Here is a 140,244-nt window from a genome sequence, read left to right as displayed (position 1 = left end):
CAGACCAAGAAATTAGTAATTTCATTCCCATGGCCCATCAAAGAGCTAACAGGACAAGCAACCATTGAAATGGTGCGATGTATTAAAAAATTGTGAAAGCCTGCACTAACTGCTGCTGGCAAAATTACCCCATACCACATGCATGCGGTGTCTGACTTAATGCAAATCGTGTGTCAGATTAAGGCTTCCCTGGGGTCGCCCTGGGGCTGAGACCCACGCTTGTGTCTAATGGCAACCACAGCCAAAGGAAAAACAGTCCGACTGTTTGCCAGCCTGTTTGCAAGACTCCAGCTGACGCTTTTGTGCTGAGTGAATTAATAAGTTTTACTCTGGTTCCTCCACAGAAGGCAGATAAGAAGCCAAAAAACAAATAAGAAGCCCAGCCAGAACAGTAAACATGTTTGCTTTAAGGAGTGGAAACCATGGTTAAGTTTCTAGACCATGAAGCTACAGGCTTCCTGAAATTAAATTAATTTAATGGTTTATACATTTCCTCCATAGAGATGTGGGTACCGAAATGTGCCTCTCCAGATGAGTGCAGGAAGATCTGGCAGATACTCCCGCCGCCCCGCAGCGAGGTAGAGATGCCACGTCTGCGTGGGGGACAGCTGGGAGAGGGACGGCCGTTCCAGCAGCGCCCAGCACCAGCAGCCTCGGCGCCGGCCCGTGCCAGCGGCACCCCGTGCCAGCGGCACCCCGTCCCAGCAGACCTGGCCAAGCCGCCGCTGGGAGCAGGTGGCGAGCCGGAGGCTGCACGAGCCTTCCCGAGCAGGGGGCTCCGCGGCGAGCTGGAGGCTGCACCCACCCGGTACGGCAGCAGCGGTGCTGAGGGCAGCCCTGCCCAGCCCAGCTCCCAGCTTCGGCTCCTGCCAAGGGCCCTCTGTCACTTCTTCGCCAAAAAGGTTCCGTATTCACGTTCTCCAAATTACGTTTTGCTCATTTGGCCAAGCCCTAATTCATCTTCTGTCAAATATTTTTTCCTTGTGTCAAAAGCACAGTCCCTATTACTCTGTTCCTCACATCCACTTTAGCCTAATGGTGTCTGCAAATAATGAATTTGCATAATGAACAGTATTTATGAAAACCAATTGCACTCTGTGTAGGTGACCTTGTGACTTCAAGCAAGCCGATAACCTTTGAAGTGCTGACAAGATAATATAGTGATACATCACCGCTCCTTCGGATGAGGAGGGACAGCCTGGGGATGCAGCCGATGCAGTTTAAAGAGCTGCTAGCTGGATGTGTGAGCTACACGCACGAGCTTGCCTTGCCTCATTTATTGGCTGAATACATCAGCCCAACACATCGGAAACAGAAATTTGCCGGACTCCCTACAAAAGTGAAGGCAACGGTGGCTGAGCATCGCCAGTCACGGCCCTAACGGCGGTACCGCCTGCCCGCGCCGGGGAAGCTCCCGGCACAGCCCCGCGCAGCGCTGGCCCCAGGGATCGCCAGGCTGTTGGTCCTTCCCCCGGTGCCCTGCGCGGGGGGATGCTGCGGAGCCGGGGGGCGCAGGCTGTGCCGGGGGACGTGCGCGGCCGTGGGCTCTGCCGGTGCCGGGGCAGGGCTCGCTGCTGCTGGTGCTGCTCTGGATGCTGCGGCTCAGTGGTTCCTGCGCGTTCGTAACCCACGGGCCTCGCTACGTCTGCTCCCATGTTGAGCCAAGCACAGTGCTGCTGAAAATGATGAAACAGAGTCAAATGACCCATTTCTTATGTTACAGGAAGTTTCCTGCACTGTTACAGGATTTAAAAGCTGTATTACTAGATCATGCACTGGTTTAGATTTTTGTAACATTTAAGCATTAGTAATGTTGCACAAATAAAATAGATCCAATTTTGCCTCTGTTTTTCAGGAAAACTGAATTTGGTTGCAAAATAACTCATTCCAGGCCTAGGACTTTATTCATACAGTCTCAATTTAAATTTAATCTCTCACTGTTTGTTAAATCACAAGCCCTTTCTATTCACATTTTCCTATTTCCATCTGTAAGCTACGTTTCCTTTCCTTTTCTTTCTTTGTTACAAAAGTCTCCAGTCGTCTTCATGAACTCTCTGGAACGGAAAAATACTGAAAGGGAGACTTCAGCAGCTACAGACTCTCCAGGGAAGCGACACTAAGCTGGAGACTGGGCGACCCGTAAGAAAGTTAAGAGACTCGCTGGGGCGCAGTGGGAGACACGGGCTGGGGCCACAGAGCGGCATCAGTGGCTTTAACGTCCCACTGGCCAGGAGGCAACTGGGGGGCAAAGCCCCGACTTCCAGGGCCCCGTGTTTGCAGCAGCACGGCGAGAAAGGTGCGGGACGCAAAACCAGACACAAACGTAATGAAGGCAGGTGCCAGTTCCATGAGCCGCTTGAACGTTCATCTGCTGGAGCAAGGAGCGTCTCCTTCGCTGGAGCCTCCCCCCGGACCGGGAGCGGCAGCCGGACGGGACGGCAGCGGGGCGAGGGACTCCGGCCGGACCCTGCTGCCCCGTGGCAGAGCCGCGAGGCGCCGGCGGCAGGGGAAGGTTGTGCTGCGGCGAGCAGAGGGTGCCGGGCTGTTCCAGTGAGCTGGGGCTGGGGAGGGCCCTGGGGAAATCCGCAGGGAGCAGGCGAGGCGGCGCGACGGGCAGCGCGGTGGTAACTGCCAGCCTGCCTCGTGGAGACTGCGACGGGGAGAGCCCGCTCCTGCTGCCCCCCTCCTGCCTCTGAGTACCAAACTTAGAAAACCAGCGTGACGCCTTTCTTCTTCTCTCCTTAAAGATCACCGTGCAATTGCATTCCAGGAAAAGATTGGATTTTGGGGATGCGTACAACGTAGGGTGATAATTAATATCAATATTATACGGATCAATAGTCTGTCCTTACCTGCAGAGCCCTGTGCAGCGCTGCCACCTCTCCCTCCACGCAGGCATATGCGACACCTGCATGGACACAGCAGCTGCAGAGAGGGGAAGTATGGGGAGCATTAACATTGCAAGCAACAAGAATAAGAACGCGTGCAACACAAATATGTGAAATAGTGAGAGAGGAGACAGCTAGTTCTGTTCTCTCTGTTTCATAACATGAGAGTTTGAGAGTGATCCCGTAAGTTAGATGCTAGAAATAATTGAATATAGCAATAAAAAGGAAACTTCCCTTTCACCCTGCAGAGCTCACCCTCAAGAAGTTCAGGTTAGAAAGGAGCTGGGTGCTCCAGCCCAGTGTCCCCAGCCCAGACGGTGCTGGGTTTCTGTCCCGGCAAGGCTGCACCGCGATCCCCCTGCACCCCGCAGGGCAGGTCGGCTGCCATCCATCTCCATCCGACCTTCCTGCAGCGCGGCCGGTCCAGGACGCTGCTGGAGATACACACCCGTGAGGTCAGACCCAGCCTGGCAATCTCTAAGCTGTGTATCCCCTTCAAAACAGATTAATAACTAGAGCTAATTGGAAATTGTGCTTTCTCCCATGAAAATTTCTTATAAAAAAAAAAAAAACCCATGAAAGCAATTTCCATTAAAACCTGCTGTAAAAACTAAAAGCTTTTTTTTTCAGAGGGGAAAAGGAGTTGCTAATTTCCCAGCTTTCCACCTATTCTCAAATAAGCCGCCTCTAGGGGAGTGTTTTCAAACTAGAGGTTTCAATTCTACGCAGAGCTGCAATACTTTTAAGTGGAGCCACAAGACTGACAGAATTCAGTCTAATCCAATATTCACGCGAAAATCCGATGTTGCACTAAATTATCAGCATACATGTGGGGCTGTGACTGGGCAACGTCTTGGGGCTTCTGCAGCAGGGAAAGCCCCGGGCCGTGCTGCTCCTCGGAGGCTGCCGCAGCCCACGGGTTTTGCCGACTGCCCCGTTCTGACCTGTGCCCAGAGCGCCCGGCTCAGCTGTGCTCAGCTCCGTCCCGTCTGACAGAGCCGGCCGTGCCTTGTAAGAATGTCCTTCGATCAGTTTTATGATATGATTGGAAGGGCATTTTGCAGCTCTTTAAGGGAAGGGCACGGAAGGCATTTGGAGAGCTGAGCAGGGCGACAGCAATGCAGATCACTGCATTAACCGCGCGGGACGAGGCAGCCCGAGCAGCTCCTGTCTGCAGCGAGCACTGTCCGGCAGGCGCAGGGAACTGCAGGGGACCAGCTCCTGCTGCTGCTTGCTGTCCTCCACAAAGCCTGGTTTGCTTTTTGTGGGCTTAAATGTGTGCTTGCAACCAGCGTCAATGGCCACGGGCTCATCTCTCTAACGCGTGCAGTCGGCACCCATCGGCCGTCTCTTTGCAGGAATGGAGCGTACGCTCCCGTCCGAGACCCACAGAGAGCACTGCCACGTTCTTTATTTCTTGCGATAAGCGCCAGAGAGGAGAACTTCAGCTGGAGGTTTCCAGACCTAGCACGGGGCCCGGCGCTGAAGAGCTGTTCAGCTGTGCCAGTGCCGAGTCGTGTCCCCGTGCCTCCCGTCCTCCGGGCTCACCGGCGGCTCCGGAAAACACCCTCGGCTCCGGGGCGAAGATGCGCTGCCATCAGGGCGTCTGGGGCAAACTGGCACGGCAAAGCCTTCGGACATCCCGTGCCGTGGGGCAGGTGGTCTGTACCTTCCTCCTTCCGGGGGACCTGCCCTCGCCACGGAAAACTTTCTGAGGTTCAGTGACCGTTTGGGTGCCCCACACCCGGGTTACTGGGATATAAACGGGCTTTGGGAGGCTGTGGGCTGCTGTCGTGCGATAACAATGGGAAGTGCTTGAGCAAAAAGACTTCAACGTGCCCCTTCTTAACAGTCTTTCCATTTTAAATGCAATCAACAAATTGCTCTTTCCAGTGAAGCAAGATGGAAGTACGGAGGAAACAGTAAATGTGCATTACTCATGACACAGAATTCACTGAACAATCCTGCAATTATTATTATTTCTGACAAGTCATAAATAATGTAGCAGAAGAACCAGTCCAGAGGAGAGGAAAGGGATCCATGTCACTTTTGTTTATCAGCGCTGCCTGAGACAGGAGAAATCCCGGAGCCCCTCCGGGCTGTTTCTCCAGCGCTTCCCGCAGAGGTGCTGCGGCGATGCACTGCCTGAGCATCGGGCTTCACCGGCTCGGGGACCCGTACCGACACCCAACACCCAGACACGACTGGCTGATTGATACATTGATTGATTGATTGATGGTTGATTGGTTCCCTGTGAGCACCAACACCCGAAGGAGAGCACCTGGCCAGGCAAGTCCCCCTCCACTTTAGGACCTGCAGCTCTTCTCTGGAGGGAAATTATTTCATATGCCTCATGATTCCTGGGGTTTTACAGGAACAGTTTCCAAGAAGCCGCCTCAGCCCTGAGCCAGTCCGAAAAAGGCTTTTCTGGGGGCAGGAGGACATCTGTGAGGCACCACGGGGAAGAGCAGGGCCCGGGGGTCTCACAGCGCTGCAGTGCCCAGGAATGACTAAAATTCCCTAGTTCTGCCAAGGAACCCGAACCACCGAGCAGTACGAGCAGTAAAGCAAGGCGTGCGTCACAGCGGCTGACGGCAGCCCTCGGCAGGACGGAGCTGTCGCCACCAGCACGCCGTCACGGGCAGGGCGCAGCCCGAACCACGCGTACCGCTCGCTGGCCTGCGCGCTCCAAGTGCGACACAGGTCGCGCTGGTTCCGTGGGAGGAAAACGCCCCGAATTCCCTGAACGATGGAGCAAGCCAACATGCTCAGGGTTTTTTTTTTTTATTTTTTGAAGAATTAGGATAAAAATTTGAATGATTGAGGGGAAAGGTAAAGAAAATTATCTGGCAGAAGAAGTTCAGGATTTGAAACTAGCAGCTCGTTTTGGCTTGGAATAGGGGGGGGAAAAATTGCCTTTCTCATTCTCTTCCAGCAGATCTAGTTTAATGAATTTCCCTAATGAGCCTGCCTGATCTTCATTTTTAAATAGTTCCACAAGTGTAACACTGATGCGGAGAACTGCAAACCCCATCACGTACAAAATGTCCTTCCCGACATCTATGGCATTTCACTGAGACAGTAAAACTTCGGCTGAAAACTTTAGCTGCCGGGCAAATAGAAAGTTTCTCTGAGCTTTGCTGGAAACGTAGAGCTCGCAGTAAATCACGGGCTTGCCCTCACAGGTTACCTGGAACACCTTAGTCACTTCGCCAATGAGAATCTCAAATATTTTGCAAAAAATCAGGCTTTTCCAAAAATCAATGTAAACTTCTTGCTTAATTTTATAACATCAAACTGTGTCCTCATTTTTACCTCCTCAATTTTCTGTTTGCTCATGAGGGCACGGAGTCCCCTGCTGATAGCAAGCTGTGGTAAATTAAGTTTATCACTTAAAGAAATATATGTTTAGGATATAACTCCAGCTGAAATAATTCTATAGATTCCTCCTGCATGCTAAGATATTCAGTCAGGAGATTATATCTCTCTAATTATGTGATTTATATGTATAAATATTAAAGTCATCAGCTAATCAGAAGGCTTTAAAAATGTCAGAAGCTCCGAGCGTGGCCGTGTGCCAGCACCCAGCACACCCCGTCTGAGCGTGCAAACGTGGCAAGATGGGGCGTCCGCATAGGAATAAAATAACCCGTGCGCCCGCTTTGGGGGTGCGATGCCCGGCACCCTGCCGCCGGGGGTTTCTCTGGGCAGGGAGGGTCCCGGGAGCACTGCTTTCGGCCAGAGCAGCAGCCTGCGGGCGCAGTCCTCGCTTTGCGGGACTGATGCTGCGCTGCTGAAGAATTGTCTCAAGAACACGTGTGCAATTTTTCCTGGGCTTGTCAGCCTTTTACTGCCTGCAGAAACGTGCTTTGGGTAGTCCATCAACGCAGCTGAGCACCGCACCTGGCAGAGATGGGACAGGAAGGGGTTCAAACCCAAAGCATGCAATATTATTCCATAAGGGGGAAAAAGCAGGAAGGTGTCTGCGTCCCTGCTGCGCCCGTTCCTCTAACAGCTCAGCCACGGCAAGAGACTGCTTCGAGGGGTGACGCTTTTCTGTCCATTCTTTAAATTTCCTGTACGAGCATTTTTGGTGTGCTCTCTGGTTTATGTATTGTCAGAAACAGTAGATAGTAATTCCTCATGCATCTTCATCCCTTTATTGGATACCTTCATACCTTCCATGTGGACAGCTCTTCCCCCTGCTGCTGAGGTTCGGGATATGTGGTTGCATCTTCCATGAAAGCCCGTGGCCACCTCTGGTGTCCTGCCCTGCTCGTTTCCTAACCCTCAGACATCCCCTCTGGGAGGGGGGACCACAGCTGCAGGAAGCCCGCCGTGGGTTTTGTGGAGAGCAGCAAGCAGCACTGTCTGGTTGGGTTTCCATCCCGGCTCCAGCAGACCCCGAGGATCCTCTTGGCCTTTCGCTGTCCCCAAGAGCTGAACGGATGCCAGGTATTCACAGTGACTACGTTTTCCTTTACTCCTAAGCAGGTATAGGTAATTCCTAGCTGTGCACGGTGAACATTTCCTTTCACCACTCTTGCTTGCCTTCCAGCAGTATCGAACTTGACCAGTTCGTTTATTGCCTGCTTGTTTAAATCTGAAGCTGACTACAAAGACCTGAAGAAAGAGCTCAAAAAATTGAGTAACTAAAGAATAAAGTGGTGAGTGAAATCCTGTAGCAGTGTCATTACTGACGTGGTACCTTAGAGCTGCGTAGCCCAGCAGCAGGGCATCGCCACGGCCCGGCACTGGCCATCAGCTCTGCACTGAGTTTGCCAGGCCTCAGCACTGAAGCTTGGTGCTCTGCTCTGCCTGAGCTCTGCCTGCTCTGCCTGCACTCGCCCTCACCTGCCTGCAGCTCCCCTTTACTCAGCTGAGCCGCCGGTGGTTGCTCCAGGCAGGACGGGTCGTTTAGGTCTGACGCACGACGTCGTGCGGGGGAGCACAGGCTGGTGCGAGAGCAGGGGCTTGGGATGTGGAGACACGGGACATGGCGCAGAGGAGAGCCGGGGCGCAGGGGTGGTGAGCGGTGGGCACAGGAGACCCCACGGCTGTGCACAACCCCCCCATGGGCCGTTAAGGAGAGGCGGAGCTGGAGCTGGACACAGCTGGCTTCAGGGTAGCAAGGAGAAGAAGACACGGCATCCGCCACGTGCGAAGGCACCACAGGTAGTGCAGCTGGGGGTAACCCGGAGCTGCGGAGCACTGAAGAAGGAGAAAATGTGTAAAGCACACGAGCAAACACACAGAAAAGACCCCAAGCGGGCTCTGGGGTGAGGAAGAAAAACCATCCGCAGGGACATCACATTCCTCCTGGGAAGGAGCCCCGATGCCGACACACGCCATGAGAGCCCCAGGGCCAGCGCCCGACCACAGCGCGCAGGGGCTGCGCAGCCGGAGGCTGGGGACAGGGGCAGGAGCCGCGTGTGTGTGCGTCACCCTCGGCCGCAGCGCGCCGTGGTGTGGGGGCTCCACCTGCACGAACGCTGCTGAGACCCTGAGGGTCTCCGGCACAGTGACACAGCCGGGGATCTGCCCGCTGCCACAGCACGACCGCAGCCTGGGCAGCTGCTGGGACGGTCAGGGTCTGCGGGAGCCCCCGGGGCGGCGCGGGGACAGCCCCCCATCTGCCTGCATCCTCCCGCCAGGGTCCCACCCGGAGCAAGCACTGACTCGTGGGGCACCGTAGGGTGCCTTCGTAGGGACCTGCTGAAACTCTGAGAAGAGGGAAGAGAAGTCCTTGGGCCGGTGAACCCTGGAGGTGCCGAGCTGCGTGCGGCTGCCAGGAGGCTGCGGGTGGTGCATCCTCTGGGGAGCCTGTTGTCTGTCTTCATGAGCTCAAGAACTAGGCATTGCTCTTGTCGATGATAAAGGTTCACTTGAACTCAGAAGTGACTGAGTAAATTTATAACAGAAAAAACAATGCTGGATTTTTTTTTTTTAAACAAAACCATTTGAGCCACATATCACTGGAAACTGGGAGAATATCCTAGAACTGCATGCTTTAATCTCTTTTCCAGTTGTGCTGTAAGTCAGCATGCAAGTCTCCTTTCATGTCTTTCTCATTCCTATATTCTTCATATTTTGCATTAATTTTGGTGCATTTTCTGCATTTATAAACCAGATTGCCAGACTTTCTGGCTTCAGGGTTTCATCTACAAAGTCAGCACGTGTTTTCATAGAATCACAGAGCCCCAGCCTGGTTTGGGTGGGCAGGGACCTCCCAGCCCACCCAGTTCCAACCCCCTGCCATGGGCAGGGACACCCTCCACTAGCCCAGCTTGCCCAAAGCCCCATCCAGCCTGGCCTTGAACCCTGCCAGGGAGCCAGGGGCAGCCACAGCTTCTCTGGGCACCCTGTGCCAGGGCCTCAGCACCCTCACAGGGAAGGATTTGTGCCTCACATCCCATCTCCATCTCCCCTCCTGCAGCTTCAGGCCATTCCCCTTGGCCTGTCACTCCCTGCCCTTGTCACCAGCCCCTCTCCAGCTTTCCTGGAGCCCCTGCAGGGACTGGAAGGGGCTCGAAGGTCTCCCCGGAGCCTTCTCTTCTCCAGGCTGAACATCCCAACTCTCTCAGCCTGAGGTCTCCACAGCAGAGGTGCTCCAGCCCTCGCATCATCTCCGTGGCCTCCTCTGCACTCCCTCCAACAGGTTTTCCAGACCTATGTTCTGTTATTCCCAGCATTAGGCTTTAGTTCTTTTCATGATATGGTACACTGATTTGCACAGATTTTTAGGATCCAGGATTTGGGAGTGCATTGCTTTCTGACACAGCTCATGCTGGAAAAATGGTTATATGGACTTTTGGTTGGACCCAGTGCCTGTTTGTGTTTTCTGCTGTATCTCTCACAGTGGAAAATGTGATTATCTTTCCATGTTGCAGAAATAATAGCCTTACAGCCCATATAATCTAAACATATAAGTAAGGTAAAATCTGTAGAGCAAGGTTATATTTTGTAATAGAACCACTGATATGGTAGGTGAAATTTCAGATCTGAAGAGCTTTTGTTTCTGAAATATTGCCTGTTTTCTTCCAGCTGTATCAGGTGGTAAAATAAAAGATCCTGTCTCTGCTATAAATCTCCCTTGCTCATATCCTTAGAGCATCGTGGCTACAGCAGCCCTACTGCTGTACCCTGTGAGACAAGCGATGCCATTTCTGTCCGCTGAGGGAAAACATGGCAGGTTTGGAATCCCAATCAATGGTTTTAAAAATAGTCTCAAGAAGCTGCTTATGTAAATGTTAATTTGATAAAAAATCCCCTGTAAGACAGAAATGTTCGTATTCCCTTCCTTTAGATTTACATAAGAATGCGTTCAGGAAGAAGCCCCTTTTACTTTTGGTACTGCACTGAGCTGTTGATAATATATGTAAGCCTTACACATATCAAGGATTACTCTGGCTAACTCTATGCTCCAAGCTCTTTTTAATTGCAAACAACAATAAAAAGTTGAAATACCATAAATATGAAATGTTTCAGGGGCTTTCTTCGCATTTGCTGTAACGACATTTTGTTTTGCCCTAACACAAGACGTGCTGAATACGAACGTAGTTCGTTATATTCCCGCAGAACTGCCACGGAGGAAACCCAGGCAGGTCTCGCAGGTGGCGGAGCAGTGCCGTGCCCCTCAGCACCGGGCTGCCCTCCAGCCGCCCCCTGGGAGAAGGCTCCGCTCTGGCTCGGAGGTGTCGGGCACTGCAGCAGTCACGGAGCGGGGAGGGATGGGTGCAGCCGTGCCTGGAAATCCGCAGGGAGGTGCGGGTTGGTGCTCCCACCTACCGACTTCATCAGTTCTGACCCGCAGAGCAGCACTTCCACAGCTGGCTGTGAAAAACCTGAAAGCAGCAGCTCGAGCCTGCTGGGCTGCAGGCGGGAGGGGAAAGCCCGTGGGAGTCACCGGGTGGGTGCCTGCCCCGGGGCCAGGCCACACCGTCGGGGCCACGAGGTGTCACAGGGAGAGAAAGGTGGCCGTGGGCAGCAGCTGCAGCAGCGCCTGTGGCACATCCCGTGGTGCATCCCATGGCTCATCCCATGGTGCATCCTGTGGTGCATCCCATGGCACATCCCCATGGCACATCCCGTGGTGGATCCCGTGGTGCATCCCATGGCACATCCCCATGGCACATCCCGTGGTGCATCCCATGGCACATCCCCATGGTGCATCCCGTGGCTCATCCCATGGTGGATCCTGTGGTGCATCCCGTGGCACATCCCGTGGCTCATCCCCGTGGCACATCCCCATGGCACATCCCCCTGGTGCATGCTGTGGCTCATCCCGTGGCTCATCCCCGTGGCACATCCCCCTGGTGCATGCTGTGGCTCATCCCGTGGCGCATCCTGTGGTGCATCCTGTGGCACATCCCCATGGCACATCCCGTGGTGCATCCCGTGGCTCATCCCATGGTGGATCCTGTGGTGCATCCTGTGGCACATCCCTGTGGTGCATCCCGTGGCACATCCTGTGGCACACCCCCCTGGTGCATCCTGTGGCACATCCCGTGGCTCATCCCCGTGGCATATCCCCGTGGCATATCCCCGTGGCACATCCCCGTGGTGCATCCTGTGGCTCATCCCGTGGCTCATCCCGTGGCGCATCACCCCAGCCCGGCACAAGCAGACGTCCTCCCGCGGCGTGGGGCAGGGCTGCCGTGGCTCTGCAGGAGCACTTGGTGAGGAATTAAATTCTGGGAACGCTGAGAATGAATGAGCGCCTGTGACCTTAGCAGTACCGGCGACATCATTTTCCTGCCCTGGGATGGCAGGTTGTCCTGCTGGGGCTGCCCGGGCACCGGGCGCCGGAGGAGCCTCGCCTTCCCGAAACTAGCCGTTCTCATGATACAAATGTTATTTTAGCTTTCAGTTGCTGGCATAATTAATGGAATACAAATGATACATCAAACAAGATCTATTACACACATCAGAGAAACTATTACTTATTGCAGGCGTGTCCTCTACATTTTTTTTAAACTTCACAGTCCAGTTTATGTGCCGCAATATTGTGCAGTTTTGCCTGTTCAGGTGTCCCCTTCATGATTTATTTATTTTTCCTGATTTTTATGCATTTATTCAGTCTATTCTGAACAGTGGTGATTATTTATCACTGGACCACATGGCAGTGAACCCTGCTTGGCTGGTATTCAGCTGTCTGGAGGTACCTCATTTATCTTGTGTTTGCCTTGAACATAAGTCATAAGCCACCATGGCTCCTCAGAAATACACCGTATTTTTCTGCAAGATAAATACATAATTCTGCAAAACAAACACACAAATAAAGTGTAAATATATAGGTCAATATTTTTTTCCTGCGCTTTTTATTGAATAAGATTCAAGCATTTGGGAAGACTTTTCTCTTTTCCGGAAACTGTTTTGAGTGCCGAGCCCCTTCCACCCGCAGTTTCAGGTCTCTCTTCCCCCACGCCTACCAGTTCGTTTCCAGCTGTGTCTGCTGGAAAAGCGGTATTAAAGCAAGAACAGAGAGAATGGAAAATGAAACAAAAATATTGAAGATTTGAGCTGTCAGAAGAAGTGGAAAGTCATTGAGGAGCCACTCTCCCCCACTTTTCACAAGGTTTCCCCCCCTGCCTGGCCAGAGCTTTCACGAGCTGGTTCTGCCGCGTCCGCGCCCAGATAAACCCCCTGGTGCTGGGTCGCCACTTCCATCGCCTCTTCCTTCCCACGAGATCTCATCCCTGGCTCCGGGTAGGAACGACATTTTCTCTCTCGCTAATCTTAACGATGGTACTTTTGTCGCTCTTCCATTTTCACCGTTTCTACCCGCTGTGGGGTGGGAGTTAGGACTGACCCGAAGGCTGGACTGGAGCCGGGTTTAGCACATAACCGCCCCGGCTGCCATCGAGACGAGGTGTCTCCTCGCCCTGCGTGGAACGTACCGCGTGCCTGGCCCCAAACTGTCGTGCGGGAACGGCCGGCTGTCGGCTCTCGTTGTCAGAGCGCTTTCCTAGAGCTGTCGTCAAGCCAGTACAGGTAGACAAATCTTCCCCCAGAAATTACTGGCAGCCCGTCCTCTGTTAGTGCCACACGGACGGTAATAGCTCCGTGTCCTGTCAGAGTGAAGGCACAGGCCGGACTGAGACATTCTCTGTGATTACCAAAAGGGACAGGCTCTCCCCTGGAACGGGAACAGGATTATTCCAGGTAGCTCATTGCATTAGGAACGCAGCTGTTAGTTCCACTGATTAATATTAATGAACCACCAGGACTAAGTGATTTGCACCCAAGAGTCGTGCGGGATTCAGGTACGATATTGCCAAATTGCAGCCTGCAGCCTACTGCTTACGCCAGACTCCTCCTTTCCGGGGCTCCGGGGGCGACACCAGGCACCGACGGCCAGTCGGGCGTTACACTCAGCCTTTCTCCTGGGCACGCCTTCCGCATGAGTAAAGCCAGCACAGTACCGGGAGCGCGGCTGAAATCTAATCGGTACTAGTGCAGACCCAATTGCTGCAGAAAAAGCAGTAGTTAAAAGTGTTACGTGCACGCTTAGTGCCGTGCACGCTTAGTGCCACAGCTCGTCCGGGAAAGGGGAGCTGCAGGCGGGTGACGGCGTGTTCAGGCAGAGCACCGAGGCTCGGTGCTGAGGCCTGGCACACTCAGTGCAGAGCTCATGGCCATGACTTGCCGTGGCAGAGCCGTGTCGCAGGGCTACACACGTACTCACGACTGCAGCTATCGCCTCCGTGTCCGGGCAGTCTGTCTGGCATGGGCAAACAAACCAGTTTGCTTTGCTTGTGCAACTCACCGTCCATCCAGCTTCTGGGGTCGATCCTCTTGCTACCCTCATTTTGGTGCTCACGAATTTAACGATAGCTCCTGTTTTCCCGACCTTAGTACTGAGCGGTGGCAACAAGCATTTTTTAGGGAATCAGTTAACATCTGGTGTTCATTAATGATGAAGGGAGAGAGCAAAAAGGAGAGAAGAGAGGAGAAGTACAAATTCATGACTGGATTTTTTTATTTGTTAGTACTGGGTTTTGGGAAAGTGCAATGGGGAAAAAGCCTTAATTTAAGCTTTATTCAATGTCAGTCTTTTCACCATCAAAGAACTGTAACAATACTGGTGGGTTATTTAAATAAATCACAAAATGCCCACAAAATCTGCTCTGCAGAGCTAATAGGAAATCAGGTTGTTCCGAGCCGCTGCTGAAGACAGCGTTTGGAGTACCATTTGCTTCGGGGCTGCTGCCGCACTTGTTTCCACAGGATTCTCTCAGCCAGGTTTTGCAGAACTTGCCTGGGAAAACCACAGAATGACTGTGGGTGTCCCCAGCACCTCGGTCTTACGGGGCCGTGCGGTGCCAGGCTGGCGCTGCTCTCGGTGGGTGCCCGTGGGCCTGTCTGCGAGCGGGTGCTGGAGGGACGAGGAAAGCAGCACACCCTTCTCTCTGGGGCTAGCGGGAAGGGAGGAAGGGAGAAAACCACAGAGCCTGGTTGCCAGGAGAGTCTTCCCAAAGAGGCATCCCTCCGGCGGTACGGGCTCCTCCCTGGCCTGCTGGGTGTCGCTCTGGGTACTATTGCCTCATCACACCTTTCAATCACAGTGACAGCTCTGAACTGCAATTTCCCTGCTAACGAAAGGATGCTGGCCATTGAGCTTGACTTTACTATGTCAGCCCTTTTCAGAGCTAGACAAAGTTAGCAACTGGCTGGCCAGGGTAGAGACTGGTTTTTGTAATGAAACGTGATGCTTCCAGGAGAGTTGTTACACAAGTCTTAAATTCATTATTAGCGGTGTAGAACTGCTAATTGTAGCATTGTAATGTAGAATTTGGTAATTGCTTGCTACATAAACACATAACAATGTAAAGAATGCAGCTAATTACTGGCTTCTGACAGAAAGCAGGCTTGAAATAAGTCTGGGGCTGGTAAAGTGAGTGGCTCAGCATCCTCACAGGGCGTTTGCAGATGAAGTTACAAGCCCAGGCTAAATGGATCCACCAGCCAGTTGCCACTGAAAGGGGAAATCTTTCTCACCCACCTCTTCCTCGTCCCGCTTCCACTTCTGGGTGTGCTGTATTTCTTCTGCAGCACCGGGTGAAGGAGATGCCAGGAGACATTTGTTGGTACCATTTCCTGGCCTTAGTGGGAGTTTAACTTCAAAATTAATCCAAGGAGAGCCTATGTGTTTTACTAATCTGACGGAAGCAGTGTTGAAGATTATGGAGCAGCTGTATGTGAATTAGCCGTTGTACTGGTTTGGGCTGGGGTAGAGCTGGTTTTCGTGACAGCAGCTCGCGTGGTGCTCGGGGTCTGTGCTGAAACCAGTGCTGCTAACACAGGGGTGGGTTGGTCACTGCCGAGCAGTGCTTGCACAGCACCAAGGGCTGTTCTGCTCCTCACCCTGCCCCACCAGCGAGCGGGCTGGGGGTGCACGAGGAGCTGGGAGGGGGCACAGCCGGGACAGCTGACCCCCCTGACCCAAGGGATATCCCAGCCCACAGGACGTCGTGCTCAGCAATAAAAGCTGGGGAAGGAGGAGGACGGGGGGACGTTGGGAGTGAGGGCGTTTGTCTTCCCAAGTGACCTTCCCGCGTGATGGAGCCCTGCTGTCCTGGGATGGCTGACCCTGCCTGCCCTTGGGAAGCGGTGGGTGAATTCCTGCGTTTGCTTTGCTTGCGTGCGCGGCTTTTGCTTTACCTGTTGAACCGTCCTTATCTCCACCCAGGAGTTTTCTCACTCCCACCCTCGCGATTCCCTCCCCATCCCTCAGCCCCATCCCAGCGAGCGGTGGCGTGGGCTGAGCTGCCTCCGGGTGGAACCAGGACAGCCAGACACGCCACGGCTGCCCTCGCACGCGTGCCCTGGGCTGGCAGCGGGACGTGCACCGCGCCACGGCACAAGCTTATTAATTAGGGCTATTTACAGCGCCCTGATCTTGTCGCTGCCCTGAGAGTCCTGCGCCTGGCTCGCAGCAGCGGGGACACAGCCTGCGGGCACAGCCTGCGGCCCCGCTGCCCGGGGGCCCTGCGGCGGGTGCTGGGGTCCCTCTGGCCCCAAAAGCAGCCCCTGGCGCAGACGGCTCCTCCGTGCGAGCGGCAGCAGCCCGTCCCCGCCGGCGGGGGTTAGCAGGAGGGGGCTCGGGGCCCCGGCCGGCGTCTGGGAGCTGTCGCTGCCTTGCCACCAGCATCTGGTCTCCAGAGCCGCCTGCCTCCCCGCGCGAAGGAAGCGGCAAAGCGGTATTTGGCCGGCAGGGTAGTTTTACACATTTTTCATTAAACCTATGTTAAATATGGAAATACTGCAGAAATAAGACTTGGTATTTCATGTGTGAGCTCTTTTGCACATTTTGGTGTTTCTCATGTTTGGAGATAAAAACAGGTTTGACAAAACTCTCTTCTGGCTTTCTACTGGAAATGTACTTAGGTTTATTGAATTGCCATGATAAATTTGCTTTAAAAACTAATCTAAAATCAGATAGAGTTAATAAAATTTCCAGAAATGCTTTTCCAGTCAGATGAGCAAAGTAAAAGATTATTTCTTCTTTTCTTCTGTTTTTTCTTTTTTTTTTTTTTTTGAGAAAGAAAATTAATTCATTGTTGTTGTTTCAGAGTCGGAGCTCTCCTTGAAATGCAGCTCTCTCGGATGTGACCAGCAAGACAATCCTGCCCTGGACAGAGCCAGTGGTTCAACAAGCTTGTCTCAGAAATGAAGAGATTTTCAGTGATCATATATGGAGCAGATTTTTGGTTGTACTGATCGAGGACATCTTATCCACGAGTATCTGCAGGTTTCCAGAAGGTAAAAAGCTTTTCTGGCAGCAGTTCCTTTTGCTATGTAGTTTGAAATCGGAGAGGGGAGTGATGAGAGAGAAAGCTAAATGGAGACAATAGTATCTATTTCTTTATTGTATATGAGCTCTTTCCATTGGAATGAAAAAAGATAAAAATCCCACTTGAATATCACAAAATGCCTTTCTGAAATCTAGCTGTGCACTGCTTTATTTAGGTTCCTCCACAAAAGGGAGAATTTGGGTGAAGTTGCCCCAAATGGGTGAACAGTTTTAAAGAGAACATAAGGAGTGAGAAAACTTGCAAAGAGTGGGGGAAAAAAAAAAAAAGATTATCCACCAAAAGGAACTACATCTTGGAGGCAGTGAAAGCCTTGGAGAAAGCAAGGATTTCCAGAAGAGGAGCAAAAAGAGGTCTTTGCAAAGCACGTAGAATACCACGCGAAAGGTGGATCAGCAACACCGAGGAGAGGGAGGCAGCTGCTCTGTGTTACGGCTGGGGCGAAGACCAAAGGAAATCTGCGCAAGGCACGCAAAGCAAGCAGCTGATCGACTTCATGGTTACGCTTTTGGTAAGGCCGTGGCGTTCAGCACCGAGGCAGACAGGTGACGGGGAAGGAAACGAGTTTATGGAGACAGAGGCTATGGAAATGGATGAGGATGAGGAGCAGCTCAGACCACTAAGTCTCCTACACGCAGAAACCAGGTCTTCATCCCAGGGTGCTCTTGTGACAGACCAGAAGTGAGGACTTTAATAATTGGGAATGGTATCATTGGGTGGGGAACAAAGCTGCACTTGTTCCTGTATTTTAAGAAAAGGAGGGCTGAAGTGAGACAGGGAAACAGGACTCTTTAGGTTGGTCCTCAGCAGCGTGCAAACGTGCAGGAGAAACTGAGAAGTAGGAGCTGAAGACAAAGGGATGTGGGTAATTTAGGATTCGAACACGCTGGGTTTCAGAGAGGCAAATGGCAGCAGAGCTCCCCAGCCAGTACCGTTTTCGTAACAAGTGACTCCTCGGGCAGGATTATCACGGGCCCAGTAACGTACAGACCTAGTGCGCGTGGGCTCGGGAGGGAAAATGTTGATACAAGCTCGGCAGGATGGAGCCACATCTGACGTTGCGGGGCAGGCGAGGAGCTGGCTGCGCTGGGGGGCGGCCGGCCTGGGGAAAGGCTAGTGGGGGGCTCCTCGGGGGACCGCGGGGCACCACGAGAGGAGCTGTCGCAAAGAACTGAAGCACGGGAGCAATGCTTGGAGAGGACGGTGGCAGGGAGTAACTCTCAACAGGGAGAAATGTCCCAACACGGAAAAATGGTCTCTGCTTCTGCTCGGGAACAGTGGCACGAGCAGCTGTGACCCTTCCTGTAGACACAGCTCCCAGTCTTGGGGCTCCTCTGCTCCCTGCCAGCCTCGTCTGACCGACTGGCAGTTAAACTGGGTGACTCTCGCTTCGCCCCCGTGCCCGCCCAGCACCGAGCCGTGGGCACGCGGGTGCTTGGTGGCACCTCCAGGTCCTGCTGCAGCACCGACGGGAACCCGTAACACTGATGTGCAGAAAGGCATCGGCAATTTTACTGCTGCGTACTCCGACGGGGGAGCACCAGAGGAGTCTCTTGGTGGGGATATACGGAAAAGCGCTACAACAGGCAAAAGAGCCCCTGCCCTCAGGTGCTCCTGCGCGGTACCTGGAAACCTGAGCACAGCGAGCGCCTTTGGGGCTTTATTTAGAAGAGAAATCTCGGGGAAATCCGAGGATGCATCTCCTCAAAGCAGAAGAAACCAGAATGCCCCTGAGGATGCGCCCACAGCTCCACTGCCGCCCCCCGCCAGCGGTCTGAAAGGTGGGCAGACCTCCGCCCGCTCCCAGCACCCCCACAGCCGATCCGCCCGGGGCTGTGTGAGGGTAGCAAGGTGATAAGCTGAGCAGAGGTTTTTGTGCTGAGTGTTGGTGTCTCAGCCGCCAGCAGCCCCCGAGCTCCCTCCCACCCAGAAATCAGGTGAGCAGATTTTCAGGTCAGCGCCAAGCGGCAGCTCCTGCGCAGGCTAATCGGGAGAACTGCTGAGAGCAGGCGGGAGCCGCGGCTGACGGGAAGATGCTTTTCATTAAGATGTCTGCCATTGGCAATGCAGAATTCACACTGAGCTGCAGAAACTCATACAGATCTTTGCGAGTGGAGAGGCCGAGATGGGGAGACTCTGCTATGGCAGGACAGTCTCTCGGTAATGGGAAAGGCATTTCTGAGAGGAAATGTCTCTAACACAGAGGGGAGCGTTTCCAGAACTGCCTTTTACTCGGTGCGTAGGGACAACTGCTGTTCCACGCAGCTATCTGAAGTGCTTGGTCATTGCTGTGTAAAGGACATTTGCTGGAGATACGGTTCCCATTTGCTGTATAATGCCGTGTTCCCATCCACGCTGAATGCATATTCACATTGCTCACCGACTTCGTAGGGGCACTGCATCTTTGCAATCTTGCCTTCTGAGTCTGTGAAATAACAGTGGTGGAGGTTTCAGTTTTTTCAGAAGACAGAGCATCTGATTAACTGCTTGATATTCACACACCTCCTCCTGGAGAGCAGAGCTGGGTGAGACGGCCGGCTTTGCTGGGCAGGCAGGAAAACAGGCGTGTGAGCGGAGGAGGGCGATGCTCAGGAGCGGGGAGCGTGGCGGCAGCTCCACACCTCACCGGGAGCCGGGCTCAGGCCAGTGCGGGCAGCCGGCTGCGGGGACCAGACCCCGAGCAGGGGGTGGGGGCTGACCCCCACCCAGGGGAGCAGGGGGTGCCTGGCTCCGTGGCCGGGTGCTGGCGGGAGGGGGTGCCCGTGGGGTGCCCGGCTCTTGGGCTCTGTGCCGGCGCATCGGGCGCCCCAGGAGCCCCCCCTTCCCCAGCAGCAGCCAGGGCAGGGGCCGTGGGCCAGGCCGGCGTGGGGAGGCAGCTGGCTGTGGGGCTGGGTGCTCGCCGTGCCCCGTGGGGCCGTTCATCGCGGCGAGGCAAAGCCTGGAACCCCCTGGCTTCTCCCTGCGCTTGGGCAGCTCTTCCCAAGAAGCCTCTTCCAAGAGGCCGCCGGGACTGAGCCCTTGTCACCCCCCGGGAGGGCCGGGGTGACGGCGGGGCAGCGGGTGCTGTGCCGTTCGGAGGGGCCAACGTGCCCCAGAGCGGGGTCTCGCCGTGCAATGAGACCCATCTCCCAGCGGGGGGGACGGTGCGACCCCAGCGCAGTCGGGCAGTACTGACACAAGGGGAAAGCCATCTCATAAAGAATTTCCTCTGATCCGCAGAGTTCCTCGACCTTTTGAGATGATCAACCCCTTTTTCGCAGCCACATTTTCCCGAGCCTGTGTGGCAGTGTCAGCAACGCCTCCACGCTCCAGCTGCCCGTGGGTGAGTTTCCAGAGCTGCAGATGCGTGACAGCAGGGCAGCACGGCGCGGAGTGGGAGCACAGGGGTTCTGGCTGGAGACGGCAGCGCGGGTCTTCGTGCGTCCTGACCCCTTCCCGTTATCCCGTGGCCCTTCACAGCGCACTAACAAACATTACCCGGTGCCGGAGAAACGTTTCTCTTTAGGGGCTAGATATTAAAAAAAGAGAAATAAAACCCCATGTCTGGAAGCTACAGTAGGAAACTTAAAAGCAGAAGTAAGATGCACATTTTTAACAATAAGAATGGTAAGTCATCGGAGCAACTTACCCAAGGGGCCATTTGAGTTTTACCTATGGAAGTTGTTTTTCTCTCAGCCTGGGTTCGTCCCCACAGGACCTTCAAACAGCAGGGAACCCAGGAGCGCGTGGCTCCCGGCCTGCACTGCGTGGCAGGTCAGACTGGGGGTTACACACCCGCCTCTTTTCCTTAAGAAATACAAATCCGTGTCTGCCGCCTTCGAAGGGCACCTGGGATGCAGCACTGGGACGTGCTCCCGCGCGGTGCTGCGGTGCTGGGGGCTCGCAGGACCGAGCCTCCGCTCCTGGGAAGGCCAACGCCAGCAGAAGCTGCGGAGAAGCTTGAGTTGGCAGCAGGAGGAGTAAAAGGGTAATTAACAGTGACGGTTCTTGACCCAGGCGTCCCTGATCTCCCTGACTCTTGTAAAGGGAGTTATTAGTCAAATACAGTGCCTGTGTGTGAAACAATTATCACTAATTACCACCAAGTCATGGTATTCTGAGATGTTTAAACACAGCATGGAAGTCTTGTGTGTGATTAGAGAGACCGTCAGGGCTAGGAGCTTTCTAAGGCAACCGTCTGTTTTCCATGCAGCGTATTCCTGAGAACACGCGATGATTCAGTGCCAATCAGGCGACTTTTGGTACCTTTTAATCTGTACATAACATTAAAAATAAAGCAGGCTGGCATACCGAGACCAAGAACGGGCACGGCTATGCCCTCAAAAAAAAAGAACCGATGGGAACACCTGGCACCTTGCGACTGCTCCCATCGCTCCGCCTCGGCTTTTGGCTAACGCAGCTCACGCCAAGCACGGCCTGGTGTGAGCGGGGAGCAGCGCCATTGGGTCAGAGCGAGAGCACCAGGAAGGCAGACGGGAGACCAGAAGGAGCTGAAGGGCCATGACGTGCAGCGCTGTCCCCTGCAGCTGGCTGCCCCCTGCGGCCAGCACCTTTGCATATCAATTTTTGGGCGCTTTCGTCAGAATCTGCTAATTCTTGGAAATGGTACGGAGCGAACCTCCAAGCTGGAAGGTACAAAGCATCAGCTTACCCAAAAAGCTTTTGAAATGGGCCCAACAGCAGCAGGACGGCTGAGGTTTCACGATGCAGGGGACGCCCACACCGTGACGGAGGAGGAAGGATGAGCACTCTCACCCTCGGCTGGGGAACTATTTTGCTCATCGGTGCGCGAGTTACGAGGTAGGGGTTATAAGTTATGGAACCTCATGACTTGAGCGGTGAATCAGTGAATTCATATGAAAGACTAGCCCGGGCAAAGGGGATTGAGCCCTTGTTTGTTGTGTTTGTTTGCTGTATTTCTTAATGAGCTCATAAAATAGAGTTTAATTTACAGAGTACCTTGTCCGGTAAATTTGAGAGATCCAAACGGACCGCAACGCACCTCTGTTAGGTCTCTGTGCCAGCCGCCAGCTGTGGCAACGCCTGTCTCTGCCGTGCGGTGCGGACGCTGGGAAGGCCAAAGCAGGGATGTGCTGCGCAGGCAGCGGTGGCTGCGCCGGGGCACGGACTCCTGCTGCTGCCGGCTGCCTTCTGCCCCACGCCGCGGAGCCGTGCAGGACAGCGAGGAGGGATGGCTCCGACCTGCCCGGAGAGGTGCTGCCACAACGCAGTGTCTGCGAAAAGGAAAGGAGGGCGGCCGGGGAGCAGGGAAGTGATTTTTAGCACCTCGAAATCTCCAGAAAGGGCTAAATCCAAGTCTGCCTCAGCACCTTGAACCCCGTTTGCAGAACACGAAGCAGACCCAGCTAGCGAATGTAAACTATTGCGACCCACCCGCACCAAACCAGCGGCCCCGAGAGCTGTGGGGAGACCCAGGTGGAGAGCAGCGTGAGTGCCGCTGCGTGCGCGGCCCCTCGGCATCGCTGCCTGGGTGGGCAGCAGCGACACGGCCGCACGCTGCCTGATGGAGCCGTGCTCCGTCCGCCCAAAGGCAGCGAGCAGGGAAGGAGGGGCGGGGATGGGGGACGTGGGGGGCAGTGACTGATCCCGAACGCTCAGCGCGGCCCCAGCACGCGGAGCCCGAGACCCTGCCGTCCCCAAACCACGTCTCGGAGCCCCGACGGGCCAGCTGGGGCTCCCCGACTCGGTGGCACTGTGGTGGCAGGAGAAACCGCGCGGGAAGGACGCAGGTGCTCCCCACAGACTGTCCCACGCACCGTGCGCAGAAAGATGGGTCTGAAACGCCGCTACAGCGTGCTCGCTGCCCTGACCAGACAGGAGAGTAAATCCTAGGCTGGAAACACTGTGTCGTGGTTAAACCGAGTAATTCAATAGCGCCTGGAAATTGCTTAGTCTCTTCCTTATTAGATTTATCGTGCAGCTCTTCCTTCCTCCTCTGTAGGGTTCTTTATTCGGAATTTGCTCAAATACTTTCCTTCAGAAGATTTAATATCTCAAAGTGCAAATATCCAAACCCTGTATCATTTTGTAATTTCATACTCCATAGTTCTTTCATATGCATATCACTCATTTGCTATCCCTTTGAAGAATGCAGCTTGAGTAATGGAAGTGAAAGAAAACCCATTCAGTGTTGATTTTAATTGAACAAGCTCAGAAGCTGCAGGGATCCATGCCAGACTCCAGCTCACTCTCTTTTGAAGAGTTATTACTAGGCTTCTTTTGCCTGTGTGTCTCTGTATTTCTTTTCCAATTAGCAACTTCCCAAAAATATTAGTTACCTTATTATTTTTTCAGTTCTGCTTGTTTGGGATGCTTATGCGTAATAATCATTAAATCTGCTTTCTCCCCCTGTTCCAATGGAATATCGCATTCCTTGTCTGGGGAGCAGAACATCAGACAAAATTAGACCTTGCCTGCATTCAGGACTAAAATTTTGCAGTGACAATTGACTCATTTTTGGCGTAGCTTTTTCACTTCAGTGTGGTTATGGCAGTGGTGAGCTTCTGGAGGCTTTAAACTGTGACTGTAAAGACTGTAAATTAAAGACTGTAAAGACTGTAAATGAAAGATTTTTTTTTCTTCTTTTTTTCTTGTATGCATGAATGAGGTCTCTGGTAGTTCTTGGTTCTCCCATCCCAGTCAGCTGAACATGAGCTCTCAGCTTGCTGCTTGGATATAAGAGAGGAGATGGGACACACAGAAGAAGGAAGACGGTGCAAACGGCTCGTATTATTGGATACTCTTTCCCAGGCAAGATTTGGCTTAAGGAAAACATTTAAATCAGCAACTGGTAGAAGAGCAAACAATTTTTCAGTCTATTATGGAAACGAGCTCTCCACATGGCTCTTACAGAGCAGCAAGTATGCTAAGGGAATTCGAGCAGGCTGGTGATGTTGATTTTGCTATTTTCTACTGAGAAGTCACCTCAACGAAGAAGGAATAAATTGCATAAGAAAGAAATGTGAATAAGAAAGAATTTTTAAAGACCAAAACCCAACACAAAGAGAGTGCAAGCGTCACGGGAGCGTTGCTAAAGTATCAAGGGCGCGGGCAGATACTACCAGAAGAAGGGAGGAGGAGACAGGCACTGCAGCGCATCCTTGGCTCAGCTGCTCCGTTCGTTAAAGGGGCAAGGCGGGGGTGCTGAGCCCTGGTGAAGCAGGACGAGGCGCCTGTGCTCTCTGCCAGGTGAAGCCCATCCCATCTGCACGGCCCCAACACCTCTGTCTGCTTAAACGCAGCACAGGTCAGCTCAACCGATGGTACGTGGGCCTGAGCGATCGGAGTCCTCATTCGGCGATGGGAAATCGCTGCCCTCGGATCCAGGGGGATTAATGTCCCTCTGGGGAAGAAATTTAGAGCTGTTTTTCCCCAGACCAGCTCATCAGACAGCAGCATTGCACCGCAGCACCGAGCCCTTTCCTGGGGCCACTGGTCTGCTTTGGCTCCCACCTCCCGCGGCAAGGGAAGGGCTTTGTGCGCTGAAGGCAAGGCCTGGCCCCTCACAAACACCCGCACCTCTCTGTCCGTTCACAGCTGGAAAAAGAGGGCTGCTGGCGGTGGCGGTGTCCTGTTCATTTAGTGGACCTGTGGCCCTTCCTACTGCTTCGCTCCCGCCTGCCCTGGCCTGGACGTGACAATGAAACGCAGCAGAAGGAAACTGTCTTTTGCAGGGTACGGGAATTTTGGGGTTAGGCTGTTTTTTTTAAATTTTGACTAGGCTTATTCTCTGTTTTTGATTTACAGCCCTGCAATAAATCTCTTTCCTCCCATTTCACGTGCAGAGTCTCCATCTGCCGCATTTCCTCCCACTCCTGTATCCGTGCACACCGAATTAAACAAGCCACTCTTGGGACGAGCTTGGGTCCCGGCCACGGAGCAGAATGTTGGCCGTGGGGGTGAGCAAAGCAATCGCGTGGAGCGTGACGCTCTCAGGACAGATGCAGCGCTCCGGCCGGACGCTGCCGCCGTGCCCTGAGCCCTGGCCCAGAGGGTGGGCAGAGCGCTGCCTGCGAGCTCTGGGGCTGGGGGAGGCTCTGAGCGGGCACAGCAAACTTCTCTCAGTTGTGCCTCAGGGTCCTTCCCGGAAAAAAACGTGCTTATGCAATGCAATAGTGATGCATGTGCTAGATCACTACTGGACATCCAGCATCAACTGGCGTTAGTCCTCCAGCTTACATCTACAGATTAAAAAGTCCTGAAAGATTTAAACCACTTTTTTTAAAGCCAAAATTGGTAGAAATCTTCATATAATCATGCAAGAGATTTCAAAAAAAATCCAAAGTATATCAGTGCTTTATTTTATTTCTCAAAAAGCAAATCCGTTAAAAGGTCGAGCAGACAGACAGTGCAATTACTGTAATCATGAATTTAAATCTAGGTCAAACTGTTGTTTGGGTTTTTTTAATAGATTAAAAAAAAAACGTGCAAAAGGATACATTTCCGCTATTAAGTATCTCTTCACTTGGTTTGGTTTCAGTGGGTGAACAGAGTCCACCTGAGGACGAACCCGTCGCCAGTCCCTCCTCCTCCCCGCGGTGTTTGGGGTACGGGGACCAACTCCCGGGCAGAGCGGGGCTGCCGGCGGGCACCCCAAGAGCAGCGAATCAATCTGTGCCGGCGCTTTGCCGCTCGCTGACGTACCCTGGGGAGAAACGCAACGCCAGTTCACCTTAATTAATATGAGAATTAATGAAGAGGAAGGGGCCTCTCCAAAACCTGTTTGCCTGGGCCAGGTTTACACACCGCTCGCCCCGTGCCTCCCTGGCTGGCGAGGGTGACAGGCGGGGGTGACAGCCGGGTGCTCCGCGGAAAGGCCGGGGGCTGCTGCAGCCTCGCCTGGCAGCCGGGGAGGCTTCCAGCTTCTGCCTGCTGCAGCCTGGTTAAAAGGAGAGGTAACGCCTGGGGACGAGTAGGAACGGTCCCTGCCATTTTTTGTACAATGCAACAGCTCCCCCATCTTACAGACTAAAGAACTTAAAATGGAAAAAAAAAAAATCCCCGGGAAATGAGTAGCAGGGTAACGCAACACGCTTCACTGCTTCTTCTGGAGGGAGAGGCTGGCGCTACGCTCATGCCCGCAGCGTTCCCCCTTTCCCAGGTGCTCTGGAGGAGAGGAATCCACTCCACGCAGCACGGCACTTGACATTTCAGTGATTAAGGCTTTGAATTTTCTTCTTGTAAGGATGAGTAAACACTGCAGTTTCCAAATAATTTTTGATGAGGTACAACAGCCTATCTTAAAGAGTAACATTTACCGCCTCCTGCCTTAGAGTTTTAGCACGGCTGCTACAACTCGCAGCCACCCGTCTATTGCTCTCACTGCTACGCTGCACTGCTGTCGGTCTCCTTTAGGGTGTACACGCAGCACGCTGTATTAACGCTGGGAGGTGCCTACTCAGAAAGGGCTGCTTGGGCCAATGTAAAGCACTTTGCTGGGTGCAGAGTGATGTATGCCTACACACCTCCGCACGCGCATCGCCACCTCAGAGAAGAGGCATTTCTCCTTTCTTTTGTCATTTTCCCCAATGGCAGTGCTCAGTTTTGCTTGCCCAGCACTTCGGCAGTGACTCCTGAGGATGCTACCTGCTTCGGCCGCAGCTCGAAGGACGGCTCTGGTTTATGATGTGGGGCTGGGGAGGAGGTCTGAAGCGATGAGGGACAAGCAGCCCGCTGTGACCACTGTGGAGGGCTCACACGTGGGTTTGGAAGGCGTGGGGAGCCAGCTCGGTGGGCACAGCACCCCATCACCAGCCAGCTGCAGTGAGGTGGCACTGTGCCCATGCCTGAGGTCCCTCCTTCGTGAGGTGATTAAGGGTGAGAAAGAGTGCATAAAAGCAGCTCTATGTATTATTTGTACAAAGCATTTCCCTCAAGAAGCTTTCCTTATTTCAGCCAAAAAAGAAATTACGAAATAATTTTAACATGATAGCTATGAGCGGGGAAAGATTTTAGGTTAAGGAGTTACTGGCTCTACCAGGAAAAAGGCATTAATACTATGGAGGCCAGAGCAAGACAAAACTCACAGTAAGCACGTACTAGGAAGCGTACCGGGTGCAGTATGTGGTGGTTGAGCCCCGGTGGGAGCGAGGCGTTCCCAAGGCAGGGTGAGTCCTGACTGGAGCTACGTGAAAGCTCAGCTGAGTGCTCCTGAGCATCCTCAGCTCTGGGGGCCACGCAGGCCAACACCATCTATGGGGACACACCACCAGGCACGTGGGGGTCCGCTGCCAGGCAGGCGGCAGCTCCCCTGGACACAGACCTGCCCCTTCCTAGGCCACTGAGGTCTTTCCCAAAACAGCCCACCCCCAGGCATCAAAGGGAGTGTAAAGGCAGAGACACCCCCCGCGGCGTCACCCTGGATAGCTGGGAGCACCCTGGGGAGAGGCCACAGCGGAGGGGCGAACAAGAGGGAGGGGAATGGTTTCAGGGTAAGAAACAGCACAACAGTCACACATCGACACTCAGGTCTGGGTCCAGGATTTGTTTGATTTGCTCTGACATGGAACAAAATGCACTGATGAAAGCTGCTGGGGTTTCGCTCCACTTCTAACTAGCCATGGAGCTGTGCTTGGTGGTGGGTAAGCGCCCAGTTACGCCAGCACAAAGAGCCTCCAGGACAGGGGCAGAGCCCAGCAGCATCACCCACCAAGCAGCTGAGCTGAAGGCAGGTCACCACACAACCACTGGTCCTCCAGATCCAGAGTCCATGCTTGCCGCTGTGCTCGCAGGAGGGGACACGCGATCTCCTGCAGCTGGAGTGGCTTGCTTTCTGCAAGCAGATCACAGCCAAGAGCATCCCAATGCCTTCGGGGCTGCCCTGCTTTCACACAAAGACCCCAGCATCTGCCCTGTTGCTGCCGTGGGATGGCACCCACAAGGCAGCCCGGCGACAAGGCGAGGGAGTGGAGGTGGCTGGAAGAGACACGTGAGTACATGAAGTCAGAGCCATCGCTGTAGGCATATCCAGTGACCTGACAGACTGCCTGTCCCTCTCCCCAGCACATCCACAGCTCCCCACGCTCCCAGACACTCCAGGGAGGAGCAGCTTTTCCACTGGGTACGCTAACAAGGCAGCGAGGCCATTTCAGTCCCACATCCAACACGGATTTCAGGTTGGCAAAGAAGCCGTAGCAGCCCTTGCTCAGACCGCTGAGGCCAGAGAGTGCAGGATGTTATCATAGCTGTCTGCAAGGACGCAGAGTTTCTGGGCTGTGCTGTAACGGTTCCAGTTCAGAGAGGTCCTGAATGGTGTTTGTGCCATGTGAGGACCATGAGCGGTCCTCATGGTTTTTGTGCTGGACGGTAGGAAACTAATGTACCCTCCAGTATACGCAAGGCTCTCAGTGCAAGCTTCCACTGAGTTCCCACTGGGCTTTTTCATTTCCCTTTCGCCAGCAAAGCTGTACCCAGACACCTGCTTCCATTCCCGATGCCAGCCGCACAGCTGGTATCACCGTCACGCCAGCTATCCTGCTCCTGGGGCAGCAGAGAACTGACAGAGCAGCAAATGCTCCAACACGACGCCCAAGAAAACTGTCTAATCTGGTAAGACATCAGCCAAGATAACAGACGTTTTACCACGGAGCATCTTCTTGTCTCTCTGCTCTCTCCAGAGGAGAGCACACTGTGAAAGCTGAACCAGGGCCGAGCATGAGACTGTCTCCAGCTCCAAAGGACAACCGTGCTAGACCCGAGTAACCACAGAGCCAACCCTAGCAAAACCAGCTTACTGACATGAGCTTTCCCTCAAGGGAGTAGAAGATTCAGTCATTCCCTCCTGCCAGCATTTTAGCCTCTCTGCCCCTGAAACAACTTGAACCAGCTCCATGAAACAGCAGCTGGGGCGTGGAGATAAAAACTAACTTACGAGACCCAGCCTGGCTGCCAGGCCCTGGGCAGCTTCAGAGGCTGTTTGAAGGGCAGCGGATGGCTGCTGCTCCGGGAGGTGTGCTCCTCCCTACACCAGGGTCACGCGCTGCTGTGGAGACCATGAAAACAAACTCCCTTTCCACCTCAGAGTTTGCAAGGAGAGCAGTTTTCTCAGGTCGCACGGACGGACCTGAGCCTGGGAGCACCGCTGCGTTCTCTTTTCTCACCCGCACTGACACCAGACGTTGCATCCCAGGGCACGAACATCTTTTGCACAGTGTCAGCAGAGAGGCATGAGGACTGTCACTGCAGCTTTCCTTTTCTGGGACAGGGCTTCCCCCACGTGCATCTCCAGCAAAATGCCAGCGTGTCCCAGCAGCGCTGTTTCTGTTGCCTCTGAGTGGACAGAGCAGCCGAGGAGCTCTCCCCTGCACCCTGCGGCAGCTCGTCCGGCCGCAGACGGCATCCTGAGCACTTAGGCTGGAGAAGCCAAGCAGACCTGGGCAGCCCCAGCAGAGCAGGCAGCTGCCTGCCATCCCAACAGGAGGGTGTCTGAGGAGACAGGGATAGCCCGGCGGGTGCAGGGCGCGTGCCCGTGCCTCCCTCCCGGAGCAGGGTCACTGGCAGCTGACGAGGTTCTTTAGCTCCTCTTCAAGGCTCTACAGGCAGCGCTCCTCTTGCTGCTCTGCTTCGGGTCCTGCAACACCACCGACATTTTCTCACAAAAGAGCATTAGAGAAAGGTGTCAGTATTTCGTAGCGTGAAATGCACTCTCCTCCCTGTTAGAGATCCCCGGAAACAGATAACGGTCACTAAATCCCTAAAAGCTCCCAAATTTATTGACCCCGAAGATAACCCAGCCTTTCCTTTTCCTGCCAGGCTCATCCCCTCCTACAAGTCAGGTGTTACGGCCCGTGTCCTCAGACCAGGCGCTTCGAGGACGGGGCCGCCGGGCAGGGCGCGGGCAGGGCGCGGGCAGGGCACAGGCAGGGCGCGGGCAGGGCACAGGCAGGCTGCCGGCTGGCTGCCTCCCGGAGGGTGCGCAGAAGCCAAGGCACCATGCAGGTCAGAGCCGAGCCTCCGCCGCCGCCTCTTACCCTCGCGTGTCTGCTCCCGGCGCCGCGGGCTGGTTCTGCGAGTGCATTTGCCGGATAAACGATCAGGTCAAAACCCGAACGCACCACGCAGGACCACGGCGGTCCCCGCGCCCCCCCCCCCCCCCCCAGCAGCGGCGGCCCCCGCCCGCCCCGGCGCTGCTGCCCCGCGGGGCTCCCGGTGCAGGGCTGGGTGGGGGGCGCCCCGAGGGCCGCGCTCGGTCCCCGCCACCGCAGCCCGGCCCCAGAGCGGCGGGGCCGGCGCAGGCGTGTCCGCGTCCGCGCCGGTGCCCGTGGTGTCGGTGCCCGCTCCCCGCTCCCCGCCCGGCGGAGCGGAGCCCCGTGTCCGGCGCGGCGGGGGGCGGCCCGGCGGCACGTCTGCGCGGCGACCGGGCGGCTGCGGCTCAGCCGTGCGTGCGGCGGGGCGGGGAGGCGCCCGGCTCCTCCAGCCCGCCCCGGCGCGGCGCGGCGCGGGGGAGGCGGCGGCTGCCTCCATGCTGCAGCGAGCGGCGCGGCTGCCCGGGGCCGGGGCCGGGCGGCAGCCGGCGGCGCGGAGGATGGGCGCAGCAGCAGCAGCAGCCGCCGCGGAGGGGCGAGCCGCGGGCGCCGAGCACCCCGCCCTGCCCCGCCGCAGCGCCCGGCGCCGCGGCTGCTCCGCCTGAGCGCGCCCGGTGCGGAGCCGCATGGCCCTGCCGCCGGCCGCCCCTGCGCGCTGCGCGGCCGCTCCGCTGTAGCTGCCCCCCCTCTCCCCTCCCCGCCCCCCCAACCCCCCCCCCGGGAAGCGCCGGCCCGGCGGCGGGGCTGACCGCGGCCGCGCTCCTCGCCCCGTCCGTCTGTCCGCCCGCCCGTCCCTCCGTCCGTCCAGCGGCAGCGCCCCGGCGCGCAGGATTACGCAGCGGGGCGCGGAGCGGGAGCGCTTTGCGAGGATTAACCTGGCGCAGGTACACGGCAAGGTCACCGGCCGGCGGGCGCGGAGCGGGCTGCCCGCGGCGGGGCGATGCGAGCGGGCTCGGCGGGCTGCGCCGCTGCGTGCCCCGCGCCGTCCCCCCGCCTCCCGCCCGCCGCCGCCGCCGCCTGTGCGTGTGTGCATGTGCGCTGCCTGCCGCTGCCCGCCGCCGGAGCCGCGCCGCCGCGCCGCATGGGGCCGTCCGCGCGGGCTGCCCTGCCCGCCCCGGCCGCGGGCAGCCGCCGCCGCGAAGCCGCTCTAGGATGCGGCTGGTGAGCGCCGGCACAGGGCGGAGAGGCGGCCAGCCTGCCTGCCGCCAGACCCCGGAGCGCGCCGGAGCCCGGCCGCGGCCGCACCTGCAGGGGAAGCGCTCCGGACGCCGTCCTTCCCCGGGAGGCGCCAGGTAATCGCGGAGGGCTGCCGTGCCCGGCTCCATCTGCATTGCAGCCCGCGGTACTTATTCACGGGGGACGGGGGCGCGGAGGGCCGGGGGGCCGGGGCGGGGGTGGGGGGGAAGGGGGGGGGGCGCCGCGGCCGCGGCAGGGTCCCGAGCCGGCCCGGGGAGGGCGAGCCCCCGCAGGGCGGCGGGCGGCGCCGGGCCGGCGGCGGCGGCGGCGGCAGCAGGACGCCCCTCCCGGGAGGGCGGCGGCGGGGGGGCGCGGGGCGCGGAGCGGCGCGGAGGCTGCGCGGCGGGGCGGGTGCTCCGCGGACGGGCCGGGCCGGGCCGGGCCGGGCCGCGCTGCCGCCGCTGCCCGCGGGACGGCGCCGGCGCCCGCCCGCGGCTGGGGGTGCTGCAGGGCCGCGTGTGCCGCGCCGGCCGCCGCCCCCTCCGCGCCGCGGCACGCTGCTGCCGCCGCCCGGGGAGCGCCGGCACCGCCGGGCCGGGCCGGGCCGGGCCCTCGGCGGGAACGCGGCCGGGCCGTCTGCAGCCGCGGGCGCGCAGTCTCCGCCCGCGCGGTGCCGCGGGAGCGCGGCGGGGCGAGACGCTGCCCGTGTCCGGGCGGAGGCGCGGCGGGGCCGCCGCCGTGCGCGGAGCCACCCCGGGGCGCTCCCGCGAGGGCCGGGGCCGCGGCCGGCTCGGCCGCTCCGGCGGTGGGGGGTGCGGAGCTCCCCCGGGGAGCGAGGGAAAGCCGCGGCTCCTGTCCGCAGCCCCTGCCCGCCTGACGGTCGCCCCGTCCCGCAGCCCTCGCCCAGGCACACCCCTCTCTCGCTGCTCCTCTGGCCGAGGGCTCCCGCTTGTCCCCAGCGTCCCAGGATGCGTATGCGCGGCTCTCCCTTCCCCTGCCCTCCGTCCTCGGTGTAGCGAACACTTCTCATCTGCAGGAAAGCAAATGTAGGGCAAGATAAACCTTTCTTTCCTGCTGGAAGGTTCCTGTTAGGGGAGATGGCAGAGCGGTTGCAGAGGAGCCAGCGGAAACCTCGCAGCCATGTTGATGTCAGGAGCGCACAAACGTCCTGGTTCCTGGGAGCAGCCGTGGAGGGGGAGCGTGCAGAGGCGCAGGCCCGGTTCGGGGCCGTCACACCTAGGGGGGCACGGGCACGCTGGGCTAGAAGCACTTATGAAAGCCCCTTCCAGTGCTGCTGCTTGCCAGCACAGGCTGGGAGGCAGAGGGTCCGCAGCCCGCCGAGGTCTGCCATGAGAGTTAGCGTGAGCGCTGCCCTCTCCTCTTGCCATCTGTGGCACTGGACAGCAGTGTTTCCTCTCCTGCACCTTTGTCTCCTCCCTCTCGCCCGGTCCTTCGCGTCTCTGGGCAGGGACTGTTTCTCACTGTGTGGAGTGTCTGGAGCAGAAGGATGTGTTAGTCTCAGCTGTGGGTATGAACATGACCCCCGCAGTGCCCCAGGCTGGGGGTGGCAAAGCTGGGTGCCTCCAGCTAAGCGCAGCCCTCCATAGCCTCCGGCTGACTGCACGGAGCTGGACAGGCCGGGAGTCCCCGCGCCTCGGTCATCGTGCCGTGTAGATCGTGATCTTTCCTACCCACGCTTACGTCTCACATCTTCCCAAAGAACGTGGTGTCGGTTCATTCCTTCTGAGCATCCTCGGGTGAGCGCTGGCGTGCCTGCCTGTTCAAGCCAGCGCGGCCAGACAGCAAGCCCGTGAGATGAGGTGGATCCAGCCCCGGTCTGTAGAGCCATTTTGGTCACTGCCACGTGTCTACGAGTGGCTGCCTGGCCGTGGAGGCTCCCTGGCTGGCTCTGGCAACACCGATTTTGGCTGCGGATGTGTCCAGGGGTGCAGTGCGGGGATGCCCAAACTGACGATGCGTGCCGGGACCGGTTCTGCCATGGTGTGGTGGGGCTGTGCGCGCCTTGTGCTGCCTCGGGGACTCTGGCTGGGCTCCCCGAATGCCGTGGGCCGTGTACGGCTTCACCTTGGTGTCACCCCCGCGCTCCGTGGTGCTGCCGCGGTCTGTGCTGGCAGGTGGAGGTGTGCCGGTGGGCTCCGGAGCAAGGCCAGGCGACTTCTCTGCTGAACTGGGGGGCGGGTTCAATTCTGCACAAAGAGCCGTGCCAGAGCCCGAGTGTTCTCAGTGCCCAAACACCTTTCTGATCTAGGTTTCTAAATATATACTGTACTCAAGGGATTATGCGTTTGTTTAAATGCATAATAAATGCATTTAAATGCGTAAGACTGTATCAAAATGCACACCAGAGCTTGCCAGTTAGGCCTCGAGTCACAAGCCTCGCTAGGAAGCTTCTCCTCACCTTTCTGCTTTCAGAAAGAGCAATTACTGGTTTTATCATGGCAGTGCAGTCAGTGAAGCGAACCCCGGATATCTCACGCGCCTAGTACAAGTTCGAAGCTGAACTAGTTTACCTGTTTACCAGAACACGTGCAGCTGCAGGAGTGGACTCCAAATTGTCCTGTTCCCACGAGAGCTGGTGGGCTGAGCGCCTCTGTCTTGTTTGTGACCCCGAGAAGGGCTGGATCTGTGACACAGCACTGCTCGGATGGCGTCCTAGGGGCTTGGGTTGAACGTTTCGTGCACCTCTTGTCGTCTGGAGAGGCTCCCGTTTGCCACCACAGGTGTGAACGGCGACAGGCTGCCGTCATAAGCCAGGGGAAGAAGCGTGAGGGGTGGCTGTCCAACCCAGGGGCCGGTGCTGCCTGGGTGCATGGGACAGAACTGGTGGAACCCGGGAAGAAACGTGGCAGAGCGGCATGGCAAGGAGGAACCAGATCTTCCCAAACACGCCTCCTGTGTGCTGCTGCCGCTGCGGGTGGCCGAGCGTGGTTTCTGCCCCGGAGCTGAGGAGACGCAAAGGCAGGTGTGCCAGGAGGGACAGGCTTGGCCGGCAAGGGTGCCTGCAAGCTGAAAGCGCCTTGGAAAGACGGAGCACCCTGAGGTGCTGGAGGGCTCGTCCGTCCGCTGGGGCACACGGAGATATTTCAGACGCTAGAGAGCTAATGGCTTTCCATAGCTGATCAATATTGCCTATGCCTTCAGATGTGGTAACAGGTTCAGTTTTATAGAGCAATCTTTTAAATATTCTCTGAGCAAGCAACCGGTCCAGAAAATCATTCTAATAGCTTTGCTATTAACGGGCCTGCAGAACTTGAGCCAAATAGGAAAGGCTTGTCTAAGTGCTATTGAAGCATTTTGGGCCAGGCATATTCCATGCATTAGGGAAGATTTGTACTCCTTTGACCAGACATCACTGAGTGTTGTCTATTTATACACATCTAAATATATCCTCTGCAGTCTTCAGACTTTTCTAGCTAGTAGTAAAATCACTTTTCACTATTGTGCTATTAAAATGTGCTTGACACTATTTGATGAGTTTTGTGCTGAGAGAGAGGTGTGTGTGTGTGTGTGTGTTTCTTGAGGCAGTTAGCTAAAATGCTTTGGAAATAAACACTTGTTGTCCATGTAGATGGATAACAGAAAGAAATGTGGTTAAACAGAAGCAATACTGGAGACATGCTCAAGCCTGGAAAGCCAAATCCAAACCAGTTTAAGGTTTTGTTGCTTAAGAGTGAGCCATTCTTTCTAGAAATATATATGAAATAGTCATGTACTTTGCAATGAAACAGAAACATTTGCTTCTAATTAGCCAGATATACCTTCTGGTACCCCAAAGTTCGAGACATCGTTTTGAAAACAAAACGACAAATCTTGAAGAAGAAGAAACTTCTCATTTGCTCGTGGTTAGCAGGTCAGGGAGCCGGCGGGTGCCTTTGGCGTCAGTGCTTCTGAGGGGGCACTCGGCGGTGGGACCCACCCTGCGATGGAAACAGCGAGGAGTTCAGAGAGAAGGGAGCGGGATTCTCCTTCATGGATCAACTCAACACTCCGTTCCCATAGAGCTGCGGGTCTTGGTGCACGCTGCCGTGGCTGGAGCCATCTGGTCCAACCCCCCTGCAGTGAGCAGGGACATCTTCAAACAGACCAGGTTGCTCAGAGCCCCATCTACCTGACCTTGAATGCTTCCAGGGATGGGGCATCTCCCACCTTGGTGGGCAACCTGTTCCCTCTTCACTCGCGGAGGAGCTGCTCTGAGCAGGATCTCCTTGCACGTGGAGGTGGAGAGGGATGGTGGTGGCTGACCAGGTCGTGTTTTGGAGTGGTGTTACAGACCCAGGGGTGACAGACGGTGCCCTAATTCCAGGCTATCGTAACTATTCCCACGTGTCCCTGCTGCAGAGGGGTGAGTCTGTGTCCATGTATGCATTTCTCTGGAGCTAGCGAGGGACTTGTGGGGCTCCTGAGGAGGGATGAAGACCTCCGATATATTCCCAAAACCAAACAGGATCTCTCGTTGGGTTGTGGTGATGGTAGCAATGGCTGGCTGACTGGCCGGCAGCCCATCATGAAATAGTAATGACAATCATTTTACTTTCTGTGGCAGCTCTCGCTGGCAGTTCTTGGAGAACTAAGAGAGGCTACAGAGGAAGGGAGAGGATTGGAATTCACGGGGGAGGAGATGGGGCGAGGAGAGGGTGAAGGCAGGGCGCTCAGAGGAGGTCCTGGCCCGCAGCCCCGTGAGCCTGGTCGCCGCACACCCAGGGCAGCCCGAGGACCGGTGCTGTGCCGTGCCCCCCGGGATGGCTCTGGCCCCTCGGCCCGGGCTCCACTAGCCGGAGGCACGTGGTGCGGTGAAGCGGTGTGGTGCCAGGAGCCGTGCCCTGCCAAGGACCGGCGGGCACGGATTTACACGGCGGTGCTTTAACTGCCGAGTTGTCCCATTATCCCGACGGGTGTAAGGGAGCCTGCGGTGTCCCAAGGGCTCCCTGCCCGCGTGCCCCCATCCTGGCTGGCCCGCTGGCCCCTGCCTCGGGCGGCTGGCTGGGGAGCACCGTGCCTCTGGCCTGCGCCGGGCGGCAGCTCTCGTCTTCCCGTGGAATAAATCACTCTACAAATAATATTTGCCCCGAGCAGGCTGAATAATGCAAAAGGTGATTTGTCAAATGGCTAATTCAAGCGATAATGGGAACCTCGGTGAATGCCTCTCTAATTGCGTAGCGTGTGGCCAGCGGTGACTCTCTGTGTTTGAAGCTGCAAAACCCATGTCCAACGCCTTCCTTTGAGGTTGCTCATCTAGATGAAGTTTCTCACCGGGAACTGTCTCTTAGCAAAATATTTCCATGAAAACACATGATTAGCTAGCTTTACTTTAAAGTGGAATATCTTTTTTTTTTCTTTTTTTTTTTTTTCCTTGAGGTTTTTGTTCAGGCTTCTCTGTCAAGATTCTTATGGATTGGAGACAGATAAAACTCTTTCATTTTCATTGCTTCAGCATTGTTACGTTGCCAGATATCTGACATTCCCTGGCTATTTATTTCTAATTCTTTGTACTACCTAGTCCCTGTGCTTGGCCAAGGGGGATGGAGAAGACTCAGAAGCCCACAGCAGTGAGCAGTGGGAGCTGTGTGCCTCCCGGAGCAGAAACACTGACCACCGGCTGTAATGCAGCAGTTGTACAAGGAAAACGCATACAAGAAAGAAAAAGCGTGGTAGAAAAAGTCACACCGAGAAGAAGCCCCAGAATCTGTTTTCAGTACCCTGTGACAGTGCTGCTGGTCCCAGGATTTGGGATGGGATTTCTTGAACAGCACGGAGAAGGAATGCAGAGATGTTCTGCTGCACGTGGGTGAGCTGTGGGTTAAACCTCTCTGGGGCTTAGCCAGAGCTTACCCGTTGTGTGAAGTCTCTGCCCCAGCAAAGAAAGGCACGTACATCGGCAGCACTGCCGGTGCTCTGGTAGCTGCATTGTTTTTGTTTTCACCAATATGTGCTTTTAAAATACTTGATGTAAAGACCCCCTGATACGGCTCCGTGGGAGCAGGTCTGAGTAAGGCGAGCAGGATTTGTCGCCTTGTCAGCTGTGACTCAGTGGTTCTGCCGGGTACGTGGTGTTTCACAAGAGAGCCTTCTATTCGGGACCGTGATTCAGCTCTGCCACGCTGTACAAAGCTGTTTTTGCTGCGCTGTGGGCAGATTTGCTGTGCTCGGGGCTCCTCCTGACGCGTCAGCGTTGCGTCTCACCTCCGCCAGAGCCTGGCTGCAGCGATGCTGCTCTCGTGGGTCGGGGCAGGCTCCAAACTGCAACTCCTGAGCAGCCACCGCCGCTCTCCTCCTGCCAGCCGAGCCTCGGCCGTGGGAGAGGGGTCTGCAAACCGGCGGCACCTGGTCGGGAGAGCGGCGGGGTCCTGAGTGCCACAACACAGAAAACTGAGCGTCTTCCAGCACTGTGGCGTAAGGAAACAGGACGAGAACAGCACCCCAATTCAGGCTTCGTGGCGCTCGCCGATGGACAGCAGCAGGGTGTCCTGACCGGTGCTGTGCAGGGGTCCTCTGGCACGGCCTGCGGTGGGGCTGGGGACGTGCTGTGCCTAGATCCAGATGATGACCTTTCCTCGTAGAGTTGCTGTGGGTCTGGCAGCACTCAGGCCCTGTAGGTTATGGCTTTGGCTCCTAGTGAGGTTTTCTTCATCCCAGCTCCGTGCTGCACCTCTGTGACTTCTCTGCGCGTGAGCTGCGTGTGCGTGCCTTGCTGCTGGGGGAAATAGCGGGAAGGGAGCTGGTGCACGTGCTGGGAAGAGCTGTGCCGTGCCGTGCTGGGGACTGGGACTGCAGGGTGTACGTGGAGAGGACCGGCCGTCTGGGTGACGTGCTGCTGCACAGGCTCTGCCCAGCATTTGTGAGCGGAGCGCCCGCGCAGGGGACCCCTCCTCGAGCTGCTTGTCGCTTGGTGCCCTGAATTTAGCAGCGATGGATCAGGCTGCTCCAAACAGATGTGTCCTTGTCCCCAAGCACGTGGCAAGGATTGCACTTACTGACCAGTTTTGAGGGTGCAGACTCTTTTCCAGTTGCTCCTTGTTCCCTTGCACGGCCCCCCTCCTCACTGCAGGTGGGCACCGCAGCTGCCCCATTTACGCCTCCCCTCTCTGTTGGCAAGCAGCGAGGAGCCCTCCCGTCGGGTTCTAGTGCATCTCGGAAATACCCACGAGCTGGTTAGTGCCCTGCAGCATCTCTTTGGTTGTCTGAGATGAGGAGGTTTGCTCCTGTTCCAGACAGCAGATACTTCAGCTTTCGGCACGGTAAATGGAGGTACGTGCATCGCCGTGGATGCGTGTGGCGATGGGTGAATACTGTGCTCCCACAGTGAGCACCTTGGGGTAAACGACTGCTCAGCCCAGCCGTTCCCTCACAACTGGTTTTGCAATTGAAAGTCGCAGAGCAATGCTTTTGTCTTATCCTGGTGGTATAAAGCAGTCTTTTGGGTTTTTAATAGTTTCTTCAGAAAACTTCAGCACCCCAGGGTGTAATTCTTGTCCCTCCAGTGCCACGAGAGCGAGCACTTCCACTGGAGCCATTTCAAAGCTGCGCTGGTGCAGGAGCCGAGCGTGCTTCTTGTCTCGCTGCATCCTTGGTGAGGGCCCGGTGCACGGGCGGTGCAGTCCTCCTTCCAGACCGGCGCTTAACACACTTACGCAGGCTTAACTCTATGCGTGAGTAATCCTCTGCAGTCAGTGGCACCGTCCACGCGCCGCGGGGTGTTCCTGGCTCTGGGCGCTCTCGGCTGTGCCGTTACCCTTGTTACTGCAGGTGTGGAGGATCACACGTAACATCGGTCATGGGGCAGCGCCACGTGTGCAAGACGTGCGTTTGCCTGTGTAGCTGTGTCCCTGCTGAGGTGTGGTGCTGCCCAGGGCGGGGGACACACACGGTGTTCACTGAAACCCCTTGGCGTGGAGAAGCTCCTGGAAATAGTGGAGGAGTTGTGTGTGCTGTAAAACACTAGCTTTTAAAAATTTAATAGAAAGCCATAAAAAATCACAGTGCCTAGCAGTTCTCTGCGCGGGGTGGGAGGTTTGCAGTGAAATACGTCTCTGCAGAGGCTACCAGCTTAGGGGGAGGTTTGTATTTCTCTGCGTGACATACAGTAGTCTTCAGTGAGTGCTGGCCATTAGTGTTGAGTCTAGAGCAGTCGTGTCACGGTCCCCAGCCTGACAGGGTGTCACTGGACCGAGCAGGGTGGTGCGATGCGCTGGCACGGACCCTGAGCGGTGACTTGCTGGTGGCCTGCCGGGCTGGCTGCTCATCACGGGTGCTGCTTGTGGTGGGCGCCCGCCGGGCTCTGCCCAGCGCAGGGGCTGTGCTCAGTCCTGGGGTGCAAAGAGGGGCCCTGGGGTGCCAGAGGGGGAATGGCCAGGAGCCCCGAGAGCAGAGCTGCCCGCTGCCCGCTGCCCGCTGCCCGCTGCCCACCTCCTACTTCCCCCCTTCCCGGAGCGCTTCCAGACCTGGCTGCGGGATGTCGGGCTGCCTGGGGCTGAGGTCGCCTCCAGGATTCACCCCCTGCCTTGCTGCGGACACAGGGTCTTGGGGTGCCCTCTCTGACCCACAGCGAAGCGCTGGGCACCGGGGAACCTCCCGGGGACGGGGGATGCCCTGGCTGACGCCCTGCCTGCCGTGCAGGCGCGGGGACAGCAGTGCGTGTCGTGGCGCGGCGTTTGGCTCTCCCTGCCGTCCCGCGCAGAGGCTCGGTTTGCTCGGCTGGAAGCAGGCAAGCGGAGCACGCCCCGGCTTGCTGCTTGTGTTTCGGCAGCCTGACCTAGAGACATTTTGATGCGGTGGTTGAATTGGGAGGTTACTTCCCCCAAGGCTCACATTTCTGTTGTATTCATTATTGCCCATTACTGCCCTGGGTCAGGCACTCTTTTTCTGACTTGTTTTATTTAAGAAGCATTTTGCAAACAAACACCTTCTGTGGACTGAAGTAATCCCCATGTCCTTCCTTGTTCATAGAAGGAAAACATGAGAAATACCGTGGAAAAGGACGCAGTAGGTCAGGATGGATAGTTACAGCTGCCTGCTAGTTCCAGATGAGGATTGTATTAATTTCGAAGAGAACAAATTAGGAAAATAGTTTTTAAATAAGCTTTACTAGCGTAGCATTGTGCAGTATATAAAAATGAGTAAAAGATAAAGTGCTTAGGTAAATGCCCTTTGATTGCTTGCATTGCTCAGCCACGTGATCTGCAGTAGCTCTGTTCGAGCATCGCAGCCCCTTGCTGCTCACAGACGGGCTGTATTATTGTCTTGCACGGTTTCACTGAAGGTACAAAGAGCTGAACTGAATAAGCTTAATTTCTTCTAAGAAGCATTAAAGAAGCCTATGTACAGACCATGTGACTGTATTTAAATGGCCTCTGGAAAATAAAAATAGTTATAATAAATAAATAGCAATAATGAGGAGTGAAATTGTGAGCAGCAGGATGCTGTGGAGAGGCTAGACTTGCTCATTGCCAGCTGAAATTCAGGCCGTACACGAAATCAGATACCCACATGGTTCCCCGATGGTCAGTAATGCTTCCTTGATTTATACTGCGAGTGTGAAGAGAGGTGAAGGATAAAAGAGGAGAGTGAAGGGCAACAGCATTACAATTGCCATATGAATCAGAAGAATCACTCATACTCCGAGGGCACAGCGTGTTTCTCCTGTAATGCTGGACACAGAAAATCTAAACCAAACATCTCTGTGGAGCAGCGCACACATCCTCCTGTGAGTGGATGGCACCCGTGCGGCACGGCACGGCATGGCAGGGCATGGTGCAGGGCAGCACGGCACGGCACAGGGCAGGGCAGCACGGCACGGCGTGGGGTAGCACGGCACGGCACAGGGCAGGGCAGCATGGCACAGGGCAGGGCAGCACGGCACGGCGTGGGGTAGCACGGTACGGCACAGGGCAGCAGGGCACAGGGGAGGGCAGCATGGCACGGCACAGGGCAGCACGGCGCAGGGCAGCACGGCGCAGGGCAGCACGGCGCAGGGCAGCGGGGAGGGCAGTGGAGTGCGGGAGCGCAGGGTTCCAGCTGCAGTTGCATTGCCCTGTGCCTTGTCCTCTCCTCAACCTCTGGTTTGGCCAGCAGTGCGAACTTTGGAAGTTATGCTGAGTATTAAGATGGGAAAGTTGGGTTTTGCATTAGAGGCTTGATCCTGAACTGACATCTTCACGCAGGAGACGTCTTGCAGCAGGAGATCTGAGTTCTGCCAAGCGTGGTCTCCCTCTGCCAAGGCTCCGCTGCCTTTTCAAAGCGTGCTAGGTTTCATGGACATCTACGTTAGCAAGTTGTGTGGTACAACAGAAGAGGATTTCTAGGCTGAGATGATGGGTGATGAGGACGTGATGTCCCTCCCTGTTGTGTGTGATTGTGTTGGTAAGGTCTGATGGACCGAGTGCGGGTTAGGGCTGGAGTGCACCCAGGAGGTTTCGGCGCTCACCTGCCCCTTGCGTTGTGCCTGGAAGGGGCCCCACGTGCCTGCTCTGGGACAGCTCTGTGGTGCGCTGCAGCGTGCTGGGGTGGGCAGCCAGCCTGCCATGGAGGGTGCCTCCACGGGCAGGGTGCTGGGCTGAGGGGACGGGCTCTGACTCGCCTGCTCCTGCCGGCGGTGGTGGCCTTGCAGCCTGCGGGAGCGGTGCTGGTGCTGGTGCCGGTGCTGAGCAGTGCGGTGCGGGGCAGAGCGCTGGTTTGGCTCCCTTGCCGGCTCAGCCCAGAGCTGAACACCAGTGTATGACACTCCTTATCTCTCCAGCTCAGAAATGCAGTGCTCAGGGCATCCTGATGGATTTGTGACACTCCCCGTGGGACTCTGTGCTCATAAACCAATTAAAGGATTACATCGTTATAATGTGGGAGTATTCTTTGTTTATTAAGTAATGCAGGTATAATTCAATTAGTGACAGGCTGACCTGCTGATGTCAAGATGTGGATGCCGGCCAGGTCAGAGTCTCGAGCTGAGCTTTGCAGTGCGGCGGCTCGCTGGTGGCTGCCCTGCGAACCAGGACGGCAGCAGCTGAAGGGAGCAGCCGCCCCTCTGCTGGGAAGCCAGGGGAGGGGGGACTCTGCGAGAGGCGGCAGCGGTACCCACCGTGACCACATCTCACCGCACCACATCAACCTGCTGCAGCCTCTGCTCCTGCCCGGTGGGGAGCTGAAACCCAGGTGCTGCCCAGCTGCACCGGCCCCGGTGCCTTCGCTGGGCTGAGGGGCCGTGGACGGGGCTGCTCCAGGCACGGGCCGGGGATGTATGGAATGGCAGGGGGAGAGCAGGGCCGGGCTCGCCCGGGCTGCCGGAGCACCAGTGTGCAGCCCCGCACGGCTGCGCTGGAGTAGCTGCCCCGGGTTACTGCTGAGCGCTACCTAAACCAGGGGATTGTGGTAAGGCTTTACTACTGTGCTCCTTTACGGAATGGTTTCCAGCTAGGGTGCGTATTTAATGTTCAGCATGGCTCAGAAAGCACCGTTTCATCAAATGGCATCCAAAACATGGTCTATGAGGGCATGGCGTGTGCCCTCTGCACCCCCCACGTGGGTGACCGTGGGTGACGCGATCCCCTCCCCGTCCCCGTCCCCGGCTCAGGCTCTGCCGTTGGTGCTGCAGCGCGTTTCCAGCAGCCCGTGGCACCACGGTGTGGGCTTGGGAACCGCTGCTCGAGTGTCACAATCCGGATGGAGATGTAAATGGGGGCTAAAACATCGGTTCCCTTTGGTGGGGTCCTAAATGCTGTGAGTCCTGTACACAGGAAGGTCCTTCAGGTCTGGGCCGTGTGGTTCCATCCCAGAAGTCCAGGGAGGGCAGAGGACTGAGGATGTTTTCCACTGCGATGGCGCGGCCCTGCTCTGAAAGGGCAGCTCAGAGGTATTTGTGACTTGGCATCAAAGCAGTGCACGGGCTGGGCACACCTCTGCCAGCAACGAGAGGTGAAGAAATAGAAATGCAAAAGATCTTTTACATCAGTAAGATTGTACAGGAGTAACTCAAGAGTTGAACATAGCTAAATCGGTGGATTTGAAGATTAAAGTCCACATCTCAGTGAGAGGTGATCTGCTCCCCGGTGAGAGATGTACCATGAAACTTGGCCAACGCCAGTGCAGCGTGTAGCTGGGACCGGGTGGGTGGTCAGTTCCAGACTACCAGAACTTTCCAGAAAGACCAGTAGGTTTCACTGTCCCAAATAATGAACACTGGTCGGAAGTATGCTCTGGTTTTCCATGCAACCCTATAACAAAATTATGCTTGGTTTGCAGCACAGATCAGGGAAGCCTCTCTCCTTACATGTTGAATACAAATATAATGTGCAAAAAGGGGGCATCTACACACGTGTGTGTAAATATAGACATGAAAGCAGCTGATGTAGCCTGGCAGTGCTGGAGTAATATAAGCACCTGACAGCAGAAGAGAATTATCTCTGAAGACCAAAGACTGACTTGTAAACCCTGGAATACATTGCTCTTATTTTGTAGCACTTACTTTCTCGGTAGCACTTTGCGGGGAGTTTGCTTGTCTGCCAGTTACTGTTCGTCAGAAGGAAAACCCCAAACTGCCAGTAGTCTGGCAGCTGTCTTTACAGTAAACTAGGCACAGAAGGTAAAATAAATAAGGCCCCTGCAGTCAACTGTTCCTCTGCCAAAAAAAAGTAACAGGCAGAGGAGGGCGGGAGGGCAGCCGGGGGCTGCAGGAGTGGAGCAGAGCGGCTGGGGATGCTGCAGATGAGGAGCTGCCCTGGCCCCGCTGCTGCTGCCCTGGTCCTGATGCTGCCCTGGTCCTGATGCTGCCCTGGCCCTGATGCTGCTGCCCTGGTCCCGCTGCTGCTGCCCTGGTCCTGATGCTGCCCTGGTCCTGCTGCTGCCCTGGTCCTGATGCTGCCCTGGCCCTGCTGCTGCCCTGGCCCCGCTGCTGCCCTGGTCCCGCTGCTGCTGCCTTGGTCCCGCTGCTGCCCTGGTCCTGCTGCTGCCCTGGTCCTGATGCTGCCCTGGCCCCTGGCCCCGCTGCTGCCCTGGTCCTGCTGCTGCCCTGGTCCTGATGCTGCTGCCCTGGTCCTGATGCTGCCCTGGTCCTGATGCTGCTGCCCTGGTCCTGATGCTGCCCTGGTCCTGATGCTGCTGCCCTGGTCCTGATGCTGCCCTGGTCCTGATGCTGCCCTGGCCCCGCTGCTGCCCTGGCCCCGCTGCTGCCCTGACCCCGCTGCTGCCGGCCTCCTCCACTGCTGCCCTGGCCCCCGCAGGGCAGGGGAAAGCCCCAGCCGTCAGCAGGCCGGTTCCTGCCTTCCCGGGGGGGTAAAGCCTTGATTTCCATCCTGACAGCTGGCGAGATATTAGATCGTAAAATCCTAACTCTCCTTGTAGAAAACCCATCACAGGAGAAGAGCGTGTACTTTTTTGGGCGCAGGGGGAAATTAATGCTGATTTCCCAGCTGCTGCGAGGCTGGTCTGTGGTAACCATGGCAACCAGGCTTCAAAGACGAGGGGTTAAAATCCAGGTTTCCCAACTTTGGTATCAGCAGAGGAGACGTCCTTTCAGTGCCTTTTCCCGGGAAGATGTGGGCTCAGGGAGCAGAGGGACTCGCCCCCGTCCCGGCCCCTCTCCCTGCGGAGGGCACGGCTGGCGGGACGGGTGGGCACCGGCAGCATGTCTGCCCAAAACGCTCACCCGGCCGGCTCCCTTCACCGCAGCCTTGTTACCCTGGGACTGACGCCTTCCGCTACAGTATTTGTAATGCTTTAAACCTCCCAGGTGCTGCTTCTCTCCGTGAAGCTCAAGCAGCTTCTTCAAATCCTTCCCAAAATTACAAGAATTGAGCCCATTTCCTTGCAGGGCAGAAGCGAAAGCTTGGGATCTCCGTGGTCGGTCACAGCTAGCAGCTCTCCCGTGGTGCTTGGTGTGAGTTTCCATGTGCTGGCAGCCATCAGCTCTCCCAACATTTTTCCTTTTCCCATCCTCGCGTGACGCAATGTCTTATTTTCTATTTACCTGTATCCTGCTGCTGCTTCTAAAACGTGCAGTTGGTTAAGGCTGTTAACTTCCGTAGAATCGTAATATCCTTTAGGTTGGAAAAGACATTTAAGATCATCAAGCCCAAGCGTTAACCCAGCACTACCAAGTCCACCAAAACTTTGACCTGGCATTCGTTCCCACAGAGCAGTTTGTACACTAGTGTGGTGCAGTCGTGTTGCAGTAGGATGGGATCTAAATACTTCTAAACGTCAGTTCGTGTTGATGCATGAGTGCTGTTTCATCATGAAATTAATTGCAAATACAACACCTCTGGGCATCCAGGAACGACAGTCTCCGCAGCGCTCCCAATTACCAGCCAACACTCGCGCAGCCAAGACAATGGCGTATGAGCGAGTTAGCGGTAGTTGGAGGGGCTGGGGGGGGAGGATACCTGTTACCAGTTAATGAAGGGGAAAATGACAACGGAGGGAAGTCAGTTCCCCAGCAAATGAGGACAGGAATGGAATCGGCAACCTGCCTACGTCCCTGCCTTGATTTAAAGTTATGTTCTCATCCTTGCGAACGTTAGCTTTGTCTCTGGGTTGTCAGAGCAGCGGTCCTGGCTGTGCCGGTCGGCGGCAGCTCCCTGTGTGCAGCCGTCCGGGTGTGCTCCGTCCCTGTGCCCCAGCCCCTGTGCCCACCCTGCTGAGCCCCACCTTTGGGGCTGGGGGGGCTTCTGCGTTTCGGGTTGGTGAGCTGACCCTGCCACCAGCAAGCTCCTGTGCCCAGGGGCTGTCAGGAGCATCTGCCCTCCGCAGCAAGAGCCGTGTGCCTCCCATGCTGCACCCGTCACCCTTGGGGACCCCAAAACTGGGGCCGATTCCTGGGGCAGGGCGGTCCCACTGGGTGCCTGGACGGCAGCCGTGTGTCTGCTGTGGCAGGGGGGCACAGCACCACGCTCGGGGTTCGGCCGGCAGCAGCCGGTGCATCCCTCCTGAAGGGTTAACGTGGCCGAGGCTTTGGGCGAGGAGAGGCCGGCTGGGGTGGCAGCGGGTGGCCGAGGCTCGGGCTGCCGCCTGCACAGGAGCCACACTGGCAGGGTCTTCCGTGGTCGCCCCTGAGCACAGTGGGGCTTTCCCACTCCTGGGCCGCGGAGGAGGGCTCACACAAGCTCTTCCTTCCCGGCAGTCTCCTACTGGTGTCGTTCCTGTTGGCGATGCGGAGCACGGCAGCTGGGCAGCACTGTGCTGGAGCCGGTGCTGAGCAGGGAACTGCTGTGGGTCCGGCAGCCCGGGAGGCTGATGCGACTTCCCGAGCAGCGGCTACACGTGCTTGGAGCAGCAGCCCAGGGCAGAGCCCGGGATTCCCAAACCCCTGCTCTGTGCGGTGTTCCGCTCGGTGCAGCGGGCTGAGACCGCCTGTGCCTTGCCAGTGCTGTCCCATGGCGTGACGACGGACGTTTGCATTGACCCGGGAACCGGGGGTTAGTTGTGCCAGCCAGGCCGCGGGTGGGCAGGAGGGCAGGATCCCGGTGCTCCCGGAGCCGTTCTGGAGCAGGGCTGGAGCAGCGGGCAGGGCTGAGCAGCGTGGCTCAGGGGCAGCCGAAACTCGTGCCGACGGGTGGTGCCGGCTCCCAGGGCGAGAGGGAAGGGGGGGGCGTTGCGCACACCTCCTCGTGTGCAGCGTTCCTGGGCTTCCTTCTGAACTCCGTGGGGCTGATGCTGGGGGAGGAGGAGGAGGAGAGCCGTGGGAGCACCCAGGTGCGCGGCACGGCTGTCGGGGCGACGCGCTCCCGTGGCCCCGTGCTGCCAGCACAGGCAGCCGGGCGGTGGGGTGCGTCCTTCTGCGGGAAACCTCCCGTTTGTCGGGCTGCGACCTCTCATCACTTCTGCGGAGGTGATGATGCTTGTGGCCCACGCAGTGCCCGCTTTTCACATTGCATCAATGTATTCCCGCGTGTTATCGCAGAGGACAGAGCTGATGGCTGAATCCTTCCACTGCGAGTGTGGGCTGCTCTGCTGTTTCATTAGACTTGGTTACTGAGGGGCACCAGGCTTCAGAATGGAATCACTTTGCTTTGTGAAAAGTCTTTTCCAATATATTTCCAGCTGTGCCGTGGTGGGTGCATGTGCTGAGTGTCGATATGTCGGAAGGAAATTGCACGTAAAGACAGCTCTTTACACCAAGAAGATGCAGTAAGGACAGTCAGATCTCATTCAGAGATGGTGTGAAAGGAAGGCTGCAGTGGTATCGCTAGGAGATACTGCTCAGTGCTTTGGGGATTTGTTTGTTTGTTTTTCTGTGTGCATATGTAAATGAGAGTTTAACTGATTGCAAATAGCAAAGTAGCACATTCCCCTGATTTAAATGGGTAAAGCGGAGTGAAGCATTGCAATGCTCCTTTCCAGTGATGTGAGCTGTCTTACGCCATGGCTCTGCTGCACTGCTGGGTGAGAAACCCATTTCCCCCATGGCGTCTCTAAATGCCAGAGCCTGGCAGATGAGACACGCTCGTGCCGCTTGGCACCACTCCACGTCTTCTGCAGCGCATCCCCCGTTCTGCCGCGGCTGGGGTTCTGCCCCGTTCTTCCTCAGGGGCTGGGGGAGCCTCAGCGGGAGCCGGGGCAGCCTCCCTGGGCAGGGGTGACTGTGGGGTGCCCAGGGGTGGGTCGAGCACCCGAGGCAGATTGCTGGAGCGAGGATCACAGGCATTTGCTTCCTTCCTCTCCTTCAGTTCAGAGAGTAAGTTCATGCCCTAAGGGCATCGCTCCTGAGAACACAGGCGTTCCAGAAGGGTTGCTGTTTTCCTGGGCAATGTTCCTGGCAGCTCTCCTGCCTGCTGTTTCTGACACAGCCTGTTCATGGCTGCTTTTCTCCCAGCAGCTCCTGGGTGCTACCCGTGGTGTTTGGGCAGCGATGGACCTGTTGCTGATGCCTCCTGGTCCTTCCCCTGGTCACCGTAGATCTGAGAGCGGCAGGGTGATGCTGGGCTGCTGCTGCTGCTGCGCCGGTGTCGGTTCTTGGCCTGTCACTGCCAAAGCTGACAGGTCCCGGTGCTGGTGCAGGCACGCGCCTGCCACGGTGGTGTCCAGGCATCACCGCAGGAGCTGGCCGGGCTGTCACTGCTGCCTCCGGCGGGGTCCTGGGAGCACTGTAGCTGCTCTTGGCGATGCTTGAGAGATGCTGGTCTGCCGCTACTGGTATTTATGTGTCCCATAAAGTTTCATGGTGTTTTTCACTGACTAGATAAAAGAAACCCAAGGGTCAGCTCCTGCCCTGTTGTGTTTCCGAGTCAGTGTTGCTCAGCCTGGGCAATTCTGTCTTTACGGCAGATCTCAGCTGGGGGGGAGCTCAGCACCTGTCCCTGCGCAGGACAAGGAGTCATCTCTGCAGGGGTGGTGGTCGTCAGCCGTGAGAGACTGGCTGGGGCTCTGCCTGCGGGCTCTGGCTGGCCTACAGCTCTTCTTGTCTGTGGAGACCATTGATTTATTGCTTCCTTCTCCCCATACACAACTATCCCTTCTTTTTTTTTGTCTTTGTCTCTCCATGCTGCTTGGCCCTGGTTGTGAAAAATAGGGAGCAAGAGGATGGAGATTACTGCCTCTATCTGCCAGAGCAACAGCACTGTGGCCTTTTCAAAATAATAATAGTCATTGTTACTAGTGTTATTGTTTGTGGAGTTTTTTTTTCTCAAACACTTTGAGAAAGTTTATTCTGGAAAGCTTATAATGAGCAGGTGCTGCCAGAGGTTGGGGGAGAGGTGCTGGGTGGTTCCTCGTAGCAGTGGAGCGCCGGTGCTGGAGGAGGAGAGGTGCTGGTTCAGCATCCCATGTCGGGAAGGGCTTGGGCACCCAGAGGAGAAGGGGCAGGCAGCTGGGCTCCGGAAGGAGGGGAGGCGTTGCAGGGCTCTGCTGCTGGCGAGCTGGGGGCATGGCGGGGGCACTGCACCAAAGAGATGCCGTGGCACGGAGGTGTCCGAACTGGGCAGAGAGCTGCCGCTGGTGGGGGCAGCCACCCTGCAGGTGCCAGGCACCCCCTGGGTGCTCAGGCAAGCACGGTGTGGTCCTGGCGCCCAGGTGAGCACTGCGGTGGGCTTCGCCCTGCTTGCCCGTGACGGGTGCACAGGCTGCACCTCTGCCCAAAGCGGGTGCAGGTTGCAGGTGATCAGTGAGTAACGTCTGCACAGCCGGCAGAGCGAGGGGCTGGAGCTGGTGTACCAGCGAGCTTTCCTAGGTCACCGGCTCGTTCATTTGCAGCGGGTGTCTGTGCGGGAACGGTGTGGGCACGGCAAGAGTCATTTTCTGGTGGAGTCACCTACAGCAGGCGTGTGTGTTGCTCCGGCTCCTCTGTGCTGCCCTGGGTGCGTGTGCCCTGGCACGTGGCTGGTGTGGCTCTCCCTTCCCGGGAGGTTCCCGGGTGGGCGCCCACCCCAAGGCTCAGCCTCTGCACCCCAGGGCTCAGCCTCTGCGCCCCGGGGATCCCCCTGCACCCCAGGGCTCAGCCCCAGCTCAGCCCAGCCGGGCCGAGCGCTCCCATGCGCAGGTTGGTTTTGGAGCGCGGTCGCAGTGCTCGCTCCTAAAGCAACGGGCGAGATGCAGGCAGCGGCGGGAGGAGGCAGGTTACCCTCTGCCCCGGCCCCAGCAGCGTCAGCTGTGGCTGTTTCGGGAGCATCCTGGGTCGTTTCAGACCTGCACAGTTTGTCCACACCTGGCTGTGGCCAGTGCCCGGCTGCACCCCGGTGCCGCAGGGCCGGCAGAGGCTGCGTGACGGTGGCCAGGTGCCCGAGCCCGGGTGGCCGAGAGGCAATGAGGGACCTGGGCCTCGGCCACCGGCCTCTGGTCTCTCCCCTCTGAAAGGGCGGTTTCCCATGGATCCTGATGCGCCAGTCCGTCCCATCTGTAGCGCCGGGCCGGCGTCAGTCGCTGTCTCCAGCCAGTTCCAGCATTGACTTCCAGCTCATTAACACCTTCGGCGCGGCAGCGGGGCTGGCGGCAGAGCGTGCGTGGCGCCGCGGGGCAGAGCGCGGTGCTGCTGGAGACGCAGGAGGAGGGATGGCCTGCCCTCCGCCATCCAGCCGGCGCTTGGCAGCTCCTTGGTCGGCCAAGTGTGAGGGAGCGCGCCCGCGTTGTGCGAGGGGAGGAAGCCGTGCAGGGTGGGGTGTGTGCAAGGGAAGCTCTCCCCACACCGAGTGCCATGGAGGGGGAGGCGGAGTGGAGAGCAGCAGCCTGGGACGGACGCAGCGGCCCCGAAGACAGACCGACCTCTCCCGGTGATGCTTTTTCTGGCTTGGGGCACGGAGCTTCGGCAGGGCCGTGGCGGTGATTTGGGATGTGCATTCGCCCCGTCTTTACCAGGAGCAGCGAATGGGCGCTCAGGCCCCCGCACGCTCCGCACCCAAGTGCCGCTCTGAAGAGCTTGCAGCCGGCTGGGTGGAACGGGCAGGAGAGGGAATTTTTAGTAGGAACTGAGCTCTGAAGCAGTTCAGCAACTTGCAAAGCGTTTGGGAGGCGTCTGTGGCAGCCAGGGCTGAAGCACCCGCGGAAAGGGCTCGTCCCAGGGAAGGAGCTAACCTTCCTCCCCTACTGCAACGCCTGGCTAGCACGTGTGAAACAAATGTAGTGGCACTGTTACCACAAAAAAGTCTCTTTGATGAGTAAAACGTGCAACCCTGACCATAAAGCATAAGTGCAATACGTAGAAGGCATATATCTTTCAAAAGATTTACCAGTCCTGTTTCTGGGAGAGATGTAACATTACTGAGCTCACCAAATCAGTGGTACTTGAGCTGCTGAGTGGCAAACTGGCTTGAAAATGATTTTCAGTCCTGTGAGCACTGAAAGTGCAGCCCACAGCATTGCTCTGCTCTTATCTGTCCCCATGCTGGAAAACTGAAGTACTTTATTTTTCTCTATCATCTCCCCCACCCCATTTTTAATTACGAAATTAAACAAGAGGACCAGAAAGGAAAAGAGATAGAAAAGGCAGAACTTTGATGTCAAAGTTGAAAATGTAAAAGAAAAATAAGTTTTAGAATCCTTAAAATAAAATTTTATTTTCAGTAAAACTCCTTCTTATTAAAAGAAATTCAATTAGCATCACTCCTTTGCAGCAGAAATTAAGCTCATGAGAAAGTATTTGCATATCTCAGAGCCTTCAGTGCAACGGGAAGAGTAAGTTGCTTTTGCTTTTCTGTTGCTTTCTTTAGTATAATAAAACTTAAAGAAAAAACAACAACCAGCAACAGAAGTTGAGCCGTTGGCAAACAGTTGTGGTACGTTTGTGGTCGCTGCAGAAAGCGCTGTCGGCAGTGTTTCCAAAAGCAGAGGTTTGTGTCCGTGCCGCGGAGGAGCCGGTCACCCGCGTGCGGAGGGGCTGCAGAAACCTCTCCTCTCCTGCGTGGTTTATTCGCGGTGGTTTGCAATCCTTGGCTTTCCAGGGTCTCTTCCCCAACTAATCCTCTCCTGGCCTTGCGTGGCGTTGGGGCTGCGGCAGCTGCGGGAGGCGCAGGCAGCTGCCCGCGCGTTGCCTGCATGGGTGGTGGCAGGCAGGGAGCTCGCTGCTGGAGCACCTCACTGCAGGTGCCCCCCAAAACTTGCTTCGCCTTTCACACGGCCGGGTGGGAGCTGGCCTCGGCTTCTGCTGAGCACCCTGCCCCGGCTGTCCTTCGGCGGGCACAACCGGCACCCACCGCACCAGCACCCGCCCCGCCGGCCCGCTGCCGCACCGGGACGTGCCCTGCCGTCCCCATCCCCGGGGGGCACAGGACCCGCATTGCAGCTGGGCGTGAGCCTCTGGGTGTTCCCTGTCACCTAACCGAGGGCAGCCTCTGCGTCAGGAAACACCTCGGCATTTGTCTGATTAAACTTTTCTGCTAAAAAATGCCATTTGTTGGAATAAAGAATGCTCCGCTCAAAATGTTTCAAGTTTGATGACTTTTCCTTCCATTTCAGACGAGTTTTGGAGTGACCCGCCCCAGGACTCCGGGTTTGCAGGGACCTGGAGCGGGGGGTGGTGTGCCAGACATCCCGAGCCCCCTGTGCGAAGCGGGGGGGTCCTGGCCGCCCTCTGCGGATGCTGAGGATGGCTGCATGTTCCATTGCTGCCGCTGGCGCTGTGCAGACTGGCCCCTGGCGGTCTGTGGTGTTCAGACTCCCCAGGAATAATTTTGAAGAAAAAAGATGGATTCTTGTTCGGTTCAGAGTGAAACACGAGTTGAAGGACTCCTAGCCAAGTCCCCTGTTGTCAGCTCTGTCTCAGCTGTGCTGGTTTGCCGGTGGGGGCACGCTATTCCCCTTTTTTGCTGTAGCAAACACAAACATGAAAAAGTATGAAAAATCTGGCAAATCTCCAAGCACGGATTGTCCCCTCACCCCTCTCGGTCCCCTGCAACAGCAAAGGATCAGAAAGGCTCATGCCCCGTCCCAAAACTCTGAGAGGGTCCCTCTGGGCGGGGGTAGCTCCCCCCGCTGCGCTCCCTTCGCAGGTGCTGTTTGGCGGAGGAGCAGGGTGCTGCGGGTGTTGCACGGGGAGGAGCAGCCCCGTTTGCGTTTGTCTCTCCCTTTCGCCTCCCCGTGTAAATCTAAGGGGCGTCTGAGCAGCAGGAGCAAGGTGCGGGACACCTGGAGTAAATGGGGATCCTGGCCGTGTGCTGCTCCCTGCGTCGGTGGCGCCCGGGGCCGCAGCAGCCTGCTCGGGCGATGGGCTCTCCCGTGCGTCCTCCCCTTCCTCCCTCCTGTTCAGCTCCTTTCTGACAAACCTGCTGGGGTGGCTGAGTAGGATACGACATGAACCACAGCACGGAGAAATGCATTCCTGTGCCTAGAAGCCTAGAAATGAGGAAAAGTAATGCATTTTTAAAGAGGACATTCTGGGGAGAGCAAAGTACATCCTTTGATTTCTGGGCATAATTTAAGGATAACTCAATTAGCTTCAGTAAAGTCATGCTAATTTACCTGCGGTAAAAGTTTGAGGTTTCTTGTTTCTACAAGCATTTGCCTGCATAATGCTGCTCTTTCTGCTTTTGTGAAAGGGAGCCGCGTAATTTCCCTGATATTAAGATAAGAGACAATCATACCTAAATGTATTCAATGGAAAATAAGTTTAGAACATGCCCAAACTCCAGATTAACATCCCTGGCCTGGTCAGTGATTGAGCCGGTTGCATTCTGAACAGCGGGGCTTTCTGTGGTTAGCTGATACGGTGACATAGTGTCACATAGCGTTAGCTGGTACGGTGCCGGTGCCGGCTGCGGAGCTGCTTGGGATCTGCATGGACTTCATTTCCATTTTTCTTTGGAAATTGTGGGGAGTTGGGGAAGGCTCACGCGGGGAAGAGACGCAACAGAGAGCGACCGTGCTGTGGCCACCGGGAGTTGAATGATGTCTGTGCTGAAGCCACCGGCTCCCCGCTGGGCTGGTCCCCTGCGCTGCAGCGCCCGGGGGCTGGCTGCTGAGCTCCCTGCATTGCCCCTCGCTGCGCCTTCCCCGCGGAGCATCCCTGCGTGGGCGACCAGCCGGCCTGATGCGGGTGCACGTGGCCACGGCCGGCAGAGCTGCAGGCCTGCACGGGGCTGCGTGTCCCCTCCGAGCATCGTGCCGCACGGGCAGACCCACGGGCTCCCACCACTGCCCCCGCAGCACCCCGGGGACCGTGTCCTCCCGGCTGCCAGCTCTGGCACGCGAGGAGGTGCCGGCGTGCCGGCGGCGTGTGTGTGGCATGGGTGCCAGGGTGGCTTCCACCCGCTGCCCGCCGGGAGCTGCCATGAAATGCTTGGGAGCGGGGGCTCACGCTTGCCGCTTTGCCGTGGCGGTGCCGTGGTGGCGGGTGCGGGGAGCCTGCCCGGCGAGGGGCGAAGGCACTGGCCCCGCGGGGACGGAGCAGCCGGCTCTGCTCCCCAGGAGCTGGGAGGTGAGCGGGCAGCGCCCAGGGATGTGCTCCACGTGTTGAATTCCCTTTTGCAAATTAGCGAAGGATTTTGTTCTGAGCTGGCAAGCTGCAGATTGCAGTGCAGTTCCAGCTAGTTTTGTTCACACCAAATGTAACACAAGAGTTGCCTTTTGCCATCGGTCTGGAGTGCACCGCGCTTCTCCTGCGAGCGATGGAAATACAGTTTGGGTGGGAAGATGGGGGAAAAGGTTGTCGAGATCTCCCAAGATCTCTGTCTTCTCCAAGTCACCACTGGAAGCGGCAATGGGAAGCAAGCTGGAGAAACCCACCGCCTGGCCGCGGGGCGTGCGGCACGACAGTCGGAGCCTGGCGTGGTCCTTGGCAGCTGCCGCGCAGGCTCCTGCACAGCTGGCCCACAGCTGGCTGCGACCGAGTGACGGTGTAAAAGCAGTGCTTCCAGGTGCGCAGCCCTCGTGAGACGTCGCTGCTGACTCAGGCCAGGATTAGCCTGAACTTGCTGTACGGATGGGTTTGGGGGGGTTCAGCGTTTGTTTCATGAGTTCAACAGAAATCTTGCAACAGCAGCACGGTTGATCAATTTTTGAAGCAGCAATTAAAATCTAAACTTCTTTGCCAAAGCCTTAAGTATGTCTCTTATCTGAAATGCTCAGACACATTGCTGAGTTAAGAACATCAGGACCAAGAGACCCATTAAATTATCTGGCACAGAAGAGATAGCTATAAAACCTGCAAACTGACTGGATCTCACGCTGCAGATTTGATGGTATCTTCTTTATACACTAAGATGTAGAAAAGGAGGGAAAAGACCTTTCAGAATAATTCCTCTGGGCTAGAAGTTTTGAAAGCGGCTAAGGATTTCTTTTTCCAAAAATCTGTATAAAATATTTTTGATCTTGTCCAGCTGAAGGGAGACCCACTTTGTTTGCGTATTTTTCCTTTTTTCGTCCTACAAGATGTTTGATCTGTCTTTTGGAAAAAGACAAAAAGATACAGCACTGTTCTGTCAGCCCTTCCCTGATTAATTAAAATGATCTGTGATAATTAGATTCAGAATCTGTTCAAAACTGTAACTCAGAGATGAGGTAAGGTCATAGAAATAATCACCAGACAGCTTCTCCACGTTTCAGCGATGCTGTTCATCAGTAATCCGGTGTCTTTGCAAGTTCTGAGTTGCGGTTTATTGACAGAAGTAGCCTCGTGTTAAGCTGTAGGCTGTATTTATTAGCAAAGCTTAATGACCAGTAAACACTTGTGTCAACACTACCCCAGTAGCCCAAACAACGTGGTTTATTAATGCAAAGCAGCAGAGGGTGGAGAAATGGCCAATTAACACGGGAAATGATGATGCACTTGCTCGGGCAATGACTTGTTTAAAGCTGCGGGCCCAGAGCAGCTGTTGGGGTGCTGGAGGGGCTGGGGTGCTTTCGGGGTGCCGGAGGACCGGGGTGCTTTCGGGGTGCTGAGGAGCCGGGGTGCTGGCGGGACCCCGCCGCCCCGTCCCTCGGTTCTGTCCCTTGGGGTGAAGGGCAGCCGTCGCTGCTGGGGCCGCGCTTCTCGCCGCCTTTTTGTGAGCCATATTTCTGCCAGAGCGCGGTTTTAATTCTCGGCCCTGCTCCCCAGAAAATTTTCTGCATGCCGAGGGCCCTTTTTTTTGTGCCTGAATATCTGTCTTCTCAGGTCAGTGGAAGTTTTCTAATTAAAATGTTAAATATCCTTGGGTGAGGTACCAGGTGCAGAAGGAGAATTACATTTTAGATACAAATAAAAGCCTGTCATAGGACTGGACCTAACTGTAGGCAAAGAGAGAAATACCGTCAGGGTGATGCAGGAGAAAAAGAAGTTTTCAGTGATTATTTCTGTTTGCCATTTGCAAAGAAGCAGAGAAATGCAAACTCACGGAGACAGTGAGGTATTTTCTACTTCTAGAGGAACTAAGAAAAAGGTTAAAAAGTGACAGTTTAAGTAAGGCATTTTAAAAGTGGCAGAACTGGCTAACTGGTACCCAGGAGTATTAAAATAATTGGCCAAGGAGCTCCCCGAGACAGTAATGGTATATTTTTAACAAATCCTGGGACACTGTGGACAAACCGGAGGAATGGGAAAATGCTAATGACAATTGATAGTGAATTAAATATGATTGGGTCCGGGGGGAACGGTGCTGTCAGCCGGATCCCCCTCCTCTCCCTGCCAGCTCCCCGCTGGCTTTGCTCCCCCCTCGCGCGCCCCCAGGGGTTCCCCGCAGGCTCTTCCCGCAGACCGGGCCCTGCGAAGCACCCGGCATCTCCTGCCCTTCCTGCCCCTGGGAAGCCGGCCCTTGGCACGCGCTCGGCCCCTTCTCCCTCGCCCCGTCCCGGCCGCTGCTCCTGCCGGGCGCTCGGCCCGCTGGCCGCTCTGCCACCCCCAGCCCCTCTGCCTCGGGGTCCCTGCCCTCGCCCGCGGGCGGCTGGGTGCTGGGAGCGGCATTTCTGGGCCTTTCCAGCGCTTGCTTTCCCCAGGGCGCCCTCGGGGCAGCTGGAGCCCCTGGAGCCGTCCGGGATGTGAGCCCAGGGCCGGACAGCAGTTCCCCGGGGGCAGCGAGATGCCACAGATCTGCAGCCCCCCACGGCAGAGCGTGGGCAGGAGGCACCCCCGCCCCGGCCGTTGCTCTGTGGCTCGCAGTGCTGATTGCGGCTGCTGCTGGCTGGGGCGCGGGGTGCCCACAAACAGGGGTGCGTTAGAGGGCCCATGCTCTGGACGTGGAGTCGCAGGCGCCAGCCGGCCCCTCGGCCCGGGACCGCTCTCCAGCCCCGACCGCTCGAACTGGCGCGTTCTGCTGCAGCTCGGCTCTTCCAGCACGGGCGCCTGCTCCTGGCGTGGCCGCCCTTGGCGGCTGGAGATGCTCTGGGGGTGCTCCGTGTTCTGCCGTGCCGTTGCGGGAGCGTTCCCGGTGTTACAGGGGCTCGGGGTCTCTCGTCAAGCCCAGCTCCCGATTCCTCTGGCATTATCCCTGCGGCTCCGGTCTCACGGCCCCCCTTTCACATCCCAAACAGGAGCTGGCTCGTCACCTCTCCCGTCTCTTTCCCCAGCCTGTCTCTCAGCAGTCTGTGTTTCCCGGGGGGGGGTGGCCCCTCTGTGCCCCCAGTGTCCCAAGCCCTGCTCTCTGGGCTCGGAGGCTTTAACCACCGCACGTCTCCTCGTCTCCTCTCGTCACTGATAGATACAGTGAGGTTTTACTGTACCTGGACAAAGGTAGGAAGGATGATTTCCAGCTGTCGGTTACACAAAATCCCACCCGGCGGCAGGGACCCCCACTCTGGGTTGGAGGTGGAGGGAGCTGCTCCAGACCCGGTAACCCTCACAGCGAGCTCCTCGCTGCCGTAGCTGTTCGGAGAGTTTCGCATTTGATTGATTGGCAGCTGTTTAACTGGTGACATCAGAGGCTGTATGACCATGCCAAGTCTGTAATCCCTGAGCGCGGGTCCCGTCGCAGCCCCGCAGAGCGCTGCCGCACCGACCCTCTGCTGTCCCGAGGTGGTGAGTGCCGACTGGGTGTCTGTTTGGCGCGACCGCCTGACGGTGCCGTCGCAGGTACTAACCCGGCCAAACAGCCAGCCCCGTCCCTAAGCGTAGGTACCTGCGAGGCGGGCGCCATGGCTCTCGCCTGTCCTGAGCTCTGCTCACGGGCCTTCGTTCATGAGCAAGGCTTTACGTTTCGCAGGATTCTGCGGGTTCTCCTGTCTCCATCCTGCCCAAGGCAGCTTTCCTAACACATGCCACCCATGTCCTGGGCTGCGTGTCCAGCAGCGTGACCAGCAGGTCGAGGGAGGGGATTCTGCCCCTCTGCTCCGCTCTGGGGAGACCCCCCTGCAGTGCTGCGTCCAGCTCGGGGGTCCCCAGCACAAGAAGGACATGGAGCTGTTGGAGCGAGTCCAGAGGGGGCCATGGAGATATCTGAGGGCTGGAGCACCTCTGCTATGGAGACCTCAGGCTGAGAGAGTTGGGCTGGTTCAGCCTGGAGAAGAGAAGGCTGCGGGGAGACCTTCGAGCCCCTTCCAGTCCCTGCAGGGGCTCCAGGAAAGCTGGAGAGGGGCTGGTGCCAAGGGCAGGGAGTGACAGGCCAAGGGGAATGGCCTGAAGCTGCAGGAGGGGAGATGGAGATGAGATGTGAGGCAGAAATCCTTCCCTGTGAGGGTGCTGAGGCCCTGGCACAGGGTGCCCAGAGAAGCTGTGGCTGCCCCTGGCTCCCTGGCAGGGTTCAAGGCCAGGTTGGATGGGGCTTTGGGCAAGCTGGGCTAGTGGAGGGTGTCCCTGCCCATGGCAGGGGTGGCACTGGGTGGGCTGGGAGGTCCCTGCCCACCCAAACCAGGCTGGGGTTCTGTGGTTTCCCGATACCCAGGGAGCTCCTATAGTCTATAAAGCACATCAGGTTTTTAAGCCCTTTGGCATCGTTATTCTGTTGCCTCTAAATCGTAAGCTGGCAATTATGGAAAGAACCTGTATGAACTGATAGTACAGGCTTGGCTTATAATTTCCTGATTGCACTACAGGGATAGGCTTAATGACTTTCTGCAGTGTGTTATCTTCTGCTGCGTCCTCTGCAAATTCACTTTGCATTCTTTCTGGGAGGGTCAACTCTCTGATTTTTGAATCCAGCAGAGGTGCAATGAATTATGTTGTGTGTCGCCTGAGGGAGCAACTCACCGGGTGCCGCCAGGATGGGGCTGCTGACAGCGGTCATTGGTCATCGCAGCCTGCGCAAGCCAGAGCTGGTGCGCACTGCTGGGCCCGAGGTCTCCCTGCTAGACCCAGCCGAGCACCCCTGTTTCTGAGCACTGAGCACCCCTGTTTCTGACCATCCCTGTTTCTGACCATCCCTGTTTCTGAGCACCCCTGTGGCCAAGCACCCCTGTGGCCAAGCACCCCTGCGGCTGAGCACCCCTGTGGCCGAGCACCCCTGTGGCCGAGCACCCCTGTGGCCGAGCACCCCTGTGGCTGAGCACCCCTGCACTCACTTGGCCTGCCCCTGGCAGACAGCACCGGGGCAGTGGCTGGGGTTCAGCGCCTCTGCCCAAGTAACCCTTTCGTTTCCGTCTTCCCTCTGGCTCTGCCGCTGATCCCCAATTTGCTGGCTGTCCTCTTTCCAGAGCTCTGCTAACATTTTGTGCAGCTTATCATTACTTTCTTCTGTTGTTTTTCCCTATATCAGGAAACCATAAATATGTATTTTAGAGCCGTCAGTTTCTTCAAGCGTGTGGAGCACTACCTCCTGAAAAAATCCCAGCAGCAGATTTTGAGCCAAAGGGAAGATTGCAAAAATAGTTTCTCCCTTATGGCACATTGAAAGTTTCTCTTTTAGGCGAAATTGCCCAACTCTGACAGATGTATCTGAAGTTTTAAAAAATATGGGTCCCAGTATTTCACTGAAACTGTCATCCTTGGTAGGTAAAGGAAAGTGCTCCTTTTAGTAAGCTCATTGATTTCCTTTGGATCTAAATACAGACCCAGCCCAAGGCCCATCGGCTTCCTGCTGCAGCTGCGGGCGCCCGGTCAGTACGCTCTTGCCTTCCCGTTTCCAGTAGTGGTGTTTCGGGCTTGCTCCGTGGTCGAGCTCCGCTCCGAATTTCCGTGTGCAGCCAGAGGAATTGCTGAGAGCTCCGTGCCCTCGCCGGCTGCCTGAGACTGTAGAGATCTGGGCACCAGCCACCTGCGTTGCGGTCCTGAGCCTCCTGGGTGCACGCGCTCCGAATCAACGGGGAAAGGCACGGCTTTCTGCTCCGTGCTGGCTTTCGCTGGGGACTAAATCACCTCCATTTCTTCCCTGACCTTCAGCCGAGTGGAGACAGCCACCGCTCCCAGCCTCACCCCGTGTCCCCAGGGTCCTCGTCAAGCAGGGGTGCTGGGACACGACGTGCGCTGCCTCTCCTGCCCCGGCCGCATCTCCAGTGCGTGGGAACCTGGCCTGGGGGCTGGGGCTGGCGCGGCACTTCCCCGTCCCAGCACTGCCCCGTTGCTGCTGCGCAGTGATGGTGCCGTTCGCAGTTGTCACGGGGTTGTCAGATGCTGGGTGTTTGCCGAGTCGAGTCGTGGGGTGCTCCTGCATCCCAGGGATGTCCCGTCTCCTGGAATTGCTCGGGATTTGCTGCAGGGTCAGTCAGAGCCTCTGCCAAGGGACTCGCCTCCTGGGCAGCGTCACCTCTACCCGTCCCTTTGGGGAGTTTCCTCCCCTGGGACGTGCCATGCTCAGACTGCAGCCTCACGGCTTGGGGCGATCAGTGGCTGAAGAAGCGGCAGTTTTGGGGACGGCAGTGCCCAGGGCAGCAGGTCCCTGCTGGGGCTCTCCTTCCTGCCGGAGCCCGGCCCTTGTGCAGAGGTGCCCAGCTGCAGTGACGTGGCTCCTGTCCCTGCCGTCCCTTTTCTCGGGCTTCGTTTCTCTGATCACGCAGTTCCTCCTGACCCTTGGTACCCTCTGGCCCGTCGCTGCCCCAGGAGGGGCCCTGGGCTGGGACCCTCACAACATGGGGCTCCTCGGGGCTCCTCGGGGGAGGCGGGGGACGGCTGCGGAGGCTGTCCTGGGCCCCGCACGCTGCCTGCGCGGGGGCAGCCCACCAGCCCCGGCGCTGCTGCCCCGCTCTGTAGTGCTCTTTCTGAACCACGGCTTAAGGCAGGCTGGGGAAAACCGGTGTCGTCACCTGAAAACTCCGGGGGTGTTTGCCAGGGGGCTGGCAGTGCTGCTGGGCTGCAGCTCGCCCTGGGCAGCCGCGGTGGTCTCGGTCTCAGTCGTGGCCTCGTTAGTGCTGCAAAGCGCTTTCTGCATCGACCTGCGCCCCGCGGCAGCCTCAGCTTTGAACTGCGTTTGGATTGATGTGGCGTCCCGGACAGTGAGCAGTGGAGCTGTCTCAGAGCGGGGCAGGGATGGAGGTGGGAGCAGTGCCGGGGGCTCTGCTCTGGGCAGGGGCAGGCAGGTGCAGGCAGAGCGCAGCCCTGCCAGGGGCTCTGCCGGGTGCTGCCGGGGCAGGCAGTGCTGCCTGCCGGGAGAGCCCCGCGGGGATCCTCCACCCTGACCCGGGACCTCCCCGCACCGAGGGCCGTGCCGGGAGCCGAGCCGGGTCAGTCCCCTTCCCACGAAGGGGGATTGCTTGGGCTTCCAGGCAGGGTAACGTGGTGGATTAATTAGATAGTTAAGTGCTAATAGCAATTGAGAAGAGATGTACTTGCTGTATGCCCCTAAGTTTGAATTTATTAAAACTCCTTTCTGTATGGCCTATTAATTTTTGATGACTTTAGATAAATTGCACTCAGCCTGAAAATAAATTAAAATAAGTGCATATAAATCATTTACTATTCTTGGCTTCTGCAAAACAAATTTCTATTTCAGCTCTTGTTGTCCTTCTTTTATTACACGTATTTTGCCTGAGCACATCATTGGTTATTGTGATAAAAGTGTTTTATCTCCTTGATATTCCCTGGTTTTGTCTTTGAAGTGTCGAGGTTGCAGTAGACATGGCACATCTTATATCATTTCAGTAGCTAATTTGGCCGCATCCGTTTCGATTTACCAGTTAACAGGCCAGACCTAAGTACTAAATAGGTATTCCTTCATGCGAAAGATCTATGGTTTGTACCTGGTATTACTTGATGTTAAATTAAACTTTAGAACTTAAAATCCAGCTTATGTTTTATGACTCACATCCACAAGTGATGTTCAGGCAAGTGTAGAGGCAACCCTAATAAATGCCCGTCTGGTTTTAGATCGTTTAATTTACTATATGTTTATGTAAGAGAACTGTGACTAAGAAAAGAATTGGCTCCAGTTAATCCTGCAACGATTGCAAGATATTATTGCTAGGATAATAAATGTCCATCTGGAGTAAATCATTGTTAGTTTACTTTTCATTTAATTCTGTACACTGTGCAGAAGTGGGGCAGTGGAAGAAATGAGTTATTTTTACAGCGCTTCATAAAACCTGCAAACTGTTTAGGCTTGGGAATCTACTTACGATTAACCCCCCCAGTTTTACTTTGATATGTGGTACTGATGACCTCCCTCTTCGATAGTGCTGTTTCCTCTGCTGCCTGTGTGTTTGGTGGGCACGCTGGTTTGGTGGGCACGCTGGGTTTGGTGGGCACGCTGGTTTGGTGGGCACGCTGGGTTTGGTGGGCACACTGGTTTGGTGAGCACGCTGGGTTTGGTGGGCACGCTGGTTTGGTGGGCACGCTGGGTTTGGTGGGCACACTGGTTTGGTGAGCACGCTGGGTTTGGTGGGCACGCTGGTTTGGTGGGCACGCTGGGTTTGGTGGGCACGCTGGGTTTGGTGGACACATTGGGTTTGGGCGGGCACGTTGGGTTTAGTGGGCACATTGGGTTTGGCGGGCACGCTGGGTTTGGTGAACACACTGGGTTTGGCGGGCATGCTGGGTTTGGTGACCACATCGGGTTTGGTGGGCACGTTGGGTTTGGCCACAGCGCCCTGTACCTGGGTTCCCTTTTGCGCCCGTCCCCTTTTGTTCTCCAGGCTGGTGCTGTTGGGGAACGTGGGTGTCGGTGCATTACACACTTTGGTGTTTGTTTGGTAAAGGAAACCTTAGGAATAATTTTATTACATTTTTATCACAGCAGTAAGTTCGAAATTGTTGACGTTGGGCATCGTGTACTGGTGTACGAGGGCTGTCAGGGATGGATAGTTTCAGGGGCTTCTGGGGGTGTGGGGCAGGCTCTGTCAGCAGGTTATACATCCACCGTTCTTCCTGGGGTCGTTCGCTCACCCTTACTGGAGTAACGCAGCACCTCACTTTCTTGTGGGTGCCCTCGTCGCTCCCCTCTGCAGCACGGCAGAGTTGCTGCCCCAGGGAGCCGAGGAGCAGCAAGGCCCCACTGGTGAGGGGTTTAACCCACAGATGGGTTCAGAGGCAATTAGCTGTTTTGAAAATCTCGTGTTTCTTCCTCTCTCCTGCAATAAGCAATCACACTTGCAAAGCTGATCCTGAAGGCAGATCAGAGTTTGCGCCAGACCTGGGGTTTGAAGCCGCGACGCGATGCCTTCGTGCACGCGCCCGCCTTTGCCGCAGGGGTTGCAGAGTCCGGTGTTTGGCCGGTGCTGGGATGGGGCTGTTGGCATCCGCCTGCCTCCCTCCTGGGTGCTCCTGCGGTGCATGCCAGCGTACAGATAGGACAGCTCACACGATTGGGATGGATGGAGTATTTTGATTTCTTTTCACTGTTTGCTGTGAGGGTCCGGGCCCCGCTGCGCTCTGTTCAGACCCCCTTCTTGAGGCAGAAGTACTCACTTTGTCATGGGCCCTTCTGGGAGACCTAGCAGTGTGGTGTCTGAACACTTCACAAACTGGTTTTTGGCCCTCGTATTGTAGGATGAATAGAATTGAAGTGAGTGGGGTTTGTCTCACTCAGCAAGCACTTTTGTCCTTGCAGAATGCATTTTGATTAATCAAAACCGGTTATTAATGCTGGGCAAATTTTTTTTAAAAGTAGCGGGAGAGGAGCAGACAGAGGAGCCCTTGGGGTCACCTGTCTGTGTACGACCAAGCACTCTTCTGGGCCTGCCTGAACTCATCCCCCGGCTGGCTGCTGCCCGCTGTCCTCTGCCCACTGTCCCCTGCCCGCTGTCCCCTGCCCGCTGTCCCTTGCCCGCTGTCCCCTGCCCGCTGCTCGTGTGGCTGCTGAACAGAGGGAGGGCACGGGGCTGTGGCGGAGCCTGCCCTGCTGTGGGGCGAGCTGTTTGCCAGCCACAGCCCGGCAGAGCACGTTGCCCCTGCGCGTTCAGCTGCACACCAGCCGGACCGGGGGTGTCCCTGGGTTGATTCAGGGTGAGGGTCAGTGGGTAAAGCTCCCCGACCTGCGCGATGAGGGAAGGCGACCTCGCCGAGCAGCGTTGTGCCCTCGAGCATTAAGGCCCGTGAAAGCAGAGCGTGCTTAAGGCAGAGACTGCCCAGAGATGCCGGGGGGCTGTGCTGGTGCAGAGCTGCTCTGGCTGCAGGTCCAGAGTGCCCAGAGATGCCGGGGGGCTGTGCTGGTGCAGAGCTGCTCTGGCTGCAGGTCCACGCTGGGTCTGCACCTCCCGCTGCAGGGCAGGGCTGCACGGGGGCAGCGAGCGCTCCTTCCCCTCCCCAAATCACTCCCCTGTTCCCGCTTGCCAGACAAGCTCGTGGAGTGCTCAGGTGGGGGAGCGGAGCCCACCGCAGCACCTTTGGCGTGCCTTGGCTTTGATTTGAGCAGCAGTGCCTGGGCTGGTGGGGCAGGAGGTGTGGGTGGCTGCACCCGGGCGTGCGGGCACTTCTACGCTGTGTCCTGCTTCCTGCACGGGACCGTATTGCCAGGAGCCTCCAGGAGACGTTCTGGCTTTGCCACGGCCACTGTCTCTTCCGTGTACCTGCTCGCAGGGCCGTGTGCCAGGGATTGGCACGCTGCGTTTCAGGTTGTGCTGTGCAGTGGTGCCAGCCTTCTGTCAGGATCTGATCACGGATGAAATAATCCTTCGGAATGATTTTCATGCCGAGCTTCCTGCCCGTCCCTTTGTGGAGGGAAGAAAGGGCATTCCGGTGTCCCTGGTTGTGGGTTGTGTAGTTTCTCGCTCCTTTTTGCTACTGCAGGCCTGTGTGGGTACCTGAATAAAAACTGATCTGCTGACTCCTTGGAAGATAAACGATCAGATCCCCGTGCATGCTCGCGTGCTCTCTGGGGTTTCCTCACCTCGCTCGCTGGCTGTGGCACCACAACGTGCGCCCAGCACGGGAGCAAGAGCCTCCGAGTCAGACATCGGGACTGGGCTTCAGCCTCCGAACCATGGGTGGGGGAGGAAGATACATCTGAGCCTGAGGCACCATCCGCCAGCACGCCGGGGCACAGAGCCTCGCACAAGGGCGCGCTGAGTTGGCTGAACTTCGGAGACGTCGAAGCATTTTCTTAGTCTCCGTTCAATTTAATGTAATGTATAATTTCAAAATTATCCAAGTTAAAATACAAGACACGTTGTTTTGAACTTTTTAAATCTTTGTGCCTGTGAGCCTGTCCTGTGGAGTGGTTTGTGCTGCTGCGTTTGTTCCCACCCTGAGGTGACAAGGGGATGGAGACGTTGACGCTGGCGGTGGGGTGGAGGCGGACGCTCTGCTTGTGCCTCACCCCGTGAGGCACCACCGGCTGCAGGCAGCACCAGCCGCTGCTGCCCGTTCGGTGCCGGGAGCAGCCCGGTCGGGTGGGGAGGCTGCCTGGGTGGGAGGGCTGGGAGCGGGAACGGGCGTAAGGCCACAACCAGGATGCGGCTGGACGTTGGTTTGGCCTTGCCGGGCTGCTGGAGCAGCGGCCGCCCTTCCTGCCCCCGCTGCTCACCGCCTCTCCCCGCAGCCACGCTCCCCCGAAGGGGCTGCTGGTGCCAGCGCGGGCAGCTCCGGCAGCTGACGCTCGCTGGGCACCACTGGGTGCTTGACAAGAATAATAAAGTCGTGGATTTCCTCACGATGCGACGTGCCAGCGTGCGCAGTGCTGCTGTCAGAGCGCTCGGTCGCAGCCGGCGGGCAGAACCGCAGGGAGCGTTACAGGCGAGAGCAAGCTGGTGCCAGGATGGGAGAGGGCGAGCGCCCAGCCCTGGTGCTGCTGGTGCTGTGGGTGCTGTGGGTGCTGCTGGTGCTGCTGGTGCTGCTGGTGCTGTGGGTGCTGCTGGTGCTGTGGGTGCTGCTGGTGCTGCTGGTGCTGCTGGTGCTGTGGGTGCTGTGGGTGCTGCTGGTGCTGCTGGTGCTGCTGGTGCTGTGGGTGCTGCTGGTGCTGCTGGTGCTGCTGGTGCTGCTGGTGCTGTGGGTGCTGCTGGTGCTGTGGGTGCTGCTGGTGCTGCTGGTGCTGTGGGTGCTGCTGGTGCTGTGGGTGCTGCTGGCGCTGCTGGCGCTGCTGGTGCTGCTGGTGCTGTGGGTGCTGCTGGTGCTGTGGGTGCTGCTGGCGCTGCTGGTGCTGCGGGTGCTGCTGGCGCTGCTGGTGCTGCTGGCGCTGCTGGCGCTGCTGGCGCTGCTGGTGCTGCTGGCGCTGCTGGTGCTGCAGGTGCTGCTGGTGCTGCTGGTGCTGTGGGTGCTGCTGGTGCTGCTGGTGCTGCAGGTGCTGCTGGTGCTGCTGGTGCTGTGGGTGCTGCTGGTGCTGCTGGTGCTGTGGGTGCTGCTGGTGCTGCTGGTGCTGCAGGTGCTGCTGGTGCTGCTGGCGCTGCTGGTGCTGCTGGTGCTGCTGGTGCATTGTCCCCGCAGGCGAGGGGGCGAGGGGAAGCGGGGCAGCAGTGGTTCTCGAGCCCCCGGTGCTGCGGAGCGGGGGTCCATGCAGGGCGGGCAGGTGCCGTCCCCTCGGTGGCTGCCCTGGCCCGGGGAGACGTGTGCCCCAGTGCTGCGCTGCCGGGGGCTCCCTGAGGAGCAGCAGGACCGGGACCCTGCCTGGCGTTTTCTCAGACAAGTGAAAACGCTGGGGTCGTTTGGCAGTGCGAAATACCTGATCAGTGTCCAAACAAGCTGGGGCGAGTGTCTCGTTTTGGTTCTCTGACTGGCAAATCAGGTTTTTTGATAGAAATAATGAGATCTTCCTCATGGGAAAATGGAATTTGGGAAACACCGTTTGCTGTCAAAAGCTGTTGAGGTGGAGACCGCCCGGCCAGCCGCGGTGCTCGGGAAAGCCGCTGTGCCGCCCGCAGCCCCGTGCAGCCGTGGTGGTGGCCGAGGGTGGGAGAGGCGGTGGCACCCCCGGGGCTCCCCATGGGGCTCCCTCCAGGGCTTTGTAAAGACTGTTTGTGACAAAATAAAAAAACAGTAATCTATTCTGAAGTTTTTTTAGTTAAATTTTCTATGGAATTTTGTAACCTGAGATTAAAACTCTAGCAAAGCAGATCTGCAGCTTTGGCAAAAATCTGCTCTCTTAAGAATAGTTCTAACATTTTGATTTCATAAACTCCTCGTGTTCAGACAAAACCTTGTGACTGTGCTTATTAGTAGGGCTGTCGGACTTTTCCACATCTTACCCGTATCTTCACTGTTCATGTCAATGCTATACACTGAGTGTGCAGGCTGCGTTTGGGCTGAGGTGTTGCATATCGATTGCCTACCTCCAGCTGAGCTCTGTCTTACTGGATATCACAGAATCACAGAACCCCAGACTGGTGGGAGTTGGAAGGGACCTCTGAGACCATCTAGTCCAACCCCCTGCTAGATCAGGATCACCCAGAGCAGGTTGCACAGGATCACGTCCAGGTGGGTTTGGAATCTCCCCAGAGAAGGAGACTCCACAACCTCTCTGGGCAGCCTGTCCCAGGGCTCGGTCACCCGCAGAGGGAAGAAGTTTTTCCTCATGTTCAGGTGGAACTGCCCGTGTTCCAGTTTGTGCCCATTGCCCCTTGTCCTGTCACTGGGCACCGCTGAGAAGAGTCTGGCCCCCACCCTTTAGATATTGATAAATGTTGATCAGATCCCCTCTCAGTCTTCTCTTCTCCAGGCTGAACAGCCCCAGCTCTCTCAGCCTTTCCTCATACCAGAGATGCTCCAGGCCCCTCCTCATCCTCACAGCCCTCCGCTGGACTCTCCCCAGTAGTTCCCTGTCTGTCTGGAACTGGGGAGCCCAGAGCTGGACACAGAACTCCAGATGTGGCCTCACCAGGGCAGAGCAGAGGGGGAGGAGAACCTCCCTTGACCTGCTGGCCATGCTCTTCTCCATGCACCCCAGGACACCGTTGGTCTTCTTGGCAGTATGTACAGTCACAGAATGGGTTGGGTTGGAAGGAGCCTTTAAAGATCGCCTGATAACCTGATAAAGAGCATTTCAGCAATTTCTGAGATGCCTTTCATTTATTTTTAAGTAGAAAACAAACTGGTGACTTATTCCTTGATGGGACAGGATCCTTTGGCAAGTCCTGAGCATGCACGTGGCAGTGCGTCATCCGGGCAGGAGCCGAGCGGCACCGGCTCCAGCTTGGCATTCCTGGGATCGGTGCGTCCGAGCCCTGCACCCTTGCTCCAACCTGTGCTTGCTGGGCTTCGGCACGTGGGCAGACATTTCTGAAACAACCACGTTGTGCTGACTTTTCAAACCTACATTTCCTTTCAAACAAAAGTGAAAAGAGAAAGGGGAAGCTGGCAGCGCTGGGATCGTCCTAGGAGTCGTGCCGTGAGGCGGCGGCAGGGGAGCCCGTGCCCTAACCCAGCCCTGGCAGTGCCAAGGCAGCCTGCGGAGGACACCGGTGGGTGCCAGAGGCGCCTTTTACTGGGAGAGCGGCAGCTGCTTGGCCAGAGATCCTCGGCTGTGGCGGTGTCCCTTCCCTTCGGCTTCCCGCCACTCGGAAATGCCGTGTGTCAGGTGAGTGCCTTGGCTCTCCGCATCCTTCCGCAGCAGGTAGCCAGTGATTGGGGTGCGCGCCCCGAGAACGGGTACGCAGGATGCTCGTGCGAGGAGGTGACTGTGCCCGCAGCCGGTGCCCGGCCACCCCAGCCGCATCGGGTGCCTCTGCCCAGGCAGGCTCCACGCTGGGGAGGGGTCCGGGGGGGGTGGCCCCAAGGAGCCTTTTCCCCACCTCAGGGCTTGCCACTTCCCCTCCACGCGCAGACCCGTCTGCTGCGAATGGCCACGGGGAGCACGCCCTGCGAGGGGACGGATTTTGCAGGGGCGAGCGTGGCAGCCTCCCCTCCCCGCGCCGCCTGGGAACGGCTGCTTTGGCAAACTCCGTGACAGAGAAGTGTCAAAGCAAATCCCTTCACGTTTGTGTTGTGTTTTGATGTTGCAAAAACACTTAGTTTTGAAAATGCCACGATATTCCAATTCAATACAAATGTTTTGATAAGTTAAAAGCTGTTTTGTTTAAACACTTATTCACTTTATTCACTTAGGCTTGCTCGCATTTTTAAGCTGCGCAATTAATGCCGATATTACAGTCGTCATTTAGGATATTTGTATAGTATTTCAGATGGTAATACCTCAGTAGTTGGAAAATGCAATAGCTTGGTCTTTCTGGCTTTAAAACCCAACACTGGTTTGCTGACGTACTTGAGATGGTTTTTGGGAGAGCCCCTCTGCGGAGCTCTGGCCCCGGCGGGGGCTGCTGCCCGGGGGGGCTGTGTGCCCCTGCTGCTGGAGGTCCCCCAGCCCCGGCCCAGCGGCAGCTCCCCCGCTGCACAGGGGGTGCAGGGGCGATGGGTGCTGGGGTCAGGACCGACTCGGGGTGCTGCCAGCCCGGGCCGGGTGCGGGGAGGGGGCTGCAGCCGGGCTTCCCGCCCGCCCGCGGGTCCTGTCCCGTCTGCGCTGCGGAGCTGTGAGCTCCGGGAGCTGATGGAGTGGGCAGCGGGAGGTGGCACAGGCGGTTGTGCTGCCTTTCCTGCATTGCATGCAGCCGCGTGAGTAATTACTGGGGGCTCGAGGAGCAGGAAGGGAAGGAATTCCTAATGTGCATTTTATGGAGAGGGGGCCTGGAAGGACGAGCACTGTCTGTCAGCCCAGCTGTGTTTGCAGGACACCAAGCAGGCAGCCCTGGCTGCTCGCGTTTTGTTAGCGCACACTTCTTTCACGCTGTGCGAAAGGAAAATCACGCGTAGTGGTGATGGACACTGCAGGTGGTAAGTCTGTTGCTTGCTGGTAGTTACTAATGCACGCTGGTTTGGAGCTGCCGGGGGAACTTGGTGTGGAGGGAACGCTGCTGCTGGACCCAGAGGATGTATTGCTGAGACTCGCTGTTTCAAGGACGAGGAGGAAATGCAATGAAAAAAGCCAAAAGAGGCTCTCAGCTGCGCCTGCCTGAGCCCAGGGTGGTTATACAGCGACAAACACGGCGCGTGGGGTTCACACTGGACGGATGGAAGTGCGAGTATCTCCCTTGCTTTTTATAAGTACAAATGAAGCCAGGAGGTGATTTCCTCTACAGGTTAAATGCCTAAAACCAGAGGCTGAACGTTCCGAGGAACGGTGATGCAGGAGGGGCGGGGGTGTGCGTGGCCAGGCGCTGGGTGTGTTTCGGTAGCAGAGTATCGCCATCAGCCCGGCCAACACCGGGGGGGCCGGGTAGCAAAGCGTGAGTTGCTGTGAAGCCCTCCACGGGATGGAGCGGCAGCCGCTGCTGGTGCTGGGGGGCAGCTTGCGTGGGAGCACCCGTGGGGCTGGGGGAGAGCCCCGAGCCCACCGCCCGCCCCAGGCCAGGAGGCCCCCCCGGCCATCCCACAGCCCGCCCGCGACCACAGTACGTTTCTTACCATTCTCCCCAGCGTGTGTTTCTATCACAGCCTTTTCACCAGCGTCTTTTTCAGAAGCCGCTCTGGTTTGTGCTTGTTTACGTGTCCATCTCCCCAGGCTGCGGCAGACCCGGGGAGAGGTGCCCCCCCAGAGCCCCACGTATCAGGGGGCCGCGGGGGATCGCCCAGCTCATTTTTCTCACGGCACAGCTATTAATAAATTGCAGAGCTGCAGTCGTGTTCCTGCGCTGCCGTGTTGAGTCATCCCGTGTATCACTCTCAGCTCCTCGTCTGTGATACAAATGCCCAACGAGCCGCCTTCGCCGCCGCCCCACGTGTCGGGGTTCTCCTTCCTCTAGGACTTTGCATTGCAAACACATTCATTTCAGCCGGCTGTGGCGGTAGCCGAGCAGCGCTGTGCAGGGCTCTCGCACGTGGCTGGGGGCTCGGGGCCACACCAGCTGCAGGCGTGCAGGAGGTGTGCTGGGAGCGTGCAGGAGGTGTGCTGGGAGCGTGCAGGAGGTGTGCTGGGAGCGCGCAGGAGGTGTGCTGGGAGCGCGCAGGAGGTGTGCTGGGAGCGTGCAGGAGGTGTGCTGGGGGCGTGCAGGAGGTGTGCTGGGGGCGTGCAGGAGGTGTGCTGGGAGCACGCAGGAGGTGTGCTGGGAGCATGCAGGAAGCGTGCTGGGAGCGTGCAGGTGCTGGAAGCGTGCTGGGAGCGTGCGGGAAGCGTGCTGCCGCCTTGTCCGCCCGGTGCAGGGGACTCACCGTGACAGCCCTGCCATGCTGCGGCCGGTGCGGGCAGCCGGTGGCGAGAGCGCAGGTCCCCATGTGTTCAGAGCGGCTTGCTGGGACACGCATGTGTGTGAGAGAGACAGCGGGGGGAGTAGCAGGGAGCAGAACAAAAAGGGAAAACAAACCAAATTCCTGGGAATGCCTGCGTCCCTGCTGCGTTTCCTGCGCTCACCTGGGTGTCACCAGGGCTTGTGCCGCCGGTGTGGCACGTGCCCCAGGTGAGCCTGCTCGAGCCAGCAGCCAGCCAGTGCTGGAGGCTGGGGGGCTCGCTGGCCAGGGCGCTGAGCATCGGGCAGCACCCCTGAGCACGGGGCCAGCTTCAGGCTGGGGATGCTGAACGTCCCCTCGCCTCCCAGGAAGGCTCTGGTGCTCGGTGGACATGCAGGACTCAAAGAGCTGTGTCAGCAGAAGGGGGGGAACTCAGTGCCTGGAAAGTGTCCGTGTTCCCCGGCTCCTGCTGGAAACTCTTCAGCCGTGACTCAGGAGCCATGCTCCATTTGCACTGCTGCGGGGAACCCAGTATTGTTTCGACCTTTTTGAGGACTTGGCATTTTTGAGTGTTGTCTGCTCCAGACAATATGAAACAATTCTAAAATAAAGTGCTTTAGAAGTAAATAAAGGATAATTATTTTTCTCCTCAATTTCTGAGCTTTATGGGCATGTTTATAAGCTGCGTTCTGCAAGGGCAAGAGCTGAAGCATTTTGTTTTGTAGAAGACAGGTGAGAAACAGCACAAATCCAGAAACAGAGCTTTTGAGGAAGAGCCATACGTTGTGCCAGGATGTGCAGCATCCCCATGTGAACTGGCAGCGCGGCCCCTGGGCCCTCGCCCTGCACCTGGGTCTCACCTTGCTCCCGCTTTAGCAAGGCACGTGCGCTGGAGATACCTGACATCTGAGGGACGTGGCCCTGGCAGCTTTGCCCACCCTGCCTGAACAGGGGTGGGATGGAGGTGGGCTCCACAGGTCCTGCCAACCTCAGCGGTTCTGTCTTCTGCGGAGGGGTCCACCTTCACGTGATCGAGTTTCCTTTACATCGTTTCCCGTTATTTCCTGAATGAGCCGGACAGCTGTGATGATGCAAGGGAGGTTTTTTACCCAGGATGCAGAACTGCGATAGAGCGTATGTGAGGGTCCTTTGAGATCAGTGACCAAACAGGGCGTGGGAATCAGGGAGGGATGAGTAATTTTAAAATCATTAGTGTCACAGCAAGCTGAGATAACCACTCCCAGGTCGCAGGGCATGCACGGGAAAGTTAAAAGCACACAGGAGGTCTGGGTCTGTCCTGGGGACGGTCGTGTTGTTTGCTCGGGGCTGCCTTCTGGAAGTGGGTGAGGATCAGCCGCTTCCAGCAGCAAAGTGCAGGATGAGACGTCCCAGTGATCTGGTTTTGTGTAGCAAATCCCACGTTCCCCGTTAGCGATACCGGTGCTCACCAGGTGACTTTGCAGCAATTGAACTGTGATACTGCAAACCACCAGTGTCCCTGTCCGTCCCCGGCCCGGCCCTTGGTGCTCCTCCAAGGCCAGGTCAGAGGCAGCGGGAGGAGCAGGGCAGTCGGGCCATGCACACGGTGGAACATCCCGGCGGTGGTGCTTCAGGTGGGGGTCTCTGCCTCTGCCTCTGCTCATGGGGCAGCGGTGGGGTGAGAGGACGGGACATGGGCAGCCAGCACATGGGAGCGGGTGCGGGAGCTCTCATCCCACTGCCGAGGGTGCCCTGGCCCAGCGGGACGGACGGGCTGTGTGCCCACGGGGGCTGTGCCTGGGGGTCCTGCTGCACGGCTGCGCCCCGGTGCCGAGACCAGAGTCGGGAACTTGCCTCCTGGATTAAAGCTGGGACAGGCGTCCGCTTGCCTTCCTCGCTGCTGTAAAGGGCCGCCCGTGTGCTGGGACCGTCCTGGGAAGGCACGGAGCCGCCGCTTCCCGGGCAGCCGCAGGCACGGTGGATTGCAGCCCAGGGCGCCTGCCCCAGGGGATTTGTGAGGGACTTGGTGCCCTTGATACATCGCGGTCTGTTTTACACTGATGAGATTTTGAAACACAGTATTCTATCAAAACACTCTAATCTTATGGGTTATAATAAAATCAGCAGACAAAGTAAGTGCAAGTAACAACTTGCAAATTACGTTGAAGATTACAAACAATTGTAGGCAGCAGAGTTGCTCACAAACCAGATGAACGGTGGGGAACAAAAAGGCAAACTGCTGCAGCATCTCCGTTCTCTTCTGGCACGTGGCAGCTCCTTACTGCCTGGCCGTCTCCAGGGCAGGCGGGCAACTGAGGAATGTGTGAAAACGGCAGTAATAATGAGTTTAGTATCCTTTCAATACAGTCCAAGCACAGCCTCTCTTCTACCGCAGTGAACCCCCGAGGCTGCTTCGGGCTGTCGGGTGTTTGGCCGGGTGGGTGAGAAGCTGCCCGCCCGAAACGGCCAGCACTTCCCCCGTGCCCGTGCCAGCCCCCTCGTCCGCACGGCTGCTCGTGGCTCGCTTCCCGCTGGTGGTCCTTCGGCAGAGACTTCAGACCTCTCAGTGAAAGGTCGCTTACTGCCGGCTCTTCCTGGCTTTCAGCTCAGTCTGGTTGTGGTTCCCCCTGTGCCCCACAAACCGTCTCGGTGTCCCCGTGCCTTGTCACCGGGGGCTCAGCGCCTTGCCGTGCCGCGGCTGGGGGTGCAGCTGGCCTGCCTGTCTGTAGTCAGACACAGGCAAATGTTCGGGGGTACGGGGGCGTCTTACAAAGTGTCTTCAGGACGTTGTACGCGCTTGAGTGAAGGGCTCCCTGATAGCTTGCATGATCACGCCTTCCTTCAGGGAGAGGCATACTGTGCGCATGAGAATACAGAAACAAGTGCTGTGTTTGTGAATCAAAGCATTAATCACTTGGAGATAGTTGGTGGTTCCTGGGTTTGTTTCCACGTGCGCTGCATGGAGTAGTTTCATGCTACTCTCTATACTCATGGGTGCTGTAACGCTTTTTTACTGTCGTGCCTAACACTTCCTAGTGCACAGCCTTTGTCTGGGTAGGTGCCAGCGGGGGCACCCCGGGGGAGGGGGAGATGGGGAGTGCTGCCTCCCCCACACTGGGGCTGTGGGGTTTTGGGACCTGGGTGCTGGCGCGGGAGCTCTCAGCTCCCCACAACAGCTCACGGCCCTTCGGTCCTAGTGCTCCCAGGAGATGCTTGGAGCGTGTCCAGAGGTCCAGCTGTTGGGTGAGGGAAAGGCTAGTGAGGCTTTTCTGGCAAGTGATGTTAGTGGTTAACTGACCGTCTTCTGCCACAGTAACTGCGGATCGTGTTCTGGAGGAATGAGCTGGGCTGGGCTGGGCAGCCTCCTTGCCAGCCCTGCCTCCTGGCATCTCTGGGGCTGCCCTGTATCGCTGGGGACTCGCCACGCAGGGCCTGGGGAAGCAGACATGCCAGCCCACACTACTGTTATGCAGCAGCCAGTGGGTTTTGTAGCAGGTTAATATTTGCACTCTTCCTCAGAAATTTAGCTGTGTCCATTTAGTAAATGGTTAATTGATTAAGAAAGCAATTAAGAAGTTAATATACCGTCGGGGTGAGCATTTTGTCCTGCTATAAAGTAATGACTGTTCCATTATTGCAGCTGCTTGGCTGATGCTGTCCCAGACTGAAGCTGGGGGTAGCAACCGCCGTTGGGGTACCCGAGCTGGGCTCTGGCTGCCAGCGCTGCTCTCTGGCGTGCTGGGCCCCCGGCTTGCGACTGCCCGCTGCCATGTTGTGGTGCTGGTGGCGGTGCTGGCGGTGGTGCTGGTGGTGCTGGTGGCGCTGCTGGTGGTGCTGGTGCTGGTGGTGCTGGTGGTGGTGGTGCTGGTGCTGGTGGTGCTGGTGCTGGTGGTGCTGGTGCTGGTGCTGGTGGTGTTGCTGGTGGTGCTGGTGGTGGTGGTGGTGCTGCTGCTGCTGGTGCTGGTGCTGGTGCTGGTGGTGCTGGTGCTGGTGGTGCTGGTGCTGGTGCTGGTGGTGCTGGTGCTGGTGGTGCTGGTGCTGGTGCTGCTGGTGCTGGTGCTGCTGGTGCTGGTGGCGCTGCTGGTGGTGCTGGTGCTGGTGCTGCTGGTGCTGGTGGTGCTGGTGCTGGTGGTGCTGGTGCTGGTGGTGCTGGTGCTGGTGGCACTGCTGGTGGTGCTGGTGCTGGTGCTGGTGCTGCTGGTGCTGGTGCTGCTGGTGCTGGTGGCGCTGCTGGTGGTGCTGGTGCTGGTGGTGCTGGTGGTGGTGGTGCTGGTGCTGGTGCTGCTGGTGCTGGTGGTGCTCTCGTGGCCTCGCTGAGAGGTGCTCAGGCAGGAGGACACAGCCCGAAGCAGGCCCAGGCCTGGGAGACCTGATGCTGGCTCTGGTGCAAGCACGGCTGTGGCTCCTCGTGCCGCTCCCGTGCAGGGCTCCTGTGCGGTGCTGCGATGCTCTGTGGGCTGTGGCGGGCCTGGACCCTGCCACGGCGGGCTGGTGGCACATCCACCCGTCCTCCCCTCCGCAGCCCCAGGCAGGGCGAAAGGGCCTGGCACCGAAGGGCAGAAGTGTCCCCTGCCCCGGCTCTCGGCTGGGCCAGAGGGTGGGGGAGACTCGCCTTCACCCCCCTCGCACCCCGCCTTCTGTCCTGCCGTGCCCTCTTTGCTGCCATTACTTGCTGATTTAAGCATCCTCTGCCTCCTGGAAGCTCCAGTTTGCAGTTCTGTGGTAGCCTTATTTCTTTCTGGAAAAAAACAGTTGATTTTCTGCCTCAGAGTGAGCCGGAGAGGGACCTTGTTGCTCAGATGAAAGGTGGGTCTAACCCGTGCTCCAGCTCCGTGGCCACTCACAGGAAGCCCCGGCGGGCGGGATGTGCTGGTGTGGCCCGTCCTCAGGAGCACCCCCCAGCCCCGCGCAGGCAGCGGGCGAGGGACGCCCAGCACTGCCTGATGCTTCCAGCCCGCCTCGCTGGGGCTGACCCCCCCCCCCCCCCCCGGCCCTGCGAGGGGCTGCACTTTCTCCCCAGCACTGTTGCTTCCTCGGCCACCTCCTGGTGAAGAGTCGCTGCCAACCCCACTGCTGCAAGGGCTGCGGCTGGCTCCTGCTGCTGGGTGGCCCCCAGCCGCTGTCCCCATTTCTGCACGCTCTGGGGAAGGGGTGCGGACCCCCACAAGCTCACGAGCAGGGCTGCCTCACCCTTTATTTTCGTCACCGTGCCTGGCCACCGGCTAGGAGAACAGTGGAAGCTTTGCTCTCAGACGTCAGCCAGGCATGCGGCACGGTCTAGGTCTTACTGATACCGGTTCTGCTTTCTCTAGAAATCTCTTTAATTAAAATAATTGTTATTGTTCACTTTAATTAGACCTCATTACAGGGAGAAAAATTGCCTCCCAGAATGCATTGCTTTGCATGCGTATCGTTTGCAGCTTAAGGCTGGAGGAAAATGAGAGCAGCTACGTGAAACAGCTCATTAGCCAGCCTGCCTCTGGCGCTGAGCTGTACTTCGTTATTTACAGGGGCACGTAACCTCTGGAGTGCACCTGACCACCTCTGCGGTGGCATCAGGCGCACCGAAGGAGGCCCTGGAGCAAGCACAGTTTGATGTCCTGTAGCTTTTCAAAGTCCCAGAGGTTAGAGGGGGTGCAGCTGTATTTGTTGCAGTGTTTGAAGCCCTTTACCAAAGACTGGGCGACAGGATCTCCTCTGTAGCCTGTCCCCCTGTGGTGATTAACCTGTTCAGTCCTGCAGCAACTGTTAGAAGTGGCAGAGAACCAAAACGACACGTCCGTGGTCCTGGTCTGTGGTCCTGGTCGTGGTCCTGGTCTGTGGTCCTGGCCATGGTCCTGGTCTGTGGTCCTGGTCCGTGGTCCTGGTCTGTGGTCCTGAGCTGTGGTCCTGATCTGTGGTCCTGATCTGTGTTCCTGCCGTGGTCCTGGCCCGCGGTCAGAGCCCCCAGGGAAACCTCTGGGTGAGGTTCTGAGTGTTTCTGTTTTCTTAGGTGCCTTGTTTCTGATTCAGCAAAACACTCGGGTGTGTTTACAAACCATTGACCTTTGTGAAATTGAAGCTTCTTGTGCTCCACTTAAGTGGTTTTAGCAGCTGGTACGCCATACATCACAGCATCTTCATTTATATGCACCCATTTTAGCATGGCTGCAGGATGCCTTTGGTGACGGGTGCCAGATATTTCCCCATCCTTCATCCCCAGCAGGTGAATATCATCAGCTCCTAGACTTTTTTTTTCCCACCACAAAATTGCATTTGCAAAGACCTTGAAAATCACAACTTTTGCTGAGGCCTGGAGGGGTAGGAAAGGCAGTCAATAGCTTCTGTCATGACCTTAGTGATGACAGATTATGTCTGAGCCAGGCACTGTATTAGCAGCTGGCTCTGAACAGCTACCAGTGTGCTGTGTCGGGTGTCCCCGGCACGCTGACTTTGTGTAGCACCTACCATCCGAACAGAATCAGATGCAGTGGAAATCGTTTGCTAATTAATTACTGTCTCCTGGATCCTGCTGCTTCCGTGTGTTATGTAATTCACAATATGTAAATGACCCTCTGTAGCACTGGACACATCGGCAGATGCTGCACTAAGTTTCATAAAACCTATTGCTCCCAAAGAAGATGGGGTGAAAAAAACACCCCAGCAAGCAGCGTATTGGGAAAAAGAAGCAATCTTAGCTGGCATACACGACATTTCATTCCCATGTCCTTTGGATCAATTCCAGGCAGAAATTTCAAATTCGTTAGCTCTTTACATGGCCTCAATTTGTTGCTAGGACCGGTGGGTGGTCATTTATTTCCATAGCCCGCTGCCGATGGGGGGCCTTCGAGGCGTGCGCAGGCACAGGCAGGTCTGCCCCAGTCCCGAAGGCAGCGTGCACTGGGGGCTGTCGGGGTGGTTTGCTCTCCGGAGACACAATTTTTGCATCTGTGTGGCAGTGAGCCATGCAGCCCGCTGTAATTTGTAGTTAGTTTTTACAGACAGATTGAATAATTCAAATTATCAAATGTAGCAACAAAATTGATTTAAAAATTACTATATGGGAGCCTTTTTTGCGTGAATCACAAATGTCACACGAGGAGCTTGACTATCCCTATCTTTTTGCAGACACCAAGTAGTAAATGAAAGGAGCGCACACCTTTCTAGGAAGCTATCATTCCTCTATCTGTTTTATGGTAATAATGTGCTTTGTTTTTCTTCTTTTTTATTTTTTAAGCAAGTAATGAGAATCAGATAATGCTTTGCTTAGTTGAAAAGGTGTTTTCTGCAAGGAGCTGTAAGCTGCGTCAATGCTGCTGTCGCTGCGAGTTATCTGTGTGCGGGACGAGGCGTGCTGGGAAAGGAGAGGACGCACGCCCTGGCTGACTTTCAAAAGTCTTCTTAGGGCGGCTGTTCTTCTAAGGCACCAGATCCTGCAGCTCCTGCTGTCTTCTGGAGTATCGCAGCCGTGGGCCGTGGCCATGAGACAGCCGAGCATCCCCGTGAGGAAATACTCTGCGTTCTGTCAGCGAGGCGGTGAAACGTCTTTGCCGTCCCTGCGGCGGGGGGTGACGTCCAGCCTGGGGAGCACGGGCCATCCCTGCTCTGCGCGGCGGAGGCGCACCGGCTGGGGCACCGGCACGGCCATTTAGACCTGAGTGTGGTTTTGCTGTTTCTGTAAGTTGGAGCGTTGGTGCTGCTCTTCAGCTGCAAACGGCAGCACATCTTTGCACGACACGCAGATCTTAGAGCCCTCGTGAGCTTTCGTGCCAACACACAACTTTTTTTAAGCTTTGCTCACATTTCTATTACAACTTAGGTGCCACTTTAAAAAAACCTGCTAAGGGCGGGTGAGGAGCCATTTACAGGAACAGCTGGACACTGGGCAGCCGTGGGAGCCCACGGGCACCTCTGGCTTTCGTTAAGACAGCTCAGTGTGGAGACAGGCTCCCGTGCGGGGCTTGGTCCAAGAGGAACAGCGTGCCTGCTTTTCTCTGCCCTCCTTGTTTCTCCCCAGCACCTGCCCCCAGCAGTTTCCCGAGCTGCAGTGCGACAGAGCTGATGGACTTGGTGGGGTGATAGAACAGCCGTGCTGGTGCTGGCCCAGCGCCGTCTCTGTGGCACGGGGTGGTCCCATCAGCACCCCCCGCCCCAGCTCAGGGCGCTGCTCTTGGCAGCGAGGGCTCCGGAGCCCGATTGTCCCAGAGCAATGGCTGACGTCCTGGGACCCGCCACCCATCCCTGCACGCTCTCCCACACCTCGCCGGGAACACCGTAACCTTGTCCTTCAGCTATGGTCTAAGTCTGCGTCTCCTTATGTCGCCGTTTCATCTTGTAATAGTATTTCCAAACTTGTAAATGCCCCTTGCTGATTTGGTTTTAATCTTGTATAGCTCTTCAAATGAACTTGGCTGAATCCAAGCGCATTACTTTAATCACAGCTACCAATCTAAATTAGCAGTATTAAGTTAGCAAACGTAAATGAGCGTGGTGTCCCCAGCCAAGGCTGTCTGGGGACCCTGGCAGTCGTGCTGCGGATGCCCTGAGCTGCTGAGTCCATTTGGATCCGGTACGTGTCAGATCTGGATTTAAAAAGCCCTGCCTGGAAAGGGCGGGTGACAGCCCACGGCCGTGACTGCAGCCGCCGTGTCCGGAGGCGGCCAGCCGGGTGTCACCAGTGGGTTTCGGGTTGGGGTAGGTGGTTTGCTGTGCCATGCTTCCTCCTCCTCTGCTTGGCATCACCATTCTCCTCCAAATCCGTTTCGGCTGCAGGACCACCCCAACCTGCAGTGCTGGCACGGGCTGGATGGAACCGAATCCACAAAACGTCTTTGGACACTGCCTGGGAAGTTTGCTTTCTGCTACAATTAACGGTAGCAGTGACGGCAACGGTCGTGGAAACGGTTCCCAGCACTGCGGCACTGACGGGCCGTGCCTGCAATAGCATAATCAGTTGAAGACCGCGGTAGCGTACCCAGGTTTTTTTCTAATGGGGACTTGGGGGTTGGAGCCAGTAGTTACAAAAACCTACAGTCCCCAGAAGTATCAGAAAAAAAATAAATTGATAGTGCTGAAGAGCAGGGTTTAGAGGCTGGTATTTTCACTCATCCTTTTTGCAACTTGTTGGCTCCTCTGAGTTTGCATGGCCCTGTGGATGGATTGTGGATGGACTGGACAATAGGAGCAGTAATTGTTGTTGTGATGTCAAATGTCTTTAAATATCCCTGACGATTCAAGACTCCTGCTTATGGCTGGCCGTGAAACTTTATTTTATTTTAGATGAGCTTCATTAGTACATTTCTGGGATGATAATGCCTCTGAGTAATCCGATCTGTACACGTATAATTTTGTCAGTCCCGAAGGGAGCCGAGCGTTTCATTTCCGATGCGGAGTCCCTCTGAGCTCCGTTGCTTGCGACCGCACAAGTTTCCTCTCAGACACGTAGGTGCTTCTCCGCAGGACCGTGCTCCGCAGAGGAGCGTCCGCCTGCCCGCGCCGTGGGGGACGCTGACGCAGGGCTGCGCAGAAACCGGCGCCGCAGCTCTTGGCGTAGTCACTGACGGATGATTTCATTTAGCTGGTGTGGGCACTGTTGTTATCTTCCTTGTTTCCATACTCTGAGGATCCTGGATCTGGCAATGGAAGAGATAAGGCTAATTGAACTGTCAGGCGTTGTGGGAGAGGAGCGCAGCGCTGCTGGCTGTGGCAGCCGGGAAAACAGCAATGGTCTAAAATTAGCCCATGTTCCATTTTTATTTGGATGCCTGTTGTTGTGGGGGCTTTTCTTGGGTTTTTTGGTTGGTTGGTTGGTTGGTTTATTTGCATTTTTGGGTTTTGAATGACATAAAATTAGCTCCTTCCGAGTTTGTTCTGAAAATAGCATTACGAGCTTAGATGTTCGGTGGAGATGGCTGTAAACCCGTTGAATTGCCGTGATTTAGAGGCCGCTGAGAGTTTTAGCTTAGCAAGTAAAGCACACATGAAACATCCCGTTTTCAATACATAACTGGCATTATGGCAACGTAACTCCAGACCGTGAGGTCAGGAGCATCTGTCGCAGAGCTGAGTGCCTGGAGCGGAGGTGCGTCGCCCGGGGGATGAGCTCTGGCGGGGGGGCCCGAAGGCACCGCTGACGCCAGCTGCTTCCACGTTGCTGGGCCGTTTGCACGTGGGTGGCTGGGTGTACGGGTGTGCATAGGCAAACAACCCCCTCTCTCGGTTGTTCTTCTGGAAGGTAGCATAGAAGCTCTTGTGTCAGGATACAACGAGTGATAAAGACATCAGGTAACAAGATGAGGATGGCACACCGTTACATGAACCCCGGTTTCACGATTTAACCACAGGCAGCTTGCCTTTGCTTTTTTATGATGTCATTTGCTTATCTTGCAGAGACTAACAGACCTTTGCTCTCCCTTACAGGCTCTTGAACCTGATCTACAATGGAAAAACTGCTTTTGTTTCTGCTGTTCATTGGCGTAGTGGTGAGAGCTCAGATCTGCCCAAAGCGCTGTGTCTGTCAGATTTTGTCTCCGAACCTTGCCACCCTTTGTGCCAAGAAAGGGCTCTTGTTTGTTCCTCCCAACATTGACAGGAGGACCGTGGAGTTACGGCTGGCAGACAACTTTGTTACAAACATTAAAAGGAAAGACTTTGCCAATATGACCAGCCTGGTGGACCTGACGCTGTCCAGGAATACAATCAGTTTTATTACGCCTCACGCGTTTGCTGACTTGCGCAATTTGCGGGCTTTGCATTTGAACAGCAACCGATTGACTAAGATCACGAATGACATGTTCAGCGGACTCTCCAACCTTCACCACTTGATACTTAACAACAACCAGCTGACTTTGATTTCTTCCACAGCTTTCGATGATGTTTTAGCTCTCGAGGAATTGGATTTGTCTTACAACAATCTGGAAACCATCCCCTGGGATGCAGTGGAGAAGATGGTTAGTTTGCACACTCTCAGTCTAGACCACAACATGATTGACCATATTCCCAAGGGGACCTTCTCCCACCTCCACAAGATGACCAGGTTGGATGTCACGTCTAACAAACTGCAGAAGCTACCGCCTGATCCTCTCTTCCAGCGAGCTCAGGTACTAGCAACCTCAGGAATTATCAGCCCCTCGACGTTTGCGTTGAGCTTTGGTGGGAACCCTTTGCATTGCAACTGCGAGCTGTTGTGGCTGAGGCGTCTTTCGAGGGAGGACGACCTGGAGACCTGCGCTTCTCCCACGCTCTTGTCCGGCCGGTACTTCTGGTCGATCCCCGAGGAGGAGTTCCTGTGCGAGCCTCCCCTCATCACCCGGCACACCCACGAGCTGCGGGTGCTGGAGGGCCAGCGGGCAGCGCTGCGGTGTAAGGCCCGGGGCGACCCCGAACCAGCAATTCATTGGATTTCACCTGAGGGCAAACTGATCTCAAACGCAACGAGGTCCGTGGTGTACGACAACGGGACGCTCGACATCCTTATCACGACAGTGAAGGACACGGGCTCCTTCACCTGCATCGCTTCCAACCCGGCCGGGGAGGCCACGCAGACGGTGGACCTGCACATAATCAAACTCCCCCACTTGCTGAACAGCACGAACCACATCCACGAGCCCGACCCCGGCTCCTCGGATATCTCCACGTCCACCAAGTCGGGCTCCAACACGAGCAGTAGCAACGGGGATACTAAAGTCAGCCAAGATAAGAAGGTGGTCGTGGCAGAAGCGACATCCTCTACCGCTCTGCTGAAATTCAATTTTCAGAGGAACATACCTGGGATACGTATGTTCCAAATCCAGTACAACGGTACTTACGATGACTCCCTTGTTTACAGGTAAGGCAGCCCCAGCCCGCCTGCGCGGGGCCCTGCCGGGCTGCTCAGCGCAGACGTGGAGCCCCCGCCACGCCGAGCAGAGCCCTGCCCCGGCAGCCGATGGTGGGAGCCTCGGGAAAGGCTCGTGCAATTTGCTGCTCTCAAATAGGGAAATTACCTTGAACGGTAGATATTTTTAGATAATCCAAACGGACCTCTAATCCTCTGAACTAATCTGATTGGCAGAAAGGTTGCAAAGTTAGATGAGTTAAATGGATCTTAGCGCCCTCAGCTTTATGAAAACGCAGGGAGAAAGGTGTCCGTAAATGCGTTCCTCGCAGCGCTTTCTGGCGGTGTCCGCGCCGGTGTGCCGGCGGGGTGCAGAGAGGCTGCGTGCTGCCGGGTGTAACACCCACACCGTTCCGAGCTGTCTTTGCTGGGTAATTGGTGTTTTTGAGGTGGCCACTCTCACAGGGGGCTGTGCCGCGCCGAGCTGAGCCGAGCGGGGGGGGCTTGGCGGGACTGCTGCCGCACGGAACGCAGGGCAGCAGCTGCTGCGGGGACGGTGAGCAGCCCTGCAGCGCGGTGCAGGAGCGGCAGAGCCGAGCCCTGGTGGTGCTCAGCGCGGCCGGGGGCTGCAGCACAGGGCGGGGAGGTGCCTGCGGGTCTGCCGGGTGCATTCACGCTCGTTTCCTTCTCCCCCAGAATGATACCTCCCACAAGCAAAACCTTCCTGGTCAACAACCTGGCCGCTGGGACTGTGTACGACCTGTGCGTCCTGGCCATCTACGACGACGGGATCACCTCGCTCACCGCCACCAGGGTGGTGGGCTGCACGCAGTTCACCACCGAGCAGGATTACGTGCGCTGCCACTTCATGCAGTCCCAGTTCCTGGGTGGGACCATGATTATCATCATTGGTGGGATCATCGTGGCCTCCGTGCTCGTGTTCATCATCATCCTCATGATCCGCTACAAGGTGTGTAACAACAACGGACAGCAGAAGGCCACCAAGGTCAGCAACGTGTACTCGCAGACGAACGGGGCTCAAATCCAGGGCTGCAGCGGGGTGCTGTCGCAGTCGATGTCCAAGCAGGCTGTCGGGCACGAAGAGGGCATCCAGTGCTGCAAGGCTGCCAGCGACGGCGTGACGCAGTCGCCGGAGACCGGCTCCAGCCAGGACTCGGCCACCACTACCTCCGCTTTGCCTCCCGCCTGGACTTCCAGCACTTCTGTCTCCCAGAAGCAGAAGCGAAAGCCGGGGCCAAAGCCAAGCAGCGAGCCGCAGAGTGAAGCTGTCAGCAGTATCGAGTCCCAAAACACTAACAGAAATAACTCCACTGCCCTGCAGTTAGCTAGCCGTCCCCCCGACTCTGTCAAAGGGGCCCCCACGTACAAAAGAGCACAATCAAAGCCAAGTAAGTTCCTCACTTTGCCAGCTGACGCATCCCGAGCCAAGCGCAGGCTCTCCCTGGGCGGCGAGCTGCTGGAGTCCCGCTGCCCCGGCAGCGCCCGGGGCGCAGGTGGATTGCGGTCCAAAAGGAGCATGTCTATGAACGGGATGCTAGTCCAGTCAGACAGCTCTGATGTGGATAGTGGAAAAGCAACTTTCTCCAGTTCTGAGTGGATATTGGAAAGCACTGTGTGACCTGCTTTTTTTTTCTTTTTTTTTTTTTTTTTAATTTTAATTTTTATTTTAATGAAAAACAAAACACCAACATTGTGTGAAACTCAGTCTCCTGGAGAATTGGATTTGGAAGTTCACTGTTGTCTCGCTGATTAATGGCTTGTTCATGCGGGGTTCTGTATCAGCCACCCAGTGCACACACGGGGTTTTATTTAGTTTTCATTTGATTTTATCAAAACCGAAGGCAACGTTCAGAGATTAAAAAAAAAAAAAAAAAGGAAAAAAAAGATTAAGGGGTGAAAAAAAGCATGAAACAGCACCAGTGCCTTCCCTACTCTAGGACTGGCTTCCTGGTTCTGCAGTAGCAGAAAACAAAAGAGAGAGTTTTCACAGAAAAAGCCTTTTATAAAGGAAATAAAATTTCCTCCAAGCTAACAAATAACCACTTCTGGATCAATCAGTAAAATGATATTTTTTAAAACGGTCAGACTGTATATTTCTTTTCCGTGACAATGGTGTTGCCTTTGTTTTTAGGCAGATGCTGTACAGAAACGACAACGCTGTGTTGTTATGTTGTGTAAAATAAAATACGCACTCTATACACCAGCCAGCCTCGCGGTAACTGCCCGCCCAGGAGCCGTGCCCGGGGGCCGCCGCGGGGCCAGGAGGAGGGTGCCGGGGTGAGGGGTCCCTCTCCTCTCGCCGGGGTCCGGCTCGCTGGGGCTGGGCGCCAGTGAAGCCGCTGGGCGTCCCCGAGAGGGTGCCCGACCCGCGGTCCCCGCGCACCCCCGGTCCCCGCGCACCCTCGTCCCATGGCACTGGATCCGGCGGTGGCCACCGCTCGCAGCGCACCCTCCTCAGCCCCGACCCGGCCCGGCGCTGCCGCGGCGCTGGCTTTGCCTGGCGCCAGCGCTGGGAAGACACGTTGCCAGTCAGCACCAGCCGTCAGGGCGGGCGTCTGCCGGTGCTCCCAACCCAGGGCTTGGTTTGCTGCTCCGTTTTCGCAGCCGGCCCCCGCCCCGGCAGCCGGTGCGGTGATGGCTGTCCCGTCCCCGGCAGCGCAGGTGCACAGGGTGTGGAATGTGGGCGAGGGGAGCCTACGGGAAACGTGGGAGCAGCCCCGCAGCCCAGCCGCGGCGGCAGCACCGGTCCTGCAGACCTGCTCCGGGGCAGGGCCCTAGGTGGGAGCCGGTGGAGCTCCGGCGGAGCGCTGGCACCTCGGGGCGCAGGGCCGAGAGCCGAGCAGCGGCAGCGAGCAGGGCCGGCAGGTCGGCCCCGGTGCTGCAAGGCAGGGCTGCGGCCGGCGGGTACGTAGCTGCTCAGCGACCCGTAGCGATGGTCGCGATGATGATGATGGTCATCTCCTTTGCTAGGCGTTCTAGGGCCTATTTCCTGTAAATTCTATGGTTTGTTCCAGTTTTCTTTAATCCCCGTGCACAGTGAAGGCACTGGAAGATGGTCTCATCTTTAACCTGCTCTTTGAGCGCGGTGCCTGTGGGATGGAATAATGTCAGGCCCCTATGTGAGGACGTAAACACGCGGCAATAGGTGACAGGAATTGAAAACCCCGCGTTGGGAGGATGGCAGACGTGCTTCTGCTGCTCTGCTCGTTCTAAAGAAAAGTCTACAATTAATATTAATTAAACTCGTATGGTCATCATGTTCAAATTAGAGACAGCTTAACTCTGCAACGTTGGGGCATTCTCAGATGCCAAATAATAGGCTGGATACGGGCTTTGCGGCCGTTAAAGTGATAGACTAGTTAAATTTTACGCCCCGCGTGCCTGTTCTTGCGGGCAGCGTGCCCCACGCAGACTCCAGGCAGGGCAGCAGGTCGGCCCGGGAGCTGCCGTGGCAGGGAATGCGTCGTGGCGGGAGCGTCCCCCGGCAGCCCCCCGGTCTCTCCGCCCAGGCCCCGCGCTCGGGGTCAGCCCCGCTGCTCTCGGCCATCGTGGGTTGCTCTCGGCGGTTTTACTGCCTGCCGCGGAAGAACAGAGTCCGGGTCGGCGTGGGGTAAGGGACATAAAATGAAGAGGCCATTTCTTTTTTAGAAAGCCCTTTTACTTCCCTTGGGAAATGCAGAGACCAAAAAGGAAATGAAGCGTCAAAATTAGAATACCCGCTTCCTGCTGGAAAAGTTAAAAAAAAAAATTAAAAAAAAAAAAATCCTTCCTTGGATTTCTCTGAAGTTCACGTTCTTCTCGAGGGGCTGTATGCACAGAAACTAGCTATTAAAGCAGCGCACTGTCGGAGGCAGTGATGTGTTTGTCCAGGTTCTGGTAGTCCAACAACAAAGGCATTGGCAAGCGCGGGAAAAACGAGTGCTTCCGCGCCCCAGCCAGGAGCTGCTCTCGGCAGACGGCACCTTCGCTTTGCGCTTGGGTACGGAGATAGCTATAGAGGTTTTCTGCTGAGGTATTTGTTTTAATTGTGCATTTTAAAAACATCAAATGAAAATGCTTTATATGTTGTCTAAAATTGGATGTAAATGTGTCTAATGTTTTGTGAAAGTGCTAAAATATTAATAGCTTCTTGTGGTTTAGGGAGGTTTATTTTTATATTTTTAATTTTTTACTCAAAGGAATCATTTTCTAAACACTGAAGCTGAGTGTTCTGTCCACAGTGCATCTGTGTAAGCAGCTTAGAAGGACCATATGTTCCTGCGTTTGATTTAATTCTCTGCTAATAGCATAGGAACGGTTAGACCTGGGTAGCCCGGAGTTCATCTCGCGCAGGTCTCTCTTCGGCAGAGAGGAGCGTCCCTCGGGAACGCACCGGGCACGAAATCTGCCGTTTCCACTGGAGTAACTGTGCAGCAGGATGTTCCGTTTTATCCAGGCTTGATTCAGTCAAAGTGTGGAAAGCCTTACGAAGGAGGAAATTCTCTGTCCTTTCTGTTCTGCAAAACCAGAGGTTGCCAACAGTTTGAGGCAGAAAAAGTGCTGAGATGTTCCTGATCGGAATAACGTTGGTGCGTCTTTCTTCAGGGTGCAGTACCGCACCATTTCCTAATGCTTCAGAAACGCGAATACGAGTCCAATAAACCCAGGCAGAGTGTTCCCTGTTGTGGTGACGGGTGCCCACACGTGGGGCAGTCCGGGGGGTGTCGGGGGGAGCGGTCTGTGGGCGGCTGGGCTGGCGCTGCCGTCCTGGCTTCGCCCCAGGCTGCGCACGGGGGTTTGCAGAGACTCGAACGTGGGGGCGCAGACCTGCCCCCGGGGCATCGCCCAGCCGTCGCTCTGCTCCTCGGGATGCTTCTTGAGAACAGGCTAACTGAGCTTTCAGCCATGAGACCGTGTCCTCTTTCACAGGCACCCGAGGAGGAGAAACTACGTCAGAAATTTGTTTACTCTTATGAAAATGGCTGGCACGTGCCTCCTCTTGCAGCTTTCCCTCATCCTTTTCTCCGAGCATACATGTTGTGTTAAAGAGGGCTGGTACAAACAATGTTTGGATGGAGAAGCAGGGCTTTGTTGGGTGAAACGTTTGTTGTGTTAGTTGCTTTCTGTGCTGCCTTTCCGCTTGTGTTCTGGGCATGTTCTTTACAGTGAATATATGGTACTGCTCCGCTCTGGGTGCCAATGTGGCTTTATTTCTGCCAGCGTGTCCCCGTGTGTTCCACAGCCCTCCCCACGCACCCGGGCAGCCCTGCGATAATGAAGAGCGACCCGGAAAGCGAGAGCCGTGTCCCGTGCCTGGGAGAGGGGACGCGGCTCCTGGGCGCACGCCGCTCTGGCTGGGAAGGGCCCAGCAGCCCCCGCTGCCTGCGCCGCCCTGAGGTGGCTCTGCCGGGGCACGCTGCCTGCCCGGGGGTCCTGCCGAGCCGCCGCCGCCGCCGCGAGGTTGTCTCGTCCCCGACGGCTGCAACGCTGCTGGAGGCTGGAGGCTTGCTGCGGCAGCCTCGCTGGTCACTGCTTCGGGACTGGACAGAGCGTCTCCCAGTAACTCCTTCGGCACCCGAGCGCGGTCGCTGAGCTGGGCGGACGCTTGGCGTTGAGCATCCCGTGCCGGCGGAGCAACACCGAGCCGTGACGGCCGACAGTCCTGCCGCAGCCAGCGCTCGCTGCACGCGTGCCCTCGAGAAGGCGCAGCGTGGAACTGTACCCAGAGCCACGGCAGGCACCCCGCACGGAGAGGGAGTGCGTTTCTGCCCCCAGTAGTTGATTTAACCGGAAGAAGTAATGGTCACAGCTGCTAGCGCTTACTATCGCTTCGCTTCCTATTAATCGAGAGGAACTGGAGTCTCGGAGGTACCGCTCGCAGAGTGGCAAGGTCTGTCAGCATTGCGGTAGCTCACGAACGGTTACTGTCCTGTGCTAGGGCGCTGCTTGCAACCAGGGGTGTGCTGTTGCTCTCCTAGAGCAGCAATAACCGCAGCCACGAAATCACGCAGGGCCTTCCCCTGGTAACGTAGTAAGTAATTTTAATGTTGGTCACAGTTCTGGTTTAAAAGAAGCAAACCGTGGCGAAGTCAATAGGGTCCTGCTTACAGAAGACATGTATCCCATATTTCCCTTTGTAAATGTGTCTCTGCGTGCCTTGCTGCGTGTCGGGGTGTCTGGACCTGGTGCCAGAGCCAGTGCTGCCGGATCCGGCCCGTGCTGGGTAAGTAACCCGCCACAGCACCTCTGCCCAGCCGGGGCTGCCAGCAGCAAAGCGCCGGTTCCGCTGCAAGGCGTTCTGTAGCGCTGCACCCCCCTCGGAGCTGACTCGTCCCTCTGGGCATCGGCCCCCCCAGGGGTCCAGCCCGCCCCGCACGGGCAGCGCTGCTGCCTTCCCTCCGTGCAGGCGATGGGCAGGTACATCGCATCAGGCACTGAACGGCAGATCGAATCAGGTCTGTAAGAGTACACGTGCCCTGTACTGACCTGTGCTGTTTGAAGGTGGCTGTGGGTTTGCTTTCACGACAGCACAGACATCCACGAAGGAAAGCGCGCAGGTTAGTGGGCTGGACTGGTGCGGGTTAAAGCACCTACACCTTGGCATCAGTAATCCAAGACCAACAAAAGGCAAATCCTACTGGTCTTGCTGACTGTGGACTTTTAATATAATTAATTTATTTGCAAGAGCTGGGCGTGAAGGCTGCTGCTGTAGAAAGAAGGAAGCTTAGCTTGGAAAGAAGGAAACTGAAAAGGGAAAAAAGCAAATGTGGCACATATTGCTTGCTGCAGAGAGACCCCGTATCGGAAACCTTGTGTGAAAACGGACAGAATAAGCTCCTGGTTTTGTTGTGCTGGAACAGGCTGTGTCACCGCAGGTCATTTCAAGCACTGTACTTTAGAAAGCATTCCCATCATAAATCTGGATGGTGAGACCATGTTGGTGTGCCTAGCTTGGTGCTGAGCTGGTTTTCCTCTGGGACTGCCAGTTCTAGGTACGAGCGCCAGGCTGCTTGCCTAGGGACGCCCACCGTGTTTTGTGTGCAAGGCGTGCAGTCTCCTCTGCAGGGGAAATTTCCACTGGGAGAGGGAGATGAGGAAACCCAGGCAGGGTTGTGGCCCCAGCCCCTTCGGTTTCCCTCGGAGGGGGTGGCGCAGGGCAGCACCAGCCTGCCCACGGTGTGGGCACGCAGGGACCCCCCGCCAAACGCGAGCCTTGGCTTCATGCACAGGCGTAGGCAGCTGGGAGCTGTAACCCGCAGCAAACCAAGGAGGAATTTAAAACAAGGCGTCTAGTTTGTACTTCCGTAGCACAACTGCAGCTTTGCGTTCCCTAAGGTAAGTGAAGTCGTGCCGGCAAGGAGAGGCCGGGCACGGTGGGACCGCAGGCGAGGCGGTGCTCCTCCTGCAGAAGAACCGCTGCCCCGTGGGCTGTCCGCTACGCCATGGGTTGGTGCAAACCATGCGGGAGCTCAGGGCAGGACAATTAAACATCTGCACGTTCTCTCTACAGTGACTTTCTGTTGCACGTAAACCTCACGGAGGCAGGTGCCGGACTCCTGCCCATCCACTGCTCCGTTCTGGTGGTTTCAGTTCTGCGCAAACCTCTGAAACTACGCAAAGAGTTGAAATCCCTGCCGTGGAGAAAAGCTTGGCCTCAGTGAGGGCAGAAGCAAATCTAGAAAATGGAAAATTCTCTGATTCTGGAATAATGAGTTTTACTGTTTCCGGTTTGGGTTTTTGGGAGGTTTTTTTGTTGGTTTGATTTTCCCATTAGCAGCAGCACCGCCGCACCCCAAAGCTGGCGGGTGGTGGCTCGGGGAGCCCGGGCTGGGGATGCCGGGTGCCATTAACCCTTTCTCCCGCCAGCCGCCCCGCTCTGCCTGCTGCGCCCCGGCCCCCGCGGTGCTGGCGGCACCCGAGCGGGGGGGGGTGCCGGGGCTGAAGGCAGGCTCTGCTGCCTGCTCCCTGCCCGGGGCAGCTCTGCGGGCAGCTCCCAGGGCTGTCGGTGCGGTGCCGCGCTGGGGCTGGCCCTGCCAAGCACCATCCAGCATCGCCTGCCCCGCGGCAGGTCGGCTTCGGCTGCGGGGAAGGGCCGGATCCTGCTCCTTGTCCCCTCACTGTCTGTTTTGTCTCTTTGCACAGAAGCTGGGGCCGATCCGCAGGACGCCTGCCCTCCTCCGCTCCCCGAAAACGTTGCCACTGACGTTCTTACTCGGCAGAAAACAATACGGTTCCAACTCACCGAAGATTAACGTGTCGCACCATGTTCACCCCACCGAAACCTTTACTTGAAGCTGCAGCCAAAGCCAAGAGGCCGTCGACGTTGGCTGCGTCGGATAAACTTTCTTCCCCCGTTCACAGATTGCCCATCTCCCATCTGCCACATTAAGTCTAAATACCTTTTTTTCTGGTGTCCAAGGTTTTTATAAAACTAAAAGTTATGATGAAAACTCTGGTGGCAGCAGCTGCAGTCCCAAGTCATGTTAAATGTCACCAGTGGTGAGTTCACAAACTGTAAACATGGTAGCTTATATCACCTGAACAAATAAATGTTTTACTATGACGGCGTGGGCATGTTGGTTGATCCGGAGGGTGTTGCGGCAGCAGGCGTGCCCGTGCCCGTCTGTGCGCGGTGCTGCTGCTCCCCACGGAAGGGCCCCGTGCAGCGTTGAGCGGGGTCGGGCTTGGCACTGCGGTGGGTGACGGCAGGGGTTACGCGTGTCCCCGCAGCGCGGGGCTCTGCTCAGCGAGCAGCAGCGAGGTGTGCCCGGCCCCAGCCCCAGCACCAGCCCCAGCCCCAGCCCCAGCCCGGTGCCGCCTGCCCGGGGTCGGGCCCCGATGCCGCAGCAGAGCCGCCCGGCTTTGCCCCTTGGTGCTGGGCGAGGGCACGGGCTTTGAGCGGCGAGGGAGCGCCCTGTCTGCCCCTGCCCATGGTGGGGAAAGCCCTGGGGCACCAGGGCTGCTGGCCCTGCAGACCCCCCTCCCTTGGGGCCAGGCTGCCCCTTGGCACCGGGGGGGGGAACTGGGATGTGATGGGTTACGGCACCGCGGGCTCCTGCCGCGCCGTGTGCCAGGAGTGCCATGAAACAGGCAAAGTGCCGAGCACCGGCGTGCCGCTAGCTCTTGGGCAGTGCCAGCCCCTACACGGGAAAGCCTGGGGTGGGGGGGGCAGCCGGGGACCGTGCTGGGGCTGCACCCCTCCACGGCTGCACCAGCCCCTTTGGCCACGCTGCTAGCCCAGCGTGACAGCGAGTCGCCCCATCACGCCTTGCTTCTCAAACAAGACCAAAGGGTTTGGGTTTTTTTTCTCTTTTCTTCCTCATCAAGAATCCCATATGGCTTACAAATATAATTACAGCTTCTATGAAAATCACAGTGAATTAACCAGCTTTAATATAACTTCTGAAGAACTGATTACAGCTAGTATAAATATTTATTCTTGGTGGGACTGGCTTCACATCGCCTGAGCGAAGGGCAGGAGATGGAGCTGCCCAGACGTAGCTCCCCTGGCCCAGCTGCTGCCACGGGGGTCTGGTCCCACCAGTGGCTTCTGCCACGCTGTGCAGATGATGGACCTCAGGTGGGCAGATGGCTGAGCAACTTGCCCACGGTTTGTCCATACCAGCAGAGACACCAGCATCTCCCCAGGTCCAGGCAGCCCATGGGAGGAGAGTCTGAGCCAAGGCAGGAGCCTCACCCTTCGGGTTCCCTCTTACCCTTTCTCCTCTGACGGCTGGAGGCCGGCAGCCGTGCTGCAGAGCTGAGGCTGCAGAGCTGAGAGCGGCAGCCAGGGTTCACCCCAAGGTGTTGGTGATGGGGACCCCAAGCTCACTGGTGGGGCCCGGCACCCAAGGGCTTGTGCACGTGCAGAAACCTGGTGCTGGTCCAGCCCCACAGACCTTGGGGATAAATGGTCCACGGTGCATCCAGCGCACAAGAATGCCATGCCAAATGGAGAGCTCCAGGGGAAAAAACCATTGATTTTGATCAGGAGTTGGACTCATCGCTCTTACTCTCACAAAGTGTGACCAGGGATCCTTCTGGCACTGCACGTAGCCTGGATTTTATGTGGATTATAACAGCAGCACGTACTGCTCTTCCCTTTCCTTACTGCAGAGTGTAATTGGGGGTCAAATTCTGGAAAAAGACGAGCCCAAAATAAACTACTTTTCAATAAAATGTTTAGTGGAAATTGAGTCCCCAAACTCATCACGTCTCTTACTGCAGATCCAAGTGACTGCTGGTGAAGTTACAGGACAGCTGACCTTTCTCAGAGCAAGCAGATGACATTCAGGTCTGCGAAACAGCCGGGCAGAGTGAATCCGTGACTCAGAAGTGTGAGCTACAAGAAGAACTGAGAGGCTGCGGCTTCCTTTTGACATCCCGCATTAGGCTGTGCAGCTGCTGAAACCCTTATTAAACCAACGAGCTCCAGACTCTTGCTGCACAGACCGTATCAACTCTCAGGATTCCATTTCGCATTAATATCATGTTATTACCCTCATTCAATGGCTCCAATTTCAAGCTTTCATGCACATAGCAGAGCTGCTTTTCCCTTGCTGATTCGTTTTTATATCCTTTTAATTAATTGTCAAGGTAAGTTCCACCTGTCAGCCCAATGTTAGTTAGAAATCCAACTTTCACTGTGGCCAGATTTGCTGAAGTTGTGAATCCAATTTTCGCCCCCCCTCCCCGGAAGGTGTGTGGCGTGGAGCGTGCCAGCTGTACGCCGTCAGGAGTAAGCCTGTTGGTGGACCAGCAAGAGGGGCTGCTTCGCCCAGGGTGGCTTTAGTAGCATTTCATCCATACGTTCAGAGATCAGAGGAATATCATTGTATCGACGAGCACAAGTGACCCGTCAGAGAGACCCAGAACTTGGATACTGACTGAAGAATCATGCAAATCATCTCGGCTGGTAAAGCTGAAGGAAATTCTGGCCCACAAACAGCTTTTTCTTATTGCCGGTGGGCACTGCACCAGCTGAGACTTCTGTGCATCATCATCCTCTGCCCAGCCTGGGGCACGGGGTGGGTTTCTCTCCAGGCAGACAGCTGCAATGCTTTGGAGGCTTTCTCTGCGGGAGACTCCACGGGCTGGACACCACTCAGCGGTCAACGTCTCGGTGTTGCCACTGGTGCTCACCAAAGCAAATGAATGACTAATACTAGAAAGCGCTTTTCTTAATGGGCTGGGAAAGGTCAGGAAAACATGTCTATAGGCACTGAGGAGCTGGTGGTGAGCTGGTGGTCCAGGAAAGGCGGATGGGGAGGCAGCAGCCCCCAGCCCATCATGGTCTTGTTCTGGTTTTGTTGTTTCTTGGCTTTGTTTTCTTTTTTTTTTTTTTTTTCCAGTGGGGGAAAAATGAATTGAAGAAAAAATTTCTGTTCAGAGACAACTTAAACCCTAGAGCAGCCTGTAGAGGATCAGTTCCTGGGAAGCAGGAAACCCAGATTTGACTAGATTTGCAGTAGGGATTTGAATCTCCATTTTCCATGTCTAATGCAAACGTCATTAAATATTGGCTCCAAACTGTAACCCCAAATTAGTGTGGGCATTTTTCCTCCTCCTCTCTGCTCCTGGCAGGAAGCAATTGCGTTATTGTGTTCTTACTGCAACCGAAGGACTGCAGTGACTGCTTCAGTCTTACTCAGCTGCCATGAATTGCTAATGAGTTACTGATGACCGCTGCTGCGCGGCGAAGCTGGGCCTTTGGTGGCCGTGCCTGGGGTTGCCTCTTCCTGCTGTCCCTGCGGTGAGGGTTGCAGGAGCGCCCTCGCACCGTGCTTTGGGGAGAGAGGCCGTATCCTGGCTGCACAACAGCCCTCCAGCCTGGCCCTGACCTCACCACCCTGGGAGAACAGCAAGGTGCCCTGGTTTAACCGTGTCTTTCAACCACCGCAAACCCGGGCTCAGACCGCCCCAGCAGAACAGTGTCACCCAGCCCCGAGGGCCAGTTCTCCGTAAGTGTCTGTGTCCTGCGAGTGATGACGTTCTCTTTACCAGGCATGGAGCCAGGGACCAGCCGTGGGTGCTGAAGGTGCATCTGGATTAAACAACATTGAGTTTAATAGACTCTGCTAACAGCTTACCTTGTCTTTCTTGTTTGGGGTTTTTTTTTGGGGGGGGGGGGGGTGTGTTGGTTTTGGGGTTTTTTTGTTTGCTTTTAATCTCCTGGAAACTTTATGAGACTACGGAAGCACTTCAGGCTGCACTACCCTAGGATGGCCAGGTCCTGGGGCAGCAAGGAGTTGGCTCCTCCAGGATGGTTCCATCTGGGCAGGGAATGTGGACCATGCAGGAGCTGTGTGCACTGCAAGCCAGCCTCCTGATTGCTGCGGTAGGGGTAGTGCCTTTCCAGAGGCACTTCCACAGAAATCTGAAAACCTCTCCATTTTGTTCACGCGTGCAGTGCCAGTGGCTGTTGTGTGTTTGCGCTGTGTGTGGAAAGCAAATAGCCAAAGAACCCACTGAGTCCTAACGACTGCGATGTTGGTAAGTACCCTCCTGCCCTTACCAATTCAGAGAGTTCACTTTACAAGATCTGCGCACTGGTCGCTCCCTATGCACTTCTGCTGACCATCTGCAGCTGCTGTGCGTCATGGTGTGGGACAGTGCCCGTGGGCATCTCCTGCTTCAGCACGGGACTGGCTCACCTCCTGAGATCCCCCAGACCCGGGAACCGAGACGCTTCAGCACTTCAAAAGAAGTGTGACCAGCAGGTCGAGGGAGGTGATCCTGCCCCTCTACTCTGCTCTGGTGAGACCCCACCTGCAGTACTGCGTCCAGCTCTGGGGGCCCCAGTACAGGAGAGACATGGAGCTGTTGGAGCGAGTCCAGAGGAGGGCCATGAAGCTGATCAGAGGGATGGAGCACCTCCCCTATGAGGACAGGCTGAGAGAGTTGGGGTTGTTCAGCCTGGAGAAGAGAAGGCTCCAGGGAGAGCTAATTGCGGCCTTCCAGTACCTGGAAGGTACCTTTCCTACAGGAAAGCTGGTGGGGGACCGTTTATCAGGGAGTGCAGTGACAGGACAAGGGGTAATGGGTTTAAGCTGAAGGAGGGTCAATTTAGATTGGATGTTAGAGAGAAATTCTTCCCTGTGAGGGTGCTGAGGCCCTGGCACAGGGTGCCCAGAGAAGCTGTGGCTGCCCCTGGCTCCCTGGCAGTGTTCAAGGCCAGGTTGGATGGGGCTTTGGGCAACCTGGGCTAGTGGAGGGTGTCCCTGCCCATGGCAGGGGGGTGGCACTGGGTGGGCTGGGAGGTCCCTGCCCACCCAAACCATTCTATGATTCTATGATTCTATGACCCAGCTTGCCACTAAAAGTCTTTGCTGTGGGTTTGCGTGGCAGCTCTGCCCGTTGTCCTTGCACATGGTAAAGTTTTACACCACTTGATTTCCTGAAGCATCATCACTGGCATTTCTGGAACAGGATTTCCTTTGCAGTTGTTTCCCTTTGCAGTTAGTAGTCATTTCTCCTAGCCCGGTCTAAGACCATGTGTAACAGGGTCCCTGGACACGTGCAAGCCTCCCATTTCCTTCCGTCCTGCCAGAGCCCACTGCAGCCTCCTGTGAGAGCTTGGTGGTGAAGGCTGAGTGGCACATTCCTGCTTACACACTGGTCTGGGACTGCTCTCCAGCATCTCTGAAAACTCATCAACGAAAGCCAACAGGGGAGAAGACGAGGTAGTAACCTGTGGTCCAGGAAGCCCCCAGGACAGCCACTACTGCCAGAGCTGCTGGTGCGCCTTACCCCTGGAAGACCCCAGGAGAGCACATGTTGTCTGTGGACCACAGAAGGACGCCAGGCAGCTGCTGGGCGTGCGGTCAGCCCCCCGGCACCCTTTCAACACTTGGGATGGGGTCTATGTGTGCCAGACTGCTGCAAAGCGTCAGTCACAGGATACAGCATCTTTGTACGGGGTGATGACGCCCTTCCCAGCTGCACGAGATGGACGCGGTGACAGAGCAGAACTGTGTCTTCATCCAAGAGCCTAGTGGAAATGAAAAGGATGGGAACTGAATATGGAAACAGTCTGACAATGGGAATCAGGAGGGCTGGGAATGGTGGCTGGAGACATTCAGTCCCCTCCTTTCCAAGCGCAGGGAACACATCACATAATCTTCCCCATAGATGAATCAGGCCCTGCTCAAAGCCTTGTTAGATCTTTCCTCTTTGCAAATCCTCCTGAGGGATCTTTCCAAGATGTCCATCAGACATTTCTATTTGTTGCATGCTCATGCCGGTTTTTTTTGCTGATATTGCCTCATAACACAGATAACATTTTTCACCCCTAGGTGTTTTTCTTACTAGCATACCTGTAGCATGTCATACCTGCTCTTGTTCAGCTGGTTTCCCTTACTGCCTCCACCCCCCTTGTAATTATCCCTGTTCCATCTCCTGCTCCCCCCCAACTCCTCTTTCTTCTCTATGTTAGTTGGGGTATGACACACCAGGGCAAAATTTGCATGGTGTCACTGCGACCACAGTTACGGCTCTGTGGGAGGGTTTGCGTGGGCTGTGGTTGCCTGTCGCTCCGTGCCCGTAACTCCCAGGCTGCCCCTCGGAAGGGGCCGCTGCTCAGCACCAGGCTGGGTCTGGCAACCGGCGTGTCTTTGGGCTGACGGTGCATTGTTTTTCTATGACACCTATTACATTACGTATTCGTGGCTCAGGAAATCTTTAGGACTCTGCCCTAGGATACCAGGCTGAGGCAGGTGTGGAAAGCAAACACATTAGACTGTCCCAGGGCAAGAGAAATAGCAATCACGACCATGCCCGTGTCCCAGAACTGCCTGTGCAGCGACAGGGGGGGACTGATAGCAATGAAGATGCTTTTCCTCCATGGCATGTGCAGTATCAGCCTTTCTTGCCAGTGAAAACATGTCCAACTGTTATCTGCCAGCAAAGATACAGTGAGAATGGACTGGGTATGCTGGGAAATCGAAGCAAGGAACTGCCTTCAGTCCCTCTACCATCTGCTGCCACCTCCCTTGGGATCAGCACCCGTCGCTCTTGGTCCTGCCTGCAGGGAGCAAGCAACAGCCTGCGTCCCCGAAACCTGATGGAGGTAAGGGGAAGGGAAACCGCCTCTTAACCTTAGTGATGAGTACAAGTTTCAAAAATATTCAGAAAATGTTATTTGTCCAAGTGGGTGAACGATCTGGGAATGTGGAAATGGTTTTCCCAGTGTCCTGACTGATGTGTTCCCAACGCTGGGATGCCATTGGAAGTGGCACTTTGAACAAAACCTGTTTCAGCAAAAGCATAGCTATTGCTTACTGATACATGAGCAGCTCCTTTACCTGAACTGATGAAGACTGAAATCAAAGAGGTCAAAACGCAGCTCATTTTTTTAAAGAAGAATTTCAGCAATTCTATAGTGAAAAAACAAAACATAAAAGAAATTGCCGGAATTGGGATAAAGCAAATGAAGCCAAGAAGACACAGGGACAGAGGCTCATAAATTCGTCCTGCCATTTCGCTCGCACCTCTGGCAGCTCAGGCTGGGGTCCCAGAGGAGTCTGCCGGCTGCTGAGCGGGGGTCCCGGGGAAGCGGGGTGCCCTGCCTCTGCGGGGTGTGGGGTCCCCGTCCCCCAGCCGCGGCTCTGTGCAGAGCCCTCGCTGGGAACCCCCCCCGGGGACGAGCTGCACCAGGCTCCGCGCTCAGGGCACACCTCAGCGGGTTAAGTGCAGCTGCTGCCCAGGAATCAAGACACCACCCCGTGCTCCGGTTCGGCACTGGAGGCAAGCGTTAGTGATGAAGCACTGGTCATCGATCCGGCGCTGGCAGGAGCAGAAGGCCCAGCCACGCATTCCCGTGCCGCACGGCTGGTGCTGGCCAGAGCCCTGTCCCGGCGGCGCTCCCCCTCTTTCCAGCCTGCCGACAGCCCCTCTCCGGTGGCTGCTCTTCCAGACAGTTCCTGCCGGTTCTCATGCACCACGAATGCAGCCAGGAGTTGGGGGGCGAGTTAGAGCCTGCAGCATGAGCACACGAGGGGTTGTCACTCCCCGTTAGTCTGCCGGAGCAGAACCCGTCCCCGTGCCTCTGTGCCCGAGACAAATGCGTGCTGCGCAGGAGACACCGCACCAGAAGCACAGCAAAGGGCGAGCTCCCTGCAGAGGCACTAAGGTGAAGGGCTCAGGGGATCGAACACCTTCCCCGTCGGGCTCATCCTGTGACAGCACGTACTGGGAGAGGTGGCACTGACCTTCCAACAGCACAAGGAAGCTGCAAACACCCGAGAGGGTGCCTTCCTCGGAGGAGTCCCACCACGTGGCAGCAGCTCCACCTGCGTGACGATGGGCTTGGGGTCCAGGGCGAGCGCTCTCGGCTGTCGGGGTCTCTGGGGGCTGCAAAGGACCTGCACAATCAGAGGTGGTGAGTGCACCCTCTGGTTCCCACCCAGCCGAGATGCACTGGGAGTTCTGAGGCCAGTGGGAAAAAACTTTAATGTTTGAATTGTGGGCCACCTTTTAAGTTACCACATGTTTTCCACTAGCTTTCTTCCATAAATCATTTTGTATACATGAAATCTGAGGTGGACTGGTTCAGCAGGGACACAAGCCATTGGATGATGGTTGTCAAAGAGGCTCCTAAGAGAGACCTTCTCTGGCTACAATACAGTAAAAAAATGTGTGAGATAAGGAGGACATCAACACGCTGCTGTCATCTGCCTTGACGCAGACATTTCACTGTTGATTAATGACATGGCAACCCCTTTTTCCAGTTATGTTGGAAATTATGTAGTCCTTTGGAATTGTTTCAGGTTGCAGTATCCACTGCTGCGTCTGTGCTCATGCTTCTGAATGGCAGTAATTATACAGCTCTTAAACACTCATGCTTTTCTAAGTGGTCTAATATTCATCTTCATTATTTAGGAGTATTCATCCCTAAAAAATTGTCTGACCTTTAAAGTCCTAAAACCCCACTGAATTTTAAAATACATGGAATGCAATCTGTGTCTGGGCTGATCCCCTGTCTGTCTCGGAGGACAAATGTGGTGGCAGTGGGTAATTCCCTGCTGGGACAGAACCTTTCCTGAGATAAACAGGGTTTTGTGTATTAGCGTTTTGTGTCTGGCCTCTGGGGAAAGGCAGGGAGAGACTCCCCTCGGGGGTCCCGTCCCACCCCCGGGGGTCCTGTGTTTCTGTGAGCCAGCACAGGACCAAGGGGATGGTGGTGGCCAAAGGTGACGGTGAGGCCGGTTTGGTTCCCTTGACTCCCGAGCTTCCCCCCAGTAACAGCCACCCCCTGGCCACGCGGCGCATCGCCCCGCGCCGAGTCGGACCGACGGGGCAGGGAAGTCACACGAACACCTGCAGAGGAGGGGAGGGCACTGCCTTTGGGGAACGGCAGTCCCCACTGCTTCCCCCGCTCTGGCCACACGAGTTAGTTCAACATTTCGGCTTGCGGTTGTGCAGTTTTCTTGAACGGGCAAATATAGCGCTCACGGTTTTCTCACATCAGCTTGTCGTTGTGCTTGGCAATGGCACCTCTCGGTCGCCTTCTGTGGTGACCAGCCTGCGCCCATGTGATGTTCAGGGAGAAGAGGTGAGTCAAGGTGAATGTGATTTTCAGGTAAAACCAATGTATCTCCTGTGCTGTAAATCAGTGCTGATGCGTCTCAGGGCTCTTTTACAGGACCTTTGGTACGGGTCTTTTTAAGACAAAGGACAACAGCAGCCTTTGCCAGCAGCAGCACGATGGCCACCAAGGGGCACGGGGCTGCCGTGGGGCCGGGAGCCTCCCCCGGGCTGGCACAGCCTTGGGCAATTTCTTGGAAGTCCTTCCCTCGCCGCCCGAGGTCCTGCCCAGACATGGTGTGAGTTTGGGTCTGAATCAGCAGGAAAGCGAATGCAGCGTCACCAGCAGTGCCGGCAGCAGCGGGGCTCTTCCCCTCTGGGTGCTGTTTGCCTTTTGTGGCCCTCGTGGTACGGGAGGGAGGGAAGGCAAGTCCTTTACGCTGCAGCTAGCTGACAGCCAGCTTTCCGAGGACGTCTGCCACCAAGTCAGTCACCCCTCGCCTTGGCGCACAACTCACTGTCTCGGTTAATTCAGTCTGCGGGAGATGCGGTATCCCCCTCGTGACAGTCTCCGCAGCCCCGGCGGTTCTTGGCAGAGAGGGTGGCGTCCCCTCCCAGAGCAGGCGTGGGCTGCTAGCTAACCCGCAATGCACACTGCATCGACTGTATCTCCAAAATACCGAACGTGCACTTTTCCCCCAGGGTTTCAGGGTGCCCTGTCCTAGGGCGATGAAGCCCGACGCCAGCCCACGAGCGGTGCCTATTGCAGCTGGAGAGATGAGGATGGCAGACACCAGCCGTCCCACTGCCAGCCCGCAGACCAGCCCACCAGCCACCTGGTACGAAAGGGCCCCAGCTGGGGCTGGGCAGGGAGTTCAGGAAGAGGGGAGGGGAGGCTGCATTTGATTTTCTCTGGGAAGTGGGGCCAGGAGCAGACCCGGGGTTAACCTACAGAGGCTTTCCAGGAGCAGCTTAATGCACGTGAGAGGTTTGTCTGCTTTGCTGGGATGAAAGGCATGTTATCAAAAGGAAGAGATGCCATCCCAGAGCATGTCCTGGGCAGCGTCTCCCTCAGGGACAGGTTGTGAGGGCCCTGCGCAAGCGCTGCCCGTGCTGGTGGGAGCACGGCAGCCCCGAAGCCTGCGACGGGCTCTGGCTGCTGCGCTGCATGGGCAGGCAGGAAAGCACGCGCAGGTCAGTGTTGGCACTTTGGATGGGTTTGTGTGAAGAGCTTCTTCCCGGCTGCTCCGTAACCCCCAAGCCGAGCAATGGCCAGCACAGCTGCCTTGCGTCCTGCTCGCGCGTGTGCCCAGGATCGGGCTCTGTAGCTGCATAGCGCTTGGGGGAGGCAGTCCTGCTCTCCTGCCAGCAGCTTCTTGCTTCCCTGTGTTTTGGTGCTAGTGGAGCCCTGACCCTGCGGGTGCTGGGGGGCTGTGCCCGGGCTTAGGGGGTCCCTGGCAGGTCGGTCGCTCCCTCTGGTGCACAGCTCGGCGATGCTGAGCCCTTCCAGGAGGCGGCTGGTGGAGCTCTGCGGGGCTGACAGCCCTGACAAAGGTGGTGTGCACAAGCCAGTCTGCTGTGAATAGCTTAGCTTACCTCACAAAACTTGTGGAATTTTGGCTGTTAATAGATTGCAGGAAGCTGAGGATCCATGGCAGCGTGGATTCCTGCATGGGAATCAGAGCTCCGGGCTCTGCTGAGCGGCTGTTTCAGGTGCTTCACAGAAAAACCGCGCTGCGCAAGAGCAACAGCTCCGTCTGTCTGGGCTTTACCCTCGGACTAGGTGGGCTCAGCTCCCTTGTTTGATGAAACGCTCCAAGGCTGTCGAGCTTTTTCTTTCTGGATGGTTTCCAGTTCTAGAAACGCAGAACTCTGGGCATCCACTGCTTTCCCCAGCCAAGCGAACAGCCTGCTGAGTTTTTTGTCCCCTTGGCTGTAAAAGAGGGGGGTGAGGGACTGTTCTCCTGCGTCCTTGTAGGTTTTTCACTTTCTCTGATCTCTGACTCCTTTTGCATTTGGGAGGGTGGCAGGGCCAGGGGTCTGCGGGCACCGGGATGGTGGGAGACGGGGCCCAGCCCGGCAAGCGCGTTTCTGGGCGCTGCTCTGCAGGGATCAGCTCCTGCGTCACATCGCTCCCCCCGTACCCCCAGTGTTGGCTGCACCTAATTCCAGCCACAAAACCAAGCACAATCCGTGGCTTCCTCCTCAACGGTGCCCAGGCAGCATGCCCGGGCGTGTGGTGCTCTGTGCTCACAGCTATGTGCTGCCTTCCCTCTGCAGCCTTCACCTTCAGAGAGGAGATTCCTTTCCCTACGAGTACCCTGTTTGTGGTGCAGCTCGCTGAAACCCGAGAAAACTGAAAATCATTTATGCGTGTCTAGCATTTTTGTCAGGTTGAAACCGGTTATAACAGGTAGGTAGAAGGCAAACACTTAGAAGAACATTTATTTTGTAATTACATTAAAAAACATTCTTGAAAGGAAAAAATAAATTAGTCGTACCTTACTCAGAAGGCTTCTTACTTTATAACATCTAACCTGGGGTTCCAATTGACCGGACTGTCCCCTCACAGCAGTTCACAAAATACACTGATCAAAGCGGAGGCAGGCGGGCAGCCGGAGGAACCTGCGGCTCCCAGTGCCGGTCCCTGGGTGCTCTCAGCTTGGTGCTCGGGCGATCCGCAGTGCCTTGCCAGCTGCGTGCTGTGAAGCTTTTGAAGTCATTAAATAGCGAATATATCTGATGCCACAATTAGTCCCCTCTGGTGAATAATCGTGCTATAAAGCACAACAGTGAAGACCAGTATTTTAGAATGTGCTGCGCTGTAGTTCCTGTTACTTTGTGCTGGATAAACTTTTGTCTGTAGCCATGCTGAATAACGATGCTGCTTTTTAAATGGGGTTGAAATACATTTGTATATTCTTGCTGATTTAGTAGATAAATGTAGTGCACAAGTATCTCTTCTGTCCCTGTTATTCCCTAACATTAAAAGAACAAATAACTGTTCTCGCTTGCATGTGAAGATGCAGGTTATACTTCAGAGTGATACGGCAGGGTACAAATTGCAAGTAATGTTTCTGAGAGGCTGCAATAAACTGAACTTAAAAAATCCCTGCAATATAGAAGAGCTGAAGCTGTGTTTCTGTTTCTCATTTGGAAATAGAGGCAGCATTATTAATTGTGCGCTGACTTTGCCCGAGGGACGCGGGCACGCTGGCCGGCCGTGCCCCAGCTCTGCGGAGGTGAGAGTGCCTGCCCTGCTCCCTGCATTCCCAGTGGCGCCGGGTGTGCTGTCCCAGTGCCCTTCCCCAGCACGCCAGCAGTTAGGGAGAGCTGCTGTCTGATGGCACCGTAGAACAACACGTTACGGAGCGCTTTATATGTGGGACACAGGAATCTGATTAAAAAATGACAAGCTAAATGCAGCAGTCTGAGGAGATGCAGGTAGCGCAGCACCAGCGAGGTACAGCACCAGTGAGGTGCAGCACCAGCGACGTACAGCACCAGCGATGTACAGCACCAGCGAGGTACAGCACCAGTGAGGTACAGCACCAGCGACGTACAGCACCAGCGACGTACAGCACCAGTGAGGTGCAGCACCAGCGACGTACAGCACCAGTGAGGTACAGCACCAGCGACGTACAGCACCAGCGATGTACAGCACCAGCGAGGTACAGCACCAGTGAGGTACAGCACCAGTGAGGTACAGCACCAGTGAGGTGCAGCACCAGTGAGGTACAGCACCAGCGAGGTGCAGCACCAGCGAGGTACAGCACCAGCGACGTACAGCACCAGCGATGTACAGCACCAGCGACGTACAGCACCAGTGAGGTACAGCACCAGTGAGGTGCAGCACCAGTGAGGTGCAGCACCAGCGACGTACAGCACCAGCGAGGTACAGCACCAGCGAGGTACAGCACCAGCGACGTACAGCACCAGCGACATACAGCACCAGTGAGGTACAGCACCAGCAACGTACAGCACCAGCGATGTACAGCACCAGCGAGGTACAGCACCAGCGAGGTACAGCACCAGCGACGTACAGCACCAGCGACGTACAGCACCAGTGAGGTGCAGCACCAGTGAGGTACAGCACCAGCGAGGTGCAGCACCAGCGACGTACAGCACCAGCGACGTACAGCACCAGCGACGTACAGCACCAGTGAGGTACAGCACCAGTGAGGTGCAGCACCAGTGAGGTGCAGCACCAGCGACGTACAGCACCAGCGAGGTACAGCACCAGCGAGGTACAGCACCAGCGACGTACAGCACCAGCGAGGTACAGCACCAGTGAGGTACAGCACCAGCAACGTACAGCACCAGCGATGTACAGCACCAGCGAGGTACAGCACCAGCGAGGTACAGCACCAGCGACGTACAGCACCAGCGACGTACAGCACCAGTGAGGTGCAGCACCAGTGAGGTACAGCACCAGCGAGGTGCAGCACCAGCGACGTACAGCACCAGCGACGTACAGCACCAGCGACGTACAGCACCAGCGAGGTACAGCACCAGTGAGGTGCAGCACCAGTGAGGTACAGCACCAGCGACATACAGCACCAGAGACATACAGCACCAGCGATGTACAGCACCAGTGAGGTGCAGCACCAGTGAGGTACAGCACCAGCGAGGTGCAGCACCAGCGACGTACAGCACCAGCGACGTACAGCACCAGCGACGTACAGCACCAGTGAGGTACAGCACCAGTGAGGTACAGCACCAGCGACGTACAGCACCAGCGACGTACAGCACCAGCCCCTCTGCTCGCGCTGCCTGCTATAAAGATGAGGACTGGTCCACAGGGCCTGAGAGGGTGTCGGGGGAGGCTGCGTGGAGACATCTGCTCCCGTCTGCTGGTGCTGAGCACGGTGCCTGCATCTGCTGGGTGTGCACAACCGCAGCACACTGCTGCTGGGCCGTGGCGGAGGACGTGCCCGTGGCTGGAGTGCGGTGGTAATTAATGCAATGGTAACTAACGCCAGCTCTGCGTGTGCTATCCCTGAAGTCTGGCCTGAATAGTGCAGAGAGGAGGATGGTGGGGCAGGCAGCGTCTCGGGGGGGACCTCCCAGTTCCTCACCGGTTGCAGCTGGTGGCAAAGGTGGTGTTTCTGTTGCTGTAGTTAATGGCAGATCCCTCACTGCTCAGGGATCTGAAATGTAGGTGCTAAAACAAGATTTCAAATGTGATGCAGGTGAAGAGGAGGCTGTTCTGCAGTAAGGGCACGCTGCTTTTGGTGTGGTTCAGCCATGGGGTTGTACCTGCTCGCTTCATCCCTAAATGCCTCAGAACACAAGGAAATGCTTATGATTTTTGTGATACTGAAGGGACAACCTGGTAAATGGCAACATTCAGAAATAACCTTGCCGAAGAACGCAATTTCCTTACTGCTGCTGTGCACCGTGAAGGATGGGTGCAAAGTGTCCTGGCAGAGCCCCAGGGAACGCTGCTGGCTCTGCTCACATCCTGTGGGAGCTCCTGGTGTTAAACTGCAACGACTACCTGTTTACATTCAAAATTGCTGCATAAATGCAGCTATAGGTTAATTGTTCTTCCTAGATTAACAGAATAATGTGACCTTTTGAAACTAAGATAAATGTTTATTTATTCCGTGCTTAGGTCTAAACTACAAATCTGTGTATTACAAAAAGTAGCGTGATCAGCAATCTTCAGCTGGGCATCCCAGAGAAGCCTGCTTTTTCTGCTTGTGAACTAATTACTGCCAAATCATTAGTACAAACTGCACGTACTTAACCCGTCCGTAGCAGTGCCATGTGAGGAGGGGTGTGCGACCCAGCGGGAGGGGCTCATTCCAATAGCTCTGGGAAACTGTATTTCCACAGCTCCCCAGGGACCAGAGTGCTGGGTGCTGGGTGAGCACCCCGAGGGTGCCCAGTCAGTGGGTGCACGGCCACCTGCCCAGCGCAGGGCTCCCGGCACGCTCTCCATTGCCTGAAGCCCCGCGGCTGCTGGAAGCTGGGGGGAAGCCGGCGTTTGAGCATACCCACTCGTTTTAGCAGCCCTCCTGTCAGAGGGACAGGCGCGCTCATGCTGGGGCTCTCTGTCCCCAGCCGCTACGCGGGACCGTGGGAGCACACCCTGGTGCCAGGCTGTGGGGCTCTGCACCCTGCCCGGGGCTGGGGAGCGCGGGGGGGGGCTGCCGTGCTCGCTGCGGTCAGAACAGCCTGCCCTTGGGCAGTGGGCACACACGTGTGCGGGGACTCGTAGGCAGATCCCAGCCGTGGGCTCAGCACGCAGCGACATGTGCCGTTCGCCAGGCTGCCGGGGAGCAGGCTGAAGGACACGGCAACAGCAAGCGTGCACGTGGAGATCCCCTCTCCAGGGGTGCAACAGCTGCCTTGGGGATTTACGTAGGCACCCTGAGATCTCCTTTCCTCTGCCCACACAGTAGCAAAGCCCTGACCTTCTGCTGAGCAGGGCAGACGCAGGCGGGTCCCTTGGGCTGCCGCTGGCCCTGGCACACTCTGAGCATCTCAGTCCCTTGCGGTGGGTAAGCGGCACGCTTTGCTCTGCTCTTTCCGTGTTTGCTCCATGACAACCCATCCAGCTGCTAAATATTGTCTACCTTCACCCCTCTAAATAAACAACAGCAGAAGCTGCTGTTGTGTGGTGGCAGATGGAGTTTATGAAACGCTCTCTCTGCTTCCCATTTGCATGGTGCAGAGCAAACAGCGCAGCTCTCGCTCGTCAGGGGAGGCGTGAGTTCAGAGACGGGCAGGCTCTTGCTTCTGCGCCCCTGCCAGGGAAGGGCTCGTGCAGCCTCTTGCCAGCCGGTGCTGCAAAGGGCTTTGTTAGGGTCATTTCCCGCTCAGCGTTACCAATATCGCGCTCTAAGCGTCACGATAAACGCTGTGCTGGGGAGCAGGGGCTGGCCGGAGGAACAGACCCTGGGGAGACAGCAGGGAAGGCTCTGGCCACTTGCCCCATCTCCTCAGCTGCGGGCAGAGGCAGTTTCAGCCCGAGGGCTGCGTGGGGGCTAGCCGAGGGATCGCCCTGTACAGCCAGTCCCATCGGCGACTGGCCCTGACCCCTCCTGCCCTGGGGACGCGCCGTGCCGGGGCCAGCGGCACTGCTGGCAGTTCCTCCCTGCGCTGCTCTGCCCCCACGGTGCATGCGTGGCCCAACAGTTCCTCGTGATGAGGGAAGCGTCTGAGCGTGTTCGAGCATTGTCCGGCACACCGTGCGGGTTGAAGCAGCGTAGGATGGCACAGCAGAGACTTGCAGAGGGTTGTGTGTGCATGTTTAGCTACAGGGTCCTCCTTCCTCTCTTCCTTGTTCCTTCTGACTCCGTCTTGCTGCTGTAACAAACTTGTTCTGGACAGGCTCGGTGCCCAGCCTCTGAACAGAAACGAAATGCCAGTTTCGAAGCCTTTCAGAATACCGTTCTCCCGTTTCTATTCTGTTTTGCTTTTTTCAGCCAATGCCTGCTGCAATTCAGGTTAACTGGTTTCCTACCATGGCACGAAGTGCTTGGCTTTGTCTCCACACCACCAGGATGATCGTGCTGACCCACGTCCAGCAGAGCTCGGTTGCCCGGGGAGCGCTGGTCCCGCGCAGCCCTGCCTCACCAGGAGCAGGGGCACGATGTGCAGTGTGAGGAGCAGGAGCGCTGGTGTTTCCTCCTCTCGCAGCACCGGATCAGCCGCTCGGGCCCCTGGCACACCTAACCCTCCTGCGGACCGGGCTCTCTGCCTGGAGAGAGGCAGCGGGAGATGGGGAGTGCTATTTTTACGTCTCGCCTGCCTGTCGTGACGGTGCGGGTGCTGGTGCGGAAGGAGCGTTCGCGTGGCTCAGCCCACACAGCGGTATTTTTGTGCTGGAGGAACGTGTGGGTTTTGTTGCCGTCGCGTTCCTGGAGTGCTGACAGGCGCGGCTGGCAAAACACAGCCCTCGGGGTGAAGGCTTTGTCTGGGCTTGCCTTCCCCACTCCCGGCAGGACGCGGGTTTGCAGTGCCTGCCGGATGCTCGGCCGGCTGCCCCTGCTGCGTGCAGCAGTCCGTACCCTGGCTTCGTACCCGCTGTTGGGTGGGCCATCACGGATGGGCAGAGCTGGCTGGAGATGGACACTCTGCACCCTGTCCCCAAAAGAATGACCCCCGCCCCAACCCAGAGCTGTCCTGAGCAAGGGCGGGCACACAGCCCCTGGCCATGAGCGGGACCGGGCACCGGCGTTGCTCCGTAGAGACAAGGGCTGCCTGATTGTGGCCGGTGGACGCAGCCCGCGCTGTGAGTTGGGGGTGAGAGGGCTTTGGCCGATGCCAGGGAGCATCTGTGATCCAGACAAGGCTGCAGACCGAAGGAAACCAGCGTGCGGAGCCGTGTAAGGAGCGCTGCGGGCGCTGCGCTGCACGGGCTGGGGGACGGGGGTGTGCAGCAGCGCTGGAGGCAGGGCTGCCGCGAGATGTCTGTGCACGGCGGGGACACGGACCCTGGAGCCTTCGGGCTGGCGAGATGGGCAGCCTTGTCTCTGCTCCCCGGAGGACCGAGGGACTTCTCCTCAGGCTGCAGGTCCCTCTGTGCCTCCCTCCGTAAGAGGAGGGGGGCAGGCTGGGGGGGTCCAGGGACAGCATCGTTAGCAGTCTGTGAAAGACAGTCTGTCAGGAAAGAGCAGGTGATTTAATATTTGGACTAAATATAAACCAGCAAGTGACATTTTGGGGCTGAGGGCTATCAAATATGCTAATAGTCTTCAGATGTGTTTTAAGGAAAAAGGAGGATTTCAAAGAGGAAAGGAATAACCTGCTCGGTGTCTGTGATGGGCAGGGAAACACGTCCTGGGTTCGCGGAGCAGGTGGCCCGGAGTGGGGAACTGGGAACTGCCCGAGGCGGTGGGCTGGGGCAGCTCGCTCTGGAGGACCGTCAGGTCTTCAGGGGGCTCCTTCCTCTGCCAGGAACAGCACGGGTCCTGCTTGGACAGGGGCTCGTTGGGGCTCTGAGGCCGTTTCCTGTGATTCTGTCATTCTGTGATAAGAAAAAGTACTTCCCTCTAAACAGAAGTCTTCTGATTTTGGAAGGAAACCAAATGAACCGAGGAACTCTTGCTCTGTTCGTAACCCATTGCATTTGCCTTTGCTGGTTTTAAGTAGCTATTTTGCCCAGCATGCAAAATGAGGAGCAAGTCAGCAGATGAAGCCGCTTGTCCCTCTGTGCCACCTACAAAGTTTCCTTGAGGTGGATGTAGGGCAAAAGAATGTTAAATCACTCTAGCAATCGAAGGAATTTATGGAAAGGAGGAGTTTGGCTGCGAAGAGAACACTTGTGGAGCAGTAGAACGAGAGACCAAATGATCCTGTCACTGAGCATGTCCAGGGCACACGCTACCCTTTGGTTAAGAAGGTTTTCCTTTGTCCCGTTTCACTGTTCCAGCCACAACATGTCACCCTGTGCTGGTTTGGGAGATGCTGGCACTGCCTACAAGTGTAAGGAAACCATCGCAGGAAACGTTACCCAGATCGGGCATGAGCCTTGGGGCCACTTCAGCGTAACTAGACGGTGCCGACAGTCAGGCAGTGCCTGTGGTGCTCCGCTGTTGGACTTGGAGAATAACCATGGTCACAACGCGGCTGGCTTCCAGCTCGCGCGACTGCTCCAGGCTGAAGGTTCCTGTGCTCCAGGGTTTATCCCGCCGGACAGAGGGATTTTCCTCTGGCACGGCAGAACTGCACGGGGCTGTGCAAGCGCGGCAGCCCCACGTTTCCTCGCCCGTGTGTTTAGGTACTGCCCTAGGAAGCCACCTCCGCTCACCGTGCTCTGCCTGTCCCTCCACCGCTGTCAGGATGTGTCTGCTCCACCGGGGAGGTACTTGCTGCCACTTCAGTCGTTCTTCCCACTTGGTCCTGATGTCAATAATAACTGTGGAGCAAAATTAAGTGTCCTTAGCAGGCTCTTGTGGGGATCTTATCGAAGGCATTTGCAATTCTTCAGGCATTTTCCTTCTGCTTTAGACAAAGTGTATTTGTGGCATGAAACAAGGGTCGGTGACTGTCACTCGTGATAAAATCCTTATCACCGTTCACAGCAGCACTGGCCACTGCGAAGCTGAGTGCGTGAAGACGATGGTGAATGCTGAGTGGGTGCTCAGTCACGGTGGTTTTCACTCGCTCAACAGATTTCACAATGAAGTTGCCTGGGGCCTTTTAACAAGCTCCCTCCCTCCCTCTCTCCCCTCAGCCGGTTCGTTCAGAAGAATCCCAAACGGCCCGTGGTGGGCAGCAGCCTTGCCCTGGCTGGGCACCTAAGGGCTGGGGTGGAGGGGTCTTTTTGAAAACCCAAATCCCTGTGATTCCTTTAAAAAAATAAAAAAAATCAATGTCAGTTACGAAAAGAGAAATGAACAGAGCTGATCAGAAGTTTGTAAAGGGTTGTATGTTGGTAACTTTTTTTTATGTGGAGGAACTAGGGATGGAGTAAGAAAGTTTTTTGTTAGTTTTTTTTTCAGGTAGATTCCATCCCGTCATGGTGAAATACTAAAATCCAGTCCACCTCTGACCCAGGCAGATGCATTCTGGTTTCCAAGTACGCACTGATGCTTTAAAGGAGGAAGAAAAAAAAAGGGGGGGTGGCGGAGGAGAATCTGCAACACTTTAGTAGTATGTTTGTATTAGATCTTCACTGTCTGTCTTCCACTGGGGATGTGGGATACCCCTTCATTTGCCCGCTGCTGAGCAGCTGGATGCTTTGGAGCACATCAAAACCCTGAGAGACACCTGACGGCCTGGCAGCGCCCAGCGAAAGGGTGGGGGGCTGTGGAGCGGGGAGCGTCTCAGCTGAAGAGCAGGGCGTCTCGCTGGGTGTCACGGGCGAGGACGAGACCCAGCCCGGCCGCATCGCTGCCTCGGTCCGTGGCGCCAGCCAAGGGCTTCGGAGACTCGTGGTGCTTCCCATCGCGGAGGGAGGCAGGGAGAGAGGGAAGAGGTGGTGGGACGAGCACTCACCCCCCACCCACCAGCATCAACCTGCTGACGCTGGTCTGAAGCCGAGGGCTGCCTGGCCCCGCCAACGACCTGCGGCCAGGGACCAGGTTTCTGCTTGGTGCCTCCTCAGGAATCACTGCCGTTAAACAGGCTACGGTCCCTGCTGCTGCTATCCCTGTCAAGCCTCTGTCCCTTCTCCCCCAGCTGCAAGCCTGTGTCTGAAGCAATGGAAATACTTAAGAAATAATAGAGAAAGTGGGAGGAACTGGTGTTTCTTTCTGCTTTTCCAGATTATCTCTATGGTGAATGTAACTATTTGATGTGAAAAAAGAAATTGTCTTTAACAGCTCTCTTTTTCATCTCGTCTTTTTTTTTCCCTCCCCAAAAGTTGTTTAGTTTTTCTTATTTAGTATATTTTCCTCTGCTTTAAATTTATCTTAGCATTATTCATCTTTACACCCTATTAGGAATCAATGAACCAGTGAAAAAAAGGGAGATTTACATGAGAAGCAGTTTGTGTATTTTAGCAAGGGTACATGGGGCCTTCCCCTGCCAGCGCTCTCAGTTATTTCAGAAGTGGGATAACCAGCTCGTTTGGTTTTGGTTTTTTGTTTGGTTGGTTTTGTGGGGTTTTTTTTTTAGAGAATGTGTTTTTTTCCAGTCCCTTTGCTGGCTGGAACCTCTTCAATTCTCTTATGTTTCCCACTGTTGTTCTCACTGATACCAAAGTGATTGCAAATACATTTTTCCCATCAAAATGTGTTAAGAAAATAAATCGCCACTGAAATGCTTTTTTATGTGCAGGCTTTTTCCTTCAGTGGCTTCACTAAGCTGAGGTGAGATGTTGCCCCAGCACCTCTTCTGGTGATAGGGGACTCAAACTTGGCAAAAATGGTGATGGATGGGGCAGACAAAACACTCAGGGCGTTGAATTTGTCACCTGCACTTTTAGCGTCACTCGCAGTCTCTGCAGACTGTGTCGCGGGAAGCAGAGTGCCAGCGAATGGACGTCCAGCCGCAGCGAGCCCCGAGCCCCGGGCAGGAGCTGGTGCTGCCGGAGGAGCAGGGCTGCGCTGAGCATCCTCCCTCGGCGCTGGGCAGGGCGCGGGGGGACCTGCGGGCAGACGTGTGTGGGCAGGGAGGAGTCGGCTCTGAAGAGCTGGGACTAGAGGGAAGATGCAGTTGTGCTTGCCTGGTCATCTTAAACACTTAACCCACGTGAGCCTCAGCAAGGAATTATGCCGTGGCTTGCACGCTCCCCATTTGTTTCCGGCACCGTCACGTCCCCCGAATCGAGCCTGTCTGGAGACGAGCTGACTTTCCACCAGTTGCTCTTTATCGTTTTCGGGGAAGGTACCAGCTGACTTCTGAGGAACGGAACAAGCCGGGTCGCTGCACGCCTCGACCTGTTATTCTGCAGAGACTCATTTTTTCCCGCTGCATGCGGGTGCAGGCAATAAATCTTGTGCTGTGCGTTGCCATCGGGTCCCCAAGCCAGGCCAGGCGAGTGCCGAGAGGGCGGCTGGTGCATCCCCTGGATGGCGGTGCCTTGTGAAAGAGTGCCTGGCTGCGCTTGGCTGGGCTGTGGCCATCAGCAGGGTTACTGCCTCGTCCGAGACCTCACATGGAGCTCAACCAAAGGTTATTCTGGGCTGGAAACAGATTGCGATGGGTTACTTTTAGTTCTGTTCAGAAACTTCCAACAGTCACGCTGTTTATTACGGATATGTCGTTGTAAAATACTAAAAATTGTGTGTCCATGGCTGTTTAGGAGTAAACTTGGACTAAAAATGTTTCCTGACCTTGGAGGGGTGAAAAACCCCCAGAGTCAGGCAAATGCATCCATGTGATGTTTGAGAAAGTCATAAATCCAAGCTGAAATGAAATGTAATTTAGTCATCCCTTTGGAGTTATTTTTCCATAAGCAAATACATACTGAATATCAAATTTACATCCAGTTGCTTTGATATCAATGGTATTAGACTGTACGAATTTCTTAAAAGACAAAATTTAAATTTATACCCTCCGTCTGAGTTTGCGGGTAGCCCAGAGCGGAGCTCGTAGCTGGAGCCGGGGTCTGAGCAGGTTCCTCCGGGCAGCTCTGAAGGCTTTGATTCGGATGTGACAAGCCGGTTAGCACAGAGTATGTTCTTTGAAATGCTGCTGCCAAAACAGTTGGGCCAGGACCATGAGAACATTGTGTTTAAAAGATTTCTAAATCAAAGAAAATTCTTAATTAGTCCAACGATTAGCTTGGATGCAAGATATGACATTGTAGCACGCGGTGCCCATGTGAGAAGCTTTCTGAATTCCTGTTTACTCAGCTAACGGCACCCCGCCGCCTGTTTTAAGCATTACGCACCATTAATGGTGCATAGATCCCAGAGGGCAGGATGCTGGCTGATGCCTGTCACGCCGCCACACCAGCGTTTCCCCGTTCTTCCATTCTGTCCCAGCCGCCCACGCGCCGCTGTGCGCTGGGGGGGGTTGAGTCCATCCCAGGGGCTGTGGCGAGGGGTGAGCAGGGGGCCAGCAGCCCGGAGCCTCGCGCCCGACCCACTGGGGAGGTGGAAGGCGCCCACCCTCGGTGCCGGCTGCTCTCGGGAGCGTCCCGTGGGAGGAATGCCCGTGCACGGGTCACTTCTCCGCTTCCAGCACCGCCGGGAGGGAGGTGGTGTGCGGGTCTGGGCTGGCTGGTGCCTGCAGCCATCACCCCGCTGGTACCTCCTCCTCCTCCTCCTCCTCCTCCTCCTCCTCCTCTCCTCCTCCTCCTCCTCCTCCTCCTCTGAGCATTGCTCCCGGTATTTTATAGTGGCTCTGCTTCTCTTCAAGTCTTTCCTCACCAGATTAACTAACCGATATCTCAGCAGTTTTCCTTTTGCTATTGCTAAAAAGGTGCTGTGGGCTCCGTACCAACCAGGCGGTGCCCAGCCCCGCGTCGGCGTTGCGAGGTGTGAGATGATGTCAGCTGCTTGCACGGGGCAGCGCCTGCCCGCTGGCCGGGGGCCTGTTGCCTGGCTCTGGTTTGGCTCTAGTTTCACTTGCTTTTTGTTAACTGCTTGCTAGGGCTTCCACGGAGCTCTGCTGGTTGGTGCGAACCGTCGGTGACCCCATAATTAATCAAAGTGTGGTGCGGACGAGCATGGGCGCAGGAGGGTGCCAGCATCCCCGGGGTCCCTGTGGGTCCCGGCGGGGAGCAGAGCCCCAGTGCTGGGGAGCTCCCCCTTGCAAAAACACCAGGGAATTTACCTATAAAGGTATTTTTAATGAATTTTTAAATAATGGTGAGATAATTTGGAATGTGTTAGTGCTGTTGTAGCTGGACTAATAAGAACTGCTTCTCATATTTTGATTAGGCTGGTAAAACATTAATTAGACTAGCAATAAATTCCTGGCACCTCAGATGTACGCTCCCTTTTGCCCGTAACAAGATTTTGAGTATAACAAATGAAGTGTATATATTTTTATGGCAAGCCATAACACTTCCTCTAAGGTATCTTAGGTTTCACTGGATGATTCCAGCTAATTGTCCTTGAATTCATTACAGAGAAAACTCTCTGCTGTTATTTGAACTGAGATTTTTAGACAGGGAAAGTGACCGTTCAAAGGCAATAACCTGCCGGAATTTCTCATTGCAGAGTCCTGGGTTTAATATCTTGGCATTCCCTCTTTGTTTCTGCTAATGTAAGGCAATAATTATCATTACTGTGTCTTCTGAACTGCTCTGGGTAGAAGAGTCACTCTGTATATCTTAATTCCTGGGTGAATGTTTTGAGCTGGTGAAGCTGAGTGGTGGCGGGGAGAGACCGAGCCCTGGAGGGACCGGGCGCAAGGAGAGAGCTGCAGAGCCCGGCCGCGCTGCTTGGCCAGGGGCAGCGCCAGCATCCTTCTGAAGAGCGGTTATCTTAAATCTGCGCAGCTTTGCTTCATCATTGACAGTCCATTCACCAGGATTATTTCGCAAACATGTGAAAGCAATCGCATTTACATGAATATATACACACATGGAATACAAACCCACCGAAAACGAGATTTGCAGAGGTCGGTGTGGCAGACGTACTCCCTAATGGGGGCATATCTCGTCTCTGAGATGGCTGGTTTTTCTCTTCTCGGTGGTGTTTCAGCGAAGACAGGATTTAAAATACAGCACATTTTAAGGGTATGAATAATCATTCTCACTATCTGATTTAAGTTAACTTATGTAAAGACTAGGAGCTTAGGAAAGTCATCTTGTCATTTGAGGTTTTCTTTTACCCTGTTTTTGTTGAAGGTTTCTTGATAGGAAAACAGATGCAAAGCAGAGTACATGTAAGGAACAGAAGTCACAGAACTGATGTTTTGCAAATCCTTTAAAACTTTCCACATATATTGATGTAAAACCTGTGATCAGACTGCACCAAACTGTTTGACACATGGATCTGTGTCGTTCCTATCTGTCAAGAGCATAAGAGATGGTGCAGTGAGTCAAACACGATGGGATCTGGGAAACAACGGAGTTCCGGCCCCAAGAAAAGTGAGACTCAATACATTTACGGTACGGCTCACGGGAAGCCATGCTCCCTCGTCCCCGCTCTGGGGGCTGGCTGGGGGACGGTTTGCGTGGAGTCACCGCTCCGTGCTCAGGGCAGGGAGGGAAATAAAGGGCAGAAAATGCAGCGCCCTGGCCGTGCCAAGGCCATGCTTACGCGTTCGTGTGGGGATTGTTCTGGTGCCGCTGGAAGCAGCAGCTGGAGCCTTGGAGGATCTCACTCGTGAACCGAAAAGGAATTTACTTCAGCTTCAGGTGCCTTGATCCACCTTAACTCGCTGGAACAGCAGAGCACTCACCCGGCCAAATCTACATCCCAGCTTGGGCAAAATGCTGGTTTCTTGCAGGTAGCAGCTCCCTGACTGCAGGGCCATAACCTTACACCTCACAGCAGGTTTATTCTGCACGTAGGTGCAGAGGGGAGCCCCTGGCCTCTGTGCTCCCAGAGCACCCCTGTTCAGCTTCAGAAGTTGTCTTTGCCCTGACATGAAGGGCATCTGTTTGTCAGAAATTGAAGCTGAAGTTGCATCTAAATTTGTTTGAAATTTTACAGTTTGGTTTGAAGAATAATAACTAACTTGACCGCGCTTAATTCAGATGCCTGGCGCTGCTTTTGTACATTTTGTGCCGAGGTCTCGTTGCTATTAGCGTGAGGAGAAAGCGCCGGTGCTGCAGCGGTTTTGTTAGTGACGTGCGTGATTATAAGGGCCTTTCGCTCCGCGCCGTAGGTATCGTGCTGTGAGCGGCGGGGTGACACGCACGCGCAGGTCGGGGTCGCTGATGCCCTGGTGAGCGTTAGCTGCAGCGTTCCTACAGAAATGGATGCTGGCAGCTCCAGGGCTCGCTGCTGCCAGGCGGGTTCCTGGCCACGGCACGAGGGCGGATGTCCCCCCGCACCAGCGCGGCCGTTGCTGCTCTCTGAGGCGCAGCCGTGTGCCGCAGGATCTGTCCCGTCCCGCCAGGCACCGTGTCCCTTCAGGTGACTGCCCTGTTCCCAGCGGTGCACCCAGCTGCTGCTTCAGGCGCTCCCCTGCAAAGGAGTTGGGGGGCCCCAGGAACGGCCAGCGCAGCGCTGCCGGCAGGACCGGGGTGTCTCCTCCTCTGCGGCCGGCAGCAGCCTCCCCTCTCCACCTCTCTTACTCTTCCCTTTTTTTTGGTTTTGGCTTTTTTTTGCTGTTACTGAGTAGGTGCGTCGTGTCTCGGCTCAGCAGAGTCTGCGGTGCAAGCTGCGGTGTCTGTAAGGACCGGCCTTGGGGCTGCGGCAGGGCAGGCCGTGGGTGAGAGCGGCAGGGCGCTGTGCTGAGCAGGGGCTGTGCCGCAGCTGGCAGTTCCCGAGCTCGTGTTAACTTCCTAACGCCACAGGAGAGACTCGCTGATTGCGTTGAGAACTGATAGGCGATGGCAGAGACTCGTTATCATTATCTAGGAACGATGCTATACAAGCTGACATGAGATTTCAAAAAAGGTTTGATCCTGGCAGTTGTCCTCCTTTACACACGGATCATCCCATGCACAGTGCGGCGCGCGCTCCGAACTGGCGTGGGACGCTGCGGCGGCTCGACGGTTGGCATCACTGTGATTCCGATGCCATGGACAAACCGAGCATCCCTCCGACGGCGAGGCGTGGGGGCTGCGCCCTGCCTGTGCTCCCGGCGGGGCCGACGTCCCGCCTTTGGCTGTTTCCAGACGGAGGGAGGCTGAGGCTGGAACCTCAGCGAGGGGTGGAGGGCTGGCGGCGGTGGCCTTGCGTGTGCCATCGGCAGTGCCGCCGGGGAGCAGGGCACGGGGCGGCAGCACCGCAGCCGTGGGGACGGGCAGCTGCGTCCCCCGTGGAGAGCATCCCCGAGGAAAAGGCCGACGGCTTGCAGCCACGCTGCGCCTTCCCACCGCTTCTGCGGCTGCGGGGACTCTGCCTCTACAGGGAAAGGAACTCCGGCGTGTGCTGGGGGGGTTTGAAGGGGCGTTAGAAACGTTCACGGTGCAGTTAAAGTACCATGAAACGGACATTTCCCGCGGGTGCCTTTGGGCATATGCAAAATGCACCAAGCAAAAATAAGTTATTTTCAGTTAGAATTTAAAAGAAACTTTGCTAATTTTCAGAAGTGTGTTAGCTAAAGCATAGATGAAAGAATAACAAACCACAGCGATGGAAAAAATATCTGCCCACTTGTGGCACCACCAGCGCTATGACTCAACGCTGAGGCCATTTCGCAGGTTCATACCAGAGCAATGTTGGGAAAATTGTGACTTTAGCATTTCTGTAAGTGAAGGAAAGGCTTGATTTCATTGTTTTTGAGTTTAGTAGGAAGAGATAGCATGCCAGACTGCCCATTTAAAAAAAAAATAAAATAAAAAAGGAAAGAAAAGAAAATCACCTGTGCCTAATGCAGTGCTATTATAAAGCAGTAGCCTCTGAGCTCAGTTTATCTGTGTACAGGAATTTGGTCTCCAGCTGGTACTTAAATGAGGCACTCTCCTCAGTGAATGCATTTTCGGAGAAAGTCTGGTGTTGGATGGCTTTTTATATAAACGTTTCAGCAGAGGAGACCCCAGAGTGCTGGGCTGAAGTTGCAGCTTGCATTTAAAGTGTATATACGGAAAAACATTTTCCTTTCTCTCTTTCTTGGAAAAGCCTCCAGATGAAACTATTACCCTAATGGCACAGCACATCAGCTCAGTTGCACAGACACACATACCGGCGTGTTTCTTAAGAATTAACTCATTTATTGGGATTTTGGCACGGGGTATTGCACAGACAGGGAAGGAGATCTCCGCTGAGCCTCGTTCCTCCCGTTAGGAAAGTCCCTGCGAACCCGCCCTGTACCTTTGCCATGGAAAAAGGGCTCTGGGGTCCTCGGTGCGACCGGCCCGTGGGCGGTGGGGAGGGCGGCTGCATCCCGTCCGCCCGTGAGCAGCCCCGCAGCGACGTCCCCAGCTCTGCCCCTCTGACTTGGCCTGTCCCCCGGGACATGTCTCGCTGCTCTGGCCCTGCGAGAGGCTTCTCCGGACGGGTGACGGTGAGACACGACTGCTGCACGGCTGCTCGGTGCCGCTGCGGGGACGGGACGTGGTGCGGCAACAGCCCCCGCTCCTCACCCGGCAAAGGGGGAACGGGGCTGCGACGCTCCGCACGGCCACGGCACTGAGGCGATGTCATCGTCAACTGAGACGGAGCGCATCCAAGGGGACCGCGAAGCCTTAAAGACATCGAATATGGGAAAAGTGTGGCTGACACAATGGCTCTGGCAGGTCATTTCTACAGGGGTTTTAGAGGACGAAACGCCTCGCTCCAGTCGCGCTGTGCTGACCGACGCTTGCTGCCGGTCCCCTGCAACGCATCGCTCCTCCCGCAGAGCTGGGCACGGGCGTTCAGCTGCCTCTCGTCTTAAACCGCTTCGATACTGGTGAGCAAAGGGAAGAGCAGTGCTCCAAAAGCTTGGATGCAGAACTGTGGCTGGGGAACAGAGAGGGAAGCAGAAATATTTTTCTTTGCTGACCGTGTTATGAGTTTTACCCTCATGAATCTTCATAACAAGAAAATAAATACATTTTTAACGCATTAATGGTGCAGATAAGTCATAGGGAAACCTCAGGGCTCAGCCCAGCCGCTGACTTATCTGCTGAGCCCTGCAACAAACGCTGTGAGATTTTTAGGACTGGAGTGCAGCATGCAGGGGAAACCTTGTTTTGGGGTCTGAGGTGGGGGAAGAGCACTAGATTCCTTGGACAGATTAGTTCCCTGGGTTTCCCATTCCCACCTGCAGTCAGAAACAGTAATGGCCCTTAACCATCACCTTTTTTTCCCCAAGTTTTTTAATCAGAACATTTTGCAGGCAGACCATGCTTTCCCCTGCTATTTCCACATGTGCCGCATCTAGCACAGCAGAGCCTGGCTCATGCCAAAAGTCTTGGCAAACGTCGCTGGAATACAAAGGCCTTAATCCCAATCCAAACACTTCCTATGGTTTGCTCTAAAACCTTGGTCAGGGTTTCTGGTGCGAACTCTTTCCCTGCTCAGCTTCTGTTAGACAGCTGGGGGCTGGTGTCTCTCACCTGTATTTTCTGCACAGGACTTTGATGTCATGCATTGAATTATAAAATGAGCATGAGAATGACATAAATTAAACTACCTTTAGTCATTATTAAATCTAAAGGAATTCCTACGTACCGTTGGGCCTAACACCTATGAAACAAATACTCAGGTCTTGGTTAGAAATGTTCGAGGCGCCAGAGGGCTGATTAGCTCATGTAAGATACGTGGTGTCACTAGCGCCCAGCTGGAACTGAGCAGAAGGAAGAAGATACTCGCCATTCTGACCTTCCTGTGCTGGAAATAAAATCAGACACTTAATATGAGAGCACTGTGCTGCCGTTTAATCATCTGTACGGTAGGTAAAACAGGCTGAATTGGTCCTGTTGTGACCCTGATGGATAGCTTTATTTCATTGTGATGTTACTTAGTTAAACATTGTGTTCATGATGAGTGATTTACCAAGCTAAGCGACCTAGGACCTTTCGATTAAAACCCTTGCATTATTTTATCTTCTTAATTATTTGCACCTTGGTTCCATTAAACAATTATATACATATATTTGTTTATGAATACCAACTTCTCCATTTAACTATAATAATTTTTAAAGTTCCAGGTGCTAAAAATAGATTGCAATGCAAGTAGGAATTCAAATTCTGCAATGAATTACAGAGCTCGTTACAGACCCACTGCAGCTGCCCTAGAGCCCACCGCTGGAACCCCCGAGTCTGACGCGCAGGGTCCCTGTGCAGTGGCACCGTTGCTCTTGACACTGGCCACGGTGCAGTGCAGACGCTGCTGCAACACTGAAGGTACGTTCTCGCAGAGTCGGGATCGTGCAGCAGACCTCTAAGCTCCTTAGCACCACAAGCACGTCACTGCTGAGGCACCATCCTGCCCTGGGCTCGGCAGCGTGGGCTGATGCCTTGCAAGAGCAAGGGGTGATTGGGGAGCGCATCCTCCAGAAGGATCGACCTCACCCAAATCTGCTTTCAGGGCTTCCAGTACCCTGCGAGTGCACCCTCGGCTACTAAGGAGAGGCACATGGAGGCCAGACCGCTCACGGGTGAGCTGCACCGGCTAACCACACATCTACTGGCTCAGCAGCTGCCAAACACAAAGGCCTTCTATAAAACTGGGTCCAGCTGCCTCCCCTCTCCTCCCCATCAGTTTTTCAGATCGTGCTTGTGTTCCTGTATAAGGTACATCAGGAGATAGCAGTGAGGCTTATTCCAAAATAATGCATTATGCTTGTATAGGAATTCATAAGTACCTGCTTGCTCCTAGGCCATCTAGAAAGCTGTCCTCTGAGCTGGAGAGGGCCTGGCTCCTGGGAAGGATCAGGGCATTTGTGAAACAAATGTTCTGGTGAACTGCCAGGCTGCAAGCTCAGCATACATCAAAACAAATAAATAATCTGAGCTCGGCAAGGCAAGGCTTCTTCTGTGTGTGCAGATGGGAAGAGTATGTGGGCTGGAAGGCAGGTTTTAATGGAATTTCTGTGGTGTCTGCTGTCGGTGTCCAGAAGAGATAGTGTCTACTGAAAGCTACCTCTAGGTCAGCACGTTTACTTCTGCACGTGCAGAGAAGTGCTTTTTCTCTTACTGTCTAAGCACAGTTCATTTGCACTCCTTGACACAAGAAGGGAATTGTCGGGGGCTGGTTCTTCTTTGGCAGTGCCAAGTTTCTGTCCTACAGGCTTGAATGTCCTCAGCCCTATTCTAGTATTTTACTATTTCTACTGCTTTTTGGCTTTTCTCGACCTCGGAAGACCTGTTGGATCTCCTTGCTCCAGGAAGGGCAGGTGTCATTCTCCTGGGCTGGGTGGTCCCGTGTTGGTTCTGTGCTGCATCCCATGCTGGTGCTCCTGGTGTCGGCGCAGCAACCCTGCGCTCAGGGACCGGCTCAGCACCTCCCTCGGCCACAGTGGGTTGCTCCTGGGCACTCCAGTGCTGCTGCTTGGGCAGGGGGATGTGGCCTTTGGTGTGGGCAAGGGTGTGGGGCGACTACCTTCACAACAGAAAAACTTGCACAGGAGTTTTCTGGCTCCCGTGCTGATGATTTCCCTCTCTACCGGGATTGTTGAGCCTGGTAACTAGCAATGGTGGTTGGAGCTTAAGCCTTCCCAAAGGAAACCATCTCCGCTGAAGCAAAGCTGAGCTGCTGAGCCAGGAAGCCGAGGTCTCGGACAAAGCTCCGGCTTATTTACAGAAGAAGTGAAGCCATGAAGCCTGGCAGTATCTGCAGATGTGCCTGCTTTGCATTTGGTGAACAAGCCTTTGAAAAGAGGCATCTTTGTTACTGCTGGCGCTGTGTGCCTCCTGCTGCCTCTGCAAGCCCTGCGTGCTGGGAGGGCCCAGCCCTGCGCTGGTGCCGTGGTGCTGAGTGATGAAAGACGAGTGGCAAGGGATGGCTCCTGCCCCAGCAAATCCGACAGGACTAGGGATGCTGGAATAAACTTCATCCAACCTTTACGATGGTGCGAGACATGCAGTGCTCTTATAACTCAGCTCAAGAGCTGTGTCTGCATCCCAGGCTGGGGAGCAGGTCCTCTGGTGCTGGGTGCAGCGTGCCACGGTGGGCTTTGAGGGCTGACGTGCCTGTGCCGTGGCCAGCTGCAGCCCTGAGGGTTGTCCTGACAGCTGAGCTGTGCCTCCCTGGTCCGAGTAGCCAAAGGGGTGAGGAGGTGCCCCATTTCCCAGGTCTCGAGCCTGATGAAACCGCCCTTTCCCTCAGTCACAGGCTGCAATGCATCCCCAGCTCTGTATTCTAAACCACATGAATCGCTTGTTTGCTTGGATAGGCTTTGCATATGAGGCTCCTAACTCCTGCAGTGTGGATAATACTCTCCTACTTACATAAGTGGGCACAATAGGCTCCGAACCTGCCGTTTAACTAGAGCATCTCCTTCTCAAGCTAAAGGAAAAAAATCTCTTCTCAGTTTGAAGACACCAAGTGCTGATCAAATGATACTGGCCCACTTCAGAGGATTTGTTTGATCCTTTTCTAAGTGGCTTAGACTCCTTTACACTGAATATACAAAATCTTTTCTTATAACCAATTAAGATTTCTTCTAGGTACGGGTAACACTTCACTCCCTGTTCAAAGGATCTCCTCTCCCTGCTGCACAGAGCGAGCTGGCGCTCAAAGGCATGGGGAAGGTGGGAAGTTCCTCACTTGTTTTTCTGGTCAATTTGTCAATTGAACAGAGCATTTCACAGAGGCACAAACACAAGATAATTGGCTACACTGCACTTTTCTGCATGAGTACCTGGAAATCACAGTGTCGGAGAGAAGCCGGGTCTGCTGGGGTGACGCTGCGGGTGAGCAGCGAGCGGTCCCGGGGCAGGAACCTTGCCCCGCTCTTTCCTGCCGGTGCCATGCGGAGGCATGTTGGGGGGGACCAGCCTGATTTGTCTTCCAGCTGTCAGGCAAAACTGGGTGCGAGGGGTCTGGGGATGTCCTTGGCAGGGCCGCCCACGCTGTCCTGAGCCCTGTCCCCTCGCCTTCTGCAGGGGTGACCACTACCGCACCCTCCCCACGGGGCGTCGCATTCGGGTGCAACAGCGCAGCGCTGGTCCCATGTCCTCATAGGCTCTGGGTCACGTCCCGATGGGTGAAACGGATGCACCAGCGTGCTAAAAGGGCACTTTCCAGAGAGAGATGCTTTTTCTGTGAGCGCTTCCCTGATGTCCGAGTGACATAAAACCTGCCTGCACTTTTCTTAACTCTGCTGCTGCTGCAGACCCGTGCAGTGGGCGCAGTGAGCTGAGTCGTCTCCTTCTGCATCTTCAGTTGTTTCCGCTTGCATGGCCAGTTAATTATATTTTAGCAATGCCTTTGAAGGCATTTTGTTTGCACAGGTGTCACTGAAGATTAAGTTTAGCCTATGAAGTCTATTATTTGGAGCTCATGCTTCCCCTATCCCCAGGAAGAAGCTTGGCTCAACTGTCAGAGCCTTGGAGAAGTTTGCAGAGCTGGCAGCTAGAAATATAAACATCTTTTAACAGCTCTTTTAATCTAGCAGAAATAAAGTCTAGCAAAAGCCAGTCAGTGAAAGCTAAAACCTGAGACTAGACATAAGGCACAGGTCTTGATGGCTGTCTGTGATTAAGCAGAACTGCAGCTCACCCTGGGGTATAGCAGGCTCTCCATCACTTGCAAAGCTGGAGTCCCCCTAAATAGCTGGTTGCTGGTGGGGGGGTTGGCTGGCTCATAGAAGATGAAGCTCTGAGGCTGGGGGCACTTTGCTCCTCACCCCCATCAGGGGATCGTTCCCCTGGGATCCTGGCGTGCAGTGACCACTCTCAGTGCAGCGTGTAGACGGGAGGTGGATTTATTTCAGTCGGGTTCAGAGCTGTTGTGACTCAAATGCCGGTAGAGGAATCCGTATCTTGACTTTTTATTGGTTCCCTCTTTCCTTGGGTTTAGTGATCACTGACATTATTACTGACAATCTCTTTGAAAGATGGCTGAATTGCACAGTAGGATAAACTGTTCATTCATTAGTCATTCATGACCGGCAAACGTTCTGTTAGGCTAGTGTAGACTGTAGATGCAGTATATCTAATAACAAGCGAGAGATCCCAGAGCTGAATCCCCAGTGCTTCGGAAGATGGGGGGATCTCACGTGAAGAGCGGTGATGCTAGGCAGTTGGTCCTTCTTCCTCCACAGACATCACACCCCAATAATTTCAACACTCTTGCTCTAATGAAGTTCCTGTTTTCCTTTTTGTACACTTCTTTAATAGCTCAGCTCAGTGTAGCTAACCCCCCGTCTTCGTGGCTGCCTTCTGACACGTCTGATATGCAATGTGCAAAACTGCTACTTTTGGTTATCCACGGTCACAGCTTGTATTAAGTTGCTATTGATTAAAATTATTTCATGAAGTGCTATTGAAGAAGGTCAGATATTTGAAGAGATAATATATAATATTTCCAGTCAATACAAGCTGGCACATCACATTGTTTTCTGTCTGATGTACTTAGATGGTGAGCAGTTTGGGGCAGAAATGGTCTTTTCCTAAGCACAGTCAATACTTGGTAAAATGCTTTCCTCAATATAGCTGAAGAATCTAGCCACTCCTGTGTATGTTGGTAATGACGTCAATGAAAGGTAATCCCTGAAGTAACTACAATTGAATACTCACTCCTAAATCAATCTGTGAGATTTATATGAATTTTTATATGAATTAGTATATCCTTAGGAGTAAAATTTCAAGGCTTGAAATTCTCCATAGAGTAAGTTCAAAGATCCTTAATCCTTCTAAAAGTGGTTTGCTGGTGTTAGCCTGGTTAAGCACTTACAGATATACTAATTTCTGTCGTTGAGAAGTCTCTGCTGCAGAGCTGGATTTGCAGAGGGAATAAATATTCCTAATAGCAGCCAGGCAACGCAGACCCCAGTGATGTTCATGAAGCAGCGGTTTGCTGATAACAAACTGCAAGCTCTTCGGCAGTCGGCAGAGGAAAACGTCCCGGGGACGTCCCCTTCCAGCAGGGAGGGCTGGCGGTGCTGCAGCCGGGGGGGACGCCTCCCCAGAGCGCGCAGCTTTCGGGGCTCTGCAGGCGCGGTGGTAGGTGACTTCAGGGGTGCAGAGGATGAAAGCCTGGGCGGTTTGCTCTGTGCCCTGCCGACCCTGTGCTGCGCGGTGCAGTGGGCTGGGGCTGTGTTCCCCCATCGCTGGTGGCTGCGGGGGTCAGAGGGGGGAAGGTGCCCTGCAGCCAGATTTTGGGAATGGTCCACCCCATCCCCGGCGGACGGCAGCGACGTTGCGTCAGGAACATGATGCAGGTCACGGCAAGCCACCGGCTCTTGCAGTGCAGACCCTCAGCACCAGCTGTGGACCATGTAGCTGGGAACACGTACTGAAAGAAATTATTTTTATCATGGAGCAGCTGCTGAGAGTCCATTCCCCAGACCATGTCTCCCACTGTCTAGGGTCTTAGCTCTGCTGAGGCCAGAAATCTTAAAGCCAGGGCTTTAGTAAAGCTCCTGCCCTGCTAGAGGAAGCAGCATACGCTGCCTTTATTGGCAAGGGTGTCCCGTACCACAAGACATCTCTGGAATAACAAGGCCACCACTATTTCTTCCTACTGTGTAGCAGTTTGTCCGGGAGATGCAAGTTTCCCGTTGCATTACGCTGATCCCAACACTGAAATGGATTTTCCCTTGGAAGAAGTCAGAGCATGACTTCAGCTGGTATCACTGCTGAACACCAGACTTGTCGGAGGCTTGCGCAAACCGTCACTGCCCCTGACACCGTTGTATGTGTTCTCCTCATTTTTTGGTCTGACAGTCCCTTAGGGAAGCTCTCAGGCAGCTCCCGTCAGTATGCCCAGGACTGCTGTAGTACCTGCTCCAAAATATCTCACCAAGCGGTGGGAGCAGGCTGTAATGCAAATGCAGTACAGAAATGTCCTTTGGGCTTTGATTTTTCTGAGTCTTCAGTGTTTCTTTACATACGGGAGCTGTAGAGATCAGTACATTGCATTCCTCACCGGGCTCTGAGGAGGCGACTGCTTTCCCCTTCCTTGGTAGAAGTTAAGCCAGCTGAGCCTCGTGCAAGGCTGGGCTGGTGGCTGGAAATCACGGCGGGTCAGACAACGTCATTCTTGCCAGCGCTGAGGGGCTTCGACTCTGCTGGACATTGTGCTGTGCAAGCAAGGAGCTTTCTCTGTCTATCACCGTATCGCAGAAGAAAGAGAACAAGGTTTGTGAAACTTAAGAGCTGACCCTTTTTCCAAATGCAGCTTTTCCTGTTAGAGCTTTTGGGCCAATACTGCAGTCCCCAAAGGTATCGATGGGGGCTGTTCAAGTTTTAACTAACGTTCTGTGGAGATGAATTCACATTTTTCAAGACTGCTGCTGGTGCAATTGCTCTCGGTTATTACCTTCTCAGTGGTGTAGAGGTTAAGTGTACATTAACAACCACTTTACTTTCACACTCACTCCAGAGGCTCACCTCTGTAGGTGTTTTTAGAGGAACTGACTTTTCTGCAGTGTGACCTTTTGAGCAGTGAAATTACAGAAGTAGATCTCTCATCAGACTCGCTTTAAAGACTTATTCTTTCTACTTGTAAAATAATCCAAGTAAGTCTTCACTTACTGTCTTAAATTAAACAGTTGCAAGGAGCCCGCTCGATTCCCTGTGGATTGTGCGCTGTCAACCTGATAGATCTGCATTTGTCATCAATATCAGATCCTATCGTGTTCCTGTTTGGACCCGGAGATCTCCTTGGTTTGCCCTTCAGAAAGGAGCCGTCGCTGCTGTGTGTCATGGCAGCGGTCACGACCAACGCTCGCAGGTGCGGAGGACTGCTGAGCCTTCAGAGAGTTTACATTTATTGCTGGTGTTTTATTTGTGGTACTTCGTGATGCAGTTGCATTTTTTTTTCTTTTTCCCCTGGAGGAAATTCATAATGAAACAGCAATTTCTCATTGCTTTAGGGATTCAGATCTGCTTTACCTTATGATCATTTTTGTACCTCTGAGGCATCTCCATCCAACACACAAAGTCAGGTTTCTTCAGGAAGGCAGAGATGATGCTCTTTGAATGTCCTTAATCTTGCCTTTTTTTTTTCTTTTTTTCTTTTTTTTTTTTCTTTTTTTCTTTTTTTTTCTTTTTTTTTTTCCTTTTTTTTTCTTTTCTTCTCTTTAATCCATGAAATGAGGCATTGGTCCACAAGCCCTGTCTGGCTTTGGGACAACTGATCTTGCTGAATTTTGACCACCTCAGCAAGGGCTGAGGTGTCAGCAGCTGCTGAAGCCGTGGTGAATCTCAGCAAAACTGACACCACCTTTTCTTTGTCACTGGAATCATCAGCTGATTGCACTCCTCCATCTCCCCGTTTAGCCTGGGCCCTGCTGAGGTCTCCAGGGAGTCAGCCTGCCCCAGGCAGCCAGGCGTTTTCAGCCTTTTCCCCTTCCCTCTGTCTGGCTGTCGGTCAGAGCCCAGCAGGCTGCAATCCCAATTTCGTTATCCCGGAGCCCTCCCGCTCCAACCTGTTCCTCCCCGGCTCCTGCTGCCCCAGCCCTCGCTCCCGAGGGCTCCCATCTGTAACCCCGTGCCTCGTGTGGGTTTTACTTGCGCATTTGTACCACTCGCAGAACCTTGGAAGCAGGCGTATGTGACCTGCAAGTGTGCAAGAAATGTATTTATTGGTTGATAAAGAAAAGAGACGTCTGGTGCTGAGGTGGCCAGGGCCGAGGGACCGCGTGCCCAGGTCCCCTTCGCTCCTGTGTCCCTTTAGCGCTGGGGTGGGACCTGTTCTTTCTCCATTATCCCTTTGCTGCAGCTTTGGAAGTAATTAACACTTCTTTTGAGAGCAGAGGCTTCTCAAAGCGTTTACCATCTGCTATTGCCACATTAATCATAGTCCAAAGAACAAACTAGTTTTGACTTGAGGTTTCCTGAGTAACTGGATTTCTCCATTTCAGATGCTATTATTGATAAGTCTGAAGTTTTGCAAGATACCTTATGTTCATGTCATTGCTTGAATGGAAGAAAGCAAATAAAAATAGTCCAAAAACCCCAAATCTGAAAACAAAACTTGGACTCTTCTGATTTTGCACTGACGCTTGGGAAAACATGATGTCTACATTTTTGGCAGCATTACAATTTAAACTTTCATGACCCAAACTGAAAAACATACCTCTGGCAATATTTTAATATTGATAGGCAAAATTGTGATTCATCAACATCAAACTGTTTAATTCATTAGCCAACAATTTCTATGCAATGTGGGAATACATTTAAAAGAGAATGAGATGAGACCAAGTATTAATTATGCAGTCATTGCACAAATTAATAATTTTATGTCGCAAAGAGCTTCTTATGTATTAACACTTTAGAACCTGCTTCCTGCCCTTATTTTTAAGTTCTTTTGAGGTACATGGATATGCTGTATTTTTAAATCAACTTTTCTCCAAAATGGTAGGCAGAACTAAGTATGAAAGACTGACGTAACAAAACCGTGGTTTTGGTGGAGGTGAAGTTTTTAAGTTTTCTGATTTCCATATGTGTGTGTGATTCTCACACACATTGTCGGTGTGAATCGTCACTTACAGTTTTGTGCCTTATAATGCTTTTACTGCCTTTTGTAACATTTGCCTTAACCACATGAACATATTAGTACTTGGGCCTCTTTATCCTTGCCAAAATGCTGCCATCTGAGAGGAGAACGAAGGAACACTAGCAGCTGTGGGATGTGCAGGGAGGGTGGGATGTGGCCACTTAGGAGGACTGAGATACTCCAGGTAGGAAACGCGCCGTGCATGCCCTTGGCTCGGAGCTGGCGTGGAGGCATTGCTCTAGTTCATCACCTTTGAACGGGGCCACTCGGGGCGAACGCCCTGGATGTCTCCGGCGCCTGCGCACGAGCATCGCAGCATTGCAGAGCTGTGCCGCCCGTCCTGTGCTTCTGCCAGCTTGGGAAAGCTGCGCCTCCTCCCTGTGCTCTACCTGGTGCTCGTCCGGTGCTTCTCTGCACGGGGGAAGCCGTCAGCAGTCACGACAGCAAAGAGGTTTCTGCAGAACCTGCAGCAGCCGGGTACTCGGCCCCCTCTCCTTGCCCGCCGGTGAACGCCAGCTGAAGGAACGCCACGCCGTGCTTCCCTTCTTCTGGGCAAGGCTGGAGCAGGGGACGGGGACGCAGACGGTTTCAGGGGAAGCTTGCACTGTGGCCATTGTAGTGAGTGGGAAGAACCACATATTTTTCAGCAGGCGCCTGTTGCTTCCAATTCACAGTTCTCAGCTGGGTGAGCAGAGCACCCTGCAGCCTGAATGTGCGGATGGGATTATCCAGAGAGGAGCCCGCAGACCTGCCGTCCATGACGCTGAAGCAAAGGCTGTCGTGCCAGAAAGGAGCCAGGTATTGCAAAACATCTCGGAATTGTGGGGAAATACTGTCTGTCCCCAAGACAGAAACTGTACTTTCATCTTTGCCACGTCGCTGATGTTTAATTTTTAATTGCTCTGCAATGTGGCAATCGCCATAACAAAGCATGAAAAAAAATCTAAATTTGTCCTGAAGATATGAATGCTGCTGGATGTTCTCAAAGCCAGAGCTTGAGCTGAAAGTCAGAATGAGCCACGTGAGAGCCTGAACCATTTCCTATGGTGCCGCACGCACAGAATTAGGCTGGAGGACTCCTGTGGCACAGAGGCTTTTGACAGCAAAACGCTCCGTAAGGCTGGAAGGATGCGCGGGGGCCAGAAGCCCTCACCCTGTCCCTGAGAGGTCTGAAAAGCAAGCTGAGCCCCAAAAACCACGGGAATCCTTCACTTCACACCATCCTGTTAAAAAGCTACAAGGGGCAGTTGCGAAACTGAGAGAAACTTAAGCTCAGTAGTTTTAAGACCAAAGATCTCACATTCCATCCTGCCTTGCCTACAGCATATTGGTTTAGGTGAGATTTAAATTGGAGCTGAATGTTACACACATTTGGCTGGAGCAATTTCTTCAAGAATGTTTTCCTAAATTAGGGATGATAGTGATAATGCTCCTACTTCTTGGCTGTTGCCTACTACTGGCTGAGATTTCATCTGCTAACAACCATGTTGCTAAAAACTCAAAAATCTGCTTTTACAGTTACTTCACATAGTATGTGAAAACACTTTTTAACAATGTTGCATTAATGAGCTTTGCTATTTCCATGGTATAATTGATTTTGCATGTTAAATTATCATGTTTCTGCTCCTTTACAAAGAGGTGAAATTTTATTAAACAAGTTCTTTTATTCCTCGGATAATCTTTTCAATGAGTTTTACATTTTTGGATCTATAGTGCAAGGACTAGAAGAGATCTTTTCCCCCCTGAATGCCTGAGGATGCGGGCAGGGATGCCCTGAGGGTGCCTTCAGCCCCTAGAATATTCTGGCTCCATTTGCTGTTTTGCATACTCCTGTGTGGTTTCTTCAAATATTTTTTTTGTAAATTAATTCCTCAAATCTTTCCAGTAAAAGGGCTGAAACGTACAGGTGCCAGGAAATCTAATAATTTGTTTTTAAATTCATGAAAACTCCTCATTTTCTTCATCAAAGATGTTGATTTGTTAAGTTTTAGTCATGTAACTATCCCTATACAAATGTAGTGGTAAAACCTAGCTGGCTCTAACAGGAATATATATATTTAACTGTAAAGCAGCGAGACCCATAGTCTGCATTTTTCCTATTAATTTACCTATTCCAAAATATATAGGCTTATTTTTAATAAATTTCAGAGCATTTCTGTCAACGTACGTCTTACTAGTACAATGGCTGTTATTTTAGCATGTCACAGAAAGCACATGGAAAGCATCTTTCCGGTGGTTACCATCACCCCACCCGCCGCGCACACCTCTGCTCCAGATGTGGCTGGCTGCGTCCCGTGTGCGCCCCGGGCGGGAGCGGCTGGAGGCGAGGGCGATGCACCGCGCACGGCGTCCCTGCTCCTCATGCAGCTCTCTGCGGCAGGGCGACATCGCCCACCCCCGTCAGGGTGCCCTGCTCGTTGGCAGGGACGGTGCTTGGTGGGGCGAGGGCCTCCACGGTCTCAGCGAAAGGGTGGGAGAGCAGAGAGGCTGGTCTCAGTGCTGTAGCATCTTCTGAAAAGCTGCCGGAGAGGCAAATCGCTGCCTGCTTGGCAAGACTCCCTCTGCGTGAAGAGGAGAGCAAGATGCCCGTCCAGGGACGAATGGCTGCGGCGGCTGAATCCGTGTCTGCTCCGGGAGATGGGTGAGCTCGGTGACACCACCCGCTTTTAGCCCGACGAGTGCCTCGGGAGCCTTTGCAGGACCCTGGGCTCGGTGCTGTGGTGCTGGTGGCCGCTCTCTGTGGGGACAGCAGGGCTGGGAACGCTCTGCCCAGCCCCAGGGGGGCACAGCCAAACCTCCCACCCCACCGGAGCCTTGGCTCCCAGGAGCTCTCAGGGGACGTGGGGCACCAGCGATGGCCCTGCGCTCCCCTGCGGTGCCTGCCCTGGTAAGAAGAAGGACAAGGAAAGGAGCCTGGGGCATGGGGGGAGCAGGACCAGGAGCAGGGGTGACCTCTCCATTCAGCAGCACGGGACATGGGACACTTACCTTCTTCATCCTTGTTCACAGTGACTGTGCCTTTGCCAAACAGAGGAGCCCGCTGCGTCTCAGCTCTGCTTTCAGAGCTGGTTGCAGAGGGCGATGAGCAGAGGAAACCCTCCAGAAGTGCCCCACGCTCCCAAGAGCACGAATCCTCTCCTGTTGCTTTTTCTTTTGTGAAGTGGTTGCGCCTGAGGCTGCTTGCGGGAACATTTCGCTGCCCCAGCTCTGCATCCCCGTGGCTCCCCGACCTGTACTGCTCAGGGAGGTGCAGCCTCCTGCTCGATGGGTGCCCTAAAGGAACGTACTGGGATGCTTGACAGGCCAAGAATGACATTGTCAGCTGTAAGCTCTGTGTGCCCATAGGAATGGTATGCAATTGGTGCTTTCTGATTAACCTGAATGTATATCAGGAAAAGATGGGTTTTTTTAATGTAGAATTATTTTTTGAGGGTGAGGCAAATTATTATGAATACTAAGTAGAGGTTCCCTAGCAAATGGATCTACCAGAGAGGCAGCTGTGAATGCCGTTACCAAACATCTGCACTTCTGAGGTGTGACTGCGCTCCTCACCGGCGAGGTTTGCTCACGAGTTCACAGGTCAGGGAACAGAGTCCGTCTGCATCAAGCCCCAGAAACACACGGTCTGAAAGGCACTTGGACACGCTCACAAGACCTTTTTGTTGTACCAGGGAGAATCACAAGAGCAGCCCAAAGACACAGAGCGATGGCAGAGGAAGAGCCGTGCGGCAGATCCCTCTGTCTCCTGCCCCGGGCCAGTGGCCGCAGCCTGGTGAGGCTTTTGCTGTGACAACCCAGGCAGAGCAAGCATACTATTTTTTGCTTGGAACAGGTAAAACCAAATCAGCTCATGTCTGTAGCTTGTTAGCACCAGGGAGGAAACTGCCTGGTACTTAGCTTGTAATTCTTCAGTCTGTAGATGTTTCATGTAATTTTAGATATCCTGGTAATTGGCAGTGATTCATACCACTCTGCTGCTGGCTGCCTCCCCACCAAAACACCTCCCCTGCAGCCCCGGCATTACATCAGCACGCGCTCACCATAAGCCCACGGTCAGTTATGCGGGGATGCAGTGCTGCTCAGGGCTGCTCTGGGCTGGTCATCGTCTGGCCCGTGGTACGTTGGTGGTTGCCCCCATCCCGCCCCACCAGGCCAGCGTGGGCATGGCTGTGCAGCCACGCGGGCTGCGTGCAGGGAACCGGAGAGAGGACAGCTCTGTCCTTCCCACAGCAGGAGACCGTCACCCCTGGGACCGGGGGTGGAAAGCATGGCCAAGTTCAGAGCTGAGTCGGCTATTGCTGGTGCTGTGGGCAGAGTAACCCCTATTCTGCTGGCTTGGGCAGGATGCTTTGAGGGGTGAGCGGGGAGTTTTGCCAGGTGGAGGATGGGTCTCTTCTGCTCACCTCTGCCCTCGTCCCTGAGAAGAGCTGTTTGCCAAGTGAGCGCTGGGGTCTGTCCCATGAGTTGAACTCGGTGAATCTGTACCTTGCTGGAGTCAGAGATGGAGAAAGGCTCAGAGTTTGGGATGAAGGACCACGCACACTCCCACACCCCTGGCAAGGTCAAAAGCAGCCAGACGTGTCTTTTTCCACCCGGCATCCTCTGTAGGAGGGCAGAGAGGGAATCGGGTGGATACAGAGGTAGCACTGACAATGTTAAGCTCAGACAAAAAAGACTGCTCTCCAGGCTGATGGCAGTTTCTGGAGAGCGTTCAGAAGATGGAGCTGAGGAATGAGACACAAATGGTGGACAGAGCTCACTACATGAAGAAAAACTTTTGGTGTTCAGGCACAGCTAGACAGGAGCAGGGATGAGGCAAAGGTTATGTCTTTGTGTTAATAGGTACAATTAAGCGTCCCTGACCTCAGGTCGTAGCTGTGCTTGTTTCTCCTGTGCTCCTGTACAGTGTTTGCCTTATTTTTTATTTTGTCTATTATTTTTTTTCCTTTTCTTTGGTTGCTTTTTAGCAGCTGTTTGTAGAGCCAGAGGTCTCCACAGGGCAAGCGGAATGCAAGACCCGTCCTTTGACTGCCCGTAGGAAGTGAGGCTCTCTCCGCACGCCAGTTACCATGAGCAGCAGCTGAGCTGTGAGGTTAGCACCGTAATCACCTTTGGTGTAAGCTGACGGGAGTCACTAGATGAGAGGGTGGCTCACCAGGGACAGAGCTGCATGTTCCCTCAGTTTATAAATTAATTGCCCTGATTGGAAGGAGCAGGGAGGCTTCTGCTGTTCACTCATACCTCGGAGTCGCGAGCGGGGAGGCGAAGCCCGGCTGAAGGCAGAGGGGGGTACCCCTGCGTGCAGAGCGGGGGGCTGCGAGGCTGATGTAGTCACAGCTGCACCCTGTGAAGCTTCACAATTCACGTCAGCTCTGTGCTCCTGCCTGACCTCCTCTGTGCTCAACCCCTGCTTCTAATTAAACTTTGAAAGAGAAATACATAAACGCCAGACGGGCAGGCTGTGAAATTTGCAGATACTGCACTTGACACGGAAGGAAGCGGCAAGTCTCCGCTGTTCTGCAGTGCGCTGCGAGAGCTGGGGGAGTTCCTTGGTGAGAACATGGAGTGATAGGAACAGCGAATTGGCTCCTTGGGGACCAAGATCTGCGGATACTGTTGGTATGATAGCTGAGCCTGCTTCTCCCATTTCATCATGCATAAATTGTTTACATAAACCAGCATCTCAATTCAGAAAAGGTTGGCCTAAAATTGTAATAATTTAAGCAATGAATTGTTTAACTCATACAAATGCACACAAAAGCAAAAAATGCAACTGTTCGTGCCTATTGTGTGGTGATGAGCAGGAATAAATAATTATGCTTTGACCAGGTGATAGCAGAAGACACCTGCTGTGGACACTATAAAATTAAATAACATGGGAGAAGAGGAGCAGCTTTGCAAGGGGACTCTCGCTGTGGGGAAACAGGTTCCTCTCAGTCCACTTCCTCTCCTCCAGAAGGTCTAAAATTCTGTATCTAAACAACATCTCATTCCAGCTGTTATTTGTATAAAACCTAACCATTGGTTTCTATTTTTAGTGATGTTAGGATGCTCATCGTAGAGGGAAGGCGGAGGCAGTCTGACAGCTCCTGCTGAGCAGGGATCCCGCAGCAGTTCAGGTGTCTGGGTTTCCCACACACAGCCAAACCTTCACCTTCCTCCAGATAAAATGTTTCTCCATTCATCTTATGCAGGGAGGAGGAATTGCACTTGTTCAGAGATGTTGTGTGAGACTTCATTCTCCATCTTGGTGTGACAAGACTGGATTTCTGTTGACATGAAAGTAGTCAGTTCAGATCTAGAGAGCAGGAGTGAGAAGTTGGTTCAAGACTATTTTTTTTTTCTGCCGCAAATGAAGAAAAGTTGCCTGTGGCAACAACACCTTCAATCAGTTTTGTCTGGGGTAAAGTGCTGGAGCACTTCTCATGTAAAGATGCTCCTAGACGCATGGCTCGAGAACCGCTCCACATCCCCATCCCTTGTGTCCTACCTCAAAAATAGAAAGATGGGCTCGATGCAAGACTTTTGCATCTGGATTTTTGAAGTTGGTGCAGTGGCTCTGAGCTGTGGCATATTTAGGAGACTCAGCTGGGACGCAGCGATCCCTGGCAAGATGCCACAGACATTTTCTGTTCCCTTCTTCATTTCTGGTGTTCTGTAGTACAACCCCGACTGCATCGCTGGTAGTGAATTAAATATTCTTCTGTGTTTTCTGGCATCAGTCTCTGGGTGCTCCATTGCTCTTCATGATATCTACCAGGATGACAGTAAGATGTGCTGTCAGCAGCTGCTGAACTGTGCCTTGTAGGTGAAAGAGAAATGAGAGCTTAGGAGTAGACAATAGCAGAATTTATTCTGCAGGTGGGTGAATGCAATTTTGAAAAGGAGGCATTTGTTTTTAGGAAGAGATGTAGGTGTGACTTTTTTTGGCGTTCGGGTGCTTTTATGTGCATGCATTCTGCTCACGTTCTGGTAAGGCGAATGAGAGGCAGGACACGAAAGACAGCACAGGGAGAAACGGGCTGTTGTGTCCTCAAAACCGTGAGAGTCAGGAAGTCCAGGAGTGGCAGAAGGGCCCGGGTGGAACACAACAGGTTAAACTTCCCAAACGAAGGTTTGAATTATTTTGTTTCTGTTCTGGAAAGCAACACTACGACCAAGAGAGACATGGAAAGCCTGCTCTGAGCCAAGAAAATGTTTACAAATCCTCCTGCAACAACCAAATCGATAAATCTATACTTTCTGCTCTGACTTATCAGAGTCACAAGAGCCACAAATAGTTGTTGGTTGTTGGAGGTGTTTGTGGAGAGGCTTGTTGGGTTTTTTGTTGTTTTTTTCTTCTCTCTCTGGATTTTATTTCACTATATGGGGAAGGTGTTTATTTAAGAAGGAATGAAAAACACACAAAACTGTATTTGGCGAAAGCAAGTTTCTACAGAATTGCTTTTGTGAGAGTTAAGGTGTTGACATAACATTGAAAATGAAAAAAGGAATAGTGAGGCACATGATAAGTGGGATTGCATTTCAGATGGCAGTGGAGAGGTCTGGATGGCAGCTTATTTGTAACATTGCCATCGCTTTGGGAAGCGTGGGGCTGGAGTGACCACCGGCTGGTCTGCGCTGCCATGGTAAAGGGTTGTACGTGTACGGACATCTCCTGAGACGCTGCGGAGCACGGCTGGCGGCATCGGAGATGGATGGGTGGAAGTTGGAGCTGGAGAGGTGCAGGTGGCACCAGGGACCAGGTTCGTACCTCTGTCCCGCGGGGAGGAAGGGAGGGCAGCGGCAGCACACCGGGCACAGCGTGCCTTGGGGGGCTGAGCTGCGCGTCGGAGGGTCAGGCGCCTGGCTGGGTCTCCTGCAAGCCCTTAGCAGGCATTCTGTGCCAGGAGGCGTTTGAAGCTCCGTATGGCTCCTTTCTTCCTCCTTCAGGTAGTTCAGCCTGAAATGAGTACCAGATCCTCCCAATACGTGTGGGTTTCTCCTTCCTTAGCTGTTCTAACTTTTCACCTGACTTTGGGTTAGGGCTGGCCGGCCAGTGGCATTGCTGCAGCGGCTCAGCATGGCCCCAGAGCGTGTCTAGCTGCCCGGTCAGCTGGATTTGCAGCTATTGGGTATTGCTGCAGCAGCACAAAGCACCAGCCCCCAGATTGCACCAGTGCTTCTGCCTCTGCATGTCTGAAACCCCAGAAAGGTTGCCTCTTCAGATGTTTTCCTGGCAAACCACGCCGTCCCCACTTGCTGACCACAACTGGCTGTGCTTTAGCAGCCACCCAAAGCCATCCATGCACTCCTCAAAGACATCGACCCGGATTCTCAGCACACATGGCACAGAGGGCATCCTCAAATATCTCCTCAGTTGCTGCTCAGGATGCTCATTCCCCTCCTTTGCTTGTTTGCTGGCTCACGACCTCGGTCATGGTCCTCTGTGCTGCCCTTCCTCAGCCGCACTTTCCTCTGGACAAGGGACATTCATCTCCCTGCAGAACAACGGGGTGAGTGATGGCGAGGCCTCTGGTACATCACCGGTGACCAAACCAAACCCCAGCTCCAAACGCGGTGTCTATGTTACCATAAGCCATCCTCTGCTGGTGGATCAGCTTTGCCCTTTTCTCAAGGGTTTGGCCAACATGTTGGCTGTTGGCAAGCGCTTTCCAAAGTCTCCTGTTTTGGTTTATCAGCTCCTGTACCAGAAAGTGCACGTGCCTGAGGCAGCTCGTGTGCTGGCAAAGAACAGGGAGCACGGGAGCCACCAGGGCATATTTAAATCATAAATGACAAAAGTTGGATTTACAAAGACATTACCCGTGAGCTTACACCAGTCCTGTGCTGGAAAGGTAAATGAGGAAAAACTGGGCACTCCAGTTTGGATAAGTGACTAATTATAATTTCTAGATTTAATTACCAACAGTAAACTCTTAAATACCCACTGCAGACAAGTGAACCTCTGTGCCTTCCTTGTGTTTGATGTGCTAAGCATAAATATTCAGCTCAGTCTCTCAAGAAAACATGAGGTTTTACACAAGAACCACTATCCCAGATGAGCAGGATTTATAGCTCCAAAATGGTCTGGTTTCATAATTTGCAAAAGCTTTAACCTTTCAAGCATTTTCAAACCTATTTTAGCATGCAGAGAGTAGTGATGCAGAGACATTAACATTAAAACTTTGTGTGTCTCCAGTGAATATTCTTACAACAAGAAGCATAACACATCCCTTTTCTTATTTCATTTTCTAATATTTCAATGCTCTTTGCTTCCATGACAGAAAAAAAAAAAAAGAATATATTCTTATAAAATTAACAAATATTGCAAAGCTTTAGATACCAATTAAGATGAATAATTTAACGTGTAGATATCAGTGCATGACAATTCTATGCTTCATCTGCCTGCTCACCAGCTTATGGTGGAAACTTGAGGCAGATTGGCTGAAGCAGTTCACATTTCCTTGAAGGTCATTTAAATGAATTTTTAGATTTCCTTTCAGTCTTCAGGCGATCCCATTAATGACTAGAAAAAACAAACCAACAGACAAACAAGCAAGCAAACATAAAACCAAAAGGAAGCGAAAGCAGGTTGAATAAATCATATGGCAATCCTTGGTAACCTGATGTCACGTGTACCAGCTCTGCAAGAGTGTGGATCAGGCATTTACCTCGGCTTCCATCCTTAAAAGCTGAAGACAGCCCAGATGTGGAGCTACCCCCTAGAGTGCTTCATGTCTGAATCCTGGGGCTGCAAGGCATCTACTGTCCCCTCTGCCAAAGGAACGTGAAACTGGGTCGCCTCCACCTTGGCTGTCTTTCCTTTCTATAGACCATCGCAGAGGATGCGCGGAACCTGTCTGCAGCCTGCCTGACTTGCACGTTTACAGGGCAGCCGTCCTTGAGACGCAGCTGTCCGGAGAAGCGGCGAGGTTTGCTGATGCGTGCCTCCGCCACGCACTGGTTCCTGTCTGGGAAGGTGGCAGGGCAGGAGGACATGTGGTAGAGCCAAGGTAATCACAGGTCTGGCAAAAGAAGGCGAATAAAATGGACGGGCGGACGGACATTTCCCTGAAAATTCTTTCGTTTGCACAGATGGGATCCACTATTTGCTTCCCCCGCAGCGAGCTGAAGACCTGTATGCACCTTGTCTGAAAGCGGAAGGTGGGACCTCAATAAGTGACTCTGGCTCCTGTCTTCAGTTGAAGTGGTCTTTGGACAGAATTTCTGTTACATGAAACACAAACAGATTGGGAAAAGGTCCCTCTGAATATGTGAATAATTATAGTGTGTCTTTGGTAAAGAGGCAACTCCAAAACTCCTACCTACTATTCTGATGTGGACGTCTTGCTCCCTGCCTGTAGCTTGTTTGCAGCTCTGAAGGCAAAGCACTAACCCCAGAGTGCGGGGATTACGCTTGTAACAGGCTGCTCAGCTTTTAACTGCATTGCTCTTTTTAAAAGCAATCTATGCTCAGATTCGGGAAAGGAAGCCTGGTATGAAAACTGCTAGATCACATGCATCTGCTGCACTTGGGAACGATCTTTATCTGTCATCATCACCCTGATGGAATCAATTGTACCAGCAAGTATCGACAGCCACGGGCGGGAGAATAGATCCATCCTCGTGCAGATGTATCTTGATGTTGTCAATTAATGTGCAGGCTTTTCAGCAGTATTGTGCTTCCTGTATCCTCTTTCGACAACTGAAGCGCTCTGGCAATGAAAAAGCAAGGGCAAAGGGCAGACCTGGCTGCTGCGGTCTCCACTCACAGACAAGTGAGGCAGGAACGATCTCTGCAAGCATGTGTTTGGGGAAGCAATTGAGAATGGACGCTCCTTCACTGCAGGCCCAAGGACAGCCTCGTCCTCCCCACTCGAGTATCTTTAAAAATGCTTCTTAAATACTTCCCTCTGCCTATATCCAGACAGTCCTGCACGTCTGGGTCATTCTGCAGTGCAAGAAGAGTACCGAGCGAGGAGCAGTTTGAACTTTGCACCGTGTAGCCTCCAAATTCCTCCTGACGCTGGGGAGCAGGATGCTGCCCGGCCCTTCTGGCGTGTGACCCCCCTCGTTGTGACTCTGGCTCCTCTTGCTGGAACTGATCAGCTGGCACAAGCTGTTTGCAAAACGTTTTGGGGCTTGGGTGTACAATCTGATTAGAAGATGACACCGACATTTTGGAGTGGATCGTTGAACAAGTGTCATAGGGTGAGACAACAGGCACCAGGGTTATTCCTCTCAACGTATTCCAGCATTGTGGGCACAGCAGGGAACCGTTTATTGTTGTTGGCACGAGGAGATGATTTCTCAGAAACTCAACACTCTGCAGCCATTGTCGTGCTTTGGAAACAAGAGATGGCAAATGTGGGCGATGCAACGTCTGTAGGCTATTGCTTCTTCCAGCTTCTGGAAGAGTCTTACTGTGTCTCTACGATTTGTATGGCCGAGCTCCCTCAAGGGACGCAGTGGGAGTAAAACCTAACCGAACCAACAAACCTCAGTGCTGTCAGCTGAGCAAGACTTCAGAGTTCCCATCGCAGATCCGGCTACCCAGACACATTTGTGAAAACTGCTCATCATCTCACAATAGCCTGGTAATGCCAGAACTGTTTCATAATTTAAGATAGCACGGAGACAGGCTTGTGCTTGCACCGTTACACAGTTATCATCCTCCTTGTGGCATCCTGTGATAC

At 55.2% G+C, this 140,244-nt stretch overlaps 1 protein-coding gene across 3 annotated transcripts; it reads left to right on the top strand.

Annotated features, from left to right (window-relative positions):
• The first annotated feature begins 30,475 nt into the window (after positions 1-30,475).
• Positions 30,476-91,008, top strand: LRFN5 (leucine rich repeat and fibronectin type III domain containing 5). Of its 3 annotated transcripts, XM_054827203.1 has the most exons (4): positions 30,476-31,037; positions 81,083-82,490; positions 83,175-83,887; positions 90,621-91,008. In XM_054827203.1, exons 2-4 carry the CDS (start codon positions 81,103-81,105, stop codon positions 90,728-90,730), a joined length of 2,211 nt encoding a protein of 736 aa, XP_054683178.1. In that variant the 5' UTR covers positions 30,476-31,037; positions 81,083-81,102; the 3' UTR covers positions 90,731-91,008. The 3 variants fall into 3 exon arrangements, with proteins under 3 accessions (XP_054683178.1, XP_054683177.1, XP_054683176.1); XM_054827202.1 differs by lacking the exon at positions 90,621-91,008 and having other exon boundaries at positions 30,476-30,629; positions 83,175-84,428; XM_054827201.1 differs by lacking the exon at positions 90,621-91,008 and having other exon boundaries at positions 83,175-84,428.
• The last annotated feature ends 49,236 nt before the right edge of the window (positions 91,009-140,244 follow it).

Source organism: Grus americana, chromosome 5 (assembly GCF_028858705.1).
Source record: "Grus americana isolate bGruAme1 chromosome 5, bGruAme1.mat, whole genome shotgun sequence".
Classification (NCBI taxonomy): Eukaryota; Metazoa; Chordata; class Aves; order Gruiformes; family Gruidae; genus Grus; species Grus americana.
Note: the sequence above shows the minus strand (reverse complement) of the source record. Positions and strands in the feature narration are given on the sequence as shown.

Bases quoted from the DNA above. Each gene is read 5' to 3' on its own strand.
- LRFN5 (XM_054827202.1), top strand. From the start codon at position 81,103: ATGGAAAAACTGCTTTTGTTTCTGCTGTTCATTGGCGTAGTGGTGAGA. The intron at 82,491-83,174 runs GTAAGGCAGCCC...CTTCTCCCCCAG, and splicing joins GATGACTCCCTTGTTTACAG to AATGATACCTCCCACAAGCA.